Below are 144,179 nucleotides of genomic sequence, written 5' to 3' on the forward strand. Positions count from 1 at the left end.
AGAGTGACTGAGGGGATGAGGGAGGGAGTGAGGGAAGGGGAGTGCGGGAGGGAGTGAGGAAGTGAGGGAAGGGGAGTGAGGGAAGGGGAGTGAGAGAAGGGAGTGAGGGAATGGGAGTGAGGGAAGGGGAGTGAGGGAGGGAGTGAGGGAAGGGGAGTGAGTGAAGGGGAGTGAGGGAGAGAGGGAAGGGGAATGAGGGAGTGAGGGAAGGGGAGCAAGGGAGGGAGTGAGGGAAGGGGAGTGAGGGAAGGGGAGTGAGAAAGGGAGTGAGGGAAGGGGAGTGAGGGAAAGGGAGTGAGAAAGGGAGTGAGAAAGGGAGTGAGGGAATGGGAGTGAGGGAAGGGGAGTGAGGGAGGGAGTGAGGGAGGGAGTGAGGGAGGAGGTGAGGGAGGGTGTGAGGGAAGGGGAATGAGGGAGCGAGTGAGGGAAGGGGAGTGAGGGTGAGGGAAGGGGAGTGAGGGAGGAATTAGGGGGAAGGGGAGGGATGGTGAGGGAACGAGAGAAGGAGAAGGAGGGAAAGCGAGGGAGAGCGAAGGAAAGGGAAGGAGAGGGAAGGAGAGGGAGGGGGAGGGAGTGAGGGAAGGAGAGTGAGGGAGTGAGGGGAGGGGAGTGATGAAGGGAGTGAGGGAAGGAGAGTGAGGGTGGGCGAGAGGGAAGGGGAGTGAGGGTGAGGGAAGGGCAGTGAGGGAGGGAGAGGGGGAAGAGGAGGAAGGGGAATGAGGGTGAGGGAAGAGGAGTGAGGGTGAGGGAGGTAAGGAGAGGAGAGGAAAGGAGAGGAAAGGAGAGGGGAGGGAGGGAGAAGGAAGGAGAAGGAAGGAGAGAGGGAGAGGGAGTGAGACAATCGACGTGAGTGAGACAGAGGGAGACAGGGAGGGAGAGAGAGGGAGATAGAGGGATGGAGGGAGGGAGGGTATATATATATATATATATATATATATATATATACATACATACATACATACATACATACATACATACATACCGAGTCTGGTAGCTCAGTGGATGAAGGCGTCCGCTGCAGAGACCTGTGTTCAACCTCATGGTCACGTTTTTTTTGGTTGCTCCAGCCCCGCCCCCTCCGCCACTCACCCCGCACCCACCGGTGCGGCCCTCGGACACAAACCACACTGTAAATTTGGCCTCTGAGAGAAAGTTTGTAAGTACCCATGTCCTAGACAAAATGAGATAGAGGGGCCGATTATGATTTTGGTTGGAAAGCCTCTGACCTTAGGTTGGAGCTGTTCCGACCAAGATCGCCAGTTTCACTTCTTACCTCTTAGTTACAATTTGGGCGGTCGGAAGTGAAACCGGCCGGTCATTCCAGCTGGATTCCGATGGGCCCAAGGCGCCTGTCGGCCAGTCTGAGACCGACCAGTTATCCATATGGATGGTGTTTTACGCCATCTGGATTACGATGCTTGGTTTCCGGCAGGCTTTCCGTGCCGGGCTTTCTGTCATGGAAAGCCTGTCAGAAGCAGGTTTCAGGGCCCCTAGCCGGGACATCTTCTTTTTGCAGCCTCTGATTCTGGGCCGAGGGGGCTTGATCCGTGCACCCTGTGACAGGCACCCTGAGGTGCCTGCCAGGAGGTGCAGGGATGACCACAACCTCCCATTTCCTCATGGTAGCTTGTGCTATGGCCAGTTTACTATTGTAGCATATTCTTCCATAGGGAAATGTGAGAATGCGACCACACAATGTGCGGTTGCATCGTTATTAGGCGGTCGGTACTGTGACATATATCTGTGACGGTATGGACCCGTATCTTTGAAGGTGTCGTAATCAGCCCCAGTGTGTGGAGTCATGTACCTCTGCTTTCTCTCTTAACCTAGGCCCCTTTATGGCTTTTACTACAGGAGTCCTTTGTGTTTGGTCATTGGTAGGGACAATGGGAGAAGACAAAGAGATTCTCCCCTTCTGGATCATGCACAAAAGATTACTGCAAGAGGAAAATTACCTGGTACAGTAGTTTTTTATATAGCCCCCAGAGTAGAAAGCGTGAACATCAATAATTTCTGTAAGATAGAGAAATGTTCACAGTGGCTAAGGAGATGCACTTTAGTGAAGCTTGACAGGAAGTAAGTATTAGGGTATTCCAATTTTAAGGTTACAAGTATTGACATGTTACCAATAATAATACATAAAAGCATGCAGTTCAAAATATTCAATAACACATAACTATGTTTGTATAATAAAAACAATATCTCAGTATAAATTATTTCCTAGCCATTGATAGATAGATGGCTTGACAGATAGATAGATAGATAGATAGATAGATAGATAGATAGATAGATAGATAGATAGATAGATAGATAGATAGATAGATAGATGGATAGATAGATAGATAGATAGATAGATAGATAGATAGATAGATAGATAGATAGATAGATAGATAGATAGATAGATAGATAGATGAGAGATAGATAGATAGATAGATAGATAGATAGATAGATAGATAGATAGATAGATAGATAGATAGAAAGAAAAAACGTTCAATGCTAAATGATACTTGTTGCAAATGGCCCTTTCTGCGTGGTTGGCCCCAAACGTTTTGCTTCTTTCTCCCTTGTTTTACCTGACCTATGGTTGTTGGCAATAGGACTCTGGGCACTTTACCACTGCTGATCAGTGCTAAAGTGCATATGCTCTCTGTTTAAATTGTAATTATGATTGGTTATCCATGATTAGCAGATTTGTTTTATCAGTAGGTCCCTAGTAAAGTGCACTGAGAGTGCTAGGGCTGGTGATTCAAATGCTAGTAGTGGGCCTGCAGCACTGATTGGGCACCCACATGAGTAGCCCTGAAATTCTGTCTCAGGCCTGCCACCGCAGTGCCTGTGTGCAGTTGCTAACTGCCATGCTGACCTGACCTGTGTCTCCACTGGCCAGGCCTAACCCTTCCCTTTCTGGAAAGACATTGGACACCCCTATGGAAGGCCCAATGTACCCCCTTGGGGTACATTGGGCCTTCGATACAGACGTGAGTCCCATGTAAATGTAAATGTAATGTAAATGTGCTGGACTTGTAAAGCGCACAGCTGCCCGTAAGCGTCCCGGCGCTTGCTTAGGGAACCCGTCCTGGTATTCCCCTGTGAGAAACCACAGCAGGGTGTCCTCAAGGTGAAAGCCAGGCATCCCGCCGCGGGGGGCCGTAGTGGAGATTAAGCAAGCTATTGCCCAGAGTCGCAGAGTGTGACCCCGTGAGTTGAGTAGGCACCAGAGCGAGAATTGTCGAGTCTGTGGAATTTTGAGCCCGAGACCCGCCGAGGCGGGGAATCGAACTCTGGTCCACGGTCGATCTTAGCTTCCGGGTCTGCCGCCTCTAACCACTGAGCCACGCTTCTCCATACTCTCCACACCACTGGATTCAAGCAAGCAAGGCTGAAGACGGCTGGAATGCCATAAACCGGTCCTCGGAAGCTTGTTTCCGGTCCAGGGAAGGCATGGCTTGGCAGTTCGGGCTGGACTGTTCCCATGAGGCCCAGGGTCAGACTGATTTGCATATGGCCATGTCTGAACTGGGGTGGTGTGGAGTGCAAAAATAGATGGATTTAGGCCCAGATCTCTGTACTGGGGTGAATGTATGACATTGTTCTGCATTCTGTCCATCAACTCTGGTTTTTTCATTGGTCACCCCGGGTGGGATGGATATGCTCAGACGTGAGACCCATGCTCTCCACACCACTGGATGCAAGCAAGCCGGGCTGAAGACGGCTGGAATGCTAGAAACCGGTCCTTGGTAGCTTGTTTCCGGTCCAGGGAAGGCATGGCTTGGCAGTACGGGCTGGACTGTTCCCTTGAGGCACAGGGTCAGACTAATTTGCATATGGCCATGTCTGAACTGGCGTGGCAAGAGTGGGCTAAAGAACGGTGATGGATTAAACCCAGATCTGTTGACTGGGTGTGAGTGTTTGATTGGTTCAGATGCCCCCTCCATCACCACACCCGTTTGTACCGCTTTGTTTGCCATAAGTTGGCAGGGTATTTTCAGAAGTGAGTCCCTTGCGCACTTTGCCACTGGATTCAAGCAAGCCTGGCTGAAGAAGGCTGTAATGCCAGAAACCGGACCTGGGAAGCTTGTTTCCGGTCAAGGGAAGGAATGGCTTGGCAGTTCGGGCTGGACTGTTCCCATGAGGCACAGGGTCAGACTGATTTGCATATGGCGATGTCTGAACTGGCGTGGCAGAGTGGGCTAAAGAACGGTGATGGATTAAAACCAGATCTGTTGACTGGGTGTGAGTGTTTGATTGGTTCAGATGCTCCGTCCATCACCACCTCCTTTTGTACCGCTTTGTTCGCCATAAGCTGGCAGGGTATTCTCAGACGTGAGTCCCTTGCTCACTTTGCCACTGGATTTAAGCAAGCCTGGCTGAAGACGGCTGTAATGCCAGACCCCGGTCCTAGGATGCTTGTTTCCGGTCCAGGGAAGGTATGGCTTGACGGTTCAGGCTGGACTGTTCCCATGAGGCACAGGGGCAGACTGATTTGCATATGGCCATGTCTGTACTGGGGTGGTGCAAAAAAACGATGGGTTTAGGCCCAGATCTTGTACTAGGGTGAATGTATGACATTGTTCTGCATTCTGTCCATCAACTGTGGTTTTTGCAAATATAACACGGAGCAGCTGTTCGGCATGAGCCTCTTCTCCTAACTATTTTGTGCAAGCAATGACAAGTATTACCCGTTTAAAAATTATAGAAAATTCTGTGCATTTACACTCTCTCTGAACAAAAACACTGCAGCACTTCTGACATGCACTAAACACTCTAAAATACATCTTGATGAATAGCGTTTTTCCAGTGTTCATAATTCTGAGTGAATGCCAGCAAAAAGGGTGCACATTAACAGCAGTTTTTGTGTGATCAAGAATAAAAGTATACCTTGTTTTTTTGTGTCAATAGGTGTGAACAGCCTTTTTATTGCAAAAGCTAAGCTGGTGTGGTTTATGCTGTTGTAGGAACATCACAAGTCCGATGTTATGAATACAATATTTGGGTATTTTGTTAAAATACTCACAAAGCAGCTTTCTATGTTTCAAATCACAAGTCAAAGTTCTTATTTGCAAATGGACCTCCAATCTAAGTAGCTGATCGTTGTATTGAACAACGTAAAACATGTTCCAGATATTGTAAATATGTTGTTATGTTAACGAGACACGATTCTGTGTTTATATTGCTGTAAAAGCAGATGGCACATACATATTTAATGGGAAAAAAATATATAATTAAGGAAATATCTTGGGTAAAATATGGACAGCACGCTCCATGGGTCTTCGGAATTATGCAATGACAGTGCAATGCAGCTTGTAACATTTTATTGCAATTTCTAAATATGCACATCTCTCAACATGGGTTTTGAAACGGCATATGGTAAATGTCAAACGTTATCGTGAAAGTTTAAACAAAAATATTTAATGTTAATGAACTCACAAAACATATTTCAGACATCTGTGAAGAACTGAAAAATTAGCTGAACGAATACAGTCAAATGACAAAAAAAGCATAGTGTGAAAAATACAAGAAGGAAACTTCTGAGATGCTTGAGTATAAACTTTATATTTCTCACATGCCTTTTGAAGAAAAATCTAGGTCAACACTCACAGAACTATTAGTATGTGAAGCAAGGCACTACTTATATTGGAGTAAGCAAAACTGAATAAATATCCGTAAAAATTGTTCATGAAATCAATCTGTTCAAAGGTGAATTTCTAAAATACGTGTAGGAGAAAATGCGATAACATGGATTCACTGAAAAATGCTGTAGACAATAACATAAACCAAAACAACAGAAGGTGGCAAATGGAATGCTTGAAAAGGTGTCGGCAACTGACAATGGCGGGTCGGATTCCAGTTCATCATTTTTTGCCCTCGGAGGCACTGAAAGGGTGAGGGCGGAAGGGGGAGGTTCGAGAAGTTGGGTGTTGTGGGGCATATTATCTATGTTCAAAGCTTTATTTCGATAAACATGTGATATCATAAAAGCACATACACAAGATAAAAACAAGGAACCATAATTCATAGGTCGTTACAATTTACAGAATTAATAACAATAAAAAACGTCCATACTACAATAAATAGGTTAAGAGGCATATTAAACAGTAAAAACGTTGTAGAAGTAAAAATTAAGAATGTTTAGTTAAAAAGTGATTCATCACAGAGATTTTGCTCTTATTACCCAGGCCCAACTCAAGAATTTAGCAACCCCACAGACTAAACGTGTGCTGGTGTCAGTCTTAAAAATTCTCAAGGCTACGGAATGACTCCTGGTGCCGAGCAATAAACATGTGGGTTTTAGCCATCTCTGCCTAGGCTTTGCATATGCCGGGCACACAAAAAAGACATGGACAATAGTTTCGGTAACGCCATTACAGGTAGGGCACTCAGATGAGGTTTGGTACGGGGGCTTCCATTTACAGGTGTAATCATGCAAAGGTAAGTTTCCCAACCTGAACTGGATGAACAGGGATCTATCCCTTGGTTTTACAATAAGGTCCAGGTAAGGCTCCCAACGAGGCTCAATTTTATGCTGTTTAAACTCCTCGGTCAGCCTACCTTCGTTAACACTCGCAGAACTATTAGTATGTGAAGCAAGGCACTACTTAAATTGGAGTAAGCAAAACTGAATAAATATCCGTAAAAATTGATCATGAAATCAATCTGTTCAAAGGTGAATTTCTAAAATACGTGTAGGAGAAAATGCGATAACATGGATTCACTGAAAAATGCTGTAGACAATAACATAAACCAAAACAACAGAAGGTGGCAAATGGAATGCTTGAAAAGATGTCGGCAACTGACAATGGCGGGTCGGATTCCAGTTCATCATTTTTTGCCCTCGTAGGAACTGAAAGGGGGAGGGCGGAAGGGGGAGGTTCGAGAAGTTGGGTGTTGTGGGGCATATAATCAAGCCTGGGCGATACAATTATCACCGCTTTATCAGCAGGAAACTGCCGATAAAGTGGCGATAATGGGCTTGATAATATGCTCTATGGAATTCCAATCGAAGCTCATGTTAAATGTGAAGGACATCTAACATGAGCTTCGATTGTAATTCCATAGAGCATATTATCAAGCCCATTATCGCCACTTTATCAGCAGTTTCCTGCCGATAGAGCGGCGATAATTGTATCGCCCAGGCTTGATAATGGAAAGGGGCTACCACTCGGTCCCCCCGAACGTATGGTGGAGTACCCCGATCTCCCCGGGAAACCATTTTGGGCGGGAGGCGTGTCCCGGCTGGTATGCCCGAAGCGGCGTAGCTGGGGCGCGCCTTTTCCTGCCCAAGAAGGGGTTGTCCTAGACACCGACACCGCCAGCCACGCCCGGGGGGCGGATTGGAGGAGGGTCTACGCCCGCCGAAGAAGGATAAAAGGAGCGACAAGCCAAGGAAGCATCCTCTTGTTCCTGTGCTCTGAAGCTGCACCCCCGCGTTGCACGTGAGCTCGAGACGGAACGAAGAGCCAATTTTGAAATTTGTAATTTCTCTTTTTTCTCTTCTAGCGCTGCAAGTCTTGTCCAGGACCTTCCATCTACGTGAGGAAAATGCCGGGCAAAAGGGTCGCAAAGAAGGTTAGCACCGACCAAATGCTCCATATGCTGATGAAAGACATGGCGGAGATGAAGAGGAAAATGGCGGCCAGGGATGGTACAGGACGGCCGAAAAGAACCATCCCAGGGGCGGTCCCTGCCGGGAGAAGAAAGAGGGCCAGGAACGGGGCAAATGAAGACGAGGTCCCAGTTCCGGAGGCTCCCCCGGCTAGCCCTCCCAGACCGGTGGAGGCTCCTGTGCCGGTTCCCGACGCGGGGCAGCCGATCCCTGTTGTGGTTACCCCTGTGAACGAGGGGGACATGCCCCCGGAGTTGGCCGCCCAGCTGGCGGCATGGTTGGGTAGTAACAGCGTGGGTTCCGTTGCTCCAGGGGACACGGCCGAGGAGGCCAAGCAATTAATGAGGCAGTTGCAGCAATCATGAGAGGCCGCAAAACCACCTTGTTCTTTTGTTTCCCCGCAGGCGCCCGTGGGTCAACCAGGATCAGGCGTTGGTACGGCGGGGTCGACAGTTACAGCAGCAGCTTCAGGTAAGCCATTGCTGATGGTTGGGGAGGGATCGGTACCTTCGAGGAGGGAAAAAATTGTGCAGCATATCCCGAAGGAGGTGAAGGAGAGGATATGGGCAGACAAATATGTAAACATATTTTCCTTGTTGACCGATCACTACGAAATCGAGCATGTTAAAAACCAAAAAGAGTTTCTGCATCCAAGTGTGTGGCGAGCCAGGATGGCCGGTTTTAGAGTCGATGAATCGATAGGCAATTGGGGCAGAGCGTTCGGAATATTCACTGCAATTATGGGGGAACGTAGGCCCGATTTGTTGGGGGAATTGGCTGTGTATCAGACACGTATCATGGGTTTTTATGAAACTTATGGAGGAAATCAATGGTTTGCCTATGATAATATATTTCGTAAATCCAAGGAACATGATTCATCCCTGACATGGGATTGTTTTGACTCCATTTCATGGCAAAATATGGAAAAGCCAGGCGTGGGGAAGTCACCAGCATTGGGGGGTGAGATGGCCGAGTATTCCCGCCATTCGTCAGGGACGCCCTTTCGAGCAAGTTCCAACAATGACCGGAACTCAAGGAATAGCAGCAGCACAGGGAAAAAAGGGGTTTGCTGGAGCTTTAACAGGGGAAAATGTACTAGGCCACAGGGTTCTTGTAAATTCAGGCATGAATGTTCGGGGTGTGGCCAGTCCTCCCATCCGGAGAATACGTGCAGAGCCAAGACTAGTGATACGGGGAGTAGAGGTAGCGCCAAACAGGTCTGAAATGGTCCAGGGGGCGCCGCTACCGACCCCGGTTGATATCATGGCAATGATCCCTTGGCTAAACGAATACCCAGATCATACCTCCGCTGGGGTGTTGCGAGATGGTTTCTCATATGGTTTCCGCATCCCGGCGGGGGATTTTCAGGGTGAAGCACAATGTAAGAACCAACTATCGGTGCAGCAGAATGCGGCGGTGGTACAAGCAAAGATTGGTAAGGAGGTGGCCCGAGGTCGGGTTGCTGGACCATATGACAACCCGCCAGTTGCTAACTTTGTTTGTTCACCCCTGGGTGTAGTCCCCAAAAAAGATCCGGGGGAATTCAGGTTGATACATAATTTGTCAGCTCCAAGGGGTCTTTCGGTGAACAATGCGATTGACCCGGGAGTTTGTTCAGTGCGGTACGCATCTTTCGATGAGGCCGTCGCCATTTTGAATCGCCTAGGGCCCGGAGCGCTGATGGCTAAATCAGATATCGAGTCAGCGTTCCGGTTGCTCCCGGTACACCCAGACGATCAGCGTCTCCTTGGTTTCATGTTTCAGGGTCGCTATTACATGGATAAATGTATGCCAATGGGTTGCTCCATCTCTTGTGCTTATTTTGAAAGATTCAGTTGTTTTTTGCAATGGGCCTTCACAAGAATAACAGGGTTTACTCATGTGATGCATTATCTTGATGATTTTCTGTTCCTGGGGGCAGCTGGGGACATAGAGTGTGCACGAGCTTTGAATGAATTTTGTGATCTTATGAGGCGCTTTGGCGTGCCATTGGCACCCGGTAAGACAGTGGGGCCGTCTACTTCGCTCGAGTTTCTTGGAATAGAGCTCGATTCCGAGGAGGGGTGCTTCCGCTTGCCCAAGGAAAAGGTGGCAAAATTTGAGGGGTCGCTTAAAGCATGTATTAGCGCGACGAAAGTGAGATTACATCAGCTACAGCAGGTTGTGGGTCAACTAAATTTTGCCCTGAGAGTGATCCCAATGGCGCGCCCGTTTTCCCGCTCTATTGCGCAGGCCATGGTTGGCCTTAAGGAGGGCCACCACCGCACAAGGCTCTCGGCAGAGGTTCGGCAGGACATGCTCATATGGTTGGCATTCCTGGCGGATTTCAACGGTCGGGTCGTGTGGAACAAACCCGGGGTCTCCTCTAAGAGTTGGGGTTGTGGACGGACTCGGCAGGGAGTGTCGGATTTGGCGCCATTTTTTGGTAATCATTGGTCAGCACAAACCTGGCCGGCATGGTGGCACGAGAATGGGCTCACAGGTAACATAGGATTTCTTGAGCTGTTCCCTATTCTGGTGGCCTTGAAAACATGGCCCGAGGGATTTCGTGACCGCGCTGTGGTGTTCTGGTCTGATAATATGACCGTTGTTGAGTGTATCAATAGTCAGGCTGCCCGCTGCAGATGGATCTTGAGATTGCTGAAGGAAATTGTTTTGCTGTGTATGAGGCTAAACGTCCACTTTAGGGCAAGACATGTGCCAGGGGTGTTAAATCATGCAGCTGATGCGCTTTCTCGTTCCCGTATGCAGGCCTTCTGGGGTTTCCTACCCTCAGCGGACCCGGTGGCGGCACCTTTTCCCGAAGCTCTCTGGTCTCTCGGTGCCCCGGACTACAATACCTCGTGGGAGAGAGTCTAGCTCCCAGGACAAGGAAGGCACACAAAGGGGCGTTCCGTTCCTATTGGTCCTTTTTGGGTTCTGCTGGGGGGGAGCTATGGGGCCAAGAGGAGTATGTCCTGAAGTTTCTGTTATCCTTACATCAGGCAGGCAAATCAGTAGCCACGGCACAGAGGCAGGGGGCCGCTATTTCTTTCATGGCACAGGCCCATGGTATCCAGGACCCCACAGCGTCTTTTGTGGTTCAGAAGGCGCTGCGAGGGTGGCAACGCCTTGAGGGTCGCAGAGTGGACGACAGGCACCCGATAGGTCTGGAAAGGTTGGCCCTCTTGATGTCAGTACTCCCTGCAACATGTTCATCTCAATCTGAGACAGTACTATTTAGAGCCGCTTTTTCATTAGCATTCCATGGGGCTATGAGGATAAGCGAGCTGGTAGCAAGGAACAAGCAGGATACGGGGGGGGACTGTGCCGAGAGCACATCCGAATTAAAGGGGAATCAATGGTGGTCTCGTTTGCCAGGTCCAAGACCGATCAGGGAGCGAACGGGGATTGTGTAGTAGTCCACCAGATTCCCGGATCGCCCATGTGCCCGGTAGCCTGCGTTGAGGAATATTTGGCGCAGAGGGCGGCAGCATGGGGGGGAAGCTTACTGAGGCACGCCGACGCCACCCCACTGACGAGGTTTCAGTTCCAACGGGTACTGGCGATGGCGATTACAGCCGCAGGCTTGAACCCGTGCGAGTTTGGGACCCATTCCTTCAGGATAGGGGCTGCTACTGAGGCCACAGCCAGGGGTCTGAGTGTTGATAAAGTAAAACAGTTGGGGCGTTGGTCCTCGAACTGTTATAAACGGTACGTGCGGTTGCACATGTTGTGAAGCTAATATCATGAACTCACGCTTCTTGTTTTTGTTTGGTTTTACAGTTTCGCAAGCTTACGAGGCGGGGCAGACTGTGCAGTCGACCCGACACCAGGGGACCAGCGGTCAAAGGACACCGGCTGTGGACAGAGTGGTGTGGGTCGTGGGACACTCATACGTGAGGCGTGCCGCAGACGTATTCAAAGCAGGTGACATGATTCACATGGCTGGGGAATACGGGTACAGGGTGACCTTCTACGGAAGGGGCGGGCTCTGTATTGACCAGTTTCAGGATTTTATGGAGGGTTTGTTAGGGCGGACGAGGTCACCGCCATCTATACTCATAGTGCATCTTGGGGGCAATGATTTGGTGACCATTGGTCGGCGAGTGCTTCTCGAGGTAATATTATCCACTGCAAGTTGGTTGGCAAAAAGGGTCCCTGGGTGCACAATTGCATGGTCCCACATGATCCCACGGAAGGTGTGGCGGGGGGCTAATTCTGTGTCTGCTTTAAATCATTCTGTGAAGAAAGTAAATAACAAACTTGGTAGATTGTTTCGTACAAATACATTGCATTCTATTCCGCATGGGTGTATCAGGGGGGATCAGATGTATCTAGAGGACGGGGTTCATTTGTCCCGGGTGGGGAATGATTTACTCATAGGAGACTTCATAGCTTGGTTGAAGAATTTGTAGCCATGACCTTTAAGTAGGAGTTTTGTGGGGGGTCCGGATAGCCGGTCAACTATCCGGGCCTGTGGCGGTAAGGTCATGATCGGTGAGCAGTAATTGGAAGATCCCTAGAGGTTTGGGCGTCACCCATTACGGATGGGAGCGCCTCGTGGGGAGGCGGCCATTGGCCCCTCAAACGGGAGCGGTCCCATCTAAGGATGGGACGCCGAAAGGGAAGGCGGCCATAGGCCCCTTCACTGGGGAGGAGGGGCTACGGACCCCTCCTCAGAATTTCCAGGGGCCCGGACATCTGCGACGGCAGGTGTGGTAAGTTGTGTGGGGTGGGAGGGGGGTCTACGCTACCTTCTAGACACCTCACATGAGTCCTCGGACGACCACTAAGATGGCGTCAAGTTAACAGGGGGCCCCCGCTAAGGCAAGGGAAATTGGAAGTTGGCACAGAGGTACAGTCCTCTGTGCGCCCGCCCCTCACAAGTGAGGGGGAATTGGTATTGGGGATCTGACACCGGTTACGACCTTGCCGTTGGCCCGTAACATTAGGATGTACAATTTCAATGTTCAGAAATGCATTTGCAGGATGTTTAGTATCGGCTAGGAGAACCTTTGTATTTAGAGATGTGTTAAGGTCAGCCAAGAACATCGTACTGTATAAATGAAATTGTACATGATATGAAACTGTTATTTTAATGTTTTAATTTTGTTTCATATTTTAATAAATACGGCCGGGAAGGGTAACTCCCTCCCGCCTTCCAAAAATTCAGAACCGTTTCCGTCTTCCCATCCTTGGGGATTTGTGTTGAGAGGGGATGGCGGGTATCTCAGCCATATAGAAAGGGGCGACCACTCGGTCCCCCCGAACGTATGGTGGAGTACCCCGATCTCCCCGGGAAACCATTTTGGGTGGGAGGCGTGTCCCGGCTGGTATGCCCGAAGCGGCGTAGCTGGGGCGCGCCTTTTCCCGCCCAAGAAGGGGTTGTCCTAGACACCGACACCGCCAGCCACGCCCGGGGGGCAGATTGGAGGAGGGTCTACGCCCGCCTGAAGAAGGATAAAAGGAGCGACAAGCCAAGGAAGCATCCTCTTGTTCCTGTGCTCTGAAGCTGCACCCCCACGTTGCACGTGAGCTCGAGACGGAACGAAGAGCCAATTTTGACCCACCCACCAGCCCTTGTTGACAGCAATTTGTTGGAATAAAATTGATTGACGTGAATTGGTTTCTCTGACAGGTTGTCTTGGAATAAAGTTGATAATGTGTTGTGTAATAAAGGATGATTTTCGTTTTTAACATGTTTTCTTAGCAGAAATGTTTGCGAATAAGTTTAATGGTGATGCTCAGTAGAGTTCTACGTGAAATCGTTTGAATGTAATAATTTCCTTTTCGTTAGCTTAGTCAAAATGTCGTATTTATTTCTGGTCGGGCGGTAAGGTCATGATCGGTGAGCAGTAATTGGAAGATCCCTAGAGGTTTGGGCGTCACCCATTACGGATGGGAGCGCCCGGGGGAGGCGGCCATTGGCCCCTCAAACGGGAGGCGGTCCCATCTAAGGATGGGACGCCGAAAGGGAAGGCGGCCATAGGCCCTTTCACTGGGGAGGAGGGGCTACGGACCCCTCCTCGGAGTTTCCCGGGGCCCGGACATCTGCGACGGCAGGTGTGATAAGTTGTGTGGGGTGGGAGGGGGGTCTACGCTACCTTCTAGACACCTCACACGAGTCCTCGGACGACCACTAAGATGGCGTCGAGTTAACAGGGGGCCCCTGCTAAGGCAAGGGAAATTGGAAGTTGGCACAGAGGTACAGTCCTCTGTGCGCCCGCCCCTCACAAGTGAGGGGGGAATTGGTATTGGGGATCTGACACCGGTTACGACCTTGCCGTTGGCCCGTAACGTTAGGATGTACAATTTCAATGTTCAGAAATGCATTTGCAGGATGTTTAGTATCGGCTAGGAGAACCTTTGTATTAGAGATGTGTTAAGGTCAGCCAAGAACATCGTACTGTATAAATGAAATTGTACATGATATGAAACTGTTATTTTAATGTTTTAATTTTGTTTCATATTTTAATAAATACGGCCGGGAAGGGTAACTCCCTCCCGCCTTCCAAAAATTCAGAACCGTTTCCGTCTTCCCATCCTTGGGGATTTGTGTTGAGAGGGGGTGGCGGGTATCTCAGCCATATATGCCCCTGTACTTGCTCCAGTAGGAACAGTACAGTCCGAACTGTTACGCCATGTGGCTTTGGGACGCGACCTGCCTGGTTGGGCTACACGGTTCCTGTTGAAGCAGGATTGAGTCTGATTGGCATGTAGGTGATGTTTCCTACGCAGAATGTTAATGGCAAAAAAAATCATTGGCCACAATACAATAGGTAGCTTTTCATGGCCGCCAAATCTCACTGAAATGCTGCACTAGTTGAAATGAGCTCTATTATTCCCCAGCTAGGATTGCACTAGAAAATAAAAACAACTCATACACACAACATACAACACATAATTGCTAACATACAGGTACATTGTCTACTTCATCTTAAGAGCATGCCTATTGATCATGCCTGTTACGTTGTTTTATTTTATGGTTTAAAGTAAACATCAAACATAATCATATTCATGACAATGCAAAGAATATAGCATCACATTATATAAAATAATTTTCAATAAAAAACTTACATACATACAAATAGGAGAATAACTCAAACATCCTTTATTGTGTTACAATTCTTCAAAGGTACAACATATCCATGTAATATAAGCAACAGTTTTGCTTCATTCAACATTCATAATACTTAAATATACTCGCATTAAACATTAAAGCATAATCTTAAAATACCCCGGCAGCCTATGTGTAGTGCCATTCCAATACAGCAATTTTTTGGGGAAATATCAGGAGAGTCCCTCAGATTAATAATCCTATCTCTACATAACTATTTTATTAATTAAAACTATTTCTAGGTTCCAAAAAAATATAAAATTCATGATCATTTATAAAATATAAAATTATATAAAGTGCTGCAGAGTGTGAACTAGCCGTGAGGGGAACGGCCAAACTTACCAACACGTGAGCCAGCGGGAGCCGGCTGCTTTTGCCGCCATCGTTGAACCGCAGCTGAGGGGAGCGGTGCTGCCAGCACAGCTGTGAGGGGAACGGCTTGGCCCAAACTACATTTCCCAGAGGGCTCTGCTTGGTGCAGAGCCAGTGACGCTGTTGGAGAGCGCCAGAGGCCCTCAAAATCGGCCCGGCCCTCCTGCAGCGCGGGACACTGCAGAGTGTGAACTAGGCGTGAGGGGAAGAGCCAAACTTACCAACACTTGAGCCAGCAGGAGCCTGCTGCTTTTGCCATTATTGTTGAAACGCAGCTGAGGGGAGCGGAGACACCAGCACAGCCATGATGGGAACGGCTCGGCCCAAACAATATTTCCCAGTAATCTATTGGCTAAACCCTGCTCAATCCCAAATGAAAGAGCCCCTCCTCTTAACGTAGATAGTGTAAAACAGGTTAGGAAGCACAATGAAACTAGTGTAGCAAGGCCTCCCTCGGCCCAAATAAATGTAGCAAATTACAGTCCATCACTGCCTAAAAGGAAAGGGGAAACACAACAAAAATTAGGCAAGAGGTGGAAGGAATGTCTCCAATTTTAGAATGTAATAAACAGATGTATTGTCCTCCAATCATTAATCTTCCACCCCCTTCAACTCCATATGTACTGATTATTGCAGGTGTACCTGAATTGAGAAAGGGTCAATCAGAATCTCATCAAGAATTAAAGAACACATGTGTCTATTGGCTAGTGAACCATAACAATTTTGGATATGAGAACGCTGAAGAGATCCAAACTACAAGAAGGGTGGGTTGGATAGGCGGACAACATAAGGATATACAAGGAGAATGCATAGTAATCAATTTTAGAAATCCATAGTTGACCCAAAGAGTTTTAGCTACTGAGCATGAGAGGAATAAGTGTAGTATTTAATTATTTCCCTTAGGTTACTTCTTTCCCCATAATAGGCCCTATCAGCATGGTCAGCATCAGGAGATGGGAAAGAGACCTGTTCATAATAATCCTGTACCACCACATCTAGGTCAACATTGGCATAACCAATCCATTTTTAACATTCCCACTGGGAACAGGTTCAGCTCCCTAGAGGGAGTGGATTGACTAAAGGAAATCCCCCCATCCAACAAGGAGGAAATCTGTCCTGCACCTTTAGACTATGAGATTAAGGGTAATTTTATAGGGCCATATCTCCGAAGTGAGGAAGGTTCAGCCTCCCTTAGTGTTTGCTAAAAAGAACTTACACAACAGCCAGGTAACACAGGTTTTATCTCGAATATTGTGGGTATAAACAACAAACTAGATGACCCTGATTTGGTATCTTTTATTAGTCAATTTGAGATCTGCATGTTCCAGGAAACCTGGGCCAGAGGGGAGGTACTCAATCGAGGTTATGCCTCTTTTAGCATTCCTGCAACATCAGGGGGAGTAGGGAGACCATCTGGGGGCCTTACCATATGGGTAGGGGTACACCTGGGTTGTACGGTGGAGCAAATTGACACAGGTTCTATTGATATTTTGTGTGTCCTATTGCAGTTTCCTTCTAAGTCTCCTGTTGCCCTAATAAATGTATACTCAAGACCTACCTCTATGGGCAAGGAGTCTACCATGGTGGAGGAACTAACCACATTTTTATGTTCTACTGCTGTAATACAAATGGCCATCGTGGGAGAGGATTTTGACTGCCAGTTCAAGCCACTTGAGGGTTTGTTTCTTGACAGTCAACATGATGAGGATTATTTTCTGGAAGTCCCAGAGTCCAGATGTCCAAAAGTTAAAAAATGGTCTCCCCTGGTAATCCAGATGATTTTTCTTGTCCTGAAACACTCATTAAGAGCGTGTAATGGGAGCTCACTGTCTGATATATCAAATGGTTACACGTTTCATAGTAAGGATCGTGGGGTTTTAATTAGATTATATTCTAATTGATTCTAATTCTTGGGACAGGATGATTGATTTTAAAATTTTCCCATTTTCAGATAGTGATCACTATGTGTTAGTAGTAGAACTAAAAGCATTAAATTCCAAGAGTATGCGCTCCCTAGATAACCCCATTGATCTCAGGTTGACTGTCTCGAAATGTAGGCGGAAAGTGCAATGGACTGATTTCAGTCAATCGCAGGATAATTTGGGTAGTCTATATGATGCTCTACTCCCCATACTTGTAGAGGTGTCTATTTTATACAGTCAAAGTAGGGACGATTTAGACCTAGAGGTGGTTAAGTCGAATCATGCTAAATTAGGAAAAGTCCCATTGAACTTCTTCTACCCCAATAAAACTATTAGGCCGCCATCCCACCCCTGGTATAATGCTCTTTGTCGTAAGGCTAAAAGGGCATCAGTAGTATCTATCAAAGCTAATGAACTCCCACAAATAAAAATTGCAAGAAAGGCTTATAAAGCGGTTGTTCAAGAAGCTAAACAAAGGTGGGAAACTGAAAATTGGGATATATTGAAAACTGCACTAGGGGATAGAGACATGAGGACTTTTTGGGGTGTTGTAATTTTTTGTCCTTCTACCCCCAAAAGAGCGGTTGAACCGAATTGGGACGAAGAGGTTTGGTGGGAGCACTTTGAATCCCTCTACGCTGAGAAAAAGACGCCCGAAGATGTCCCAACTGTTGGCCGTTATTCGAAAGTGGATTGCCCCTCAAACAAAGGGGATACAAATCTCCAGTTCGATGGTAGTATGAGCCCAAGCATAAGTTTAAATGAAATAAAGGGTGCATTGGCAAAAATAGCCCTGGGCAAAGCACCAGGTCTGGCTAAGATCCCTGGGGATCTCTTCAAAAGCGAACCATCTATCTGTGCCCCATATTTTAGGGTGCTTTTTAATGCCATAATGCAGGGCATGAAGATCACTTCCAGATGGCTTGGTGCGGAGATAATTCCGATTTTTAAAAAAAGGTCTCCACTCCTACCAACTAATTACAGACCAATTAGCGTAATAGATATTTCCCAAGAAATATTTGCACATGTTCTGCTCCTCAGGCTACAATCCTGGATGGAAGAAAAGGGGGTACTGTCCTCCCTACAGGCAGGGTTCAGGGAAAAGCTGTCGACCCTGGACCAAGCACTAAGACTGCAATTGCTGTACTGGAAGACTGTCTACCTGGAGGGGGGCAGTCTCAATTGCTTGATTGATGCCATGCTAGCAGAAAAAGAACTAGATGCCCCAAAGTTAGCCTCCCGTAGAATGTCAGCAATGATGTTTGCTGATGACACTCTTTTGGTAGCTAAATCACCAATGGGGATACAAAGGGTCCTTGACTAAATTTGAGTTATTCTGTAGGGAAAGAGGTTTAGAAATAAATCTACAGAAACCCAAATTCATGGCGTTTAATAGTTCAAAAAGTACACGCCCAAACCCTTCATTAAATGGTAAACCCCTTGAAAGAGTTTCATCTTTTATTTATTTCGGCAATACCATCACTGAATCCATGGACTGGGGGGCTCACATTACGAGTTGACACTAAAATTAGCGCAATCGACAGGTGGCATCATGAAGGTCTTTAGTAAGTCTAGCAAGAGAGCAGTTAGCCTGGCATTAGAAATGTATAAGGCCCAGGCTTGAGGTGACGCATTATATGGTACAGAGCTATGGGGCAATCTTAAGCTAGAGACCCTATCACAGGTGGAGAATCAATACCTTATACAGTTGTTTAGGTTACCACGTGGCACCCCGTTAATTCAGCTTCAATTAGACTCAGGATTAATGGCGATTGCAGAAGTGTCGAGCCTCAAACCCTTAATGTATTGATGTCGCCTGTGGACTACTCCCAAACTTTTACCCTATAGGGAGCAATTGTCTGAAGTATTGATGGCACAGGGTGCTGCCAAACTTTCTTGGTTTGTCCACATTAAAAATGTGTTAACACATATGGGATTGCTGGGCTGAACCAGAGTTAGCCTGTTCTCTAATATCAGGAAACAAATGAAGGTTAATTATGAAGAGTACAGAATGGCTCAACTTCATTCTTGTTCCAACACAGGCAAATTAACTATGGCTTTCTTAGAAATAAAAGATAGTTCTCGCTTCGAGATGGTGCTAGATCTTATTAAACCAATAGCGGCAAGAAAGCTTTATTTACAGTCCAGGTTTAACCCAGCAAAGCATATTTCCAATAGAGGAGAGCACATTTAAAAACCTGATCTAAAGTACCTACTTTGGTACCAAATCCTGCCTGAAAGGGAGCCAGAATCCTCCTTTCTTCCATCCAATCTTGTAATCTATTTAAGATCTGCCTGCTGAATATTTTTTGAAGTTTATCTACTAGGCTAATAGGTCTATATTTTGATGAACAATTGGCATCACCCTTTTTAAATATCAGGATTATTTCCGATCCAGGTATCTGGAATCCCCACACCTTGCTATTGCATTAGAGATACTATTCACGTAACTAGCCAACAGCCCAGGTTCTGATTTATATAATTCACCAACGATACTATTGGGCCTGAAGACTGTTAATAGCAGATAGGGTGTCTTCTAGACTGAAAAATATCTCAGTGGTCTTATCATTTCCCAGCTCAAATGCATCGCCCTTGGACACTCATCAACCATATTATAGTTGTGCAAAGTTTTCCTCCCATCTTTCTGTTGGGATATTGTTCCTCTTGGCATTAATACATTCATTGTTCCATTTTCAATAATGTACCAAAATGTTAAAATGTTCACCCATCATTTATTTTAAGGGTCTGGAACATGTCCTGCCAATTAGCATCCTCCCACTTCCCTTTTGCATCATTAATAGCACAATTGTAGTTCCATTGGGCTGTGCTAATCTCGAGTGTATTGCGGTTCCTAAGAACGCTCCTCAGCATTTCCTTGGCTTGCTCACAGTCGGGCAAATACCATTTTGGGTCTTTGGGAGAGGCAACCATATTACCACTATATTTTCTATGAAAAAAAAGTTGTTTAAAAAACTACCATGAATATCTAGAATTGGCATAGCCTCCTCAGGGGAATTATCATAATTAGATATAAAGTGTATAAATCACTGCTATATCTCAGCAAGAATGTTCTAATTGTCCATAACCCTAGGCCATGAAACACTTCTATAGTTGTTGGCCACAAATAGTTCAGGAACCACTGTGCCCTGCATAAATAGTGATCTCGATAGGTCATGCCCTATAGGTTTAACAATTAGGGCATTATGGTAGTTATCTGTATGCAGTAAAACCACTGTATCATAGAGCAGAGGCCAGAGACTGACCTCCAGAAAAATTTTGTCAATCATACTAGTAGAAGCTCCCCTTTAGAATGTAGAAGTTCTCAATTGGTTAGAGCAGGTTCTCCCATTAAAAGCTCTTAGACTGCGCCCTACGTCAATGATGACATTTGTAGGGCAACATGGGAAAGGCAGTGATGAGGTTTGCCCTCAAAGCGAGATAACCCGCTACTTATCATCCTTTTCTACTATCATACTAAGAGTATGCAAGTGTTTAAATGAAGAATTAAAATCACCAGCTACAATCACTTTAGCATTCTGCTTGAACTGAACAATCAAATCATCTAAAAGAGATATAATCAGTGATTTGCTAGTTAAGGACATTGACCTAGCATAGATATTGAATTACACCAATTTCATACCCATTGGGATATCTAGCATAACCCCCATTAAATCAGGTGAGGTTACTTTCAGCAATCCATGAATTATAAAATATAAATTATAAAACCCCTTCTGAAAAACCCTCCCTAGACCCTACAGCCGTCGCCAGCTAAAGACCCATTGCGTGTCTACCCTTTGCCGCCAAAGTATGCGAATCCATGATGAATGGACAGCTTTCAGAGTTCGTTGAGACCCACCAACTTCTCGATGAATCGCAGTTTGGCTTTAGGAAAGGGCATGGGACAGAGACCGCCCTGATTAAGGCCTCTGACGAGATCAGGGCGATCATGGATCAGGGGGGGCGGCTGTCCTCATCCTTTTGGATTTGTCAGCGGCCTTTGACACGGTCGACCATGTCACCCTAGTCGACCGTGTCACAGCTCTAGGCATAAGCGGTCTGGCCAAGGATCTCATTTCATCTTTCCTGGCAGACCGTACCCAGACTGTAAGGCTGGGAGATTTCTACTCACCCACCTCTGTACTCCCCTGTAGAGTCCCACAAGGTTCCTCGCTAAGTCCCATGCTATTTAACATTTATGTAGCAGACTTAGCGAGGGTAATAAAGGCACATGGAGTACGGCTAACATCTTATGCAGATGATACCCAGCTGGTCCTGGGCATCCATAAGGACGGCTGCGCTGTGGCAGCCAACTTCCAGAGAGCTATGCTTGAGGTCAGTACCTGGATGGCCTCTAATTGTCTTAGGCTCAACTCGGACAAGACCAAGGTTATGACCTTTGGAAAACTCTCTCCAGAATGGTCTTCTAACTGGTGGCCGGAAAAGCTCGGCTATCCACCTGTCCCAGTGGAAAAAGCCAGAAACCTGGGAATCATTTTTGACAGCAAGTTGGTATTTGACCTTCATACAAACAAGGTTGTGTCGTCTTCTTTCTTTATTCTGAAAAAGATTAAGAAGCTGCTGCCTTATCTCCCTCCCTCAGCTGGGAAGACTCTGGTCTCTACCTTAGTCTTCTCCAAAATGGATTATGGAAACGATCTCTTTCTCCATACCCAGAAGCGTGTTATAACAAAGCTGCAATCCATCCAGAATGCGGCAGCCAGGACTCTCCTGAGCATTCCTCGCCGCAACTCCACCACTCTTGGCATTCGTCAACTCCACTGGCTGAGAGCAGAGAGCCGCATTAAATTCAAGGCCCTCTGCATTGCATATAAGGCAGTACACGGCATAGGACCCAGGTTCCTGACGGAAGCCTTTCAGCCATACACTCCTAGACGGCAATTAAGATCGGCCAATACCAACCTCCTCACTGTGCCACGCACAAGAATGGCCACCTGGGGAGATAGACGTTTCTTGGTGGCCACCCCAAAACTCTGGAATCTTCTGCCACATTCCATCAAAACTGCCCCGAACCTGATGAGCTTCCGCAGGCTCTTAAAAAGGTGGATATTTAACCAGTGAGAGGATGACTGACCCCAGTAGCTCCACAGCGCCGAGACACCCCAGAGTATTTGTTGCGCTATAAAAATTACGTAAATAAATAAATAAATAAATAAATAAATGAGTACACAGAATATCAGTCTTTACCAATTTCAGTAAGCCCCCCCCACCGCCCACCCTGAATGGTGTTAGGTCTTCCACGCTGTATGAATTAAATCCATTGATAAAAATTTTGCCCAGGGCCTGGAACTCCTGAAATAAATAAACATCATAATTTTCAATAAAGGAGTGCCACTCTTACTCAGCACAGTTTAGATTTTACTCCAGTTATATCCAGAGAAATCAGTGAGAGCTCCTCCTCGCAGACAACATTCTGGTGGGACCCCAAGCCCTCTGTTCCTTATGCACCCATCAAGGTAGCATTAACTGAAATGAGAGTATGCAGAATAATTATAGAGTGTTTGTTAGACCTGGCATATCTTGGTGTGATTTCCCCTGCCTTTTTTTGCCTCTACCACCTTTGCTTTTGGATGCTGTGGATACTCTGCCACTGCTGATCAGTTGCAAAGTACCAAAGTTCCCTGTTTAAATGTAATGGTGATTTTTTGGCCATGATTGGTATGTTTGCCTTACAAGTAAAAGTCCCTAGTGATGTGCACTGTGTGTGCAAAGGCTAGTACTGCAAGAGCGAGAGAGCGCAGAGAAGGGAACTCAGGCCTTCAGTGTAGGGCCTGCAGGCAGAATGCTAAGTTAGCATGTTGTCCTGACAAGTGCAACCACTTGTCAGGCCTGACATTCCCTTTTACATACACATTGGGCACCCATGTGGTAGGCCCCAGGTAACCCCTGGGCATGGTGCAGTGTAGGTAAAAGGCAGAACATATACTGAGGTGTGTGCTATGTTTTGACAGTGAAAAACTCTCAGTTTCGTTTTTTACTGCTGAAAGACCATCCTACCCATAGGACAGAATGTGGGAGGCTGGCCTTTGTGTTTCTTGGCATAGTTTCCTTTCAGTTTATGATGGAGAGGTGAGGATTAGCATGTATGAACTCACAGTGTCATAACACATCTTTCTGTGAAGGTGGTTTTGTCACTGTGTGTTCACTCTTTTAGAAAGTGGCTGAGTGTTGTGCTCTGAGCATTTCTGTGTGTCTCTGAAATGTGGATTTTCAGTCTAGAACTGAAAGGTGAGAGGAGCTGGGAGAGGTCTTGAACCAGGCAGGGGTTGAGATGGCACTAGGCTGTCCTGCATCTGGAGAGTAGGGGGAGAAGAAGCCCCGGAGGTGAAAAGGCCTGGGCTGGTGCTATAAACCAATTGACCCATCTCCTGCTGAGTGATTAAGGATCCAGACCCCGAGTATCGAAGGGAGAGAGGTGACACTGGGAGGGACATACCCAGTACTGATTTAGGGAGGGGCCATGGACCCCTGAGAACATACGAACTTTAAAGACATTAAGGGGTATAACTAGGAGAGTTGAAAGCCCTGAAAGTGAGAATGAAACAGATATGGGTTGAAACTGTAAAGTTTTGGACCCCGTCTGTGGTCAAGAGGAACCTCTGCTAAAGAAGGAGCAACTTAAGAGACTGTTGTGGACAGACCAATCCGTGCTTCATGATCTGTGGCTGGTCTGCAGGTTGCTGTTCTAATTAAGGGAGAGGATGTTGGGACTGTGCTTAGTGGCGCTGGGTCCCCCTACTTCAAGAAGGCTGTGCTGTGTGCTGTTTCTTGTTACCCCCAAGGGCCTGAGGTAAGCTGGCTCCCTGTTTGGAAATACAGGATCATAAAAGTTTCCGGAGAAGTCCTAAGCAACGCATTGTGCGTGTGCTTTTGCAGCTTGAGACCCTCAGAAGTTGTGCCGTGTGATCATGGGCATGCTGGAGTTAGCTAAGTCTCCAACGCGATGGGTGCGTGTTAAAGTGCGGGCCAAGGTGTTGGTGATGGGCGCCTGGTCGTGGTGTGCAAGGAGAGACAAGGCAAGGTTCGTACGCACAGTGTGCGTGTCGTGATGCCGCCCGGGTGCTGATGAAGAGCGCCTGGGCCTTGTGTGCACCAAAGGAAGAAGCAAGGCTCAGACGCGCTGGGTGAGTGTTGTGGTGCAGCCAGGGCATTGTTGGGGGGCGCCTGGACATCGATGTCACAAACGGAAGAAGTGAGTCTCAGACACGCTGGGTGCATGTCGTGGTGCAGCCCTGGCATTGGTGAAGAGCACCTAGGCCTCGTAGGTACCAAAAGAAGAAGTGAGTCTCGGATGCACTGGGTGCCTGTTGTGGTGCAGCCAGGGTGTTGGTCAGGAGCGCCTGGACATGGTGTGTACCAGGAGAAGAGTTGAGACTTGAACGTGCAGGGTGCGTGTTGATGTGCAAGCGGAGTACTGGTGAAGAGCGCCAGATCGTCCTGAGCACCAGACAAGAGGCCAGTCTTGGACGCGGCATGTACGTGTCGAAATGCAACCTGAGGCAATGGTGAGGAGTGCCTGAGTAGGGGGTGCACTAAATTGGAAGTAAAGTCCCCACAGTGAGGAGGGCGGATCTCAATGTGGACTGAGACTGCCGGAAGGAGGGCCAAGTCATTGGGCACTCGGAGTCAATCACAGCAGCCCTGACCCGAGTCTGCCGTACCTGTGACATAGTTCTGGATTAAGACCCATGTCGCTGACGTCGGGGAGGAGAATGGGGTTGCGTCCCTCAGGTAATGTTGATCAACACCTGGTGTGGGCCAGAGGGACACTCTCTTGGCCTCCCGTTTCACTCAGCTGCATGTGCCATTGCTTCAGCCCGTATCCCGGCCCCCGCTGACCCAAAGAGGGGCAGTGGGAGGGCAGGAATGGGAAGCAGTACTTAGGTGTCATCATTTGATCCATAATGGGGCACTGGTAACGGAGCACGTAAAACTGTTGCATTACACTTTGCATTTTTGTTGCTAACGAGATATTGGACTGTCGTATTACACCTGACCTAATTTGTGCAGGAATAACAGCATGCTTAATTTTCCCTTGCATTACCTGATTGTAACGTGGTACATTGCATTATTTTCCCAGTGCAGTTTCTGAGTATAACGTGGCAAAGTGTATTATTTCTTCATTGCACCGTACAGGATTGTAGTGTGACACATTGCTTAGTTTTCTCCTGGTGCAGGGCATGCTGGTGATGATACGCATTGCATTATTCCTTCAATTGCAAAGTACATGACTGTGGGGCTACGTATGACATTGTTTCTCTGTTGCACAGTATAGGAGAATATCATTACGTCTTGCATGTATTTGTTTCCTTTTGCAACATGTGCAATTCCAGCAATACAACTGGCCTAACCTTTTGGAAACAGTTAGAAGTGAGCTTAACTGTTGGTTAGAAGTGGTGGTTGGGATTAGAACCTATCAACCCACTGGAAAGAATACTACCCATTCTTATAAGTTGATTTTGTATTGTGTGGTCGTAGCGTATAATTGCTTATATAAAGATTATGCTCATTTTATCAAAACTCATGTGGAGTCTATTTGTGGTGACATCATGAAGTTCCTGTGAGCGTGGTCGTACATACTGTACACTTGTGCCTTGGAGATAAGCCTGGCTTCTCGTGCCAAGCTACTAAGGTGGCAAGCAGGGCTATCTCAGACAGTGTCCTTACTTAGCCTATTGTTGAAGGACGAGGTCGGGCATGCACGCCTCCAGAATTTGGTGGCGGCGGTAAGCGATGAGGACCCCCACTTCCAACAGTATGAATTAAGAAGCAGGTCTGACTCAGTACCAAACTGTCTTGGAGAAAGTGCACTTACATTAGGTGATCTTTGGTTGGTCCTTTGCACATCTCTCTGGGGTACTTCTCCAAGTCAATCTATGAGGCAGAGAGGTGAAGCAGGGCTATTTGTGCCTATAAAATCTTGAGGTATAGTATATTAGAACTATCTATTGGATTTGCCTGGTCGATTAGTTTTATGATCTAGGTCGACTAGATTGTCAGCCATTGCAGAGGAACCCATAACTAAGTCAAGCATGTCAAGACCAAAATAAGAGCAGCTAGATTTTTAGACATTAACAATGTCACCTCTTATGACATAGCAACACCCCTGAACATGATAAATCCAATGGATTGTCTTAATTTTTAACTTTCTTCTGTCTCTAATTTCAAGCATGATGGTAACTTGGGGATATTTATCATTGTAATAAAGCAATGTCCTGGATGATACCCCCTGCTTTGTGATAGATTGCTCTTTGTATAATTACACTGCATGTTCCTTGAAACATGAGTCCTGTTGTCAATGGAAGTATTTTCTCTGTGTGACTGGACCTTGGTGCCAGAGGAGCTGGAGCTGAAACTGGAGCTCCTCGTGGTCGGGACATCCCCCATAGTTCTACAAGACTGCATTTCAGATGGGGGTAAAAATCTCTATATAGTGTGATTTCCCAGATTGGTTAATAGGTAATGTGCAGGGTTTTGTACAGGTGTTAGGGATCCAGAGGACAGAGAGGAAGAAGAGGAAGAGTTCAGGCATGGGTTAAGAGTTGCAGTGGATTTATTAGACATTAGTGACATATTGACGATCAATGTTAGTGATGTAACCAGCGATGTTAGGGTCCCTCATCCCTTCGGGTTTGAAGAAGAGAAATAAGATAATACTTCTTTAGAAAGAGTGTTGGTACAAGTGGGACAGACAGAAACCGGTGATTTGTACCTTCAATGGCTTCAGTATTAGCAGCTCAAAGGAGCAAAGCGATTACTGCAGAGAAAATCAGTAGCAACAACCATATCAGCCACATTGTGATCAGTATTTGAGAAAGCAGAGGAGTAGTGGGCACAGGTGATGCAATAATATTTGAGAAGATAGAAAAGGGAGGAAGAACACAGCTCTATCTTAGCAACAGGGGTCAGTTCTGTGGTCAGTTCTTCATCCCGACCACTGGGTCTCAAAAACATCCCCAGAATTATCCGCTGGGTTCCCTGAATCTCTGTTAAATCAGGAGTTGGATGAAAAAAGGTGCCAGGAGAAGGGGAAATAGTAGCACATGAAGTCAGGATCTTTTCGAATTCCACCAAAAGACTGTCAATCCAAGCAAGTACACAATTGCCCCCCCCGCCCCCCAGATTACCAACTCTTCTTGGTTTTCTTCAGTTTCTCAACCCAACACTCCCCTCTGTGGCCTTCCGCTTCACCATAGTTAATCCGAAAAATATCAAATCAACAAGCAGGCAAGCAAGGGATGGAGTTACAAAACGGAGCAAGGCATGGGGGCAAGGGAGGGAGCAATATAAACAAAAACAGAATGAAGGGATAGTAGGGTGAGTATAAAGCATATGAGGCAGGACCCTCAGAGCAAAAAAAACCAAGAGCCTCGAAACCCCCCTAACAGGTGTCCCACCTATTTAATCTCACTATTAGTAATAACAATAGCAGTAACCTCCAAGGCAATCGCCCCAATAACTCCTAGGGAGCCTGTGATGTGATTAATATCAGAGCTCAAGGCTCTCAGATAAATCCATCAGAGTTCAGGGAAAAGTCCAGGCAGGGTCCAATAAGGTCCAGCTAACACAATGTTATGCACAAAGGTCTGGAATAGGATCAGGAGACAATACAACAAGACAGTATCTGCTGTACCAGCTAGTTACTTGACAGTATCGCTATCCAAGACTCCAGCACTCCCAAGAAGCAGACCTTCCAAGTCCATTAGTCCAAATCCACAGCAGAGTGCACAACACCCAGCAGCAATGCTCACTTACCTCTACCTGGTCTCCCCGTCTCCACCCACACAGCTGCCTGGTGACCAGTATCCACTGTCAGTAGAGTGTATTGGAGAGCAGGCTGTAGGGCTGTAAAGGCAAGCTGTAGAGGCTGTGAAGGCTATAGAAAGTTGTAGAGGTAGCTGCAGAGAAGGTAGGCTGTAGGGAAGGCTAGAAGCCTGGCTGAGAGCAGTGGAAAGGCTGCATCTGTATAACCCGCAAAACCTTGAGAATGGCCTAGCCCAAAGACTGCAGATGTGGTTTCTGGTTGTCAATTAATGACCAATTGCAAATTGGCCAAGTTGCACAGGTAACACAGCAGCAGCCTGCTAGCCTACCCATCAAGTCAGCACCCAACTCAATGGCCACTCACAGTTTCTAACTGGATCTCATCTCAACAGAAAGCAAAGATAAGACCATCGCAAGGATGGGCTGTTCAGGAGGAATAGGCTACACCAGGCCCAGGGGTAGACCTGTTAAAAGAGTACTGTTGCCTATTTCCAGTCTCCAGGAATGCAAATGCCTGCAAATGCCTGGAATTCCTAAAATGCTTAATGCCTACAGAATTCTGGCCTCAGAGTAGTAGGCCTTTCCAACATGGCCGCCGCTATCCCAAATTATTCCAATCAGGCCATATGCAGTACACTGTTGTATATTTGTGCTTCTTTCAACATTGCCAACTGTGGTCATTAGGCCTTCTTTTGTGTTCTTACCTCCTCAGCCTCTCCGAATACCTGCGAGTGTTCTAACTTGTACTGGAGTGTTCCACTCTTGTCAGATGATGGTCTGGTCAGCTGGCGAGGTGTGCGCTCAGCTGTGTCCTTAAAAAATCTACTTGTAACTTAAATGGAAGTGTCCTGAACTACTTACAACATACACCAGCCTTTCTCTTTGTTCTTCCTATTATATTTGATATTTAGTTTCTTGGCAGACAAATGCCCTTGAGTCAGTATGTTTAATATCCCTTAGATGGACCACCCCTCTTTTTGTCTCTTTATACACAATTTTGGGAAAACATTACGACCCATTAATATAGAACCTTTCAAATATGGCTGCTGCAAATGTAATCATTCTATATTAGGATACTTGACTTCCATGTCCTTTTCTGTGTCTTATTACTCTTACACACCAGGATGTATAAGACGCCATACTTTTCATTGAGGTGAGGCATACTAGGACTCGATTCGGCTGCCTTCTTCTTTTTCTCACAGGTATGTTCTCAGACGTTTTCCTTTTCATGTTAGGCAATGCATTTCGTATGCAGATAGTTTTTGAGCACCCCGGAGGAGCTCTTACATCAGCTGAGCTTTTTAGGTCTCGACTATGCTAATCAGTAAGGGATAAATAGATGAGAGTATAGAGGGCAAACCAAGCTCTGAAACCATCGCGGATTGCGTCCAGTTCATGTGGTGCACTCGTGCGGAACGCGCGTCCACATTAAACCCATCAGCCTCCCTCCCACAGGCATCTGAAGCTTCCCCTGCGTGCGCTCAGCCTCAGGCATTCACCCCAGCACGCGCTCGGCCTCACTTCTCCTCCCCCCTAATTACATTCCTGCTGTTTCACTTTCATGGCCGCGAGGCCGTGCTCTGCCGAGAGCTGCATTTCAAAGGGATCCTCTCCCCCGCCCCCTACTCACGGGCCACTCTTCCACACTGAATTCCTTTGTGCTACTTGACAACACAAATGGCGGTCGCAATCTCGTTGCAGGCTGCTCACCAAACTTGCATTTGCTCGCTTGCCCACTACAGCTCTCCTTTTGAATATCTATCATCTGCAAGCACCGTTGTCCCTGTTGCCTTTGCTCCCACCCCCTCTCGTTCCCTTGTACCCTTTGTGTTGGTGCACTTTTGCATGGTTTTCTTTGATCAGCGTGGTCCGCTCTTCTCCCCGTGCACCGTGTTCATAAAAAAGCTGTGCTGTCACTTACACACATGCATCATTGTTTATCTCTCCCCCACATCCATCACCTTCGTATTGCATGTCCATGTTGTTTTGCTTATTTATTTTCATTAAGTGCCCTCCCACGGTCGGTCTCAACAAAAAAAGCTGTGCAGCCTGTTACTCGCACGTGCTACTCTTCCACACTGAGATTTTTTTTAAAATGAACATCCACAGGCCGGAACTTATGCATTGCCGGTGCGGGAGGAAAAAAAACAGCATTAACAAGCCCCGCTCGGGGTGGCACATATGAAGTGCCCATCCCTGTGGGCGTCTCTTTACACTAGACACAGCCTGAGTCTCTTAAATGGACATCTGATTCATCAAGCGCAGCCTTCTGAAAATAAGCACATACCTACAACATACATTCCAGTGTAAACAAAATAAAAGAAGTAAAACACGGTCAATTTCAACGCCAATAGCTATAACTTTCATAAATGCATAAAATGGCTTCTGCCCACTTCTGGCAACGATCAAGTGCTTTAACGTCTGCGCTAATAAAAATAGAGTTCAGGCGCTGCAAACATGGTGTGAGTGTGTCTGCATATCATCTGCCCGGCCCTGTGGCCATCATGGGAGCTAGCAGCGTGATCATCCAAGTACTGTGTGCCTCACTTTCACTAATTCGGCCCAAGCCCGGAGGAGAAGTTCCATTGGGATCAGAACCGCTGTAAGCCATGGCTTGGTAGCGGGACAACAGCAAAGGAATCATCAAAGAAGTAAAGCTCGCATCAGCGGTAGCCCTGCGAGCCGGCCCGCGCATTTGATAACAGTGCCCGAGTGAGAGGTGCTGCTCGTATCAGTGGTAGACCTGCTAGCAGGACTATGCCTTTAATTGTGCCTGAGTAAAAGGTACGGCTCGCATCAGTGGTAGACCTGCCAGCTGGCTTGCACATCGACAATTCCGCTTGAGTTGCGGCTGTGTCAGCGTAATCGGGGGTTGCGATCCGCTCCACGGAGCTTGCTTTTTTTCCTACGCATCTTTTGGGGGGCATATTACTTGCTTTATCGTCCCGGCCACAAAAGTGAGTAGCCCCAACAGAAACTACCCTCTTTATTATCCTTTATTTTACAGCCAAGAGGTCTGACTGAAGCTACGCAGAGCAGGGAAGATTCTTGAGTGAGGTCCCTTGCTGCTCTTGTTTACTTTCACAGTGCTTGTTCTTTTTGTTTTCTTTTAAGAGAGCGTGAGAAAGTAAGACACGACTGTTGTGCCTATTTATATATTTATGTGCCCTGCGTTGCTTGGAGTATATACAACGGAAGAGCTTAAACGGACACACACAACAGAGTTTAATTAAGATAGGGAGGGCATATTTTTACCAAGCTCTGTTGCGCCACGCAGACCACCATGAGTCAGGGGCATAACGCAGGCCCCTGCTGCCACAAGTTGCCTTCTCTCCCCTTCTTACAGCGCGTGCACCACGCAACCCAGTGTTTCCCCATATTGCCGAACTGGTGCCTCTAACCCCCACCCCCCCATGTGCAAATCACTCTTGCCCTTCATCTGTGGCTGTTGCCCCCCACAGTGCCCGGCACCGCAACTCTATCTATCTATCTATCTATCTATCTATCTATCTATCTATCTATCTATCTATCTATCTATCTATCTATCTATCTATCTATCTATCTATCTATCTATCTATCTATCTATCTATCTATCTATCTATCTATCTATCTATCTATCTATCTATCTATCTATCTATCTATCTATCTATCTATCTATCTATCTATCTATCTATCTGTCTGTCTGTCTGTCTGCCTGTCTGTCTGTCTGTCTGTCTGTCTGTCTGTCTGTCTGTCTGTCTGTCTGTCTGTCTGTCTATCTATCTATCTATCTATCTATCTATCTATCTATCTATCTATCTATCTATCTATCTATCGTCCTCACTCTATTTATCGCCCTCACTCTATCTATCGCCCTTACTCTATCTAATACCCCTACTTTGTCTATCTCAATCCATCGCCCTCACTCTATCTATCTCTATCCATCGCCCTCCCTCTATCTCTCTCTATCCATCTCTCTCTCTCTCTCTCTATCCATCACACTCTCTCTCTCTCTCTCTACTCTCTCTCTCTCTCTCTCTCTCTCTCTCTCTCTCTCTCTCTCTCTCTCTCTCTCTATCTCTATCTATCTATCAATCCATCTCTCTCTCTCTCTCTCTCTCTCTCTCTCTCTCTCTATCCTTCTCTCTCTCTATCCATCACTCTCTCTCTCTATCCATTTCTCTCTCTCTCTCTCTCTCTCTCTCTCTCACTATCCATCTCTCTCTCTCTCTTTCTCTCTATCCATCTCTCTCTCTATCGCCCTCACTCTATCTATCGCATCACCACAGCATCACTCAGGGGCACCACAACATCACTATGCGCTACCACAGCATCACTGAACGCTACAGCATCACTCAGTGCCACCACAGCATCAATCTGTGCAACCATTCAACAACAACTGGTTCAAATATGTTCTCTCAATGTTTCAAGCTTTATTACGAATGTCACAAAAAGATGTTAATATTTCACTTCTGTTCTTGGATTTTTGTCACAATAAAATACACTGAACATAGTTTTGTTATGTCACTGGGGATTCACTACATTTTAGTCTATACTAAGTATACTCTGTGTCTTTCTTTGTTTTAATAGAAGCTTATCATGGACTACTGGTAGCTAACATGAACTATCTTACTTTGAGTCGTCCAAGACTCATTCTCGTTTCTTGACTACTAGGTAAGAAAGGTTATCATGCACTTCTTTTAATAGGCTATGATGAGCAATACTTCCTCCTGTAGTTCATTTTGACCTAGCATGCAGCCTTATAATTTCAAAAAACCCTGCTCACTATAGTACGGGAATTATCTACTAGCACCCTCAACTAAATGTATATCATATGCCTAATCAGAACTCAGAACTTAACTGCTCTCTAGTATAATTTTTACATCCCACATCTGGGTTTCATAATAACACTTAATTATATGGTACAGCATTTTCTTCACTCTCCGTAATCAGTGGATTACTTGATTTCTGATTTCACTTTTGCCATACGTTTGAACCACAGTCTCATCCTCTTAGACAGCAAGTGTTTGTAGCCCTTCCATAGTACACGTCTTTTGAAAAGAAGTATCTACTCTTGTATAGACAACAACTTTATTCTTATTGTTTCTTTTTTACTTGACTTTTCATAGTCAAACGTAGTGCCATTATTACCCTCCTTTTTACAAAGTATATTTTTCTTGTGCACCACTCCACAACTTATTTCTGGAGTATGCCATCATCATAGTAACCGCTGATGACTTGTGTTTTCAAAAGGTGGGGCCATATCGTGATCTAAGTTGCCATGCTGGTTTGGCATCTTCGGTACTTTCGATACTCTTAGCACTGACTAGACTAAGATTTTTCACCAAATTATCCACCAGGTTTTTCGCAGGTCTTTCTACCGCACCTCATGTTACAGCTATAAAATTGTCCAACTTTCTGGTGTCTCAATATACGTTTTTTTTCTTTTGGTCACCTATTTCAAAGTCTTACTAAACTAAGCTTCTTCTTGGACTCATCTATAGCGGTCCTGTTTCATCATCTTTTTTTTGTTCTAATTTTTTCACTAAAATGGTTAATTATTATCTTATTTTGTTCTTCCTTGTGAAATATTTTGCAGCCTTCAAAAAGTCACAAAGTGACAAAACACCTGTTGGCTGTTCATCCACAAAGAATATAAAGTTGTATATCATCTGTGTCTGAAGAATATTGGTTGGATCATACATTATAATAAACAGGAAGAATGCTCCTCACTCGTCCTCACTGCGTAGATGGCGCAGTTTTCATATATTATTATTTTGAATGCTTTGGTTTACAAATATTGTTGGATTCGACAGACTAGATCTTTCCAGCCTGACATTAGACACCTTTGGTAGTAAGGGGTTCAAATCATGATAGCACCACAGAACTATTCAGTATGTCTTGTATTTTAAATATGTATGTCAGGTGATGTGCGATATTTAAAACCACTACTACCTAATATTATTTTATTTTTTTAAATATTCTAATATAACAACATGTATATAATGATTATGTATATATAATATTTGAATGAACATCTACGAATAATAAATGTAACAAATAAACTACAAAAAAATGTCAAATGTTTCTAATTGAATTATCCATAAAACAGTAAGCAATATACACTTGAAACATGTTACTCTAAATATGTTACAAATTAAATACATTTATATACGTAAAAACATAACATTAAATACATAAACACATAATAATATTAATATTAAATATGTGAACAGTACAAAAAAATACTAATAAACTCCAAGAAAAATTAATATACTATTCCCACGCCAGTATGTGCAACAGTAGCGAAAGAATTGGACAACGAAGCAGTAATATTTACTATTCCCACTCCAGTGTTTGCAACATAAGGGAAAGCATAACACTCAGGAGTGGTACAATTTACTTTTCCCACTCCTGTAGGTGTCACAGTATGGTAAGCATTAGACTCAGAGGGGGTTAAATTTACCATGGTCACACTAGTCAATGCAACTGTAGAGTAAGTGTTGGACTCAGGAAAGGTAAATTTTACTGTTCCCACACCAGTGCGTGCAACAGTAGTGAAATTGTTGGACTCAGCAAGGGTAAATGTATTATTCCCACTCCTAGCGAAAGCGTTGGACTCAGGATAGGTTAAATGTACTATTCTAACACCAGTCGGTGGAACGGTAAGGAAAGCGTTGAACTCAGGAGGGGTCAAATTGACTATTTTCACTCCATTTGGTGCAACAGTAGGGAAAGCATTAGATTCAGAAGGGTTACAGTTTACTCTGCTCATTCCATTTACTGGTAAAGTTTAGAGAGAGTACTTCACTTCAAACAAATAACATATTTTACCAACTCTATTAAATACCCAAGAATATTAAATATCTAAATATCTAAAATGTGAAAATGATTTCTTAATTAACTTCCCACCTTCTAACCCTAACATCACAGCATTCCACACCCAAGATATAATTAGAAAAATCTCTTAATTACACTATTTATATAATTAATGATCAATTCATAAGAATTTAAATTAATTAATTCATTATAATTAATGTAATTTTGTCCCTGTACCCATACAAACCCAAGAACCAGCAGCTGACATAAATAAAAAATGTTAATTACACAATCTACACAATTATCAATTAATATTAATTTAAGTTAATTTATTTTCCACCCTGTACGCCTATTATCCCGCATAAAAAACATAAATTTAAAAATAAATTAACTACATCATATACATAATTTTCAATTAAATGAATAAAAAGTAAGAATCAATTCATAGAAATTCTTTTAAGTCCCACCTTGTACCCCTACAATACCCACATCCTATACATTTAAAGCATAACTTAAAAATATATAAACACATTTCAACATAATTAATTAACAATTAAGGGACCAATTCCGATCTCGCTCGGAATGGCTCCGAACGCAATTCGGCCGGGAAAAGTACGAGCCGGACATGTGTTTTCTGACTGACTCGTACAACTGTACGAGCGTGCAAGTACGATGCAGGAAATGTGAAATCGCTGACTGAGACGTTTCCAGGTCCGGATCACTCTGTACTCGTCGGATGTAAGCCGACTTGTAAAAGCTCTGGGAAGCGGACTTTGGGGGTCCGCGCTGGACCTCCTTCACCTGTAGCCTTACGAGTCGGTCACGGGGGATCCAAGGGCCCCCCAAACACGTGCATGTACGGTGCGGGAGGCACAGACACCTACCCACTACAGCGTCGCCCTTTGGCGCAAAGTTCCTTTTTCGTGAATGGGAGCATATGTATGACTCGTACAACAGGCTCCCATTGACTTCAGTAGGGTTCCGAGCGACCCTTGTCGGTAAGCTGGTGTTCGCATCATACTCGGGCATTCGGATTGCGAGTCGGTCGGAAAGCACTATGGATCCGACGGATCCGGACGGAGGGCTTTCCCAACGAGATCGGAATTGGCCCCTAAATATTGAATAATCAAAATGTAAATATTAATTTCCTGTAATTAGTTTACTACCCACACTACACCCGTACAAACTCCACAACCTGCACTTAAAAGTAACTGAAACAATACATTAATTACACAATTTACATAATTATTATCAATTAAATGTTTATTAACATTTACAAATGTATTAGAAATTAATTGTAATTAAATCCCTTCCCACCTTATACCCCTACAAAACCTACAACTCTCTATGACACAAAAAATGGCAGTATACCCTTAAATTACATTTAAAAACAAAGAGAAATTATTCAAACTGTTTTAAAAACATTAAAAATAATTATACAAACAATTTATAACAAAAAAGAATTAAAACATATAATAAAATACAAACAAATGAATAAAAACAATATTATTAACAACAATAGTTTTGTAAACGATATTAACAACATTTATATTTTTAATATCAATATTAACAGCATAGACATTTTTGTAACCAATTCTAAAAATATAGATATTTTTCACATCGACATTACTTACCTTGGAAAATCAACATTCATTTCAACAATATTCCTGCACCACAATAAGAAATCTAGTTATATTTTAATGCGTGATTGTTGCAATAATTTAACATTTGAAACAAAAGCTATAACACTATTTTATAATTACATTAAAATATGCACTGTTTATATACATAATTGCTTAACATTAATTACAATGATTTATATTTTCAGCTAATATATTTAATTTAACCTTATTGCACATTGAGTTTGTAGTAAAGGCTCTGTCTCCATTATTTTCTAGGGGAATGTGTTGCAGGATCTGAGCTTGGCCATGTTTGGTACAAGACTAACAACTGTTTTTTAGAAGTAATTAACAATTTTATATTAGGCTGCTTCCCCTTTTTCAGAGGGTGGAGATGTGATCATACACTTGGATTTTTTAAATGGCCAAAAGTAGTAAAGTTACTCAAAAGTGTAAGAATGCATTTACAGATATTAATAACTCACAAGTGTAACTTACAGTTGTGAATAACCCTAATGATGTTGAGCTTGTCTTATCAAATCCCCCAGTGGTGCCAGGTAGCATGATGTAACAGTACATAGGTTGTGCTTGTGATTGAGTCCAGATGTATCACAGTAGAGAACCATGGTGGATCTCTCCCTCATGCAAAGTGAGTGCCAGTGGCTGCCTGAAAGAGTTGTATATTTGAATATCAGTGCTGACAAGGGATCTGTGAGTACCACTCATACCCCAGCTATCATTAAATAAGTCTCTGGAAAACAAGAAAAAGTGTCTGCCGATGTGTTACTGACAACACTACATGCACCATCATCGCTATGGCCTACACCGTTTGCCCTCTCACACTACAAGTTAGACACACACATGGTCGCCACTGAATCTGGGTGAGTTCGGCCTGTGTGTGCTCTGCTGCTGAAGACTGTGAGGTTTTTGGGGACTTTGGTTGAATATGCATTAGATAAAGATCACTTAGTGGGGAGAGTATTGAACCTATGAGCAATTTAGATTACTAATTTGGAAACAGCCTTGCTATTTAAAGCCGATGCCTGCTTTTCTTTGCAACATGGCGTCTGCTTTATTATCAAACCTGAGCTACTTTGGTCATGGCATCCAACTGTTTCTGCATGTTTGCTCGTAGGTGAAGTGTGACAGCATGAACACGTGCCTGTGCCTTGTATATGTGCGTGAATGCTTCTTTGTACATTCTCTGTGTTTTCAATCCTTGTTCAGTTAATTAGAAAAATGTACATACATTTTTAGGTAGAGACAATATGGAGAGTTTTTAATAAGTGATTAATAGGGGGATAGCCGTTTGGCTGGTAAGTCTTCGTCGAGGTAACAAAAAATGTAATTATTGGGAAATGGAACTAAATGAAACTTACAAATTATTTCGATTACGCATTGTCAAGCATCACTTCCTTTTGTGAAGGTGAAATTAAAATTAATTAAATGTGCAGCAGGTCGATTTTAATCTTCTTTTATCTAACTTGACACCAGTTCCTGATCTTCCATGTGCTCCCATGTCTGCACAAGGTGACAGGTAATTTCCAGTTAAACAAACTTGAATTTTACCTCAGTAAAAATTCTGTATTCCACTTTCTTAACATGATCTACGACTGTGAGCATGCTTCTTTTTTAAATGCATTGTTCTTCGGTATATGCCACATTAAATCCATTCCCTAAATGCAATTTACTGAATACGTAGTCAGAAACGAATACAGTTCAGTTCAAAATGAATATTGCAAAATAGTATGGGCCTCATTTGCAAGAAAGTGGCATAGCGTGGCACCGCAAGCTCTTTGGCTGCGCCACACTGTAGCACTTTCAAAGGAGAGGGATGCGACATATTTACAATATCATGTCACATTCCTGTGCTCTCCCCTGCACTGGCGCAGAATGGGCAGACATGTGCCGACACAAGCAGCTTTGCACCCTCATGCAAGGAAGCCTGCGTTACAGGGATGATTGGTTATGTGTACATTTAGACATTGGAGAACACCACAATGTCGTACATATGATGTATGGCTAATTGAAATGTATACAATGGCATAATACATATTCTATTACTGGTAATATTTAAGATTTTTCCTTCTAATTAGGAAATACAAGAAGGGAGTCACTTCCTTTTCTGTCTACCTATGTATTAATTCATTATCATCATTATTTATGTTCATACTGTTGCTGTTATCATTAGATCTTCGACTGTGAGGTTGTTTCTTTTTAAATGCATAGTTCTTCAGTACATGCCACATTTTCCTTGAATACAATTTACAAAAATACGTAGTCAGGTTTGAATACAGTTCAATTCAAAATGAATATTCTATTTCTAGTAATAATTAAAATTTTTCCCTCTAATTAGGAAATACAATAAGGGAGTCACTTCCTTTTCTGTCTACCTATGTATTAATTCATTATTATAATTATTCATATTCATGCTGTTGCTGTTATCTTTAGATCTACGACTGTGAGCTCGCTTCTTTTTTTAAATGCCTTGATCTATGGTACATGCCACATTAATACATTCCTTAAATACAATTTACTGAAATACGTAGTCAGATACGAATACAGTTCAATTCGAAATGAATATTAAAAAATAGTATGGGCCTCATTTGCAAGAAAGTGGCAAAGCATGGCACTGCAAGCTCTTTGGCTGCGCCACACTGCAGCACTTTCAAAGGAGAGGGATGCAACATATTTACAATAATATGACACATTCCTGTGCTCTCTCCTGGAAAGGGGCGACCACTCGGTCCCCCCGAACGTATGATGGAGTACCCCGATCCCCCCGGGAAACCATTTTGGGCGGGAGGCGCGTCTCGGCTGGTATGCCCAAAGCGGCGTAGCCAGGGCGCGCTTTTTCCCGCCCAGGAGTGGGTTGTCCTAGACACTGAAGCCGTCAGCCACGCCCCCGGAGGCGGGAGGAGGCGGGTTTACGCCCGCCCAAAGAAGAATAAAAGGAGCGATAGTCCTCGGAAGCATCCTCTTGTTCCTGTGCTCTGAAGCTGCACCTCCTCGCTGCACGTGAGCTCGAGACGGAACGAAGAGCCAATTTTGAATTTAGTAATTTTTCTCTTTTCTCTTTCAGCATTTCAAATTGGGTCAGGACCTTTCACCTACGTGGAAAATGCCGGGCAAGAGAGTCGCAAAAAAGGTCAGCACCGACCAGATGCTCCGGATGTTGGTGAAAGACATGGCAGAGATGAAGAGAAAAATGGCGGCCAGGGACGGTGCGGGAAGGCCAAAAAGACCCAACCCGACGGAGGCCCCGGCCGGAAGAAGGAAGAGGGCCAGGAATGGGTCAAACGAGGACGAGGTCCCAGTTCCGGAGGCTCCCCCGGCGAGTCCTCCTAGACCAGCGGAGATTCCAGCGCCGGCTCCTGCTGAGGGCCAGCGGATCCCTGTTGTGGTTACCCCAGTGGACGAAGGGGACATGCCCCCGGAGTTGGCCGCCCAGTTGGCGGCATGGCTGGGTAATAGCGGCGGGCGTTCCGTGGCTCCGGGGGACACGGCTGAGGAGGCCAAGCAATTAATGAGGCAGTTGCGGCAGTCTCGAGAGGCCGCGAAACCTCCTTGTCCGTTTGTTTCCCCGCAGGCTCCAGTAGAGCAACCCGCAGCTGGCACGAGTTCGGCGGCAATGGCGGTTACAGCTTCTGGCTCAGGTAAGCAGCTAATGCCGATTGCGGGGAAGGGGTCTGTACCCTCGAGAAGGGAGAAATTGGCTCAGCATATCCCGATGGAGGTCAAAGAACGGATATGGGCTGAGAAATACGTAAACATGTTCTCCTTACTAACTGACCATTATGAGATTGAGCATGTGAAAGTTCAGAAGGAACTCATGCATCCGAGTGTTTGGCGCGCAAAAATGGCCGCCTTTAGAGTCGATGAGACGATAGGTAACTGGGGTAGAGCATTTGGCATATTCACTTCGATTATGGGGGAACGGAGACCTGATTTGTTGACCGAGTTACCTGTGTACCAGTTACGTATTATGGAATATTCTCAGACATATGTTGGCAATGAGTGGTTTTGTTATGATAACATTTTTCGTAAGGCTAAAGAGTTCGATACGTGCCTGACGTGGGATTGTTACGACTCCATTTTGTGGCAAAAAATGGAAAAATCAGGCATGTTAATGGCGCCATTGTTGGGGGGGGCGGGGGTGAACTTTCCCGCCAACCATCCGGGGCGCCCTTTCGGTCGGGGGCAAGTAATGAGCATCACCCAAGGCCGAACGGCAATACAGGTAAAAAAGGGGTATGCTGGAATTTTAACAGGGGAAAGTGTACGAGGCCCCAGGGGTCATGCAAGTTTAGGCATGAATGTGGGGGGTGTGGACAGTCTTCACATCCCGAGATCATGTGCAGAGCCAAAACAGGTGATAATGGTAGTAGGGCAAGCGCCAAACAGGTCTGACATAGTCCGAGGGGCGGCTTTACCTACACCGGTTGATACCATGGCAATGATTCCTTGGCTCAGCAAATACCCGGATCATGTCTCCGCTGGGGTGTTGCGAGACGGTTTTTCTTACGGCTTCCGCATCCCGGTGGGGAATTTTCAGGGTAAAGCACAGTGTAAGAACCAACTTTCGGTCCTGCATAATACGGCAGTGGTGCAAACGAAGATTGGGAAAGAAGTAGCCCGGGGTCGGGTGGCGGGAATATTCAACACGCCACCAGTTCCTAATTTTGTTTGTTCGCCATTGGGAGTGGTCCCCAAGAAGGACCCGGGTGAGTTTAGACTGATACATAATTTGTCAGCCCGAGGGATTTGTCAGTTAATGATGCAATAGACCCAGAGCTTTGTTCGGTGCGGTACGCATCCTTCGATGATGCGGTCGCCATGTTGAATCGCCTGGGGCCCGGAGCGCTGATGGCCAAATCTGACATTGAGTCCGCGTTCCGGTTGCTCCCGGTACACCCGGACGATCAGCGTCTCCTGGGCTTCATGTTTCAGGGGAATGCAATGCCCCGACGCGGGCAGCCAGGATGCCTGCATCACAGGGATGATTGGTTATGTAATGTTTACATGAAGACATTGGAGAACATCACAATGTCCTACACATGATGAATGGCTTATTAAAATGTATAAAATGGCATCATATGAAAAATGAATTTACAGATTGCAGGAACATGTTGGAATTTTCATCCGAATTTGGAAACCTTTTCTAGCTAATTCATATTCTATTGCTGGTAATATTTAAGATTTTTCCTTCTAATTAGGAAATATAATAAGGGAGTCACTTCCTTTTTTGTCTACCTATGTATTATTTAATGACTATCATTATTTATATTCATGCTGTTGCTGTTCTCATTAGGACTGTTGATGCTTTTGCAATTAACAGAGTTATTTTAATTAGGACTTACGGCCACATGCATCAAAGTTAGCATTTGCGATTTCTTAATTGCGAAAATTAAGGAATCGCAATTAAGAAATAGCAAATTGCTATGCATCAAAAAATCGCATTTTTATTTGCGATTTTTAAAAATTCCTTAATTGTGATTCACAATTTGCGAATGGCAATTAAGGAATCCCTTCCCATTGATTCCTATGGGCCAAGAGGCCCATAGGAATGAATGGGAAGGCATTCACAAATTGCGATTAGCATTTTGCGAATCACAATTTGTGAATGCATTTTCAAGGGTGCAGAGGACCCCCCCTGCACCCCTGAAATGTAACTTTAAGTGAAAGTTCAATACACACATGTCCCAAGGACATGTGTGTGTGTGTGTAACATGAAAGTTTCAAAAATGCATTTTTGTGCATTTTTGGAAGTTTTCGCAAATTAGCATGAAGGTCAACTTCTTGCTAATTTACCCCTTCCTATTTGCGAATTCGCAATTTAAAAATGTTCATGCATTGCATTTAAGAAATCTAAAATTGCGATTTCTTAAATGCAATTGCAATTTTAGAAATCGCAACATGGTTGCGATTCCTAAAATTGCGAAAAGCATGATGCATCCCAAATTTGAGAGTTGCATTCGCAAACGGCCGAAAATTGCGATTTGCACCATTTGCGAATGCAATTCTCAATGATGCATGTGGGCATTACTGTTTACCTATCAGAAATTGTTGAGCCAGCAGGAATATCTTCACTTGAAATTTTATATGTATGGATTTGTATGATATTATCTCTACTATCTTCTAACTATCTATAATATATGGTTTAATACACATTGTATAATATCTACATCATGTCCTCCCTTGTCCCCCTTTCCTATTTCTTCCTTTCCAGGTTTTAGGAGTATCTCAGATATTGTATCCTTTGATATCTCTATTATGATTTTTGTGTTTAGAAATCTGAAAAGTTAACATTACAGAGTACTTTATTGTGTGGCCATAATTTGATTTCATATTTAATTATCTTTTTTATGTCTTGTTTACATATTGACTTGTAACTCTCAATAAAAACATACAACAAAAAAAGACATGCACTTAGTGAGCCAGTAGAGGCTCCACCATTGTAACTTGTCCTGACTCAAAAAACAGCAGTGAAACAGCTGAACTGTAAATAAAGCATGAAAAGCTGAGATTGGTTGGGGTACTAACATCATATAGTGGTGTTCCCATTCTGCCAAGCTCTAAATGAGGCCCTAAATCCTTTTCTAGGCGAGGAAAGCAAAAAATGCAGCAGTTGGTATTTTAGCCAGAAGCTTTGAGAAACGGAAATGCTGCTGAAAAGAATGCTGTGTTTGTATTCCATGCATCAGGAAAGATTTTTTCAGTATGCATGACAACAGTACTTTTTTCCTCTAACAACAGTTTGGATAAGCTGCTCTCCTTGTCAGAGTCCTTTCAGTGACATTTTTGACATGAAGGTTTTCCAAAAATAATATGGTGTACGTAAAAGCTCAAACTTGAAGATGTGCATATCAGACATTCTAACACGGTCTGCTATTCTTACAGTTAGCTATAAAGTTTACAATAAAAACACTCGCTATACAAACGACTTGCTATTTCAAAAGTGCAAAGTTCATGTAAACATATTTGATACCATTTTAAAAGTATCGTTTGACCATTTGTGGACACATTATACAATGTGTGCCCACACAGTAAACACAGTGAGCCATTGTACCTGCAAGGGATACCCATCAATAGGATGCTATTTTTTGTGTCATGTGTTATCTCTGTTTGATGCGAGTTGTACTAAGGCTGTTAACAGGAGCCTTGCTGAGAACCAACCTGCAATCAGTAACAATGAGAATGTTATCCTTTAGACAAGATAGACATTCTGCCCTGGTCCGACATAATAAGATATTTATACTGATCCACTGGACACGTCTTTGACTCAAACCCCCTTTCTGATGCAGAGTTTGCTTTAGTAAAATTTGATGGAAAACATAACGTGTTAGCACTGAATAACATATGTTTGTTGTTACCCAACTCAATGGTACTCAATTTATCGACCTCGGAAAGATGAAAAAAGTGAGTGTACAAACAGGGATTTGAACCTGTGACCATGAAGTCAAACACAGGCCCCTACAGTGGTGTTATTTTTTCACTAAGCCACAAGACCCAGTATTTAGCTCGTACACCAGAATGTAGTACTAGTATTAACCAGGACTCATTGCAGCTCAAATGCTGCAATTTTACGGCAGTGTTAAAGGAGCTAAATGCTTGCTGCCCTGTGAAAAACTATTTCGGAAAAGGGAACACTAGGAATTTGTGAAATGCAACCCGTACATAAGAGCTGACATATAATATTTGCAGGCTAAGTTTCATTCGTTCAGTACCTTGATGAGATGTTACCCAATGAAAATTAAATGGTTGTACATCAGTTTTCATCTGACCTCAAGATCTCACTTGTGAGGAGTACTGCATCTGTTTTTCCTGCTGTAATAGTGTGAGGGTGACTCAAAAGGACATTCTGCCTTTTTTGATCCATCTCAATTATCAGCAACAGCACAAGAAATGGAGTAGATGAAATATAAAATAAAAACATCTTCTTAGTCCTCAACTCACAACAATATGAATGTCCTATTACTTACCGGTAATCTTCATTACTCCGGGTCCCGTTGTCCTCGTCCCCTTCATTAATAACAAGTGAGATCTACTATCTCTCAGACAGAAAAAAGAAAGTAGGAATGCTGGTACGCCCCTCCCTCTCCCTATAGGGAGTACATAAGGGTACAGTACCCAGCATGCCTCCTGAACCACCAAGCCCAAGATGAGGGCCGGAAAGCCCGGGAGGGAGGGAGGGATGTAATGAAGGGGACGAGGACAACGGGACCCGGAGTAATGAAGATTACCGGTAAGTAATAGGACATTACCCCCAGGTCCCTCCTGTCCTCGTCCCCTTCATTAATAACAAGTGAGAATACCCAAGCAGCAACCGGCCATCATCAAACAAAAAACCACCAGGACACAGCAGAACAGCAAAACCCAGCAATTTATTGCAAACAACAGCACAGCACAAAAGAAAACAAGGGGATCAGGAACACACAGCCCGAAGAACCCCCAAACCAAAGTTAGTGTCATCCCCCAGAACATTCTGGATACGGTAATGCCTAACAAAGGTATTAGCAGAAGCCCAAGTAGCGGCCCTACAAATTTCCGAAAGGGACACCCCACGAACCTCAGCCCAGGAAGCAGCCATACCCCTAGTAGAACGCCCCTGAACCCCAGCCGGGGGAGGGGAACCAGAAAGGGAATAGGCCAGAACAATAACCTGCTTCAACCAACGCCCAATGGAAGAAGTAGAAGCCCGACCACCCCTGGAGACAGCACCAAAAGAAACAAACAGGGAGTCAGAAAGCCGGAAATCCCGGGTCCGATCCAAATAAACCCGCAAAGCCCGGCAAACATCCAGCAAGGACCAAGGGAGGTCGTCCCCGTCCACCGGAGCCGAAAGCAAAGCAGGGAGGACCAGCTCCTGTGAGCGATGAAATTGGGAGGAAACCTTAGGGACGAAAGAGGAATCCAAACGAAGGACCACCCCGTCAGCAGAAAAGGACAGAAAGGGTTCTCGAGCCATCAAGGCACCCAGCTCCCCCAGGCGACGAGCAGAAGTGATAGCCACCAAAAAAACAACCTTCAGCGTGACAAACTTGATATCCACCTCTTCCAAAGGTTCAAAGGGAGCAGCAACCAGTACCCTCAAAACCAAGGGAAGATCCCAGAGAGGAAAAGACGGACGCACCACAGGGCGTGAGTTAGAAAAACTACGCAACAGCCGGGAAACCAGACCATCCACATCTGGCAGGTTCCCCCAAGGAGCCCGAAAAGCCCTGATAGCAGCCCACTGAGCCCGCAAAGTAGAAACGGACAAACGCTTCTCGAACCCATCCCAAAGGAACTGGAGAACATCCGGCAAAGGACAAACCAAGGGAGACAAAGCCAGGCCAAGACACCAACGCTCAAAGTTGCCCCAATGCCTACCATAGGATTGAAGGGTAGAAGGCTTCCGAGATTGCTGAATAGCCAAAGCTAAATGCTCCGGGAGACCCCTACGCCTCCACCCTTGCCTCTCAACCGCCAAACCGACAGCCGAAGCCGCCGGAGGGGCAACATCGGAGACGACCGCAAGGGAGACGGAAGGAAGGGGAAGAACCATGGACCCTGAACAGCCAACAGCATCAGCGTGGGGAACCAAGACCTGCGGGGCCAGAAGGGCACCACCACCACCACCTCTCGATCCTCCCGCAACAGGCGGGACAGAAAGCGAGATATCAGAACCAGAGGAGGAAAGGCGTACAGCAGGCGAGACGGCCATGGAAGGGACAGAGCATCCACCCCCCAAGAACCCTCCTGAGGAATCCGAGAGAAGAAGCGGGGAAGCTGCGCATTGAGCCGGGAAGCAAAGAGGTCCAGAAAGGGCTGACCAAACCTCACGCACACCAGACGAAAGGCCACCGGTGTCAATGCCAACTCCAGGGATGCAGGAAAAAAACGACTGAGGGCATCCGCCACCCCATTGTCCACCCCCCGAACATGTACAGCCACCAGGGACAGAAGATGGCACTCCGCCCAGCAAAACAACGGGGACACCACCGCGTTCAGGGACCGAGAACGGATACCGCCCTGGTGATTTAGGTAGGACACCGTCACTGAATTGTCCGACCGAACCAACACATGGCGGCCCACCAGAAGAAGTCGAAACCCCCTGACAGCTCGACACACAGCCGACAACTCCCGCCAGTTTGAAGACTGACGACCCTCCAGAAGGGACCAACGACCCTGAAGGCAGTCCGACCCCAAAGTCGCACCCCAACCCAGAGCGCTGGCATCCGTCGTAAGTACCACCGGAGGAGGAGACTGCAGAGGCAAGCCCTTGTCCAGACTGGAAGACAGAGACCACCAACGCAGGGCAGGAAGGATACGGAGAGACACAGGAACAAGAAGGGACAAATCCCCCGACAAGGGATCCCACCGAGACAGCAGGTAGGACCACAGAGGACGAAGATGGAAACGCGCCCATGGAACCGTGAACACAGTGGCGGCCATCAACCCCAGAAGACGCAACCACAGGCGGACCTGAAACGACCTCCCCACAAGAAACCGATGAGCCAGAGAACACAGGGTCACAGCTCGATCCACCGGCAGGAACACCCGATTCAGATCTGTGCGGAAACGGGCCCCAATGAACTGCAAGTCCTGAGTAGGGGGGAGCCGGCACTTGGGGAGATTCAACAGGAACCCATGGTCCCTCAAAGCAGCACACACTACCCGCTGATCCGACAACAACTGCTCCGCTGAGGGGGAATGCAGGAGCCAGTCGTCCAGATACGGGTAAACCATCATCCCTTGGAGATGCAAGAAAGCTACCAAGGGAGCAACCACCTTCGTAAACACCCTGGGAGCCGACCTCAGGCCAAACGGGAGAACCACAAACTGGTAATGGACCCCCCGAAGGCAAAAGCGCAGGAAGGGACTGGAGAGAGGATGGACAGGGACGTGATAATAGGCATCCTGGAGGTCCAGAGAGCACATGTAATGACCCTGCAGAACCAGGGGAATCACCCTCTGAAGAGTCTCCATTTTGAACAGAATCCGCAACACAAACTTGTTCAGGGCCTTGAGATCCAGAACAAGGCGAAACCCTCCCGTCACTTTGGGCACCAGGAAAATGATGGAGTAAAACCCCTGACCCCACTCCCCCGGAGGCACCACCTGAATCGCCCCTTTGTCCAACAGCGACTGAATCCCCCGAGAAAGTTCCGCCCGTTTGGACGGGCAGGATGGCCAAGGAGTCGGACGGACCCCAGAGTCCGGAGGCAGGCTGGAGAACTCCACACGATACCCCAAGCGGATCACGTCCAGGACCCACAAGTCTGAACAGGAGGACATCCAGGCCGGAAGAAATAACCGAAGCCGACCACCTATCAATGGTCCGACCTCGGACCCCAGATAGTCAGGAACGAGGCTTCGCAGGAGGGGACTTCGCCTTCATGTCCCGTCCCCGACCAGGCTGAAAACGGCCATGAGCTCTGGAAAATTGTCTGCGAGAAGAGGGCCTAAAAAAAGGCTTCGGCTTAGAAAAGGCAGGAGCAGCCGCGGGCATCTTGAAAGAAGAGGAATGTTTCTTCTCCTTAAAAAGACGATGAAGCTTCCCCTCCAACTCTGCTCCAAACAACATGGAACCCTGAAACGGCAGACGCAGGGCAGCAGTCTTCTGGGCAGAATCGGTCTTCCAATCCTTGAGGACCACATTCCGACGAGCCGCTATACAAGCACCCCCAGACAGAGCGGAGGCCCGAACCACGTCAAAGGAAATGTCAGACAAAAACTCAACCTGACGCTCGATGTGTGCCAGAATATCAGCGCAGTCAGTGGCATTATCCATAGAATCAAATAAATTCTGCAAGTCAGACAGAAGAGACTGTGCCACATAGGTCCCATAAATACCCGCCCTCAGGGCCAAATGGGAGCCAGAATAAACCTTACGAAGAGAGGCGTCAACCCTCTTATCCACAGGGTCACGCACCACAGCATCTTCGGCCAAGGAAGTGCGACCAACCAGACTGGCCACCACAGAATCCACAGGGACCGAGTCCGGCAAGTCCTTCGCCATATCCTGAAGAGGATACAGCTTCGCCATGAAGCGGGGCATCAGAATGCGATCGGGATCCTTCCACTCCCGATCCAAAACCTCCCGCACACTAGGATGCACCGGCATAACCGTAGGAGCAGAATACTGGAACTGGCGAAGGAGAGAACCTCCCGACGAACCAGGCACACTATCCGCCGGAAATCCCATATTTTCCTTGACATGGCTCAGCAAATCCGGCAACATGTCCTTGACAACATACTTGCCCTTTACCAGATCAGCGTCCAAACCACCATCCTCAGACCCAGAGGACGAAGAAGAGGAGGGAGAAGGAGGGGGCACACCTCTAGCCCGCGACCTGGACTTATTCTTAGAACCCCCAGGCCTGGAACCACCCATCTCCAGCAAGGACTCCTGGATGAGAGCCTTCAACTTCGCATCACCCCTCGAACGACGCCCGGAGCGCCGGGGATCAGGAGAAGGGGAGGAGGAGGAAGTCGAGGAAGTGAGGGACTCCTCGACATGCTTGCGCATTCGGGAATGTTTCCCCATCTGAGAAAGCCCCAGCAAGCAGGACAGACCAGCAAGCAGGAAAACCAGCAAGAAAATGAGGAGCCCAGGCAGCAGCAGGAGAAACAGCAACCAAACGCCTGCAGCAGCACAAATCAGCACAGCGACCGTTATCCCCAAGAACAAGGACGAAATGCAGGGAACAAAGAACACCCAGTCAATTTAAATGCCCCAAAACCGCTATGCGGTACTTACTCCAGGAACCGGCAAACAAGCCTCACACCGCCCGCAGCCGGGAACCTCAAACGCCTGACTTCCGCTTCCAAAAACCAGGAAGTCAGGCAATGGCCGGAAGGAAGCGCCCCAGCAACCACGGAGCCGCCGCACCTCCCGGAGCCTCAGACGATAATGGCCGCGTCTCGCACAGCCCGGCAGCACAGAGACGCGGCCCGACACTGCCTCCATTCCAGAGCCTCACCCCGCCGGAACAGACCAAGACTCCCACGAGCAGGGACAGAGGCGGCAGACAGCGTCACAGGAGACTCCTCAAGCCCGGCAGGAGAAGTCAGCCCGGAAGACCCAGCCCCCACCCGAAGCCAAGCCCCAGGTGAGACCCCAGGAGCCCATCCGCTCCTGGACCTACAAACAGAAAACTGTCGACAGACAGAAAAAAGAACAGGAGGCATGCTGGGTACTGTACCCTTATGTACTCCCTATAGGGAGAGGGAGGGGCGTACCAGCATTCCTACTTTCTTTTTTCTGTCTGAGAGATAGTAGATCTCACTTGTTATTAATGAAGGGGACGAGGACAGGAGGGACCTGGGGGTAATGATCAATTTGTTACAGCCTGATTTCTCAGAATGTCCGGGTACCGGGTGTGAGTTGCAAAAATGTATAAAGTTGATTGACAGCATTTCTCACAAGCCACTGTTCAAGTTTCTTCTATTTTTTTTCATGTTGTGTACGTATTCGATGTTTTACATACGATTTATCCCACAATATTTTAACAGTATTTTTCTTCAGAGAAGATGAAACTCTACTTGGTCCAATTCTATTGCAGCATTTTTAGGACCATGATGAGGTTATTGCCACTGATAAAGACACAACTTCTTTATTTTCCTACTTCTTTGGCCTATTGCCTACAGGCAGAAGAGCTTGTGTCCTTATTATATGCAAAGGTCAGACAGAGCACAGATGCAAGAACATTCAATTAAGGATCCCTTGCAACTGTAAATGTGTTACTAGGCACTCACCATCATTTTATTCTTAGCATTATTAGAAGTCTGATAATCTACCCAATCCCGCTGTTGGGACTAATCAGGGCAGTGTGACTTGATGGGAAAGTAAATCTTTCCAATTGTAGGTGAGATTTATTTCTTCTATAATTTAGATGAAATGTATTAGCCACGCCAGTATGTCCACGATAAACATGATTAACTATATTCTCTAAAACTTGCCCAATAAGGATTTATATTTTCTTGTGAAAAACATGGGTTTGAAAGTAGGATTTCTGTCTTTAGCAATGCTCACAATAAATGCTGTGGAAAATTTTGAAAGGTCCAGCAATGATTGATCAAAATCTTTTGTAATGTACTGGTGCAGTTCCGACGAGGTCCCACAGTTATAGGAACTCACACCATCCCAAAGGTTCTACTACAGCTGCTGATTGCTTTAGTGACACATGTTGTAGCTCAGTTACAGTATCATGTACTACCCCCATTCACAAACCAGATGTGCAAATTGCAAACAGGGCCGTACTGGCTACCAGGCATTTTGGCATGCTGCCGAGCTGGGGGCTGATGTCACTGCGGTGGGGGCTAATTTCGTTGATGGAGACCTGCTTGTGCTTCGAAATAAACAAAGCAAAAAGAATTTCGTTCAGCACACGCAGGTCCCCATCAACAAAATCAGCCCCCAGCTCAGCAGCATGCCAAAACGCCCGGTAGCCAGTCCGGCCCTGATTGCAAACCAACTAGTGTGGCAATGAGAGAATAATTTGCAATGCGAACTATGCACTAGTAAGTCGCATCATTAATTGTCGATTCTCCATAGAATTTCATTGTCCATTGTCCATTCTCCATACTGCCTAATGAATAGAAATTATACAAGTTGAAATCTGATGTTCACTGTGATTGACTGCAAATGCACAAATTGTGGTCTGCAAAGAAAATCAGACCACTATCCTTGAATTTGCTTACCAATATGGGAAACATTTTACTAGAGCAGTCTGTATTAAAGGCTTTAGGTACTGCTTCAAAAAATATATTTCCTCTTTGGGAACATATCCAGATAGCATTCCGTTGTTTCTGGGCCACAACTTGCTATTCTCAAGGTTGCCCAACACATTTTTCAAAGCAGAAGCTGGCCCATGGGAACAACTTTCTTTTTGCATATCAGTTCCCACCTCAACTTGGGGATTTGGAACTAATCAATAGGTAATGCTCACAATTGCTGTCACACATCATTAATACATACCTGTCAGAATTAAAATAGAATTGTATTTATTTTATTTATTTGTATCATTTATAAAAGGCACTATCACCATACAGGTATCCTGGCACTGAGGGTCTCTACCTAAACAAACTAACTGCTATTACAGTGTCAGGATGGTGCGTCATAGGTTTCATAGGGAAAAGACAGGCTTTCAAAGTTTGCCTAAAGTGCAGTGGTTCAGATGAAGATCTTAGGGTGGCTAGAAACTCGTTTCATTGCCGGGCTGTTATGATCAAAAAGCTTACCCACCCTGTCTTGTCTGTAGAAATTTTGCAACGCAAATGAGATTTGCCGTAGCTGAGTGAAGACATCTCCGTGGGGTGTACTTTTTAAATCTAATTTGTAAGGGCACACTGACTTTTTTTAATTCCAACCAGTAAGGGCACAGGGCCCTTCCCCTGCTGTGCTTTGAAAACTATGCACAAAGATTTGAAGTCTATCCTCTGTTTCAACGGTAGCCAGTGAAGTTCCTTAATCCCATTGGATGCAGACATCCAAGGTCTATTCAGTGCAAGTTTGCAGCTGATCTTTGGACTCGGTATAGTCTATTTATCAGATATTCGGGTACTTCACTTTTATAGCCCCTCCTGTTTGTGATTTTGAAATGATCGTAAAAAGCTCTTTTACTAGTCAGATATAATTTTCTTACTCATAAAGGGTTTTAGTACAATTGAGAGATTTTTTTTTGTTCCATCCTTGTGATTTTGTGGAATTCAAGTGTTCATAGTCTCTTAGATGCCACAGGTTTTTGCCCATCACAGGATTCTAACATTTCTGCAAACCTCTATTATGAGTATGCTGGATGTTTTTTGAGAGTTAGATTTTTCACTTGTTAGTTTCAGCAGGTCAAAGCTTACTAAATTCACGTGGTGTAATGGGCCCAGTAATTAACACAACATGTGGATTTTATAGTGGTAAGTGTAGACATCTGCATGTTGTGCACCATTTTCTGGGCAAACCTCATAAGAGTCGTTATTCATCGTGTCCAAAGAATAAGGAACCCCATGGTACTGTAATTTGTCAAAGTCATATTATAATACAATTATATAAAAACTCAGAATTGAGGCCATAGTATCTTAGTTGTGTATTAGTATCATAAAGACCGATTTCATTCAAGAACAAACAGCTTACTTTGAGAAGTGTTGCATTTGTTTATACATAATGTTGACAAACTGTTAAGTCCAGCCTCCATCCATGCTTGTAGAATGGCATAATTGGCTTCTACGAAAGAAACATAAGGGGCACACTTTATTGGAGAAACACAGTGCATTCCTGACCTTTCATGTTGACATAGTAGTGCAGCAAAATGACTTGCTGTGCTGCCCTATGCCAGATCTACATAAATGAGGCTCTTAGTGCGTCCACTAATGCAGCTTTTATCCCTTTCCCTGCTGCCGTCGGCCAATGGCCGATAGCAGCACTACCTCCCCAGTGCTGCTGTCGGCCATTGGACGACGGCATTCCACCCGTGCAAGAAAACACCCGCACTGCGGCGGAATTACAGCCGTGGTTAACGGGTTAAATACGCATGCTCCATTGAAATTCACATTAGCCATCATTGCTCATGCACGGGCTCAGTAAAGTTGTTGTCTTAGTTTCTTTGTTGGCCTATAATACTGAAGCTGATGACATCACGATGCTCCGATCACTGTTGTCAGACCAAGTTCATCTAACTATTTCTGGGGTTGGTACTTCTCCACAACTCTTCTGCACCTAGTTGGTCGACTGTCTGACATGATATTAAATGTGGTGTTGTTGTTGCGTGTCTGCCACTCTGCTGAGTTTTCCTGAGAAGATCACCTCAAATTAAAGAATAGAGTGAAGATTTCAGAATCTTTTTTTGCAGGGTTGGATTCCTGATAGTTTTCTCCGCCACATATAATGGTTATTCTTAAAATATTAGGGAGCTACATCATGACTTCTGCAGGGCTAACAATAAGGATCATTAATAAGTGGGTTTTTCAGTGAAAAGAAATTGAGGTAGTGTTGAGTTTTGTTTTAGAATTTATGGACTAAGGGACCCTTTGACGTCTCACCGAAGTGGAACCTAGAATGTGACGGTTTGAGTTTATGGCTGTAGCCTGCCCTGTTCGGAATGCTGTATCTTGTGTGAGTAAAATAAAGGCTACCAAGTTTCTCTGCAGCTTCCTAAACTTTTTAGATAGTTAATGAGATTTGTTGCAAATATGCAAGTACTTATAATGGAAAAAGCATAATATTAATGCAACCACTGCATCTGCATGTAGCCAGGTACTTGTACCAAATGTAACCACCTGTAGGGGTAGTGCTACACAATAATAAACAATAAGAACGTTTTAATATTCCTCTTAAACTGAGTGTGTTTTTACAACTACAAAATGTTGGTGGATGCTCGCTACATTTACCTGGGCTGACAAAGCGACAGTGTTCAATAACTCAACTTCCACAGTAGATTGTTTGCAGTCATGTCTGTTTAATCTGCTCGTAGCACCCTGCATCTTAAAATGTGATGCAAGGCGCGCTACGAAATTTGTTTTATTTATTAAATTGTTTTCTTACCTCACATTATACATATTCCGGTGTTTAGCACCCCCACCCTGCTCCTCCCCCGCCCCGTCCTTCTGCCCCAGAGAACTCCCTCCACGGGCCGCTGCTGGAAGTAATCTATCCCTGGACATTTATGGCAGCATCACTCAAAAGTAAAATTCAGAGCACAGCAAATAAGACTGGTTTTCAGCATGTTTTGCTGACATGCTTCTCTTCCTATATCTAGTACGGTGAGTTGTGTGTTATGTTCGAACCCCCACTTTTAGATGACATCAGTCACCTATCAGCCTATTTTTAGGTTGTGGCAAAGACAGCACATATCCTGTCACTTATGAGACTTTTTGTTTATTAAAATGGGGCTTAAAGCCCTCCCATTGCATTCTATTTGTTAGCTTCATCTTCATGCTTATTTCTTTGCTTCTCTTTGGTCAGTGCATGCCAAATTCCTTTTTGTGTGTTTGTTCCTCTTCTAAAGCATGTACTGCTTCCATGTCCAGCGCATTGTCCATTCACTGCTCGAGCTATTTATTTGTATTTTTTCCTTGCAATTCTCCATAAGAGTGTTTGCAGGCTAACTTGTTTCCTCCCCCCAACCAGCTACACATTGTTGCTTGCCCCCTCCCCATACTATAGTGTTGCCCTGTTGCCGTTGCTTGCTCTGTACCCTTCCAGTGTTTCTGCTTGACTAATTTCCCCACACACCATCCCTCCCGCCACTTTCCCCCATTATTGCTTGCCCCCTCCTACCAGAAAAAAAGTGCTATGATGCAGACATTGCTGGTCATGCCATAGCACATTTTCACTAACTTTTATCTATACTGCACAGCAGCAACGCTTCTGTACAATGTGGCTCAAACACATTGACAATGCCAATACCACTTGCTCAGGCGAGACCTATTGGCTTTGCCAATTCTTATTTTATCCTATGCCATGCATGCTTTATGATGTGAGAGAAAAGGTACTCTCCTCTAGTGTTACAATACCTGTGTTTTTCTCTGCAGCAGGACTATAACCCCAATGTGCCTTTATGCCTCAGTATAATGAACGTGTGAACAGGGGCCTCTGTAGGAGCTTTACAGTATGTGTTGTACAAATTAATCAATACTACAAATCCAGTGCATGGTTTGATATATATTGTAGCTGATATATGTATGTACAAATGTACTGGTAAATTGCCTAGGAAAGGACTTTTTTAGAACTTCATAATTGTGTTTATTTTTCTTGTGGCATCAATATGGTATGCTTGTCTTTTTACTATCGGTAGGACATTCACTTGACTTTGGCATGTAATAGTAGTGCAGATTATTGGATTGAGCCATTCTGGGTACCTTTAAGCTCAGTCTCAGATCATGTGTAAATATGTTATAATTGCTATGAGCACCACCAAAGACAATTCCAAACAGCTTCAATCAGGTTATGAGACAGGGTAAACAAATGTGGGCTAAAACTTGAACTACTCTGTCAGGAAAGAGCATAGTTTGTTGCCAGATATACTAGAAGCACATTTCCCACAAACAATCCAAAGGCAACATGATTATCTACATATGAATACAAGAAGCTCTGGCATTTGGAATGAAAATGGACATAAAAGACAATATGTAGGAAATGTGGGAGCTGCACACACAGGGGTATATTTACTAGGTTTTAGCGCCATGTTTTTGTGACAAAAATGACGCAAACCGAAGCTAAATCCTTTTTAACTAATTGACTTTACAGGGCTAAACTTATATAGGGATGAAAAATCACTTGCATGTAGCACAAAAGCAGCACTTTGCTTAGCCCCAAGGGTATGTACCAATAGTGTGGCATGGGCCTGCCCATATTACCACCCCTAAGGTTTCGACGCTAAGCAGTAATTACTTTAAAAAGTAGTCAGGGTTTCTTTCCCTTGAGAACAAAGCTCCCATTTCAAATAGATACTATGAAGGAGAATGGTTTCATTTCTCTTTCCTTTTCCGACTTTCAGTGTGTTCTGCAATGTACAGCACACATACAAAGTGGGAAAAAGGTTTCAAGTTAGTTTAAAGCATGGTATTTTGAAATGGAAGGGGTAGTCTCATGGATACACACTTGCACTATAGTACAAAGTTGTGTTTCTGGTGCACAGCAGCATATTTCTGCACTGGCGCTAGGGAGAGGGGAGGAGAGAACCATTTCTGTAAATATGACGCTCTCCTGCTCTCTCTCCTTCTCTCACAGTGCAACACACTATTTGCAGCTGCAGCACTGCACGGCATGGCAATCTAGTAAATATGCCACCCACAGTAGTTAGACACAGTAAGGTAATTAGCGACCAATGTTTGTGATGAAAATAGAGCAATCATATAGTGCAGTTTGATATTCTGCAATCATAGAAGAGGAGAGCACCGGGTATGGACTCCCACAAGCTCAGTATATCTGTGTCAGGTTAGGTAGAACATGCAGCAAAAACCGGGGTTTAACCTGTAGTACCTATGTAAAAAAGCTGCATTTTCTTCCTCAGGGAAATGTTATTTAAGAATTTAAGCAGCACCAAACCACTGATAGAGCGGGCTGCAGAAAATATTTTATTCTGGCCTGTGGATTCAATTCCCTATAACATTAACTGATTAATTAATGCACTGTTGCATGATTTATTTTACTAATTCAACCTAGATTAAGTTTGCACCACACATGAACACGCGGGAAACTAATTATATGTGCTTATGTGCATTTGCAAGTCTGTTTTTGTAACACATTATTAATATTGTCCTGTTTATTATGTCTGTCCTATTGTCTTTGTCACCATTAACATGCAGCTGATCATTCATGGCATGTGCTTTTATATGTGCTTATATGTGAGTCTTATGTTGTGTATTGTCTGTCTGTGTGTCATTTAATTATCTTTTTATTCTTTCAGAAACATAAAGCTGGACTACATGGAGAATGGTGGTTATTCTATGTGCTGCTTTAAATGTTTGCTTCTGCTAAATGTTTTTTATTAGTGGGTTAATTAATAATTAATAAGGGACTGGGTGGTACACAAGGGTTTGCTTTACTTGAATTAATCACTCTTTTGTGTTTGTTTAAATAATAGCTCAAGTGTGAGCTGAGGCCTAGTTCTTGCTTGGAGAAAGTTGGTCGGCCTGAATTGAGCAGAAGCTGAGCCAAGCTGCACGGTGAAAGAAAAAAAAAACATTGCAAGAGGTCAATGAACTTGCTTCTCTGGCTCAGAACTTTATTAAAGAAAAGACTTTTAAATGGAGTTTATTCCATGGACTGCTCTGGCTGATCCTATTCAAGGTCGAGGAAGTGACAAGCGTGAATCTGCCGAGCTCTGGTGGAAGTGGATTGGCAACTTTTTGTTGCAAATGCCTCGGAAGTCGTTGTCACTTTGAATGGACAATGGCACAGTGACGCGCATATTCTCTGGACTAGTAGCTGAGGTGGTGTGATGGCCATAAACCAATCACAGTGCTGAACTTTACTAAATAATAACATTTAGTCAGATTTGGGAGCGAAAAATGATATAAAATTGGCTCTCTTGTGGGGTTGGGAACGTTCTTTTCCAGAGGGGCGAAGCGCTGTCGGATTGCCTTGGGAGAGTGTAAGCATGCAACTGTTTATTATTTGTTTCCCTTTCAGGCTTGAGAATTAACTTGGAGAAAAAGCTAATGTTTACTTAAATTCATCATTTATGATTAATTCTGACAGCTTACTTTGTGCCAATGATTAATGTGATTTGAATTAATAAAACTAAATGTTTGATTCTAATAAAATGAGTTATTAAAGACTTTACTTATGAAATCTAAAAAATAAACTTTTCAAAATGACAAGCTGGTCTTGTTTATTGTAGATAGTTTATTGCATAGAGTCAAAATAACATATGATCCATTCACCTCATTCACTATGTTTATGGGCCTGGTATTGTTGGTAAGTGTGTTAGTGGAATGAGTCATCATTTATAAAGAATTTTAGTTTCTAGGCTCTTTCAATTGGTAGCATTCAGACGGTTTATATGTTGTTTTTGACATGCATGTTACATATATGTTGGTATAGACATAGGATTGATGTTTAACATATGTTAAGTTTTTGATTCTGTTAAGTTGTTATATGTAGTCTAAGGAATTTTTCCAGTAGTGTGAAAGATTCCTGGTTAAATTGCTGGCCAGCAAGATAGTGTAGCTAGAAGAGTTACACAGTGCATTTGTCTGTTTCAAAATTGTGGTATAGCATATATCACGTGTTGTGGACGTACAACACAAGTTTAGGGACCTTAGATTGCATGATTGAATGTGTAGTGAGGATTGCCTATGAAATTGTAGCATTAAGCAGAGGGACCTGGTGAGCCTGTTTTAAAGCTTTCTGTGAAAAGAGTAGTAGGAGTTAATTCAAACTCGAGTGAAGGGTAAAAATAGCGTCGTCTATTCTTATCAACGTCTGACGTTTTCTGTGGTTGGTTCAAGTCCTGCCAAGAATTCGTGTGTGTGTGAACAGGGTTTTCTTTGTTTGAAAGGGTGTGAATGCTTTGTAAAACTGAAGGGTAGGGTAAGAATTGCCTTGCTAGTGAATGAGACTATTCTGTGAGAATAGCGTCGTCTATTCCACACTAGGGATACTTGAATGAATGTGTAAAACTATCTTTTATTAGAGAAGCAGACAAATGGTTTGTTTTTTATGTTGTTATTAATTGCGATTTTATAAAAATGATTTAAAGTGTTTCTAAGTCTTTATGGTGAAGAAAATGCTATTTTAGGTATAGTGTGTCATTCAAAACTTTTTATAAGCATTTTGTGTTATTTAAATGCTTAAAAAACTGTCCCGATCGAAAATTGTGAGGGAGGGGCTGTTTGGAGGAGTGAAAGCGAGTGAGGAGACTTTGCAGCTGCAGCCTGCTGCATACGTCAGAGCCTGCCACGCTCTGATTGGTTAAAAATCCCTGTACTGACAGAACAAGCGCTCCCATTGGTTGAAGCGCGATCTGGATGTTTGAAATGGTGTTTGTATTGTGGATACCTTGTTAAAATTCATTGCGCGCTATTTTTAGTGTGGATTTGACCCCATTTCTGTGAGCCCTTTGCTATTTGTATTTTGCGCTCTTTTAATTGGCAACCCGCCTATCTACATGCGCTAGCCTCGAGCCTATCTAAATATTATGCTCGTTTCCCTCTAAAATTGTGCGTTGTTTCCTTTGCTTCTTTTTAATATTTCTGCCGAGTGTGTATTTGTGAAGGAGGGGGGAGGCTTGTGAGCGAGTGGTGAGAGCCTGACAAGCTGCAGCGGCTGATTACGTCAGCCGCCGCGCTGCCATTGGAGGAGACGTCGTCGCGTCACGTCAGAGCCGCGCTCTGATTGGGCGAGGCCGGCGAGCCTCCACAGAGGAGCTGCACAGTAATTGAGCGAGGTGGTTGAGCCCATGGGAGTCGGTGAAGCTCCATGTGTTCAGTAGGCGCGAGTGGAGAAGTTTCATTCCTTAGTAGCGCATCAGCTGTCCGCTTGCCCGTGTTATTAAAGCTGACGAGCGTCGCGTTATAGGAGAGCCGTGCTCTCATTGGATAATAGCGCGTTGCGTCACGGGAGAGCTGCGCTCTCATTGGGTGAAGCTGACGAGCCCCACGAGGGACCCGGCGGGGCTCCCGTGTGTTGGGAAAGAGCGCTCGCTCTCTTGCTCATTCTCTCTCGGTGAAGGCTTATACGCGCATTGGGCAGATAGGCATTTAAGGAGCGCGTGTTAGGAAGTGTGCAATTTAAAAAAAAAAAAGTGAGCACTGTGCTGTGTTGGCACGTGGTAGGAAGTGTGCAACATTTAGAGGAGTGAGCATTGTGCTGTATTAAGCACGTTGAGGAGGTGAGGCTGGGAGGAGGAGGCTTGGTGGGGCTCTGTGGAGAGGCGAGGTGCATTACAAGGGATAGGGGAAAGGTAGTGACGTGTGTGGTCACATGGAGTCAGGCTTTATGCTGATTGGTTATTGACACTACAGTGTCACGGGGAAGTCTGCTGGTGACGTATGCAGTCACATGTTGATGTTATTGGAGGCAAGCTTTGTGATGGTTGGTTGTTGACACTACAGTGTCATAGAGAGGCCGCGACCGGATTGGTTGAGGGACTGTAGGCATTTTACATTGGCTGAGTGTTGTGTAGTCACATAGTGATTGGCTAAAATACACAAATACATTGTTTACATTTTCCAGAATTAGTTTTTCCCACGCTATTTATGCCTAGCTTCATTTTTCTTAAATTTAAAAATTAATTTGATATTTACCACTGATAATTAGTAAATAATACAGCAATAAAGACTTTAATTAGGATATTAGTACCAAAGGTGATTTAAATAGGGATATTCATTATTTAATTAATATAAATTAGATAAAAATAGTTGTTTTAAATTGCAAATAAAAATTATAAATTTATAGGTTTGGAATTAAAATACAAACATGAGTTATTGGGATGATTATAAAAAAAAGCCTACATGGTTTCAAAAGGTAAAAAATTATTTTAAACCTGATAAGAAAATTGAGACACGTGGTGGTAAATTACTTCATAAGTATAAAACACCTGCAGCCTATATGGAAGGTGAATATGGTTATCATACAGTAATTTGGTTTGATAACTGGATGCAGTATACCAAAAAGGATGGTGTACTAGCCTGGCCAGAAGATGGGTCATTTAATATGAAAGTTTTACAAAATTTAAGAGGAAAAATGATGGATCTTGTACCAAAGCCAAGACCTACACAATTTGAAGCCCTAGTCGAGTGGGAAGTTGAGATGATGGAACTTGAACGCGAAAGCAAATGTACAGCACCTAAATATTCAAAATATGCTGTAAATAAAGAAACACATGAAGATAAAGTGAGACGCTGGAGAAAAGCAGACATGTATGATGGTCTGTATCCCATAAGAATAATGATTAATGGAGATTTAGAACAAAAGACAGCTGGAAAAGAAATTGATGAGGAATTAGATGATGCAGTTTTAGAAGACATTTATGCCACTAAACCTAAGCCGCCACCTTATCAAGCAGGTTCTCACTCTATCCCGAGAGTTTCTACAGAAGCATCTCCAAGCGCACCACCTAGAGAAGTTGAGGAAGGTTCTCCTAGATTTTTAAAATTACCTGGAAGGGCAAATACTTCTAGTACACCTAACAGAGGCAGAGTAGCTTATCAAGAAAATAATTCTGTAAGAAATCAGGAAAGATTACCAGCTGAGCAAGAAGTTTCTAGTTATAATAAAGCAAAGCATGATTTGATTGAACAGCTGACAAAAGGTATGGAAGCAGTTACAGTACCAGTAACTATTGGTCCTGTGGTACCGGTTTTTGACCAAGGAGAAAATAGACAAACAGCCTTAACAGTTCCATTAAATGCTGAAATTCAAAAGGTTGCTGAAAAATTTTATTCAGAACTTTCAGAGATTCATAGAGAAAAATCTATAATGCCAAATTTAACACTACATGGAAGTTTATTAAGTTCACAGTCACCAACTGTGGCAGGTTCAGATTCAGGTTTGTCAGAAAAAAGTTTAAACAGAACAGAATTATCTCAAAATGAAATGTCTCCTGAAGTCCCTGATTATAAAAAGCTTGATGTAGCTAAATTAAAAGCTGATCTGGAGGAATTGATCATTGGCACAATTGGTACTGACAATTTGAAATTGTATCAAGATGATGAATTATTATTCATTTGCAAGAGCATTCAGTGGAAAACTAAAAACAGGTATGAACAACTGGAAGAAATGGCTGCTGAATTAGAAATTGATTTAAGCAAACAAAAACATTTACAGAAACATTACAGGGTAGATTTTTCTGAAAGGGACATTGATAATTTAAATGCTTCTGGAAGAATAATTCATATAAGAGAATTAATAAGCTTTCTCAGAAAATTAGGTGAATTAGGTAAATGGAGAATGAAATGGTCAAAGAAAGAACAAGATAAAAGACTAAGAAATGATGAAATTTCTGAATTTCAAATGAGAGAAATAGCAGGAGGTGGGTATGTGCATGTTCCTTGGTCCAGACAGGATATACTCCTGTTTACCAATGATTTTCCACGTTTAAGGGAGAAACCAGTGGACTGGTACCGACAGGTAGACAGATTCATAAGGGTGTCAAAAGTTCTGTGGATTGATCTGGATGGATTCTTTGACATTGTTGTTCCATCAGATCTTTGGACAGAATGCAAAATTTCTATAGATTGGCCAAAAGAAGAACCTGCCCGAGATAAAATTACAGGTGCCCCATCAAAAGATGTCATGGATCTTTATAAAAAAGTAATTTATTGGCTGAAAGAGAAAATTCCCCCAAAGGAAGTGGACTGGGTTAAAATAGACAGAACAAATCAAGAACCAAAAGAATCAGTTCATTCATTTTATGAGAGGTTACTGTTAGTTTTTAAACAGTACAGTGGCTATGAAAAATTAAGTGAACAAGACATGAGTCACTTCATATACAAATTTGTATATGGCCTGAGACCTGAAATTGGTGACATGATTAGAAATGGAATTGTTTGTTGGCAATCATTATCACTTGATGACATCTTGAGAAAAGCAAAATACTGTAGTGATGAAATAGATGCAAAGCAGAAGAGTCTCAAGGAAAAAGCAATGTGGGCACAGGTGAAGGTAGCTGAGCAGCAGCAACAACAACAGCAGTTAGGTTCTATGCAACAGGGAAAATTTAGAAGTAATTTTAATAATTCAAAGCCAAAATTTAATGTAAATATTGAAGAGTTAAAACAAAAGCTCCCATGTTTTAATTGCGGCGAAATTGGACACTGGAAGCGAGAGTGTAAGAACCCGCCCAGAAATTTTAAAAATAATTCATTAAATCCACAGGTGCAGTGTGAATTAAGTCCGCAGCAACAACAACAGCTACAGCGGCAACTGCATGAAATTAATCAACAGCGACAGTTACAGCGACAGATAGTCAACCAGACACAGCAGAGCCAGTATCAGCAACAGAATCAGGTACAGCAGAATCAAATTCAACAGAATCAGTTACCTCAAGCACCATTTCCTGGTTGTGCTAACACACAGAGATTTTCTCCTGAAACAGGTTTCTGTGGAAATAATTTGGTTAAAGATGTGTTAAAAGTAAACATGGCAAATGCTTCTCAATTTTGGTTAAATGACAAAGAGGTGAGTGATTCATCAGAGGATTACTCATGACGGTGCCTGAGAGAGGAGGAAGAGTGTGTGCTTGGACCCACTCTTGAGGTAGATCAGTCTGGTCCATTTGTTAATGGAAAGGTGAATGATAAAGATATCACTTTCCTTGTGGACACAGGTGCTACCCGTTCTACTGTTAGATCAGCAGAAATAGAAAACCTTCCTCTCTCGGGTGAAACCATTCAAGTTGTAGGTGTAGCTAATCAACAAATTAAAACCAGTCTGACAGATCCAGTAAAAGTGGAGATAGGCAATTACAAAGATAAACACAGATTCCTTGTTTGTGACAGCAGTCCTGTGAATTTATTAGGTCGTGATATATTATGTAAAATGAATTGCAGAATATATTGCTCTCCAGAAGGCATTGAAATGCAAACAGCAGAAGAAGATGGTCTTTATAAATGGACCATGATGATGGTGGAGGAAGAGAAAACACCACTATTTCCTGTATTTGATAAAAATGATTTACCAGAAGAGCTCAAAGAGCCAGTCAATCCAGCAATTTGGGACCTAACAGGTAATGATATGGGTCTCATGAAAAACATTGATCCAGTAAAAATCACTGTTAAACAGGGAGTTGATTTTCCAAATGTTCCTCAATATAAAATGAAGGCAGAGACAATTGAAGGTGTTATTCCTGTGATTGAAAAATTCATAAGTCAAGGAGTGTTAAAAGAAATTGAAAGCAGTCCATGTAATTCACCAATTATGGGTATTAAAAAGCCAAACGGAACATACAGAATTGTTCAAGATTTAAGAAAGATTAATCAGATAGTTGTTCCCTGCTGTCCCATTGTTCCAAATCCTGCAGTAATTCTTTACCAGATTCCACATGATGCAGAATGGTACACGGTCATTGACCTGTGCAATGCATTCTTTACAGTTCCATTGCATCCAGACAGTCAGAAAATTTTTGCTTTCAGGTTCCAAAATAGGATCCTAGCATGGTGTAGAATTCCTCAAGGGTATACTGAGAGTCCATCTATCTTTAATCAATTATTAAAGAAATCTCTGGAAGATCTAGTGTTGCCTGGTAATTCCACATTGGTACAGTACATTGACGATTTGCTTGTGGCAGCCAAAACACGAGAAAATTGTGTTACTGATACCATTACCCTGTTAAATCGTTTGGCAGATGAAGGACATAAAGTTTCACCAGCAAAATTGCAGTTTTGTAAACAAGAAGTGAAATATCTTGGTCACAGAATTGCAAAGGGAACCAGAAAAGTGACAGTTGAAAGAATTAAAATGATTCGAGCAATACAACCACCAACAACACAGAGACAGGTGAGAATGTTTCTAGGAATGGTTGGTTACTGTCGACAATGGATTAGTGGGTTTTCAGTCATTGCAAAACCACTTCAGAGACTGACAAAGGCAGATGTAAAAGATCCCATTAGATTGTCAGAAATTGAGCTGGAAGCTTTTGAGCAGTTAAAAAAGAGCTTATGTGAAGCTCCTGCTCTGGGTATGCCAGACTATGAAAATGAATTTGAACTCTACTGTAGTGAAAGAGAGGGTTGTGCATTGTCAGTCCTTATACAAAGGCATGGAAACTTAAGAAAACCAATTGCATATTTTTCAGCAGTTTTGGATCCTGTTGCAAAGGCTTTGCCAGGTTGCTTAAAAGCAGTGGCCGCAACAAGTGTAAGCCTTGACCAAAGTGAGGGTATCATTATGGGTTTTCCTGTAAAGGTATATGTACCTCATTCAGTTGAAATTCTCCTTACCAGAAGTAGAACTCAACATTTAACAAGCAGCAGACTGACAAAATATGAGAAAACAATTTTGGGTTCAGACAATGTAACGATTGTTAGATGTGTAAACTTGAACCCTTCCACATTATTACCTGATGGAGCTATTACTGAGGTAAGTAATGAGGATGATATTGATCATGAATGCCTGGATGTTGTAGATTACTGCACAAAACCAAGACAAGACATAAAAGATGTCCCATTACAAGAATCAGATGTGGTATATTTTGTGGACGGATCTTGTTTGAGAAATGATGAAGGGATTCTAAGAGCAGCATACTCAGTGTGTACAGTTTCAGATGTTGTTGAAGGTTCACCTTTGGATGGAATTCGTTCCGCTCAAATTGCAGAATTAATTGGTTTAATTCGAGCCTGTGAAAGAGCAGCTGGCAAAAGAGTAACCATAGTGACTGATAGTCAATATGGTTATGGAGTTGTTCATGATTATGGACAACTCTGGTCCAATAGAGGTTATTTGACTTCTGCAGGAACTCCAATAAGAAATGCTAAATTGATAAAAAGATTAATTGACGGCATTCAATTACCAGAACAAATAGCTGTTGTGAAATGTTCAGCGCATAAGAAGGGTGATGATTACATCACCAAAGGTAATGCCTTTGCAGACGAAATGGCAAAATATTGTGCCAGAAATAATTACGCAATCAATCGGGAAAAAGACAAAAGTCATACAATGAATTCTCTCATGCTAATTTCTGTAGTTGAGACATGGCAGGAAATAAAAGAGTTACAGGATGAGGCAAGTGAAGAAGAGAAAAACATATGGCTAAAAGGTGATTGCAGACCAAGAGAGGAAGACGGGATCTGGGTACACCAGGATGGAAGAGTTGTATTACCAGACAGTATGATTGCTGACATGGCACGATTGTATCATGGTCAAACTCACATGGGAAAAGGGTCTATGATCAATTTATTCAGAGAAACATGGTTCAATGTAAAATTTAGATCAATTGCAGAGTCACTTTGTCAAAGATGTTTAACTTGCCAACAGATGAATTTCCACAAAAAAATTGTTACAAGCTTGGGAACCATAGGACGGGAAGGTGGTCCTTTTACCAGGTTGCAAATGGATTTTATTGAAATGCCAAGACATAATGGTTTACGTTATGTTTTGGTGTTTGTTTGTTTGTTTTCAAGATGGGTGGAAGCTTTTCCAACTCGTCATGCCAATGCTGCTACTGTGGCAAAATTACTTCTAAGAGAAATCATACCTAGGTATGGATTTCCGGTCACAATTGAAAATGATCGTGGAAGACATTTTGAGAACAGTTTGATGAAAAGAATCTGTAATGCTTTAAACATAGAACAGAAAATGCATTGTGCTTACAGACCACAAGCATCAGGTGTGGTTGAACAAATAAATGGCACAAATAAAAATAGGATCGCAAAGATGTGTGATGCTACAGGAGTGAAGTGGACTGATGCACTTCCACTTGTTCTAATGTCATTGAGAAGCATTCCAGATAGAAAAACAGGTCTTAGTCCTCACGACATCGTGATGGGCAGAGTGATGAGACAAGCATTTGTACCAGTTGGCAAATTGATGAGCATTAATGACAGTGCAATTTTTGAATATTGCCGAAATCTGTCTGATGTGATGCATTCTGTGTTTCATCAGGTGGGAACTGACATTATTACAAAAGAAAAGGTACAAGCTCATGATTTACAACCCGGTGACTGGGTTAGGACGAAGGTTCACCGAAGAAGGAACTGTTTGTCACCAAGGTGGCAAAGGCCACGTCAGGTTATCCTTATAACAACAAATGCAATAAAATGTAAAGGACTAAAAAGGTGGATACATCCAAGCCATACAATTCGTGTGTTACCTCCTGAAAATGATGAAGAAGGTGATGTAACAGCTGACTCAGATTCAGAAAGAGACCCAGAAGATCCATATTCTGATTCAGATTCAGATTCAGATTTTGGTGATCCCCAAGAAAATCAACATCAAGAAAATCTAGATGGAAGTCAGAACTTGAATAAAGAAGATCTGAATACTGGAATTCAAGGTGTTGATGATGATGATTTGCTTGAAGAAGAATCTCTGAGAGAAAAGAGAGATTCAGAAGAAGCAGAAGATTCTGAGCGAGACAAAAATCTGAGTGAAACTCTTGAAAGGCAGGAAAGAAGTAGCTCTGTGAACAAAAAGCTTGAAGCTGGGAAGCTGAAGGTGATTCCTGAAGAAGAGGAATTGCCAAGTACCAGTAAAGGTATTGTTTCAAATGGAGTGAAGTTGCCGAGTAGAGAAATTCCTAGATACAGATTTGATGTCTCAGATACAGACACTGAAAGTAATGAAGATTCTGAAATAAGAAAACAAAGAAAAAGAGCTTGGAAAACTGAATGCAACGAAAGTGCGCCAAAGAAAAAGGTCTTGAGAAAAGGAGACATTTGGCCTGAAAATAATCTGAAATTCAAACTGGTGAAGAAATCAAAAGAACAAGTCAACGAAATTACTAGTCAAGGAAGTGAACTTGAAAAAAGTAACGAAGGTGAAAACAAAAAAATAGAAGTCATCACTCGCAAAACAAAAAGAATAATTAGGCCAAATCAGAAATATAGGTCTCCAGAATGGACCTATATAATCATTCCACCGATTGTTGAGGTGGACAGCAGTGGTCAAGAATTTTTAGAAAGTGACAGGGATTAAAATTTGTTAGAAATTAGTTGAGGATCTATTTCCTGGCACAAGGCTGAAGAAAACATGTATTAGGTACTCTTTGTTTCTTGGCATAAGGCTGAAGAAATTGTGTATTAGGTAACTTTGTTTTCTGGCATAAGGCTGAAGAAAATTTGTTAGGTGACATAAGGTCGAAGAAATTCTGTTTAGTTATCTTTAAAAAAAATATATATTTATTTTGTGACATAAGGTCGAAGAAAAATTGTTTAGGGTAAAAAAAAAAAAAAAAAAAATCTTTTGAAAAAAAAAAAAATATTTTAAAAGGGGGGATATAATTGTTACTTACATTTACTTACATTTTATTTGAAATTTTTGTTTTTGTTTTTGGAAATGCCTAGATCAGATACTTCTAGGTGTACAATTTTTAAAAGGTGTTGTAAGATGACCTCAATTTGTGTGATATTATTAATTCTACTTTGGCTAATTTTAGCTGTGGTCTATCCTTTTGATGTTAATAAGCAAAAATCTAAGACTAATATTACTAGTAAAGCAGAATCTATTCATGAGAAGCATGCTGGCAGGTCCAGTAGAGTTATTAATCATGACCCACTGTCTCATCAAGATAGATCAATTGGTGATTTTTCAACCAATTCATTTTCAAGGCTTTTATCTGAATATGTTAAAGTAATGAATGTCAAAGATTGCTATGTGTGTGTAAAATTACCCACTTCTGTTTCTGAGGGAGTGACTTATAATATGTTACCTCTCACTTATGGCATTACCTGTAGTGTGATTACTAGTCTGTTCTATCAAACTGGTCGTCTGGAGTATTATTATTCAGACTTTGATGAGGTTTTTGCAAATCTCAAAATTGTAAATAGCTTAAACAAAGTAAGATCTGCGAAGCAGATGAGGGAATTCTTTTTAGTTACTAATGAATTAAACTATGAATATGCCTATAGAAATAATTTAACATGCAAAATGAGAGCTGAAGAAAAGACATTCCTTAACATGGTTGAGGAGAGAAGGGCTGTTTACAAAAGAAATGAGAAACTAAAACATGCTAAGTCTAAATTTTGGCAGTTAGAAGATGCTAAACTAAATGGTGTTGATACTAATGCAGCAATACATATTGATGAACCAGTTAGTGGTAAATTTTGTATTAGAAGAGATAATACTTTGTATGATAATCTTTTTGTAGGTGCTAGTCAATGTGAAGATACTTATCGTATTGAAGGGGGATGGGGATTTAAAGGTGGAAAGGATCCAATTTTTCCTGGAATTTATTTTATTTGTGGCAATAAGGCTTATTTTAGTCTCCCAGATCACTGGTATGGGACATGCTATATTGGCCTGGTCTTTCCAAAAATATTTCATATTGACAGAAATGAAAAAGGTACTTTTGAATTTGGTGAACACTTGAATCAAAATAGATACAAAAGAGAAAGTTTCTCAGAAATTCTGGGAGATATTTTTGGTGCTGTTATTCCTATGGTGGGGGTAACGATGAATTCTATTAAAATTAGAAAAGTGTCCACAATTGTGGATAGGTTGTCAACTGATACTGCGAGTGGTTTTCAATTGGTTAGTACAGAACTTGTCGCAATCAGAAGTATGGCCATTCAGAATCGTCTTGCGCTAGACATTCTGCTTGCAAAAGAGGGTGGAGTCTGTGGGGTCTTACATGTTCAACATTGCTGTACCTATATTCCTGACAAGAGTCGGGATATAGAGTTACTTGTTAAAAACATTACACATTTTCATGAAGAAATTGAACCTATGGAGGAAGAAACTTTTACGGAAAAGATTGGAAAAAGAATGGAGGCCATTAAAGATTGGTTAACAAAAAGAGAGAAGACCCCACATGTTCCAGGGAACAGGGTACTGCAGACACTGAAAAGTCTAAAGATAATCCCTGGAAAACTGTTACATTCACTCACACTCCCTATTCTAAGTGACTGGTCAGAAACTATTTTATACCGTTCACAGACTTTTATTAAAAACATACATATAGAGAAAATTCATTACACAATACAATTCATAAATAAAATCAATTTGTGCACACAATAAAAAGCAACATTAAAAAATATATTCATAAACATATACAGATGAGGCAGGGAGAGAAACAATTTTTTACAAATGCAAAAGTGTCAACATATTCAATACTAAGTGGGAACAATATATTAATCTAAGGCAAGAAATGTTTCCTATGAACCAAAACAGAAACTGAAACCCCTAATGTAAGCAAAGTATCTATATCTGTTAATGATCATAAGATTCAAAAAAGCCCTATTTACATATTCATATATATCCTATATTGCAATACGCCTGATGTTAGGAATTTCCTGGGCTTGAATTCTACAAGACAAGAAATGCGTCGACGCGTTTCGGTGTATTGCCCTTGGATATTGGCACACCTTCTTCAGGACAGTTCAAGATGGCTAGGGGTTTAAAATGTGGTATCCTTCCTGTGTGTAGAAAAGGATTAATCAGTACATTGGTATTGTCTCATTTAAGTGCATTTATAACATCTAGGGTTCTATTCGTGCCATGTATACATCATTCTAACGCAACATTCTGGGTCTATATCAATCCTCCATTACCCTCCATTTATTGTCTACCCTCCCGTGGAGCTAGACTTGCTTTTAACATTGCTTTCTAGCTTTTGTGTTACAACCTCCGTTATAACCTAGTTTGTGACCAGTTTTTGCATAGATGAACTAAATCCCACCATACACACCATTGTTACTAACCTTGACTAGAAAGGCTCATATATCTAATATGAGAGTCGTATCCACGTAGAGTTGGATAATATACTTGATCTTCTCTTTGAGGAGTAAAATCTGATGGTAAAATGCACATAGGATAGTGTTATCACTATGAGGATTCTATATGTTCCTTTGAATCAATCCCTCATAATCTGAAAACATTTCTGGCTAAAGGGATACGGTCTTCCTATTACCTTAAGAAGTTTTAGCTTTTCCTTGCTTCTCGATGGAACGTTGTCTGGAATTTTTTAGTATTTTTTGCGCTGTTTCAGGCTTTCTGGATCATAGGATTTGCATGTGTTCCTTGTATTGCTTAGTCCAATGGAGCCCCTATATATGATAATACCGACATTTACTTTAAAGTAAGTATGACCTATAGTCATTTCATTATCACCCAGTAGGTGTATACATACCTCCCAAGGTCAGGGGATTCCTCCTTCCCGTGGTTTATTTTTCTTTATTTCACTCCCATTCCACTCTGGATAATGGTAACGGGATGTGTAGTAGCACTAGTATAATCTGTATGGGGAGCAAATTGCAGTTTATAACCCAAATTTTCAAATGTTACCTCTGTTTAGTTTTTTAGATTTTAATTCTAGTTTATTATATTTATTATTTTTTTTTTTTTATTTTCGCTTGCATGGCATGTAGAATAGGTCCCTTTGCCCCGTATTATTTTAACGAGGCGCGCAAGACAGCGTCTGCGGTTTTTTTCCTGATAGTCCAAAAGGGTAAATCCATTTTCTAACGGGAAGACTGCCTATTAGTAGGGGACATGTGGGATTTTTTCAATCCAAACCCCTAAACGAGCGGCAGTACGAGAGTGCTGAAGAGGCTGAATAAGAAAACGGTGGATGCGCCACCTCGGATTTCAACAGGGACTTGACAAGACTCAACCCTAGGCAATCCCCTTAAAATACGTAGAGGATAAGACCAGCAACACTTAAGCCAGAAAAGGGAGCTAGTAATAGGATGTCATGAGTAGATAGAATTAAATAGTGAAACTTACTCAGAACTCTGGCTGTTTAATAAGGGGGTAACAGGTATTAATGAATACACAGTTTGAATTAAAAAAATAAATATAATAAACTAGAATTAAAATCTAAAAACTAAACAGAGGTAACATTTGAAAATTTGGGTTATAAACTGCAATTTGCTCCCCATACAGATTATACTAGTGCTACTACACATCCCGTTACCATTATCCAGAGTGGAATGGGAGTGAAATAAAGAAAAATAAACCACGGGAAGGAGGAATCCCCTGACCTTGGGAGGTATGTATACACCTACTGGGTGATAATGAAATGACTATAGGTCATACTTACTTTAAAGTAAATGTCGGTATTATCATATATAGGGGCTCCATTGGACTAAGCAATACAAGGAACACATGCAAATCCTATGATCCAGAAAGCCTGAAACAGCGCAAAAAATACTAAAAAATTCCAGACAACGTTCCATCGAGAAGCAAGGAAAAGCTAAAACTTCTTAAGGTAATAGGAAGACCGTATCCCTTTAGCCAGAAATGTTTTCAGATTATGAGGGATTGATTCAAAGGAACATATAGAATCCTCATAGTGATAACACTATCCTATGTGCATTTTACCATCAGATTTTACTCCTCAAAGAGAAGATCAAGTATATTATCCAACTCTACGTGGATACGACTCTCATATTAGATATATGAGCCTTTCTAGTCAAGGTTAGTAACAATGGTGTGTATGGTGGGATTTAGTTCATCTATGCAAAAACTGGTCACAAACTAGGTTATAACGGAGGTTGTAACACAAAAGCTAGAAAGCAATGTTAAAAGCAAGTCTAGCTCCACGGGAGGGTAGACAATAAATGGAGGGTAATGGAGGATTGATATAGACCCAGAATGTTGCGTTAGAATGATGTATACATGGCACGAATAGAACCCTAGATGTTATAAATGCACTTAAATGAGACAATACCAATGTACTGATTAATCCTTTTCTACACACAGGAAGGATACCACATTTTAAACCCCTAGCCATCTTGAACTGTCCTGAAGAAGGTGTGCCAATATCCAAGGGCAATACACCGAAACGCGTCGACGCATTTCTTGTCTTGTAGAATTCAAGCCCAGGAAATTCCTAACATCAGGCGTATTGCAATATAGGATATATATGAATATGTAAATAGGGCTTTTTTGAATCTTATGATCATTAACAGATATAGATACTTTGCTTACATTAGGGGTTTCAGTTTCTGTTTTGGTTCATAGGAAACATTTCTTGCCTTAGATTAATATATTGTTCCCACTTAGTATTGAATATGTTGACACTTTTGCATTTGTAAAAAATTGTTTCTCTCCCTGCCTCATCTGTATATGTTTATGAATATATTTTTTAATGTTGCTTTTTATTGTGTGCACAAATTGATTTTATTTATGAATTGTATTGTGTAATGAATTTTCTCTATATGTATGTTTTTAATAAAAGTCTGTGAACGGTATAAAATAGTTTCTGACCAGTCACTTAGAATAGGGAGTGTGAGTGAATGTAACAGTTTTCCAGGGATTATCTTTAGACTTTTCATTAAAGATTGGTTTTCAGAACTTGGCAGGTCCATCATTGGCAAAGTGCTCTATCCAGTAATTGTCATTGTTATAATGATAATGCTGCTAAAAATTAGTTGTTTGATTCACAAAAGAAGGAAGCGTCAGAATGAGAAGAAAAGAATTTATAAACTCAAAAAGGAACAGGAAAAGGAATACGAATTAGAGGAAATGCGAAGAGCTCAGTTTGATAAAAATAATCAGACAGCTGAGACAGGGGTTTAGGGAAACTAATATCGAGAGAATTCAGTGTGTGTTGTCTCTAAAATGGGTGAAATTTTTCTAAACATTTTTGGAGTGTTGTTTGGTGATTTTAATATCACCAGATGAGGGAGTTGATAGAGCGGGCTGCAGAAAATATTTTATTCTGGCCTGTGGATTCAATTCCCTATAACATTAACTGATTAATTAATGCACTGTTGCATGATTTATTTTACTAATTCAACCTAGATTAAGTTTGCACCACACATGAACACGCGGGAAACTAATTATATGTGCTTATGTGCATTTGCAAGTCTGTTTTTGTAACACATTATTAATATTGTCCTGTTTATTATGTCTGTCCTATTGTCTTTGTCACCATTAACATGCAGCTGATCATTCATGGCATGTGCTTTTATATGTGCTTATATGTGAGTCTTATGTTGTGTATTGTCTGTCTGTGTGTCATTTAATTATCTTTTTATTCTTTCAGAAACATAAAGCTGGACTACATGGAGAATGGTGGTTATTCTATGTGCTGCTTTAAATGTTTGCTTCTGCTAAATGTTTTTTATTAGTGGGTTAATTAATAATTAATAAGGGACTGGGTGGTACACAAGGGTTTGCTTTACTTGAATTAATCACTCTTTTGTGTTTGTTTAAATAATAGCTCAAGTGTGAGCTGAGGCCTAGTTCTTGCTTGGAGAAAGTTGGTCGGCCTGAATTGAGCAGAAGCTGAGCCAAGCTGCACGGTGAAAGAAAAAAAAAACATTGCAAGAGGTCAATGAACTTGCTTCTCTGGCTCAGAACTTTATTAAAGAAAAGACTTTTAAATGGAGTTTATTCCATGGACTGCTCTGGCTGATCCTATTCAAGGTCGAGGAAGTGACAAGCGTGAATCTGCCGAGCTCTGGTGGAAGTGGATTGGCAACTTTTTGTTGCAAATGCCTCGGAAGTCGTTGTCACTTTGAATGGACAATGGCACAGTGACGCGCATATTCTCTGGACTAGTAGCTGAGGTGGTGTGATGGCCATAAACCAATCACAGTGCTGAACTTTACTAAATAATAACATTTAGTCAGATTTGGGAGCGAAAAATGATATAAAATTGGCTCTCTTGTGGGGTTGGGAACGTTCTTTTCCAGAGGGGCGAAGCGCTGTCGGATTGCCTTGGGAGAGTGTAAGCATGCAACTGTTTATTATTTGTTTCCCTTTCAGGCTTGAGAATTAACTTGGAGAAAAAGCTAATGTTTACTTAAATTCATCATTTATGATTAATTCTGACAGCTTACTTTGTGCCAATGATTAATGTGATTTGAATTAATAAAACTAAATGTTTGATTCTAATAAAATGAGTTATTAAAGACTTTACTTATGAAATCTAAAAAATAAACTTTTCAAAATGACAAGCTGGTCTTGTTTATTGTAGATAGTTTATTGCATAGAGTCAAAATAACATATGATCCATTCACCTCATTCACTATGTTTATGGGCCTGGTATTGTTGGTAAGTGTGTTAGTGGAATGAGTCATCATTTATAAAGAATTTTAGTTTCTAGGCTCTTTCACCACAATTAAAGATAAGAAACCAATCAGTATCATTCCCAATATTTTTTTATTAATTTCAAGATAAATCTAACAATTAAAAGAAGAACAAAATGGTGCAAATAGGAGGTGGGGATAAATAGCTAAGAACGTTTGATGAAAAATGTCAATATCAACTTCAGGAAAAATTGTAATATAAAAGTCATTTAGTACATGGGATTTACCAAAGCGGCCATCAAAAATGAAAACAAGAAAAAGTTACCAGCAAACTGCTCCAACTTGGCTCAGAGATACGAGGAGGGCAAGGGCAGAGTGAATTATATTTTATGTTGGAAAATGCGTCAAATCCTTCCTGGCACTCTTCTGATGGACTAGTACAACAGTTGAAAGGGGAGACAGGCCTCTGTAGTCCTTTCCCTACTACAGCCAAAGGTCCCATTCTTTTTCGATGCTGAATACCTTCTTTCTGGTCACCCCTAAAACTCCCAGGCAGAAGGTGAAGGCTCCTATGGTCCAGGCAACAATTTACCATTGTGAGGCAGGTGAAAGCAAACAATCTAGTGAGAACCCCAGCACAGTTCCCTCTGACTACTAGTTTGGCTATTCATCTCTGTGAGACTCCAGAAGGACAGTAAAGCCTGTGAGGACACTTTCATAGCTAGAATACACAAGACAGCAAATCCAAATTTCACCTCCTTTCCAGGCAGCCAAAGCAACAGGTTCTCCCATCGCCTGTGCTTCTTCAGTCCTGTTGAGTTCTGAGGAAAAGACAGATTTTCTTAATGGCCAAATTGGGTCCAATCCAAAGGAACTTACCTTGCTCTTACTAGCCTACCTTTACAGTAGTCCCTATTGCTTTCTGGTAAACCATCCCAAAAAACCTTATTTTGGGGGTGTTTCAAAGTGGCGATGAGAGAACCTGGAGGTTTTTAATTTGATTGTGGAGGTTTATTGTCTGAAAACAAAACATCATCAAAGGCATCCTTCTTATTAAGACCCTGTTTATTTCCTCTAATCAACTGTCTAGCTTCCGTCTGGTCATTATGTTATCATCTATTTTTTCTGTCCACTTCCTGCCCCAAGATTTCAAGATAGGGGAGAGTGGATGACCTGCAATTAGCTCGTGTCAACATTACTTCCAGCAATCCAGAAGCATTGTCTTCTGCCTGAAAAGATTTTTCACACCTCATAAAAACTAATTACTGTCTCTAAAGAAGGGAACGCCTAGTCAGAACTAGTTTACCTACTACCCATGCTTTAAAGCACAGTCAGGCAAGTTTAAAAAAATACCTTTTGATTAATCTGTGTTTACAACTAAAACTATTTTTTTAAACGTAATAATGGTACACGAATTAAGTATATAGCTGTTTGGAGAGTGGACTGGTGAGAAATGTATGTTCGATTCACAAGTAAACTTTTACTATAATAAAAACTCTTTTAGCCTATACATTGGAAAGAGTTTCAAAATCATCTCACTATAGAAACATATCCATCTCAATTTAAATAGGATAAACGAATCGCTTTTGCACATTATGCACCTGATCCTTGCGGGCCCTCTGGGCTTTACAGTACTACCTACAAGTAGTGCAACTGCCTTAATGTCAAAACGTAGGCTTTTAAATATGCCAAAACTGTTTGTGTTTCGCAAGGATGCAGCAAGTTCATTTGCAGACGTTCTGGCCTACGCCATACCTGAAGACATGTTTAAAGTTACTGAGTAGTGTAAGTGTAAACTGCAGAACCCCTTTAAAAATAACATGTAACTTATATGCTTCTGGTGTACTACCTTCACACTTTTACTTAAAGTTGAAGGACGTCAAATGGGTTTAAACAGTATTTTATCATCTTGATGGTTGACAATGCCCCCCTCCCTCCCCCCCCCCCCCGGTGTCTAACGGACATGAGGCAAATAGGTCTAAAATTCAATTTTATGGAAGAGAAAGAATTGGGAGAACCCAGTGAAAAGCTGAGTTTCCCAAAAAATTGCACTAAATAGATGTGATTCTTTCACAGTTCATCACAACTGCATAGCTAAGAAATGAATGCATGTACTGCACTCAGCATGTATTGCACATTCCATACAACAAAAATAATGTATGACTCAAACCATAGCATATAAAATGTACCCATTATTAACAAAATCTAATGTAAGAAAAAGTTGCTCATCTATAGGCTTTGCAATTCATGTCAAATATTAATTAGCTGTGTGCAACAAACAAGACAGGCATTGCTTCAGTTTCTTATCAGTCACAATAGATCCGGAATCTTCCAATCACGACAACATAGGATCCTATATTGTCAGGCCAGGCACATAGAGGGTTGTAAGTTTTCAGGAAGCCACAGATGACTACCTTGGTTTTGAGGCATTCAATTTGAGGGGGCTCCATGTCATCCATTGGTCAATGGCCCAGAGGCAATTGAAGAATTTTGGGGGTAAATGCATCAAGGTAATTCTTTGTAATTACCAAATAGCGAATTTTACTGATTTGCTATTTGGGAATCGCAAATCATATGCATGAATGAGTCTCAAATATTTTTGCCAATCCTTAACATTCCTTAATAGCAAATCATGAATTGTGATTCGCTATTTGGGAATGCATTCCCATTCATTCCTATGGGCCTACAGGAATGAATGGAAATGCATTTACAAATTGCGATTACCAATTTGGTAATCGCAAGTTGCGAATGCAATTGCAAGGGTGCCCCCCTGATGCACCCCCAAAAAAGGTAAGTGTGCACATGAGCTGCACATACATGCTCTAAGGCTATGTGTGTGTGCCACAGGGCACTTTGAACAAAGCACTTTTGTGCATTTTTCAGAGGATTCACAAATTACCATCAACTTGAAAGGCTACTAAAAGATACAAATTACTGAATTTACTTCTAGGTAACATAGCAATGTTTAAGAAGTGTATGTGTTCTTAGGCTCTACACATGATGCAAAATACTGTGCATGAAACACCAATATCCCAAAAAGAATGTATGGGGACCTTTGAAAACCATTAGGCTCCCCAATTGCTCTTATTGGCTTTATATATAATAGCCAACATAACAACTGCACACTAATGAGTGTTAAAAAGTAATGGAAAGAAAACATCTGCATGACCTCCACTATGATGAGGATTCTACTGTCAATCAGGGCAGAAGCGTTCTTACAGCTATGCTTAACAAACTCCTCTACCTAGCGATGGAAAACTAACGCTCACAATTCTGCTATTAAAATGGAACCACCTTCAAGGTGGGTCAGGTCGGTAGGTTGAATCGACCCTGAATTGGCAGGTGGTATGACTCACACTGGGCTTGCAGGCACTGCAGAGCAATAATAATAATTTGACCACTCCAGTCCGGTCCTTCGAAGACACCTTCAAGCATCCATTTTACTGTGGCCTTAATTAAAGGTTAATTGGGGTTTCATATATTTGAAAGCAGGGGTGATTCAATCACTGGAGCTAAACACCAGTACTTCAGATGAGCACACATGGGAAGATCAACATGACTCAACTCACTTACCTTAGAGACAATGCTACCTTTCCACGTAAAATACATGTATAGGATTCCTTTAGAGTGCTGAGCAATGACACAATTTCAGAATGTCAGACTGGGTTTGTAGATCACATGACAGCCCTGACAATGCTGTATAATTTTATCAGGATAAAATTAACATGATCAAATAAACAGAGGAACATAACTGTGAAATCAGGAGGTAGGCGGTCACCAAAAGAGAACAAGGCCAATGCTATGTGATCATGTTCCCCAGACACAGAGGACACATGCAGCATCATGCTGTGGCAAGGCCAGGATATGCTGCATTAAGTTGGGCGGTGGGTAGGCCAGGATACGCTGCATTACAACTGCCTTATCCGAAATATAGGAATTCACAGCAGTAATATTCATGAACAGAAAGCAGTACTAAGGTGATGTTAAAAAAGGCTGTGAGGCAGTTCTCCCAAGCACACAAAGAGATACAAGAATCACACCTAAAGACCAATATGTTGTCTATGAAAATATTGCCATATTCAAGTTAATAATAGAAAATCTATATTCAATAGTATGATAACTTTGAAAACAATATTTAGAATATGATAAGTATGCCAGACCCTTTTTCTTTGCACAATATCCTGCAGGGTACACTGGGTTACCTGTAAAACCATTTTTGGTGTCGCAAACAGCCCGATTTGCAGAATCAGGTGGTTTGCGACCCCATGAATGATTTTTGGAATGTACACAGCCAAAATCACAGTTTGGGTTTTGTGATTTTGTATTTGGAAGGGGCTTGTTGAGGGCATCCTTTCCCCATACAGAATTTAAATGTAATGTAAGAATGCTTAGCGATGGAAATGTGGTTGCAACATTTTTGTAATTTACCGCCATTTGACAATTGGTGGTAGCCAATTTGCAAATGAGAAGGGGTCTCCAAGGGACCCCTTCCCTATTGAGAATGATTGGTAAAATATTTTTTAAGAGCAGGCAGCAGTCCCTTGGACCACTGCTTGCTCTTAAAAAATGAAACTTCTAAGTTTAATTTCATTCCCTTTAAAACACATCCCGTCTTCCTTTAAGAACAATGGGCTGTGTTTAAGGAAACAAGATTGCTTTATTTATTAAAAGCAATCACAGACATGGTGGTCAGCTGACCCCAACAGGCCACCATCCTTGTGATGGCAGTGAATTATAGTGGGAGGGAAAGTGCGACCTACTTCATTAATATTCATGAGGTAGGTCTATTTGCGACCCACTGCGAATCACTTTTTGAATCTCTAAAGAGTTTCATACATTAGGAATAGCGATTTCCAAATTTGCGTTTCACAAAACAATCGCAATTAGGAAATTGCTATTCAGATCTTCGTACATCTAGCCCCCTGTCTGCATTTTTATAAGCATTCTACTTGGAGAGTCAATATGAAAAAAACGTCATCAATAAAGGAATAGAATAGCTATTTTGATGTTACATTTTTCAGTAGAAGGTCTATAATTAGTTGGATAATATTATTTTGATTCTATGAAAATGTATACATAAGTATTGGATTGCATGCCCCGCTGGATGCTATAATCAATGTGTGCCTTCGGTTTCAGCCCTTGTCGTTAATCAACATAGTCACAGGTAAAAGCAAGAGGCTAGTGAAGACAAAATGATTTCACAACACAGCAAATCTTTGAACAAATATTGTTTTATTTTAGGTGTATGTGTGTGTAGTTGTAACGGGATTATGGTGTTTTTGCAATATAGATTACGAAACCTCTTCCTGTACAAAAACTACGATGACCACATTGCTGGCACCCTTGCAAAATGGTGCCAGCCACAAGGGCACCAGAGCTAGGAGACAGCAGGAATGTGCCATCTATTTGAAAATATGGCACTGTTCTACTCTCTTTCTTTCACAAAACGCTGTGCAGCAATTTCATTTGCCACCCTGCATTGCATGAAATGTTAGCAAAATGTCCCCCAGTTTGTGGTTACCTCTCCATTGTCTGTACTGCTACTGAAAACCCCATATCTCTTGAAAGTAGAATTAGAGGATCCGTCTTTCTTGCAGAACCCCCCTCCCACCACACACCACCTTTCTATCGCAAGAGTGATCAGGGCCAGCTTTCGGCATAGGTAAGCTAGTCCCAGGCCCAGAGCACCAATCTTCAGAGAGGAGCACTGAGGTGTCTGTGGTATGGTCCTATGGACAGCAGCATCCCTCTTTTGGCACCAGAGATTCAGATTAAACTGCTTGTAATAATGTTTTTACTTGCCCCAAGTACCATTTTACACCTCATTATCTACTTTCTTACCCCTCCCTTTTTCTGCACACCCCCTGCTGTCATGCAGCAACAATACCATCCACCACACCAGGAACCTAGCACCAGTGTGGTAGATCTAAGATGTGAATGAATCAAGATAGTTTGTGTTCAAAGGCCAGTCACTGCTTTGATGTAATCACTCAGAGACTGGCCTGTGAATTCAAAATGGGCCTTTGCTGCCTCATTTCATTTACTAGCAGCAGCGAGGGCTCCAAATGTTGTTCAGCCCAGGGCGCTATCTGAGCAATGTCTAGCTTTCAGAGTGAAAATTCACTAGAACGCCTGCCCTAAATTACTGAGAGTCCGTTCATAATGTCTGGTGCAGAAGACCCTACGGGCGCATTAGCCTAGGTAAAGAGGATACAAGAGAAGATTAAGGCACATATTTACAAGCCCCTATCAACACCACAGCATCACTTTCAGTGACGTTGTGATGGCGACTGGGGCCGGCTTTATTTACAAGGTAGCGTTAAGCCACTTAATGTGGCCTAACGCTGTCTTGTAAAAAAGGCACCCGTTCAAGCTGTATTCCGTGTGAAAAGGGAGGGCAATGGGTGTTGCTGTGGTGTTCCACCACAACACCCATTGATTTTGACCAAGCCTCCTATTAACAAGGGCAGTGTAAATAGGAGGTAATGCCAAAATTAAGACCAAGGAAAACCTGGTCTTAAAGAGGTGAAAAAGGAAGACATCTTTATTTCTCTTCATTTTGCAGTCTCTATGTGTGCTGCCTTGTGCAGCACACATAGAAACCCCATACACAGAAACAGCAAATTACCTGTGATTGTTTATGTGCAGGAAGGTACCCCTTCCTGCACATAAACAATCATTTTTAAAAAATGCTGTTTTTCAACTTACAGCATTTAACCCCTTCTGTGCGGCCGCAATTTCCCCTGTGTGCGGCTGCCGGACGAACACGGGCGGGCCGTGACGAACCCCAGCCGTCATCAGCACACGAGCACCGTAGTGCATGACGGCTGGGGTTCGTCACCAGCATGGAAGGGGTTAAGGGTTGATTATGTGCAGGAAGGGGGCCCTTCCTGCACATAAACAATCTTCCCCTCAACTCAGGCACCCTTGCACTACATTGCAAGTGTGCCTGAATTGGCTCTAGGTAGCCAAAGTTAGCACCAGCGCAGGGGAAACGCAGAGCTGCACCATATTCTAGTAAATAGTGTGCAGCACTGTGTTTCTAAAGTAACGAAGTGTTCCATTAGCCTTCTTGACTTAAGTCACGCTTCACCACTTTATTATAAATCTGCCCCTAAGTGTGACTGAGAGAGCATGCCTGCGTGGAAGCGGAAATGATAACAAACATACGAGATTGGACGGCAGAGATAAAAAAAATAAACAAGCTGAAATCATAAAAAAATATAACATTGAAAAGAGTTGTAAAAAGTAAACCGAGGACCCAAACTTTTAGCCATTTTTGGTCATTTATTCAATTCATTTTTTCTAACCAAAATGTTTCTTGATGAAAGGAATATGAAGTTCTGTATAGATACATTAACCGCTAAGAAATGTTTCTTACCACATCCTTTTAATCTTACAGTTGTTACAGTGGTATGTGTAATAAACAATTCAATTCAACCAGCCTAGCTCTTCTGTATGCATTGTAAAGTGTCATTTGAGTTATTAGATATAGTGATTTGATACTGTGCACCCTTCGCACCAATGGTTTATTACAGCACAAAGCACTGGAAAGCCAGTAACAGTCAATACTGATGAGAGACTAATGTCACCATTCAGACACGGTCCTGTTGTTCAGATGGATCGATACAACAAACCATTTTTTGTCCAGCGAAAGAAGCGAGCTGTTTGAAAGGATAGCTGCCAAGTTAGGCCTTTAAAAGACAACTCTTCTTTATTTTGAGATATCTTGGTAATGCTCTTCAGATGTTTTTCTCTCCAGGGAAGAAAGCGTGTCTTTGTTCAGTGTGGGCTCACAGTCAGAGTCAGGAGTTTTCACATGACAACATTTTCTCCTATTTGTTTACAGTCTGTTGTTGCCGGAGTGGATGTGCACTGCCAAGGTTTCCGTGCAGCACCCCAGAGATGCCTCGGTTCTCAAAATCAGACAGCTGTTCTCACTCTAACCTTTCCATCAAACATCTCCCAAGTATAAGCGTGACATTTAAAACTGGGGGTCTGTGTTGCATGGATGGCTTCTCTCTAAATATATTTAGAGGAAATGAAAAACTGAAGTGCATTTGAGACACAGCAGGGCAATAAACACACTGGAGACAAAGACTGGCCCAGCCATAAGCTGCATTTTGTATACAGCAGTTTTTCTTCTACTGCTTATGCTTCCTGAACATATGTACAAAATATATCAATATGTGTATTCAAGGACACAAATATCCATCCAGTTCTCCAGCACCAATGCATATCTAACCTCATTATGGCATAACAATTTTTACCGATGAGTCAAAAACAAATATATTACAAAAGTACAAAATAAGTGAAGTTCCCACATCCAACTAATACATAAATCACACATGGTAACAGGTTGTTTTTTTTATAATGGAATAGCTAGTTGTTTTACACAAGTGATATTCTTTTTGCTGGAGGGAACAATGGGCTATATGCATCAAGAATGGGAATTGCGATTGCCAAATAGCAATTTTTACTGAATCCCAGTTTGGAAATCACAATCCCTAATGTATCATAGTCAGGGACACAGATTTTGCTATTTCTTAGGATTCGCGTACGCAATTTAGAGATCACCATATTATGGTTCCCAAAATAGGTAATCACAATTTGGTAATCACACATTTGAGAATTGAGCAACGAGGACGTGTCCTACCATGTTGTTTCCAGAACCCAGATCCATAGGAGAAGGCAGGCTGTGTTGGCAGAGCAACTGTGACCTGGTGTGGAAGTGTGTTTGGGGCCATCTGCATACCATGGTAACAGATGACAATGTTAAGGATGCAGGAGTGCACATGAGAAAGCTCGAATTCAGTGAACAAGAACTTGAGATCCTTACTGAAGAGTGTGTACAACGCCATTATAAGAATTCTGGAAAGAGTTCTCTACAAGTTCCAGAAAGTGAGAAAGGCAAAATGTGGAAGGACATTCAGGCTAAGATCAGTGCAGTTGGTATAACACAATTCTCTTTTGAAAAATTTTGTAAACGTTGGTATGATCTTCGGACAAAAAAGGGTGGCTAGCAGACTTGCAGAGGCATGGCGAACAGGCACAGGACCATCCACTCAGCCACTCCCCGTCCTCTTGAGCACTGGGAGTGGCGGAGATTCTCTTGGTGGGCTGTAAAACCACTAGAAATCTATAAGTCAACAAAGAAAAAGCTGCCACTCATAAAATATCAGAGCAGCATCAGACCTTGGCAGGTCTCTGAGTACAATTGGTGCTTATTGGCACCTCAGACTGTCCCCTCCTTCTATAATTCTTCTGGCGGACCCTTACAGGCAATAAAGGCTCTTTTATTTGTTTGACGATACTGCAGATTAATTGAGGGTAGTGGATCATTTATAGGACTTACAATGCAGTCCAGAATTGCACAGCCTGTGCAGGGAGGAATCATCTCACAGCACCTATCTAGTTAGCAAAGGACTGCACTTTAATAGCCCTAACAGACCATTACAAGATTAACGGAAATTCCCTATGCGTGGCTGGGGAGGAGGTGGTTTGGACTTTTCCAAACGACCACCCCACACTGAATAGCTCAATGGGGATGTATTTTGCTAACATCATGGTTAAAGATAAAGGCACAAACCAAGTCAAACAAAGATGGAGAAATATGGCAAGGTGGCCCAGGAAAGCCCATCTATATTCTCCGTCCGTTTAAAGGCTTGCCAGAGAGTCTCCATCTAAGCCCTGGTTCTCGCCAGAGCTCAAATTATTGAAGCATAAATGTAAGATTTTGGCGAGGGGTGGAGCTCTAGTAATTATTGCCCTTTGGCTAAACAAACATTGAGAATTAAGCAAAAAAGTTACCACGCTGCTATAACCGTGGCTAAAACTCTTTATTTTTCTTTGCGCATTGATCAGGCAAAGAATAATGCTAAAGAAATCTTCTGTATTGTGCAGAGCTTTGTGTCCCCCAGTGTTCAGGCTCACTTGCTTCCAGCTTTTCCTTGATAAGACCTGTTCCATTCAGGCATCGTTTTCCTCCTGTGTGATTGGTTCCACGGTTCTCTCATTTCTGGCCTGTCCTTCAGTTGCTCCTACCCACAAGCAGATTTGCATAGTACTCTGAAAATTCTGAAAAGCATTATGTTAGACCTGGCATCTTTGGCGCGGTTTCCCTCTGTCTTTTTGGCCTCTACCTCCTGTATTTTTGATGCTGTGCTGGATTTCGTTTTTGCTGGTTTAGATGCTTTGGACACTCTGCCACTGCTGATCAGTGCCAGAGAGTAAGTGCTCCCGGTGTAAATTGTTATTATTATTGGATATACATGATTGGCATATTTGTATCACCACGAAGTCCCTAGTAAAGTGCACTGGGTGTGCCAGGGCTGGAGGTTCTTTACGGAACCCGAGGCAGCTGCCAGTCGTACAGGAGTGTGAAGCATCCTGTCGTCTTGATAGAGCGTGCAGGTCACCCGACTCTTATTTATCCAATATGCACACTTGGGCCCATAACGTATTTATCACTATTTTTCATGAATCAGGTAACCAGCACACCCCTCTCAGTAATCCTTCTTCCTTTCTATTTATTTCCGTGTACCTGACTTACCCAATCCTCGGAAACAGGTACCTAAGATCTCAATGGATCTGGAGCTATCAGTGGATAGGCAAATCAACATGAATTGATACTTTGTACATTTGAAAATGTTTATACTTTTGTAATAACCACAAACGCAAGAAGTTTTCAACACCTTTATCTAATTAAATTTCGTCATCATATGCCATGAGAATGACATTTCACACAGATCAGACTATCAATGACTAAAATTAGGAATATAGTGTAGCTATGATTCAGAGTGAGAATCATCTATAAATCGAAAAATAATGGGAGGGGAAAAATAAGGAACACGCTATTTAGTCTATCAGACTTTCACAACGTCACTAAAGGCGGGTAGAGAAAGGGAACATACTAATCAAAGTAAGCTTTCAAATATTCTAACGGCTAAGAAGAAAACGAAACCCATGAAAGTTTCTATATCAACAAGTGCTTATTTTCTAGAGGGAGGGTAAGAATGGAGCATACTATATATGTAGAATGTCTGACAAAATATCGAGAACTAGAATATCGATGTACAAAAATATCGGAACAAAATTATCGATGTCAAAAATATCGGGATCCTAAACTTAACTATATATCTACACAAATATCGATTTCTTAATATCGATATACAAAAATATTGTTTACTGTGATATCGACTACATTAATATCGGAAGACAAAAATATCGCAATCTACACAAAATAATGACATTTACAAAAATATCGACATCAAATATATCGTGCACAGAAATATCGGATTATAAAATATATCGACTTTTTAAAAGCATTTCTTTACATAATTAATTAATGCTTTATATGTTTTCACATCAAAAATAGCATACCACACTTTAATTTCTACTATACACACACTATAAATTCATATAATGTTTAATATTGGTAAAAATAATGTCACCTACACATATAAAAATATTCTATGCTACTTTGTATACTTTTATAATTATTATTGGTTTTTCAATTCTAATACTAATTAATCTCAACAGAAATTCAAATCTACTAACTAACCAATCACAACCCTAATTTTTTAAATGAACCAATAGGAAAGTAATTACTACTGACACTCCCCTATATAAGCAATGAAAAGGTAAGCACAAACTACTTGCCAAAAGTCACAGAAGGAGATTCATCTCTATCCGAATTGCTGCACAACAACTAGAAGAACCAGACTATAAACCTACTATTACATCTACTAAGTAAGTAAATAAAATAGATAGTGCATTATTTGCTAATTGTATTAACTTAACTGCTAAATACCCAGTGCCCCTTTGCTATTTATAGTACTTAACATTCTAAATAATGATATAAAAATATTTTCTTTAGATACTACCACTACTGATAATTCTACTCCAAATAATAGTGAACAAAACATAGGAATACAGATTCTGAAAACTATGTAAGTAATTTGACATTGTTTCATTATGTGCACATTAATCTAAACACACAGAAATAATGACTTTTGCACAACATCTTTTTATTTTGCTGTAGATTCTACTACTGAAAACTGCACTACTACTGAATTAAGGACATCAGTACTACATCTACAATACTTTTTACTAAGTAAGTAAATAAAATAGAAACTGCTTTATTTGCTAGTAATACTTAATTACCTGCTAAATACCCAGTACCCCTTTGCTATTCATTGCAGTTAACATGCAAAATAATTTTCTACAACTATTTGTTTAAGATACTACGAGAACTGAATATTCTACTCAAAATAACTGTGAACAAAGCATAGGAATACAGATTCAAAAATATATGTAAGTAATGTCACCTTGTTTCATTATGTCCACATAAATCTAAACACACTGAAATAATCATTTGTCCCCCACATATTTTTTTATTTCTACAGATTATACTACTAAAATCTGCTGTACTACTGAAGTAAGAACATCAGAACTATTTCTACAATACTTTTTCCTAAGTAAGTACATAAAATAGAAACTGCATAATTGAGTACTACTAATTATTTACCTGCTAAATACCCTGTGGCCCTTTCTATTCATACTACTTAACATGCTAAATAATAAAATATAATTATTTTTTTAGATACTACAACTGAATATTCTGCTCAAACAAAGTGTGAACAAAGCATAGGAATACAGAATCGAATAACTATGTAAGTTAGCTCACATTGTTTAAATATGTGCTCACAAATCTAAACACACAAAAATAATCAGTTGTGCTCAACATATATTTTTTTCTATGTAGATTCGACTACTGAAAACTGCACTACTAATTAACTGAGGACCTCAGTACTATTTCTAAAAAACATTTTTGTAAGTAAGTATTATGCAACTGCAATAAATGTGGTAAAACAATACAAACATTTATAACTGTTCTAATAAATTTATATGATATATTGTTTATTTACAGAGCTAACACGGTGCATAGATATACAGACAACAACCAGAACTTCACATTCTAAACAATAGTAATACAAATCACTAAGTAAGTATATTAAATAACATATTTACCACATGTTTAAAAAATCCTACCAACCTGTTGATTAAACAAACTCATATGTTCCTTATTTTTTAAAGATAACACTACAAACTATTCTACAGAAGCTGAAGAAACAATTCTACTGGCAAATACCAACCTCAAAAAATTATGTAAGTATCTTCACAATGTGAATCATGAAGATACACTGTTGTAGGAAAAATGAGCTCTAAAATTGCTAATTTACCTAAACATTAATTAATAATATACTACTTTCATGTTTCTCATAACAGCTACAACAACATCACAACCATTTATCCTCAACTAAAGAAGCAAGAAACTCCTAAGTTTTGCTGTACATTCTAAAACACGTAAGTATAAACATTCCTACTTATCACTAACATAGATTATTGATCACATTTAAATTGACATTAACTATTATATATATATATTTTATAGATATACAAAGTACAAAATGACCGAAGGAGCCGAATTTGTGACCAGCCAAAAAGGAAAATTATTACTATGCTACATGGGTTACACGTACACACAGGAAAAACAATATGGCATGAAAGTGAATTGGAAATGTTGCAAATATTATTCGAACAAGTGCTATGGCAGAGCAACAACAAAATAAGCTACAGTACTATATACTAGGGAACATAATCATCCACCTAATATAACAGAAATAGAAGTTAGAACAGCTATGGAAAGTATAAAAGAAGCTAGTACCGGATCCCAAAAGCAAACTAATGTAATTTTAAAAGAAGCCATTCCTAAAATTCCCAAAACAGCCACAACCCAAATGCCAAATTTCCTATCATTAAAAAGAACTATAGCACGAACCAAAAAAGCTACAACTTCTTCAACACCATGTCCCAGAACATATCAGGATATTAATTTTACTGCTAACGAAATAATAACTTTAAATAAACAACCCTTTATAGTTTATGACAACGAAAGCAATGATAATAGGCTTATAATTTTTGGTACCAGTATGAATTTAGTAAAACTGCAGCAAAGCCAATATTGGATGATGGATGGGACATTTAACATCTGCGCCCAAACCATTCTTCCAATTATACACAATACATGGCCTCTATCACAACTGCAACATCCCTTTGTTATATGCACTATTGCCTAACAAAAACAATTCTACATATATGGAATTATTAAATGTCATAAAACAAAAAACGAATGATTTCTCTCCTGACAAAATCATTCTTGATTTTGAGCATGCAATGCTCTCAACTATTCTAAAAATCCACCCCCATACCTCCATTCAAGGCTGCTATTATCATTTCAACCAGTGTTTATGGCGACACCTTCAAAAAACTACCCTAAGTGTCGAACATGCTACAAATTCATCATTTGCTTTTCAAATCAAAAAACTTATTGCACTTGCCTACGTCCCTACAACAGATGTAGCTGAACATTACAATATTATTATAGACAGTCCATTCTACAAACAAAACGAAGCTAGATTAACTCCTTTTCTCGATTACTTTGAAGACACCTGGGTAGGCAGACTCCACAGATCTGGCCACAGAAGAAATCCAAAATTCCTCATTCCCTGGTGGAATGTGTACAATAGTACCCTTAACGGGGAGTCAAAAACTAACAATGCCGTTGAAGGTTGGCATAATGCATTTGTCCAATCAACTGGCAGAAGCAAACCTACTCTCGAAAAATTCATAAAATGCCTACAGAAAGAACAGGGCTTTCAAGAATTTAGAATGGACCAATCTGTAACCGAACTTGTCCCTAAAACATCCAAGCAAAATAAACAAATGCACAAGTACCTGGAAGAACAAGTTAAACTTTACCCTAATACGAAAGGCATAGAATACCTAAACATCATAGCCAAAACACTACTGTAAATAATTCCGAAACTGTTATAAAACACCAAAAGTAGCACCTAAGTAAGCAAAAATATGTAACGTGACCTTCTAAAGTATTTAATGTATGCAATATATATTGATATAATTGTAATATATGCACACATTAAAACAAAATAATAAGTTAAAAACAATTCCATAATAAATGTGACATTACCCACCCACAAAAATATTAGAAAGCAAAGACTTACCAATTATGTTGTCAATCCAATAACGTCCTTCACCAGCAAAGTATCCAGGTAGTGCAAAAGTAACCCAAAAAAAAATTTAAAAATACAACTGTTCCAAAATTAAGAAATCCACGCGGTCCTTAGCCATCGAACTACCATAAAAAACCCGAAAAAGTAGAATAAACGAAAGAATCGCTTCGGAAAACCCGAAAAATGTAAAGAAGTGTTTGTAAATCAGTGTTGGATGAAAAAAAGTAACACTTCCTTAAAAAAAAAACGGAACTTCCGACGTAGCGTACACCTATGAAAAAAACATAGGAAACAGACATTCCCACCCACAATAATTAGCTAATAATTACATACCAACATATTAACATTGATGATTTAAAGTTAGATATACCCTAAAAGACTTAAATTAACTCTATAAATAATTAGTTAACTAACTAACACAACGTGTATATACCATACGTAAATATCTGATTTCAAAATCAAAAACATAGCTCCCTCACATTCAACAACACTAAATATAATGTCACTAGTCTAAAAACATCATAATAATACACATATAACATATAAAATGAACCTTACCTGCAGCGACGTGAAGTGTCTCCCAACCGCGATCAGCCCTTCTTCCAAATAACCCAAAACGACCTAACCCGGTTACAAAAGAAAGCACCAAAAATCAATAAAATAGTCCCAAGTATTTTTTTTTATCCTACAAAGAACTCATTTAAAAAATGTACATGAATGTAATAATTAAATATGATTAAAACAATAATGTTTATTTTAACAATGTAAAAAAATGTAAGTACATTGTCACAAAAATAAAAAATTATAAAAGATGAATAATTTTTTATTTATATAATAAAAATTTGATCTTAACTAATGAAGCAGAAAAAAGCTTAACAGAAAAATATGTGTGATATTTATATTTATTTTCTGACATAACAATTTGTAAAAGAGATAATAAAGAATGTTCATTTAATATGGAAAAAAAGAAAAATAATAATGGTTCTGTATAGTTGTTATTAAGTGTACTTATAAAAGTTTATTTCAAATGAAATGTAAATAAAAAAATGTTATTATGATTTTATTTTATTTGTTAAAACGTTAATAAAATAAAAGTTTATACAATCATGGTGAATAATTTGTATTATTATCTTACTAAAAAGTATCAATGTAAAAAAAATATTTAACTGTATATGACATGTGAGTATATGTTGTACTCTAATAATGTAATGATTCATATACCAAATCCAGTGTACATTAAATTAGAGTAGGTGTTGCACAGTAATAACATAAGTATTAATATTCCTACTGCATTCTACATAAAATGTTAATATGTGCTGTACACTAATTAATTAGAATAGATTATTCCAACTGTAGTCTACAGTAAATTAGAGTTGGTGTAATGTTATATATGTATAATTTCCTTTAATTGATTAAATGTAAAATAATAATATTTTTATCCTGTAGAACTAGGTACCAAAAACACAAAATTAACCCTGAACCCTACAAATACTCCTTTACCCAAAATCATAACACTGACCCAGAACCCCAAAAATATTCCTTTACCTAAAAACTGAAAACTGACCCTGAACCCAACAAATACCCCTTTACCCAAAAACTAAAAGCTGACCCTGAACCCAACAAATACCCCTTTACCCAAAAACTAAAAACTGACCCTGAACTCAACCAAAACCCCTTTAGCCAAAAACAAAAAACTGACCCTGAACCCTAAAACTATGCCTTTACCCAAAAACTGAAAACTGACCCTGAACCCAACAAATACCCCTTTACCCAAAAACTGAAAACTGACCCAGAACCCAACAATGACCCCTTTACCTACAAACTGAAAACTGACCCTGAACCCAACAAATACCCCTTTACCCACAAACTGAAAACTGACCCTGAACCCAACAATGACCCCTTTACCCACAAACTGAAAACTGACCCTGAACCCAACAAATACCCCTTTACCCACAAACTGAAAACTGACCCTGAACCCAACAATGACCCCTTTACCCACAAACTGAAAACTGACCCTGAACCCAACAATGACCCCTTTACCCACAAACTGAAAACTGACCCTGAACCCAACAAATACCCCTTTACCCACAAACTGAAAACTGACCCTGAACCCAACAAATACCCCTTTACCCACAAACTGAAAACTGACCCTGAACCCAACAATGACCCCTTTACCCACAAACTGAAAACTGACTCTGAACCCAACAAATACCCCTTTACCCACAAACTGAAAACTGACCCTGAACCCAACAAATACCCCTTTACCCAAAAACTGTAAACTGACCCTGAACCCTAAAAATACCCCTTTACCCAAAAACTGAAAACTGACCCTGAACCCTAAAAATACCCCTTTACCCAAAAACTGAAAACTGACCCAGAACCCTAAAAATACCCCTTTACCCAAAAACTGAAAACTGACCCTGAACCCTAAAAATACCCCTTTACCCAAGAACTGAAAACTGACCCTGAACCCAAAAAATACCCCTTTACCCACAAACTAAAAACTGACCCTGAACCCTAAAAATACCCCTTTACCCAAGAACTGAAAACTGACCCTGATCCCGAAAAATACCCCTTTATCCAAAAACTAAAAACTGTCCCTGAACCCAACAAATACCCCTTTTACCAAAAAAAAATAAGTACATTATTATTATTATTTTAAATATACATTAATTAATTACCAATTAATTAGTAATAAAATTTTTTTACTACATACAATTTATTAATTAACTAATTAATAATAATTAATTACCAATTAGGTATAATTTAGAAAGATTTATTTACATTTATTAATTAATTAAGTAATTATTATTAAATTACTTCCCACCCTTATCCCCTATAAACCCAATAACCCGCTCCTAAACCTAGAAATGTTACTTTTTATAAAATAATTTACAATAAATTTAGAAATACTACATAAACATGTATCTACATTAAATTATGTAAGTATATAATTATGATTTATTATTTAATATTAATTAATTACCAATTAGTTAGTAATTAATGATATAGACTATATGAGCTTAATAATTAACTAATTATTTATATTTATTTAACAAATAGGTATAATATTTTATTATTTAATAACATATATTAATTAATTATTAATAAATTACTTCCCACCCTAATCCCCTATAAACCCAATAACCCGCTCCTAAACTTAGAAATGTTATTTTTTTTAAAATTATTTATAATCAATTTAGAAATACTACATAAACATGTATCTACATTAAATTATTTAAGTATATATTTATGATATCTTAATTAATATTAATTAATTACCAATTAATTAATAATAATGATATAGACTATATGAGCTTAATTAATTAACTAATTATTTATAATTAATTAACAAATAGGTATAATGTAGTATTATTTAATAACATATATTAAATAATTATAAATAAATTACTTCCCACCCTTATCCCCTATAAACCCAATAACCCGCTCCTAAACATAGATATGTTTTTTTAAATAATTTATTTGTAATTCTTTAATTTATACTAATGCACCTTTTTTCATACATTTTATATACAATTATTTTAGTTTTTCCTATACTATTGATTATTTCCATTACTACACGATATATTTTTTTTAACGATATTTTGTCACTCGGTATTTTTTTTTTCGATATTTTTGCATACTTACCTATTGCGATATTTTTGTATCCGAAATTTTTGCTTACCTATATTTTTGACCTTCGATATTTTTACTTCGATATTTTGTCTTTCCGATATTTTTTTTCTCGATATTTTGTCTGATTACCATATATGTAAACAGTTCAGTGTTTGACTAAAGGTAGGGAAAAATATGGAACATGCTGGTAAACACTTTACATGAAAGTCAAAATTTATATAAAGACAGGGAAATTGACATAGGCAAGTTTGCTTTATTTAAGACGGGAGAGAAAAAAGATTTAGATAGACAAACACCCACACGGAATACATTTACCTAGAACAGGATGGAGATTAACCCTGGCCATGGGTCAGTTGAGAAAGGCGGGAAAGGACCCTCAAGGACTTAGGATGCCAGTAGGCGAGCAGGTACAGCTCATTTGAAAATATACGCGATCCCCCAACAGTTTTGGTTTTCTTTCCCGACTCTCTGTCAAACTTTGTTCTTCGCCTACATTAAAGCTTTCATATAATTAGCCTCAAACAAGAAGGCCTATGTAAAACTATCGGCTTTTATAAAAAAAACTTTTAAAATATTAGCACAAATCTGACATACTATATCCAATGAAAAATACCTTGGACTACTTGTACACTCTACATATGACTGGTCATACCACATCCGCAGCCAATAACAAGCACGTGAGTTTTGCGGATAAACCTTCTTTTCATTTAGCAGCAATTAAACGTTATATTTTTATTGGGCAAATCACCACCAGATAAATGCTAGGGCATTTGGGCCCAAATACTAAAACATATATTCTCTTACTAACTCTGATTTGTATATAATACACAAGTCAATTATGTCAATCGAATATAAATAGCAAGAACCCATTGGCCTAGTCTCTACTAAAAGACACAAGTCTTAACACACGAATATCTTGTTCTACCTTGCACCTTACATATTCTCTCACTACATGCATGCTTTCTAAACATGTTTGATGTGATAAATTGCACGTACTGTTGAAACTGTTATGGAGTAACATCAGGCCACAAACAATCTGTATTTTTTATTAGAACGTACAGAAGAATACTGTTCTGCGAGTATTGAAACTCTTATTTCTTGGATTTTGACAATATGGAAACAGTTACATTATACGCTGCAATTGTATAAATAGGTATGGCCTTTGCATATTGTTTATTATGTCCTTACTTATCTTCCCATTCTACTCTATTTCTTTTGCCTGGGACCCTTGCACATCCTTTTCTGTGCCTCTAGAGGACATTAAGTGCTCGGTCGATCTGAGACACTTGTGAAAGCACACTTTTCTGGACTTTCCTTAAATTACTCCCTTTCAGGTCCCATTCATTCTTTAATTCTCTGCACTAACTCTCCATTTGGATCTATTATAATTATATGTGAATCTATAACTATAACCAAGCCTTCTGTGGTATGACACTCTTTTCCCTCACGACCTATACAATGTATATTCATAAGAGAGCTTTTGAAGCAAATACAATAATAATAATATTGGGCTTCCATCGCCCTCCTGCATCGAAAACACATCAACCACTTTTTCACTCTAGGTGGTCTTTCTTTCGGTTCTTGGGGTCAAATGATATCTTGTTGTGCCTAAAACAATTCATCTATATTTCTTTACAGCCTTGAGAAAGCCCCGGCGCAACTCGCCAATAGGGGGCGAAACACGTGTCGGCTGTCCATGTCTTACAACACAAATAAAATTGTCACACTGCATCTTGAAGTAGTCTTGTCCTCCATATGAAAATCGGAAAGAACAGATATTAATCCAAATAAGTACAATTCTGACCTTCCATGGAATACACATTCCCCTTTTCTCAAACAGCTCATGGACAGTCAGGACAGGATAACCCGAGGATTTGGATCAGGACTGGGCTCACCAAAGGGTACGACCAACACCTGCAGCTTCGGATGCAACGCCTGCGCTACTCCCTCTCTGCAAGGAATCTGCCAATAACCCCGATTGGGTTCTCGAATCTCCCAGTAAAGTGCTTCGCCAGCACTTAAGGTTTCCAAACTCCGACTGAGTTTGTGGAAATTTCGGGCAGAGCGCTCCGCAGCTCTCTGTATCAATCACCTATAGAGTTTGTTGGGTCAGTGACAGGTCAGCTATTCAGACAAATCGGACAATTTCTCTAGCTAAACCTAGGCTAGTTATAATGTTTTCGGGTCAGTGTACCACCCACCAATGTTGCAAATGTATGGTTCCCTAAATTCTGATTGGGCACGGACGGTGGTTAGGTCATTGTACCTCCTGATTTTAGGACTTTCTCCGTATTAATATTCAATATTTGAACCCACCCCTTACATTCCAGTTCCCATGGCATGTGAGTTTAAGAAAACAATAGAGTACACAGTACAACATTACAATGTAACAAATGCAGGTACAAGTTTGCATCTTCGCGCTGGGGCGCAGGTCAGTTTCCCAGGAGCATCTTTGCTTTGACTGCCAACTGGCTGGGTTCCACTGCTGTATGACTCTCTTTTCCCCATCACGTGAATGGTACCGCACGGGCTTCCAAGATGGAGTAACACCTCTCTCCCAGGCCCCCGAAGAATGTTACATGAAAAGTGAGCGAAAACAATTGAGAAACACAGAAAAATTGAATACACTGTATACCATGATTGGCTATACTACACCCCTTACTTTATAATAACTATAGCGTTAGGAGTTAAGCAGAACGGAATAGCTGGGCTAAAGCAGCAGTGCAAGCGAAGAGCATGTGAGAAACAAAGCGGCCATTTTAGCTGTAGTGCGCATGAGCGACAAGTTCCCTCCAGAACTGCGAGTGCGTCACATCACATGGGTATGACCGACGCATGCGCAGACTAGAATCCCGCAAAGCAGCGACCATTTAATATGCAAGCGTAGTTAGGATTAGTAAACACATAGGCAAGCGTCACTGGGACACCCGCGTGTAGTGTAAAAGTGCAATATTAATAAGACAAACATTTTTGTTATGACGTTAAGGTTATTCGAGGTTCATGAATACAAGCAAGTCGCGAACTGTGCGAATTCTTGCTCCATCAGTCTGTCTTCTCATCAAGACAGCTTTTTTCACGGCGATTTAAAAACGGGTGAAGGTATCATCATCAGGTCGCTGTATCAGATATACATATCGAAAGGTCCAGCCTAACAGAAGTACAGGGAAAATTAGAACTGGAGTGGTTAAAATCAATACCACATAAGAGTGACCACAGGCCCCTAACACATTTGAAGGGCAATGACACGGTTAGAGATAACCAGGTTTTAACTTTATCCGAGAAAAGAATAGTCCAAGGATTGGAAACACGTAAAGAGGATTCCGACTCTCCAAGGGGTGATCTAATCGACCCTCTTGACATGACAGAACATTACAAAGTCTTGATAAAGGTGGTTGTAAACTTTTGAGTCCATCGAAACGCATCGACGCTTCGTCTTAGTACAATTCAAGACTCCGGCATTTGTGTTGACACACAGATCTGATTGTGGCATAACATATAGTGCAAATATAAGGAGACTGAATGTATATTTTGTATTGAACAAATCAAATGTTTTACTTTTTTCTGTCTGTTATTTCAATTGTGCAGCTCATAATTGATTGTGTTTTAATTTATGATGATTGTATTGTAAGTAAGGGTATTAGTATTTGCTGAAAAAAAAAACCTGTGATTTTATTGTTTTTAATTTTATATGCATAATAAATACCATACAAACTGAATTTTTTGCTTTTTCAATATTATTGTATTTTGTATATTGCTATTGTTACTGATTTAAAACTGTGAATTTGTTGTCAAGGGGGATATTGTTATTTTTGGTTGTTGAACCTCATTTCCCTTGATAGTCTTAAAGGGTACCTCTCTTTTCCCATACACTGCTGATCAGTGCCAGAGTGTAAGTGCTCCCGGTGTAAATTGTTATTATGATTGGATATACATGATTGGCATATTTGTATCACCACAAAGTCCCTAGTAAAGTGCACTGGGTGTGCTAGGGCTGGAGATGTCAAATGCTACTAGTGGGCCTGCAGTACTGATTGTACCACCCACATGAGTATCCCTAAAATGGTGTCTCAGGCCTGCACCGCAGTGCCTGTGTGCAGTCTGTGAACTGCCAAGTCCTCCTGGTCACTGTCCCCACTGACCAGGGCTAGCCCTTCCCTTTTTGTGCACATTGGTCAACCCTATGGAAGGCCCAAGGTACCCCCTTGGGCAGGGTGCAGTGTATTTGAAAGGTAGAGCATATACTTGTGCAGGTGACATGCTCTGGTAGTGAATTACAGCCATTTTCGTTTTTCACTGCTGCAAGGCTATCTTGCTCCATAGGCTATCATGGGGGATGCTAGCTATAGTGATACCAGCAGATCTTCCCATAGGAACAAGATAGGACATAAAAGTCTGGTATCCCTGAACTCAGAATTTAATAACACATCTTTTAGGAAAGGTTGTTTTTAAATCCTGTGTTTGAGAACAGCACTTTTAAAAAGTCGCTGTTCTCTTGTCTGACCTTTCTGTGTGCCTTGGCCTGTTTGTGTATTGACTGTCTTGTTTGAGAGTGACAGGGGCTGGAGAGTGTTGGGAGGAGATAGCACCTGGGCCTGAATAGGGCTGTGCCTGCCTTCCACAATGTCGGCACCACCTCCTGCTGGGCCGCTGATGACCCTGCCCCTCATTCTGAAAGGAAATGAGAAGCCAGTAAAACAAAGTGCTCACGGAACACCTAGAACTGGTTCGGACCGGGCTCAGGGCTCACTTGCACAAAGAGAACAAAGACTTTTAGGGGTATAAGTTCAGGACCCCTGACAACAGAAAATTAGATCAACCTGGAATCAAGAAGGAACTAAGTATGGGAGAAATTTGCGAATTTGCGGTCCACGAGTTTGCTCGAAAGCGAATTTGCGATCCGCAAAATCCGCATATTTGTGCGAATTTGCGGATTTTTTTTGCGTGTTCGCGGGGTTTTTTGCGTGTTCGCGGGCCGCTTGCAGTACATCGACCAGGAAGTTACCCATGCGGTCGTACATGGGCACGGCCATCTCATTCTCATTGCGTATTTCAGTTTCCGGTCGCTATCTGCATGCTCGCAATGTGCGTGGGGCGCGATTACGTGTTAGCGGGTGTTTTGCGTGCTCGCGGGGGAAATATCGCGCAAACTTACCTACCCGGTCCTCAATGGCCACGGCCATCTTGCTTTTCATTCATTGCTATGGTTCTGGGCATGCTTTTCTGATCTTCTGCTAATTTTTGCAATCACTGGCGGTGCTACTATGCTTACTTGTTTTCAATATTGTGCTCATTTGGCCTCGGTGATGATTATGTATCAGTGTACTTCATAGAACTGCTTAATGCTAGACATTAGAGACTCAAGTCCAATCCTTCCTTTGTACTCCTGCTACTAAGAAGAGATACTGGTGGTGATCATGACAGACTGTGTCTGTCACTTCGCGTGCTGCGGAGTGCTGCCTGCCAGTCCTAGTAGAACCTTTTTGTAGTTGGTTTGGTTTAGTGAGTAACATAACTTTCCAAGTAGATGGTCCGCGAATCCAGCAATACCCTATTAGACCAGATATGATAGGTCAATAAATTTAGTGCAATTGTCTATTTCCCCGAAATAATTTGTTATTGTTTTTTTGAAATTTTGATGTGGTTGACAACAATCATCCAGGTTTGTGTCTTTCTTTCATGTTGTACATCAGCTTCCCCCAGGGGCAAGGGTACACGGGAGGAGGTAGCGGCGCAGGGACAACAGCAGGAAGGCCAGGATCGGTCCGGCGAGGAATCCTCTGCTGGCCCCAGTAAGTTTTCCTGTTAATATTAATAATTATACTTTTCTATCTTTTACAGCACCTGTATTTTTTCCAAACGTTCATCATTCTATTTTTTACTAAATCGTCTTTGATCTTCTTGTAGACTGTTTCTAAATTCTTATCCTGCGTCTAGTATGACACTCCGTGGTACTACTAGATTATTATTAGTCTGTCTGTGTAGCTAACTAAGCTTGCACAGTTGGCAAAAGGTGTTAAACAAAACTCCTATTCTATTCAGCAATAGCTCTATGCTCTGAGTGCAGTCCTATGGGTTGTCCTTACTCTCTATTGAAGTCTTCTAAATGTTTATGCTTTGACAATTCCCAACAATAAAATGTCAATGGCCACCAAGAATAAGATACTAGTTTACTTTTTGATTGGATAGGAGGACAATCTATATTACTACTGTTGCAGGGACTATTCTGCACAAACAGAACTATGGACAAGAAATAGGGAATTGGTTATGAATTATAATAGGCGCAGTTAGACTTTCCACATACCTCAGTCATAACAGAAGTTGAACCCCAATCTCCTTACTGACTAGCTAGTATGTCAGAGTCATTATTTTAGCTCCTGAATGCAGCGGTGAAATGCCCAAAGATTATACAACCCAGGACATAATCCTGAGTGCCGATCTCTCTGAGCCACGGACTCATGTTGCAAATTGCAAACCCTTTCACTCACTCACTCATGACCAAAAACCACAGAGTCTAAGTAAGTTTTAAAGCGTTATTAAAAGTAAAAACATTTATTAAAATCAACTTCATCATATAAGATAAACAGTGAAGGATTCAAAACTGAAAAGTGGCTGATTTCACACATTAATTGTGGGAGAGCCCTCAACTGGTTGGAACTTCTTCTTTGTGGGAATGAATCGTTGCTGACTCCAAGTGATGATGATCTGATCTTGCTCTTGTTCTTAGAAGGGAAGCTTCTGTCTGTTATGAGAAAAATGGTGCACGTTAAAAAGCAAGCATTCATCAGTTGTGCCAAAAAGTGTAGAAAGACATGTTACGGCTAAGCATAAATAAAAAAAAACCTTCCCTCAAGAAAGGGAAATTTGTAGTTTCGAGACTAGAGAGTCACAAATTATTACATTTGTTATGTAGTACTAGTAAAGAACTTTCATTCCTATAAAAAATAGGGAGTGGTGTATATGGCATCTAAGAATATGAAATGTATTTTCTAGGCGGAACATCGGCACAACCATCCACCATTGGCGGGGCCAGCGCAGAGGTGCGCACTCCTGTGGCGGAGGCGGTGGAACAGCCATCAGGAACTGTTGTGGAGGATGCCACGGTAGTGGCGGGCAGTGGTAAGCTATTATATTCCTTACTTATTGAGATTGCAGACTGCAAAGTGTGCTCTCTGCACGGGTGTATATGTTGTGCAGTACAAGAACACTTTACTGTTAAGAAGACTTACAAATTTAGAAGTATGTTTTTGTCAACCAGGTAGAAGACATTCACCCTTGACTTCGCATGAGCAATAGCATTAGCGGCAGGAGTTGACGAGTAACCAATGGCCTCCTCTAAATTTGACTTCAACTCAGCTGTGAAAGTTTTATCAAAAAGCCAAGTCAGATCAGAGATGAAGTTGATGGATGGGATGAACGAAAAGGGAAAGAAGGGTGTAAGGAAGGACGAGCGAGTTAAAAGTAATGACTGGCGAAGAATGAAACGTGTTTTTGAATGCTGCCCGAGGTGCCTGGGAATATGATGCATGGCCGGTTGAAGGCTGAAGGATGGGAAGAGGACTGCCTGGGTGGGTGAAACAGAAACTGTATGTGTGCACAATATATACTTTGGTTCAAATTCAAATGCAAGTCACGGATGCATGGCTGGCGGTTTCCAAAATAAAATAAAAAGGTTGTTTTTCCATGAGAAAAACTAAGGTTTGTCCAGTTGAGACATTAAGAAGAATTACTTTGAATGGGTGGATGCCTGAATCATGGTAATATTTTACTCATAGATAACACAGGTGTATGTAGACAGAGTAGACGGTCACTGGGTGAAGTAAGTGTTACATTGAAGAGCATTTAAAACCGCACCCGCACGTCCGTTCCAGTCTAGCAAAGGCGAGGAAAAGAAGATGTAATTTATCAGAATACTACCATGACTAGCAATAGTAGTTTGCAAGCACAGCATATATTCTGCCATTACGGGGGCCACTCACTACCACTCACTACCTCTGTTAATAATTTTATTACAACTCTTTCATTCATGTGTGGCCTATCAGTGTTCACTCAATAAAAAACAAAGCATCCCATATGTAAGCAAATATCCGGTGAAGGGATAGATAATCATATTATTTATCTTCTTCATTTTCTTTTTCTAGTAGTCATTAGCACTGCAGGGTGAAAGTTAAATTAATCAAGCGCTGGGATGCTTCCGGGTAGCCATGCGCAATATAATGCTTCTCACAATCACAATCACAGTAGCCCTTGTAACAGAGTATGGCCAGTGCCACCCGTAATAGAAAAGTAAGAGCTTCACCACCTGCATGTACTTGAGTGGTACAGTAACGCAAGTCTGTGTCATCATCATGGCTTGCGTCTGTTTTTCTCAGGTGCACGTTGATTGACCTGGCATTATGCCGGCTTCCACAAGTTTACGTACCAATTTCACTAAACGAGAGAAGAAGAAGACTGGTGTACTTTCTGAGTCTAATGTAGTGAGTCCATATAGTGCTAGTAGAATTCCTGAAACTCCCACTAATGTTAGAGCAGAGGCCAACGAAGTGGGAGGTTAGATAGATACAGGCCACAAATGTTATGTACTGTGCTTGCAAGTTGCTAGTGCTACTGTGACACAACTTTCTGCTGAATTATTTTGTGTTAATCTTAAAGAGCATTGGTTACAGTATGTTTTTCTTTCTTCATATAAGTGCTCCTTCCAAACCAACATGGAAGGAGCTAGCTAGATGGGCCCGGCAAAGGAAGCTGGAGGCGATTATCGCCGAATATCGGCGGCTGGTGGCCCAGGAGGAGGAGGACACGCAGTCGCAGTCCACAACAACATTCACCATGATAGCTGCATCCTCCTCCGCACACCCTGGGTCAACCAGCCAGCACCAGCCTCCAGTGGTATGGAGCCGTGGTACCGCAGTCACCCGCCACCACCAAGCAGCCAAAAAATAAGTTGCCCCCCATAGGAGGTGCAAGGCACGCATCCACCGCCTATCCCTCAGGGTATCCAACCTTGAGCAGGAGATGGAGAGAGTGAAAACCCTGCTCAAGAAGAACCTCCACAGGGAGCAACAGGACCACCTGGTCAAAGGACACTGGTGGCAGTAGAGAAGGAGAGACTGTCCCTTGCCCCTTTTTTAAAGACTTTTTTGGGGGGGGTGGGAATTGGGGGTTGAGTTTTTTGGACTTTGAGGACTTTTTATTTCACGGACATTCTTTGGGGTTTGGGAGGGTGGGGTGGGTCGGGTCTTGTGGGATAGTTTATTTTTGCTGGGGATAAAAATAATTATTTACTTTCAACTTAAACATAGCAAACGCGTTTTTACTGTTTTGCAGGGGAGGCGGGGGATAACTGTACGTTTTCCTGAAACTTAACTGGCTGCTTGATGCAAATTATCTAAGTAATTGCCCAAATGTTTACAAAAGTAAGTGCCACTCACAGAGTTACTGAATTCAATTGTCCTACTACTTTACTAGTACTACCGTCAGTCTCTCCTCTTCTCCTACTAAATTCTTCTTCTTACCCCAAACGCTTTATTACCTGTGATTCGTGTTTGAGAATAGAGCTAGGCACAGGGCTGGCTGCGTGGCAAATGGCGATGAAGGTTGGCAATCCTGGGCGGATGAAATGACATTGTTGTGCTGGTAGTAGGGTTGGTACACAGTGGCAGTAGTAGCATTTGACAAAAAAGAAATTGAAACCTTGAGTGGCCTGAGCGGAGCATTATAATAGTGCGATAGATAGCACAGTACACAAGAACAGTGCCATAATTTAGCCTAACAAATGCTAAAGTATTTAATTCAAAGTATAACTACTAGTTGCGTGGAGTTTGGCTTTGGCTACTACAAGAAATAGTACTGAAGGTGAAGGACACAGCAGCGTAATCATTCGCCATGTGTAGGAGGAGGATGTTTTTGATGATCAATCCAGTTGATGGCGCATGTGGAAATCTGATTTGATTTGCAAATAGTCATGGGTGTGTGTCAAGCTGAGTAAGAAAATATCCTTGAATTCCCTCACCAGCCTTGAAATTAATTTTCTGTTTCTTTGACCTTATCCTCCCCAGTTAGTGTGTGGAATTATTGTTGTCATTTAGTCACACCTCAATGAAAACAACACAGCCCGGGGGAAGAGGGTTAGGGTTTGAAAATTGGATGGGAATGGGGGTTTTTGGGAAAAGTTTTATGGAGAGAGGAAAAAAAAACACAGCATGGACAAACAACTAAGTATGGGCGTAAAATCCGTTCCGCTCGCGGAATTTGCGGATTTTTGTCAAATTCACAATCCGCGAATTCTCGCGAATTTGCCAAAAATTCGCAAATTTGCATGCAGCGGATTTTTTTTCTTGGTGATACAATATTGCGGCGCGCGGTGTTCACTTACCGTCATTCAGCGTTTGAAGAGTTGTTTTTCTCCATGTTTGCGTGTGCTGCACCTTTTTGGATCTTGCTGCGGGATCCCGCAGGAGTTTGTCGACCGCGATTACGTCATTGCGGCTTGCCACCTTGCACAGTGAGAGTTTGTCAACGCGAGTACGTCATAAAGGCCCGTGATCACGCATCACAAGAGTGAACAATTTCGAACACGTAGATGCGGCGGGCAGCAACAATCTCGCGTTTGCGAAATTGCTAAATTTGCAATTCTGCACAGGAAATCCACCAGCAGGCAGCATAAACCTTCTGAAAATGATGATTTTTATCAGAATAACTCCTCAGGTTGACATTTGCCAGCGCTTTTTTTTGCAAGGAGTCCATTTTGGGGGGGTGGGAGGAAGGAAGTGCCCCACAGTCTCCAACTTCCTCTTCCTGTCCAGCAGGCTCCTCCCAGTGCTTTGATCATGTCCTGGTCACTTTGATTTGGATCTTGACCTGGAAGGATTACTTTTTGTGGATGCTGTTGGATATTTGGATTTGATACCTTTTTGACTTTCTGTGGATCACTTTTGGATTAGAAATTTCACAAGTAAGTTTGTTTGGGGCATTACAGTTGCTGCAACTACAATTTTGGAACTTTTTCAGAACATTAAATAAAATATATTGTGGGTAGCCACAGTATCCAGTAGGACCAGGGTTAGTTATGGGTGCATGATACAACTGTTTTGTTGAATTTCAAAATGATTTAGGGCATGGATGGCATTGGATTGTGGTAATTTTTGTGTGTTTTTCGATTTGTTGGCTGTTGTTGGGGCCTTTTGCCCAGGGGTACTCAGTGGTGCATGGACTGAGTCTTTCTGTGGAGTCTCTTTAATGTAAACATCATGGAGGGCATGGATGGCATTGGATTGTGGTGATTTTTGTGTGTTTTTCGATTTCTTGGGATGTTGCTGGGGCATGGCCATGTGGGTGGGGGCCATTTTGAGGACTGGTACAGGCTGGGCGTGGCCATGTGGTGGGGGTCAAGGGGCCATTTTGAAGCCAGGCAGTGTGCTTTGTTGTGCCATAGGCCTGCACCCAGTCTGCCATGCTTTCATCCATTATGCCCAGGGGAACTCAGTGGTGCATGGGCCTAGTCTTTCAGTGGGGTGTCTTGAATGTAAACATCATTGATGTCATGGATGGCATTGGATTGTGGTGATTTTTGTGTGTTTTTCGATTTTTTGGGGTGTTGCTGGGGCATGGCCATGTGAGTGGGGGCCATTTTGAGGACTGGTACAGGCTGGGCGTGGCCATGTGGTGGGGGTCAAGGGGCCATTTTGAAGCCAGGCAATGTGCTTTGTTGTGCCATAGGCCTGCACCCAGTCTACCATGCTTTCATCCATTATGTCCAGGGGTACTCAGTGGTGGATGGACCGAGTCTTTCTGTGGGGTGTCTTGAATTTGAACATGATTGAGGGCATGGATGGCATTGGATTGTGGTGATTTTTGTGTGTTTTTCGATTTTTTGGCTGTTGTTGGGGCCTTTTGCCCAGGGGTACTCAGTGGTGCATGGACTGAGTCTTTCTGTGGAGTCTCTTTAATGTAAACATCATGGAGGGCATGGATGGCATTGGATTGTGGTGATTTTTGTGTGTTCTTTGATTTTTTGGCTGTTGTTGGGGCCTTTTGCCCAGGGGTACTCAGTGGTGCATGGACTGAGTCGTTCTGTGGGGTCTCTTTAATGTAAACATCATGGAGGGCCTGGATGGCATTGGATTGTGGTGATTTGTGTGTGTTTTTCGATTTTTTGGGGTGTTGATGGGGCATGGCCATGTGGGTGGGGGCCATTTTGAGAACTGGTACAGGCAGGGCCTAGCCTTGTGATGGGGGTCAAGGGGCCATTTTCAAGCCAGGCAGTGTGCTTTGTGCCATAGGCCTGCATCCAATGTGCCTTACTTTCATCCATTATGCCCACGGTTACTCAGTGGTGCATGGGCCTAGTCTTTCTGTGGGGTGTTTTGAATTTGAACATGATTGAGGGCATGGATGGCATTGGATTGTGGTGATTTTTGTGTGTTTTTCGATTTTATGGGGTGTTGATGGGGCATGGCCATGTGGGTGGGGGCATTTTGAGGACTGTTACAGGCAGGACCTGGCCATGTGGTGGGGGTCTAGGGCCCATTTTGAAGCCAGGCAGTGTGCTTTGTTGTGCCATAGGCCTGCACCCAGTCTGCCAGTCTGCCATGCTTTCATCCTTTATGCCCAGGGTTACTCAGTGGTGCATGGGCCTGGTCTTTCTGTGGGGTGTCTTGAATGTAAATATCCTTGAGGGCATGGATAGCATTGGATTGTGGTGATTTTTATGTGTTTTTCGATTTTTTGGGGTGTTGATGGGGCATGGCCATGTGAGGGGGGGGGGCATTTTGCGGACTGGTCAGGCAGGGCCTGGCCATGTGGTGGGGGTCAAGGGGCCATTTTGAAGCCAGGCAGTGTGCTTTGTGCCGTAGGCCTGCATCCAATGTGCCTTGCTTTCATCCATTATGCCTAGGGTTACTCAGTGGAGCATGGGCCTAGTCTTTCTGTGGGGTGTCTTGAATTTGAACATGATTGAGGGGATATATGGCATTGGATCATTCATTGTCTTCCAGATCCCTAGCAAGGAAAAGATCAAGGATGGTGTCTACATCTTCTTCAAGCCCCCTTCCTTCTGATGATATGGATGAAAATTGGGAACCACCAGTGCCGTCTGAGAGTGAGGCACACCATGATCTGACAAAGGTAGCTAAGCGTAAAAGGAAGGTCCCCGAAAGTCTCATAGTTATGGAGTGTGATGATGACGCTGAACAAGAAGTGGCGTATACTCCTGCTGATGAAGACTCTCACGACGACGACGCAGTCATCATACACGTCACTCCAGACTCAGCGGGGATGCAGCAAACAAACATTTTTACCCTATCCCGAAATGCTGCTGAGCGTGATGTTGGTGACGTCTCAATGGGACCACCACCAATGCAGTTAACTAGTACACCACCACCTACAGCTTCCATATTTTCTCGCCAGAAGGGACCTCCATCCACCTCAACCTCCATTTCCTCAATTAGTGGTGCTGTAAGTGCACAACGTAGTAAATTTCGGCAACACACATCCTCCACTTCATCTGGCATTAGCATTCCCAGTATTGCCTCCTCCACCCCCCACAGACATTTGAAGTCCGCAGTTTGGAACTTCTTTAGTGTTAGCCCAATAAGGGAAAACATAGCCATTTGTACCATTTGTAAGGTTCGAGTTAGTCGGGGTAAGCTTGGTACCAACTATGGTACCGGAGGCCAGAGAGGTCCTCTTGAGAGACAGCACGCTGTCAAATGGCCTGCGCACCTAAGGGAGATCAAGGCAGCCAGAATGCAAGTCAACAAATTGTATCCGTTGATGTTTCATCTGATAATGACGAGAAGGAATGAGCTTCAAACATTTCTTCAGTTACACCCAGTACCCCTGTTAGCAGCATACCCCCGGCAAGATATATGAGCCACACTAAGAGTGTGGGAGAGAGTGAGACACCAATGTAAAAAAGTTAATCATCACCGAGCGTAACTGGGTCGAAGAAGTCATCATCATCCCATAAAATGGTCCAGCCCACCATTAGAAGCATGTTGTTTTCAGATGCGCCATTTGAACGCAACCACCCAACGGCGCGTCTTTATAACACTAAGCTGGCTAAAATGCTAGCGCTGGACCTTCTCCCTCTTTCTTTTGTGGAAGGAGTGGGTTTCTTGAATTAGTGGCAACGCTCTGCCCTAAATGGAAGGTTTCTAGCCAGTTGTATTTTGCCAGAGTTGCGGTTCCAGCACTACATGAAGATGTGCTGGAGGTGATTGGGGCAGCTTTGCAGAAGAGTGCTGTTCACACTATACATCTGACAACAGACATGTGGACCAGTTGCCAAGCCTTTGATTACATGTGCATCGCTGCATTCTGGGTCTCTTTTTCAGGGGTTAAAGCAAAGGCAAACGCAGGTGTTGATACGGACAAAGTTTATAAAGCTGCTCGGAAACATGCAACACTAGCCATGTTTGCCATGGAGAAAATCTTACAGGAGAAAACATTTTGCATGAGTTTAACACAAAGGTCTTTCAATGGCTGTCCCCAAGAAAACCCATGATTGGTTATGTTTCCACGGATAATGGCGCCAATGTAGTTAAGCCCATGGATAAGGGTAACTATTTCAGAGTGTCGTATTTGGCGCACTGTATAAACCTGGTTGTTAAAAAATTCTTGAGTGAAGAAAGTCCAGTGTACGAGTTACTGACCACCTGCTGAAGAATGTTCACACATTTCAACCATTCTTTTAAGGCCCTGAAGCAGCTGAGGTGCCTGCAACATGAACAGAAAGCGCCAGTGAAAGCACTCATCCAGGAGGTGGTAACACATTGGAACTCAACCTTCTACATGCTTGAGCGTCTGTATGAGCAGTATGCGGTAGTCAATCAGTATTTCTTTAAACTGGGTACACCTATGATAGACCTGAGGATACAGGTGGAGCAATGAGAGGTAGTTAAAAGCCTGACATACATGCTTCGTCCTTTTGAGGTCTTCACGTGTGCAGTCAGCAGGGAGGATAGTAATTTGGGAAAAGCTATCCCTATGTTGCGCATGCTAGAGCACCAACTGAAGGCGGTGTCTTCTACGTTTCAAAAAGATGGGAAGCAAGAAGCATTTGAGTTGGCGGAGAAGTTATTACAGTGCCTACTTTGCGATGAACGTCTTGAAAAGATCCACACAGAACAGCATTACATTTCTGCTACTATTCTGGATCCACGGTACAAAAAGGCAGTGGCAGGCAGAGTATTCTTTCCTTTTGATGACGCAGATGTTACAAAGTACAAACATTGGCTAGCTGTGTCAGCCACTCGGTTTGAAAGAGAACGTCAGGAAATTGAAGGAAAAGGCAGTACATCAGCATCAGCAGGCCATCCGGAGTCAAAGAAATCCACTTCTGCATCTGTGGCAGAAGTGAGTGATTTTCCCTCTCAGCCGTTAACGACACCAGCAACCGTATCATCTGCACCAGACACAACAGTAACATTGTGTGAAGAAGAGGATTGGCTAACTCAGCTTGGGTTTGCTTCTGAAAAGGTCCCAGAAAAAAGTAAGCAAAGTGGAGGAACCCTGGAGAACCTTGAGTTGATGGTGCAAGCCTATCTGAAAGACTCAACAGAGGTCTATGTTCATCATGACCCATTGGCGTATTGGCATGGGAAAAGAGATGTGTGGCCAGAGATCACCAACCTGGCTATAAATTACTTGTCTTGCCCACTCACAAGCATGTCTTCTGAACGTGTTTTCAGTGCTGCTGGTGGCGTTGTAACTTCCAAAAGACCCGCCTCTCGCCCAAAAATGTGGAGAGGTTAACAATGATCAAGATGAATCCACACCTCAAACCACCAGATCACAAAATACGAGAATGCACGCAAGAAGAAGACGAGGAAGACACCAACTTAGATGAGGGAAGTTCTTCTCTGTTAACTGACCTACTCCCGTCTGAATTCGCAGAGTTTGAGGACGAGCTCTTCTTCTCTGTCACAGAGCCCTCAAAATGAGTCAATGAATCACTAACTTTCTTTTTCGTCCTTATTCACTTTTATTCCTGTGTGTCTGTCTTTCTTTGTTTTGCAAAATCTATATAAAAAAAAACTTTCATCACCTAATCACAAAAACAAGCCCATCAGCAGAACTGTCTTCAATTATTTGCTTATTGATTTGAAGGTGCCGCAGTCTGCATTCCTCAGGTTCACAAGTTCACAAGAACATGCTCCTCTATCCTCCTCCTCCAGACTCCTATTTCCCTCAAAGCAGATGGCTGGATTACGCCCAATGAAGAAAGACTCTGCACTTGTGGGGGTGTTCTACTTCTTTGCAGGTGAGTTGACGGGTCTGGGGCATTGCTGTGAACGTCTAATACCGGATAAAAGTGGTTTGGAGAAAATCGGAGCAGAAAAAGTTTTTGCGCTTTTGATCATTTGCTGGTCTTTGGGGTGCTGTTTGGGGGGCTTTTAGGTTGTTGGGGTGGGTTTTTGGATCTGGGAGCACTGCTGGCACAGTCTAATGTTGATTGCATTTGTTTTTTAGGAAATCCATGGTGGAAAAGGAGAGTTAGGGCCTAGCTGCACAACGTATTTGGACTGAATTGCAGGTAGGCCCATTTTTGCTTTTTGCCTGTTTGGGGGTGTTCTGCTTTTTTCCGGGTGGCTGCAGAGGTCTGGGGGCATAGCTCGATAGGTCTAATATTGGAATTAAGTGTTTTGGACCAAATACATGGTGAAATAATTTTGCGTTTTTGCTCACTTGCCTGACTTTGGGGTGTTGTTTGGGTGGCTTCCATGGTTTTTGTGGGTGGGTTTTGGGGTCTGGGAGCACTGCTGGCACAGTCTAATGTTGATTGCATTTGTTTTTCAGGAAATCCATGGTGGAAAAGGGGAGTTAGGGCCTAGCTGCACAGCGCATTTGGACAGAGTTGAAGGTAGGCCCATTTTTGCTTTTTGCCTGTTTGGGGGTGTTCTGCTTTTTTGCGGGTGGCTGCAGGGGTCTGGGGGCATAGCTCGGAAGGTCTTATATCGGAATCAAGTGTTTTGGACCAAATCCATGGTGAAAATGTTTTTGCGTTTTTTGCTCACTTGCCTGACTTTGGGGTGTTGTTTGGGGGGCTTCCAGGTTTTTGTGGGTGGGTTTTGGGGTCTGGGAGCACTGCTGGCACAGTCTAATGTTGATTGCATTTGTTTTTCAGGAAATCCATGGTGGAAAAGGGGAGTTAGGGCCTAGCTGCACAGCGCATTTGGACAGAATTGAAGGTAGGCCCCTTTTTGCCTGTTTGGGGGCATTCTGCTTTTTTGAGGGTGGCTGGAGGGGTCTGGGGGCATAGCTCGTAAGGTCTAATATCGGAATCAAGTGTTTTGGACCAAATCCATGGTGAGAAAGTTTTTGCGTTTTTGCTCACTTGCCTGTCTTTGGGGTGCTGTTCGGGGGGCTTCCAGGTTTTTGTGGGTGGGTTTTGGGGTCTGGGAGCACTGCTGGCACATTCTAATGTTGATTGCTTTTGTTTTACAGGAAATCCATTGTGGAAAAAGGGTGTTGGGGCCTAGCTACAGAGCGCATTTGGACTGAATTACAGGTAGGCCCAAAGTTTTTTAAGTGTGGCTTTTCCCGGGTTTTGCCTTTTGGCTTGTTGGGCGTGTTAAACTTGTTTTCGCCCGGGTTGAAAGTTCTGGGGCCATTGCTGGGAAGGTCTAATACCCGAAAGAAAGTGTTTTGGAGACAATCCCTGGGGAAAAAGTTTTTGCTTTTTCTGAGATTTCGCTCACTTTACCGTTTTCGGGGGGCTGTTTGTGGGGGTTCCTGGTGTTTGTTGGGGGGTTTGCGAGTCTTGGAGCAATGCTGGGTATGGATACTTTTGCTTGCTTGCAAGTGGTTTGAATACAATCCATTGTGGGTAAGGGGGGATTTGGGCCTACTTTACTTTCAAAGTACGTTTTGTCACCATTTTCTACTAGGCCTTGTTTTTGGATATCGGATTGGGGGTCTTCTACATTTTTGCGACTGGGTTTAGTAAGAGTCTGGGAGCACTGCTGGGAAGGTCTAATTTTGTTCTAAAACAGAGTTTACAGTACACCTAGCTTGAGGGGAAAGATCCGCTAAATTAATTCGCCCATACTTATTTATCCTTCAAAAGGAGACTCAGACAGAGTACGCACTTTCAAAAATATTGTACTGTCTATTAGGAAACTCAAAGTGTGACTTTTTGCACTACACAGCGTACCTACCTTATATTTATTTGTCAGTGGTGTTCTAATATCACTTCCTGTTTTTCCATCAATAATTACAGGCTGGGTTTCAGCCTGTGCAATGGGAAAAAAAGGATGAAGTCAGGCTTCACATTAGCGAGCGGCAATTCAGCATCCGCCAGGCAGGCAGTGGACAGAGGTCTTCTGGTCACCACCATTGTTGGACGGAGTGTCAGATGGAATGGAGGAGTCCCGCTAATAGGAGGAATGGTTGGATGCATGCAACTTACCAAATTCAACAGGACAACTACAATATACAGATACAGTATCCGTTCTTTTTTAATTATCGTTTAAGTAATGTTATTGCTGTGAACTTCTGAGTGTGACTCTGCATTTCTTTGATCTCTGCTTCTAAATTCATCCCTACAGCCATTGTATAGGTTTTACTTCTGCTATTTTTCAAACCTAATTTAATGTACGAAGTGTTTCTCTGAAAGCAGAGATAGGCAAGTTAAAACGCATAATTATTACTGCAGCCCTGTACTGTCGCATTCTTTCATTCACAGTTGTCGAAAGTACTACTTACTTTTCAGTAACAATGCATGCAGTAGTGCATGCACTTCCTATATGTCACTTAAAAGATTTATGGATAGCTTTGTACCCAAAGATTTGTTTATCTTCAATTATTGTTTGTCTATGCTGTGCTTTTTTTTTCTCTCAACAAAACTTTCCCAAAAACCCCCATTCCCATCCATTTTCCAAACCCTAACCCTCTTCCCCCGGGCTGTGTGGTTTTGATTGATGTGTGACTAAATGACAGCAATAATTCCACACACTTGCTGGGGAGGATAAAGTCATAGCAACAGGCTGGTGAAGGAATCCGAGGATATATTCTTACTCAGCTTGACACAGAGTCACTATTGGCAAATGAAAGCAGATTTTAATGTGCGCCATCAACTTGATTGATCATCAAGACCATCCTCCTCCTAGACTTGGCAAATTATTACGCTGCTGTGTCCTTCACCTTCAGTACTATTTCTTGTAGTAGTAGTCAATGTCAAAGAAATTCAACGCAAGTACTAGTTATACTTTTAATACTTTACCATTTGTTAGGCTACATTGTGGCACTGTTATAGTGTACTGTCACCTGCTATATTCTCTATCGTACCGTTCTAATCTACGGTAAGGACAAACACATTTTCATTTTCTTTTTTTTATATGCTGCAACTGCCACTGTGTAACACCAGTAGTACCATCGCAATGATGACATTTTATCCGCCCAGGATTGCCAACCCTAATCACCATTTCCCGTGCAGCCAGCCCGGTGCCTAGCCCTATTTCCAAACACAAATTACAGGTAAGATAAGCGTTTGGGGGGAGGTAGTATAATGGAGTATTAGAAGAGACGAGAGACTGACAGTAGTACTAGTAAAGTCCTAGGACTATTGGATTCATTACTCTGTGAGAGGCACTTAGTTTTGAAAACATTTGGGCAATTAGTAATTACTTACAAAACTTGAATCAAGATGCCACTTAAGTTTCAGGAAAACAAACTTACTGTTAAACCCCCACCCACCAGCCTCAAAAGCAGTAAAAAATACGTATGCTAAGATAAAGTTTAAAGTATATTTATATCCCTAACATAAATAATCTCCAGCAAGACCCAACCCACCCCCCCTCCCTAACCCCAACAAATGTCTGTGAAAAGTCCAAAAATCCCAACTCCCAATTCCCACCCCCAGAAGTCTTTAAAAAAGGGGCAAGGGACAGTCTCCTCCTACTGCTGGCTGCTGTTCACTTTTCGGGCCAGGTCGGCATGCTCCTTGCGGGGGGTCTCGAGCAGGGTTTTGGTGTTCAACAGCTCCTGCTCGAGGTGGGACACCCTGAGTGAAAGGCGGTGCAACCTTTTTTTGGTACTGCTGTGGGGGGCAGTTGATTTGTTTGCTGCTCGGCGGTGGCGGGTGGCTGCGGTACCCCGGCTCCGTACCGCTGGAGACCTGCTGCGCTGACTGGCTGACCCAGGGAGCACGGAGGAGGATGCAGCTGTCCTGGTTGATGTTGTGGTCGACTGCATGTCCCCCTCCTCCTGGGCCTCCAGCCGCCCATATTCGGCGACAGTGGCCTCCAGCCTCCGTTGCCGGGCCCTTTTAGCCAGCTCCTTCCATGTTGGTTTGGGAGGAGCATCTATATGAAAAAAGAAAGACATAGTCTGTAACCAATGCTCTTTAAGATTAACACAAAATGATTCAGCAGAAAGTTGTGTCACAGTAGAACTAGCAACTTGCAAGCGCAGTACATAACTATTGTTGCCAGTATCTATCTAACCTCCCACTTCTTCATCCTTGCTCTAATATTAGTGGGAGTTTAAGGAATCAATTCTACGAGCACTATGGACTCACTCCATTAGAGTCGACTATGACAGTACACCAGTCTTATTCTTCTTCTTCTCTCTTGTTTAGCAAAATTGGTACGTTAACTTCTGCAAGCCGGCATAATGCCAGCACAGTCAACTTGCACCCGAGAAAAACAGACGCCCGCCATGATGAGTGAGACAGACATGCGTTACTGTACCAGTCCAGGACATGCAGGTGGTGATGCTCTTACTTTTCTATTACGGGTGGCACTGAGAATACTCTGTTACAAGGGCTATTGCTTAATTAATTTAACTTTCAGCCTACAGTGCCAATGAATACTAGAAAAGGAAAATGAAGAAGATAAATAATCTGATCATCTATCACTGCACATGGTATGTATTTGCTTACATATGGGATGACTTTAGGTGCTTTGCTTTTTATTGAGTGTACAGTGATACATCCACACATGAATGACTGAGTTCTACTAAACTTATTAACAGAGGTAGTGAGTGGCGATCGTAATAGCCTGATATATGCTGTGCTTGCGATACAAACTACTGCTACTATTCATGGTAGTATTTGGACAAAATTAAAACTTCTTTTCCTTGTCTTTCCTACACTGGGACGGACGTGTGGGTGCGGTGTTACATGCTCTTCAAAGTAACACTTAGTTCATCCAGTGACCGTCTACTCTCTCTAGATACACATATGCTCTCTAAGAGTCAGATAGTACCATGATCCAGGCATCCATCCATTCAAACTATATGTCAATCATTCTTCTTCATGTCTCTCATCTGGACAAACCTTACGTTTTCTCACAGGAAAACAACCTTTTCATTTTATTTGGGAAACTGCAAACCATACATCCGTGCTTGACTTGCATTTGAATTTCAACCAAAGGATGTATTGCGCACACATACAGTTTCTGTTTCACCCACCCAGGCTGTTCTCCTTCCACCCATCCTTGCTTCATCCTTCACCCAGCCATGCATCATATTCCTTCCCAGCCACCTCGGGCACCAATCAAACCCGTATCATTCTTCTTTGTCAGTCATCATTACTTTTAACTTGCTCTTCCTTCCACACTTACTTACACCCTTCTTTCGCTTTTCGTTCATCCCATCCATCAAGTTCATCTCAAATCTGATTTGGATTCTCGAAAAAAAAATCACTGCTGATTTGAAGTAAATTTAGAGGAGGCTACTACCTGGTTGATAACAGCTTTGTTCTAAATTTGAAAGTCTTCTTAACAGTATAGTAACTTAACTGTAGAACATATATATACTACACCCGTGCAGAGAGCACACTCTGCAGTCTGCAATCTCAATAAGTAAGGAATATAAGAGCTTACCACTGCCCGCCACTAATGTGGCAACCCTCACAGCAGTTTCCTCCGGCACTTGCACCGCCTCCTCCCCAGAAGTGCCCTTCTCCACCTACGCGCTGACCCCAGCACCAGATGTTCCACCTACAAAGTACATTTAAGAATGTTAGATGTCATAGACATACAGTACTCACTAGTATTTTGTCTAGGAATGAAGAAATGTGAATACAGAAACCAATCTAATAATTTGTGACTGTCTACTCTAAAGTAAAAATGTTCCTTTTCCAGGGAAGGGTGTTGTCTTGCTGCACTTTTTGGCACAACTGATGAATGCTTGCTTTTTAGCACGCACCATTTTTCTCATAACAGACAGAAGCTTCACTTCTAAGAACAAGAGCATGATCATATAATCATCACTAGGACGGAGTGACCAACGATTCAGCACCAAAAAGAAAAAATAAAGTTTAAACCAGGTGAGGGCTCAGCTCACCCACAATAAATGTGTGAAATAAATCACTAAGCACTTTTCCATTTTTAATTAACCGTTTGTGTTTTAGAACAAGCTTGATTTTAATAAATATTTTTACTTTTAATAAAGCTTTAAAACTTAAATAGACTCTGTGGTTTTTGGTCAAGAGTGACTGAGCAAAAGGTATTGCAATTTGCAAGCATGAGTCCGTGCCTTTGACACTTCTGGACTCTGACTCCGTACTCTTGTCCTGCATTGGATAATCATCATTGGGGATCAATCATCGATGAATTCGGGAGCTAAATGACTCTGCCACACTATCTAGTCAGTAAAGAGATTGGGGGTTCTTCAAAGTCTGATATCACTGAGGTATGTGGAAAGTCTACCTGCGCCTATTATAATTGATAAACAATGCACTATTTAGTGTCTATAGTTCTGTTTGTGCAGATTTGTCCCTGCAACAGTAGTAGTATGGATTGTCCTCCTATCCAAACCAAAAGTAAAGTAGTATCTTATTCTTTCTTGGTGGTCATTCACATTTTATTGTTGGGAATTGTCAAAGCATAAACATTTAGAAGACTTGAAAAGACATTATGGACAATCCCAGAGGACTGCACTCAGTGCATAGAGCGATTGCTGACTAGAATGGGAGTTTCGTTTAACACCTTTTGCCAAATGTGCAATCTTAGTTAGCTACACAGACAGACTAATACGAATAATCTAGGAATACCACAGGGAGTCATTGTAGAGGCAGGATAAGAATTTAGATACAGTCTACAAGAAGATCAAAGACGATTTAGAAAAAATCGAATGAGGAACACTAGGAAAAAAAAGGTACTCTATATTAAAATTAAAACTTACCGGGGCCAGCAAAGGAGTACTCGCCTGACCAATCCTGGCCTTCTACAGCAGCAGCAGCCGATCCCAACTCCTCCTCTGTCGTCTTGCCCCTGGGGGAGCTGATGTACACCATGAAAGAAAGAAAGACCCGAAAACATGGATGATTGTTGTCAACCAAATCAAACATTTCAAAAGAACAATAACAAAATATTTTGGCGAAATAGCAAATAGACAACTATTCCACGGGATATATTGACCTATCGCATGTGGTCTACTTCGATATTAGTATTGCTTGATTTGCGGACCGTCGACTTGGAAAGTTATGTAACTCACTAAACAAACTACTAATAAGGTCGCCTAGGACTGGCAGGCAGCAGTCTGCAGCACGTTAAGTGACAGACAAACTCCAGTGTGATTGCAGATCAGTGACAAGACTAAAAAGTTTCCTACTACATTAACCATTCATTAAAATACTCAAACTATCAATCCACCACCACTATTTCTTCTTATTGCCAGGTGTACAAAGGAAGGACTGGACTTGAGTCTGTAGGGGCAGATTTACAAGCCCCTTGTGGCCCTTTTGCTCCGTTATTGCGTGACTTTTGTGACGCAGCGGCAGAACAAAAGAGGTGCCCTGGTGCGGCGTATATTAACAACGTGACGCATATGGGAGATGCATCACGTTTTAAAGCCCTGCGCCATCAGGGGGCGTGCCGGCGCAAGGGAGGGCGTTCCTGCACAGAAACGCATCATAAAAGTGGCTGAGGGAAATCTACAAGATTCCACAAATCCGGGCCATCAATGAGCTCCTTCAGTTTAGACGGGCTATCAAGACCTTTTTATTTGTTTAGCTCATCTGATGTGTCTCTTCTCCTTTCTGCCCGCTTTTAATGCTGTGTTGTGTTTACCTTTTCAAAGCGCCAGGACGCCCCTTTGCTGGGGCAGCTGTGCGCGGTACAAATAAAAATAACATAACATAACATAACATTACATAACACTTTTAGGACAATGATGCGTGACTCAAACCCTGCACCTGCTTGAAGCAGACATACGGCTTGACACAGCATTGGGGAGATAGGGCACCCCAGAGCATTGCTGGAGCTACGCCATCATTTCGACGCAACTCCAGCAATGCACCGGCTTTACGGCACAGATGCGTAATGCTTCGGTGATGTTTTGGCCCCATGGTGCACCGCATTGTAAATATGGCGCACCATGGTTGGTGACAGCGTGGCGCATAATTACTGGCGCATCCCTGCTAATTTGTAAGGATGCGCCGGTAATTGCAAATCTGCCCCTTAGTGTCTAGCATTACACAGTTCTGTAAACTACACTCATACATAATTTCTCAGGCCAATGAAATGAACACAAAATCGAAAACAAATAAGCATAGTAGCAACGCTACTGAGAAGGAGAGCAGTGCACCTGATATGCACAGAAGATTTTGAAATATAATTTACCTACAATGTAATCGGCAGCATTATTGCTCTTGGTAAAAAACACACATTTGCAATATAATAACACACAGAGCAGGAGAAAACAGAGTAGTGATAAAATAGCTACTACTACTCACCAAGCCCGGGGATCTCGACGCCGAGCAGGTCGAGCAGGTCGTGTTCCAGGTCCAGGAGATCCGTCCAATGGTGGGTGGCCTGGTTGTAGGTGCGCCGGACCCGAGAGTGTTCATACATGGCCCGGCACACCTTCTCCCACCGCTTCCGGCGCTCCCGGAGCCCGTAGCCGCTTGCGATCTTGCCGCCTGCCATGATGGTCCTGGGGAGGCGGCGCTGTACATAGAACACTAGTGCGGCCACCTCCTCAGCACTAAAGATCTCCCATGGCATCACTAGCTCCCCCCTTAAACGCCCGCCTCCTTCCAGAGAGCAACATTGCAATAATTTTTCTGGTGAGGATGACAGCTATCTCTTTACGCCCACTTTTGATTGTAACCACAGAGATTGGCACAACAAACTCTTGATCAGATTAAAAGCAACTCCTTCAGTGGGGGTCAGCTGGGTCCGCTGTTTTGAATAACACGGTTTGTGGGCACACAAGATAGATGTTTTTTAGTGAGTTTTCTAGGGGCACATAAGTTAGATTATGTAATAACTTGTTGTATCCCCATGGTTTTTCTTTTTACCACTAGAACGGGGCCTCATACGCTGAGCAATTGCCGAGCGAGGTGAGGCTTACCCCCACAAAAAGCTGGTTGAGTACCTTCCTTTTATTGAAATTAAAACTTCCACCATCAGTACGTTATGGCTAATGGGATCAGTCGTGTACAATGTATGAACGACTATGTGACAGATTGAACCTCCCTGTTTTTGAGCACTGTTTACCGTTCACCTCCTCAAGTTGAGTAGCGTTATCCTTGACAATATTTCTTTTTTTTCAGGGATGAGGAAGTAACTTTGGAACCACACACATATGGGATATATGTCTGGTAGGGTGGTTAATAACCACTGATCCATTTCCTTTGTTGAAATATATTATTTTTGTTCTCATGTGAACAGTTATATTTGCAGTAGCACACATCATCCATTAGGTCCTGAAGAAAGCCGGGTCATTAACCCTCTCGGCTGAAACATGTTGACTTCACTCCTAGCCAAATGATAGTAAAATTTTTCCCAAAGTATCAGGCGGTTTTTATTAGATGGCATTAGGACAATCCCCAATAAACATATTTTTTGTCCTTCTAGTCATTTTTATCACACTTGCACATATCACTTGCACTGCACTCCACCGGTCCTTATATACCTTGGACAAACATAGAGGCTGAGTCATCCAGAGAGTAGGAGGTCCAGTACTTTTGTACATTTAGCCTGTGTACTATCTAGGCTATATGTGACCCTTCTCTCCTGGTTCTCCAGATGACGAAGTTCCGCCAAATGGGTGGGCTGATGGAAACCTTACTCTAGCCTGGGATGGGACAAGTTATCTATAACTGGTGAACTGCAAGTGCTCTAACATAGGTACCTTCTGTCACACTCTTTAGACCGTTGTTCTCCCTTTAGTCAGTCATGTACCAGAGGGTGGCATGGGTGAACCAGAGGGTGGCAGTGGTGTAACAGAGTGTGCTGTGATGAACCAGACATAGAAACAACATAGTCGCGACCATTGCGACTCGACAAGTAAGTTCGCGTTTGCGAACTGGTAAAAAACCCTCGCGAACTGGCAGAAACCCTTGCGAACACAAAAAAAATCTGCAAATTGTCGAAAGTTCATGAATTTTGCGGACTGCGAATTCGTGAATACGCAAATTCGCGAATTGAGAATTCGCAAAATCCGCCCATGCTTACAAACAACAAATGAAGATAAACAAATCTTTGGATACCAAGATATCCATAAATCTTTTAAGGGACATAAAGGAAGTGCATGCACTAATGCATGCATGAAGTTGATTGCTAAATGGATGGTTAGGTTACTTTACTATGAAGAAACAATGTGACAGTACAGGGCTGCAGTAATTACGCAATTTCACTTGCCTATCTGCCCCCAGAGAGAATAAACAACACTTAGTACATGAAATTAGTTTTAAAAATAGCAAAGAAAAGCGTATACAATGGCTGGAGGGATAAATTTGAAGCAGAGAACAAACAAATGCACAGAGTCACACTCATAGAAGTTCACAACGATAAGAATATTTAAAAGATAAGGAGAAGTGTAGAGGATACTGTAACTGTATGTTGTAGTTGTCCTGTTGAATTTGGGAATTGGCGTGCATCCAGCCCTTCCTCTTATTCGCGGTACTCCTCCATTCCATTTGACGCTGCGTCAATCAATCTTGGTGACCAGACACACTGTCCACTGCCTGCCTGACGGATGCGGAATTGCGGATCGCTAATGGTAAGCTTGAGTTCATTGCCGTTTTTCCAATCGCACAGGATAAAAGCCGGCCTGTAATTGTTGATGGAAAAACAGGAAGTGATATTAACACCACAGGGAAACAAATATAAGGCACGCTGTGCAGTGCAGAAATAACACTTTCAGTTTCAGAGTCGACAGTATTACATACAAGCTTCATTTCGAAAGTGCGTACTCTGAGTCTCCTTTTCAAGGATAGTAATTAGTAAAGATGGGCGAACTGTGCGGATCTTTCCCCTCAAGCTAGGTGCAAACTGCTATTTTAGAACAAAATTAGACCTTCCCAGCCGTGCCCCCAGTCCCCTCAACCCACCTCCAAACATCTAGAACCCCCCCAAGCAGCCCCCCAAAAACATGCAATACTGCTAGGCCTTAGTTTAAATTTTGCCAAAACGCTGTCTGCAACTAGGCCCAAACCCCCCTTTCCCACCATGGATTTTCTCCAAACCACTTGCATCCAATATTAGATCTTCCAAGCAGTGCCGCCAGACCCCTCAACCCACCCCCCAAAAAGTAGAACACCCCCAAACAGGCCAAAAGCAAAAATAGAAAAAGCTACACTTAGAAAATATACAGAGGCCTATCTGAAAATCCCTCCAAACGAGCTCTTCAGCTTGGCCCTAACCCCCCTTTTCCAGCATGGATTTTCTTCAAACCACTTGCAATCAGAATAAGACCTTCCCAGCAGTGCCCCCAGACCCCCCAACCCACCCCAAACATCTAGATCACCCCCAAGCAGCCCCCAAAAACATGCAATACTGCTAGGCCTCAGTTTCAATTGTGCCAAAACGCTCTCTGCAACTAGGCCCAATCCCCCCTTTCCCACCATGGATTTTCTTCAAACCACTTGCAATCAAAATTAGACCTTCCCAGCAGTGCCCCCAGACCCCCCAACCCACCCCCAAAAACCCAGAACCCCCCCAAACAGCCCTCTAAAAAAACGCAAGTGAGCTGAAAAGGAAAAACTTTTTCATCATGGATTTTCTCCAAACCACTTGCATCCGATATTAGACCTTCCCAGCAATGCCCCTAGACCTCTCAAACCACCCTCAAAAAAGTTGAACACCCCAAACAGGCCAAAATCAAAAATGGAAAATGTCACACTTAGAAAATTTGAGGCCTACCTCAAAATCACTCCAAACGCGCTCTGCAGCTAGCCCCTAACTCCCCTTTTCCACCATGGATTTTCTTCAAACCACTTGCAATCAAAATTAGACATTCCCAGCAGTGCTCCCAGACCCCCCAACCCACCCCCAAAAACCTAGAAACCCCCCAAACAGCCCCCCAAAAACACACAAGTGAGCTAAAAAGGAAAAACTTTTTCATCATGGATTTCCTCCAAACCACTTGCATCCGATATTAGACCTTCCCATTAATGCCCTCAGACCCCTCAACCCACCCGCAAAAAGTAGAACCCCCCCAAACAGGCCAAAAGCAAAAATGGAAAATGTCACACACAGAAAGTTTGAGGCCTACCTCAAAATCACTCCAAACGCGCTCTGCAGCTAGCCCCTAACTCTCTTTTTCCAACATGGATTTTCCTCAAATCACTTGCAATCAAAATTAGACTTCTCCAGCAGTGCTCCCAGACCACCCAACCCACCCCCAAAATCCTAGAACCCCCCAAACAGCCCCCCAGAAACACGCAAGTGAGCTAAAAATGAAAAACTTTTTCACCATGGATTTTCACCAAACCACTTGCATCCGATATTAGACCTTCCTATCAATGCCCCCAGACCCCTCAACCCACCCGCAAAAAAGTAGAACACCCCCAAACAGGCCAAAAGCAAATATAAAAAATGTCACACTTAGAAAATTTGAGGCCTACCTCAAAATCACTCCAAACTCGCTCTGCAGCTAGGCCCTAATTGCCATGCTCCACCATGGATTTTCTTCAAACCACTTGCAATCAAAATAAGACCTTCCCAGCAGTGCGCCTAGACCCCCCAAACGACCCCCAAAAACCTAGAACCCCCCAAACAGCCCCCCAAAAACATGCAATACTGCTAAGCCTCAGTTTAAATTGTGCCAAACGCTGTCTGCAGCTATGCCCAAGCCCCCCTTTTGCACCATGGATTTTCTTCAAACCACTTGCAATCAAAATTAGACTTTCCTAGCAGTGCTCCCAGACCCACCAACCCACCCCCAAACACCTAGAACCCCCCCAAACAGCCCCCCAAAAACATGCAATATTGCTAGGCCTCAGTTTAAATTGTGCCAAAACGCTGTCTGCAACTAGGCCCAAACCCCCCTTTTCCACCATGATTTTCTTGAAATCACTTGCAATCAAAATAAGACCTTCCCAGCAGTGCTCCAATACCCCCCGACCCACCCCCACAAATCTAGAACACCCCCAAACAGCCTCCCAAAAACATGCAATACTGGTATATCCAAAACATGGCAATTTGCACAGTTCACAAAAAATTGCTGTTTTTAGCTTTCCACTACTTCGTTCCTCTTGAAGCTTACCTGGACACTTGTTCCAGCGATTCCCAAGAATCTCAGCAAGGCAGAACAAAATCGAACCACTGCTCTCTTTGAAGAAGAAGAAGAAGAAGAAGAAGAAGGTGTACGACTTGTTTTCACTTTTCACCCAAACACACGCGCCTGAAAAAAAAAAAGGCCCAAATTCTGCCAATTCTGGACCAAAGAATGCCAAACCCCCCTAAATCCTTGCCAACATCATTATGAATGAGCCTGCATTGGGCACAGAGCCCTAGACTCAGCGGGAACCCTACCAACTTACACCTAAAAACCCTAGTAAATCACACTGAACCCTAAACCCTAGATATGCTTTGTCTGTCTGTGTCAAAGAGCCTAGGAATGCTACATTAGGATGCTTCACTCAGTGGTGCCTGCCTTGACCGTCTGCATGGCCCTGCCGCAAGCATGGGCCAAATATCCGTTCCGCTCAAGAATTTGCGAATTTTCTGTAAATTCGCAAGATTCGCGCAAAACCGAAAAACAGCAAATTTCGCAAACATAACGGATGTTTGGCCCAAGCTTGAGGCAGGGCCATGCAGACGGTCAAGGCAGGCACCACTGAGTGAAGCAACCTGATGGAGCATACCTAGACTGTTTGTCAGACAGACAAAGCATATCTAATTCTATGCAGCAAGCCACATAGCCCCAATTGTAAATGAACTGCTGTCTGGAGTGGAGTGGACTCTGCCTGGCATAACAACAACAGTACACTGCCTCGCCCTCGACCACTACATACCACGAATAGACAGACATGTAGTTCTGTTGTAATAGTAATTGTAGACTGGTTTACTGGTTTGCCACTCAGGAATTGGCCTTAGTTCTTCCGTAATATGACGCTGATGATCCATCCATCCCAGTAAGTGACTGTAAAGAAAAAATATATATTATTTAATCAATCATCATGGTATATTGGCAAGTGAGTCCACTCCAAGGACATTTTGCATATTGGAAAATGCAACATAGGGACCCATGAATTTGAAGTACAATTTGAATTAAACAAGGTATAAAAAAACAGAGTAGTAGACATGAGTTACAATTACTGTGTAAAAGATTAAATAATAACTAAGACAAGACATATGATTCATTTCATGCACAAAAAACAAACAGCAATTGGTTTCATCAGAGCCAGACAGCCATTGCTGTACACTGCATGCCATCTTCTCATTATTCATTACCTGTTCTACTTTTTGTCTGCATCTTCTTCGGAAAGTGAGGGCCCACAGGGCAGCCTCTCCTTTCAATTTCAGAAGTAACTCTGTCAGCAATCAGCAAGCATGTAGTCAGTCTGTAATTTCAGTCCCACTTGAGGGGGCTCGTCTACGAAGACAAAGTTTCTTTATTTTTCGTAATCCATCCATCTGCCTTGAGGGAAATGGATAGGGGGAGTCTGGAGGAGGTGGATACAGGAGCATGATCGAGTTGTGAACTTGTGAACCTCAGGAATGCAGACTGCGGCACCTTCAAATCAATAAGGAAAATAAGATGAAGACAGTGCTGCTGATGGATTTGTTGTGATTAGGTGATTGGAGTTTTGTTGTGGTAAAAGTTGCAAAACAAAGAAAGACACATAGGAATAAAAGTGAATAAGGACGAAAAAAAAGGAAGTCATTTTCAGGCCTCGGTGTCAGGGAAGTAGAGCTCGTCCTAAAACTCTATGACTTGAGACGGGAGTAGGTCAGCTAACAGAGAAGAACTTCTGTCACCTAAGTCGGTGTCCTCTTCTTCCTGCGTGCATTCACATATTTTGTAATCTGGTGGTATGAAGTGCTGATTCATCTTGATCAGTGTTAACCTCTCCACATTTTTGGCCGTGAAGCAGGTCCTTTGTGAAGTTACAATGGCACCAGCAGCACTGAAAACACGTTCATAAGACACGCTTGCGAGTGGGCAAAACAAATAATTTAGAGCCAGGTTGGTGATCAGTGGCCATAGAGGCCTTTTCCTATACCAATACAGCAATGGGTTCTGATTAACAAGGACCTCCCTTGGGTCATCCAGATAGGCCTGCACCATCGACTCAAGGTTCTCCACGGTTGCTCCACTTTGCGTACCATCTGTGGACTTTGCAGCACTGGAACGAGCAAACCCTTGATGAGTTAGCCAATCCACTTCCGACAATATTATGGCTGGGCCTGGTGCAGGTGAGGATGATGATACGGTTGCTGGTGTCATTAACGGCTGTGAGGGAAAGTGACTCCCTTCGGCCACAGATTCAGTAGTGGAACTTAACGCCGGATGGCCTGCTGATACAGTTGCACTTCTGCCGACTCCTTGAATTTTCTGCCGCTCTTTTTCAAACCGAGTGGCTGACACAGCTAGCCAATGTTTGTACTTTGAAACATCTGCTTTATCAAAAGGAATGAATGCTTTTCTGGTAACTGCCTTTTTGTACCGTGGATCTAGAATAGTGGCACAAATGTAATGTTGTTCTGTATGTATGTTTTTAAGCCTTTCATTGGCAACTAGGCGACTTAATAACCTCTCTGCCAACTGATATGCGTCATGCTTTTCAGCATCTCGGAACGTTGAAGACACCGCCTTCAGTTGGTGCTCTAGCATGACCAACAATGGGATAGCTTTGCCCAGAGGACAGTCCTCCCTGCTGACTTCACACGTGAAGACCTCAAAAGGACGAAGCATGTCTGTCAGGCTTGCAAGTCGCTTCCATTCCTCCAACACTAGCCTCATGTCTTTCATAGTAGAACCAAGTTTATAGACATAATCATTTATTACCCCCCACTGCTCAGACAGACGCTCAAGCATGTAAAAGGTTGAGTTCCAATGTGTTGCCACCTCCTACATGAGTCCTTTGACTGGCAGTCTATGTTCATGTTGAATGCTCCTCAGCTCCTTCCGGGCCTTAAAAGAATGGCTGAAAAAATGTGTGCAGATTCTTCGGCAGGTGGTCAGTAACTTGCTGACTGTGTTTTTCTTTTTTTCAAGCAATATTGCACCACAATGTTAATACTGTGCGCAAAACACGGCACTCTGAAATAGTCACCTTGCTGCATGGCCTTAACTATATTACTGCCATTATCCGTGGAAACATAACCAACTATATGATTCCTTGGATGCAGCAATTCATAGACCTTCCCATCAAACTCCTCCAAAAGGTTAGCTGCAGTATGAGTTTTCTCCATGGCAAACATGGCTACTGTTGCATGTTTCCAACTAGCTTGAAAAATTGTGGCACTGTCACCACCTGCAGATAACTTGTCTCTAACCCTTGCAAAAGAGACCCAGTGTGCAGTGATGCACATGTAATCAAGGGCTTGGCAACTGGTCCACATGTCTGTTGTCAGGTGGATAGTGTGAACAGCACTCTTCTACAAAGCTGCCCCAATCACCTCCAGCACATCTTGATGTAGTGCTGGAACCGCAACTCTGAGAAAATAGGACCGGCTAGGAACCTTCCATTTAGGGCAGACTGTTGCCACAAATTCTAGAAAACCCACCCCTTCCACGAAAGAAAAAGGGAGACGGTCCAGCGCTAACATTTTAGCCAGCTTTGCGCTATACAGACGTGCCGTTGGGTGGTTGTGTTCAAATGGCGCCTCCGACCAAAACATTTTGCTAGTGGTGGGCTGGACTGTTTTACGTGATGATGATGATGATGCAGACTTCTTCAAACCAGTTAGGCTCAGTGATGTACTTTTTCGCATTGGTGTCTCTTCCAGACTTTTAGTGTCCCTCATACATGTTGCAGGGGTAGAGGGTGTGGGCGCTACCACTGCTGTCCTGCTGCCAGGGGTACTGGGTGTACCAGAAAATATTGTTTGCCGGTTCTTGACTTCCCCCCTGCACAATCAGCCCCTCGTCAGCATCAGATGCAATGTGAATGGATACATTTGGATCAGTACTACTTTTGGCTTCCCGGATCTTCCTTAGGCGCGTCTCCCACTGGATAATGTGGTGTTTTTGGAGATGCCCTCTCTTGCCTCCGGTACCATAGTTGGTACCAAGCTTACCCCGACTAACTAATGTTTTACAAATTGAACAAACGACCATGTTTTCCACCTTTTGGCTAACAGTAAAGAAGTCCCAAACTGGGGACTGGAGATGTCTGCTGGTGGTGGAGGTGCTACTTTGAGTTTCAATGCCAGATGAAGTGGAGGATGGGCGTGGCTGAATTCATTTCTGTTGTTCACTTACAGCACCACTACTTGAGGTAATGGAGGTCAAGCTGGATGGAGGTCCCTGCCGGCCCTTCTGCCTAAAAAATATGGAAGCTGTAGGTCGTGTTGGTGTTGTAGTTAACTGTGTTTGTGGTAGTACCAGTGCCACGCCGCCCACATCCCGCTCAGCAGCCATTCGGTTTAGGGTGAAAATGTCTGTCTGCTGCATGCCCGCTAGGGCTGGAGTGACGACTGTGATGACTGGGTCGTTTGCAGACTGTTCATCAGCAGCAGAAGACACCACTTCTTGTTTGTCGTCATCACCCATAAGTGGAAGCCTTGTGGGAACCTTCCTTTTAGGCTTAGCTACCTTTGTCAGCTCATGGCGTGCCTCACTCTCAGAGTGCATTGGTGGGTTCCAATCAAGATCAAGGTCATCAGAATGAAGGGGGCTTGAAGAGGAACTTGTAGTAGTAGTAGTAGTAGTCCTCCTTGACCTTTTTCTTGCTGGGGATCTGGAAGACAATGGATCATCATCAGGAGGAGTGGCTTCCTTGGATGATACCTCCGCTTGAATACCAAGTTCCTGATGTGCCCTTACTTCTGGAGGAACAAGCGTCGTAGGCAGTTGTGCCGCTCCATGAACTTCTAGTTGCACCTCTCCATGCACTTCTCCATGCGCCTCTACTTGCGCCTCTACTTGCGCCTCTCCTTGCCCATGTACTTGCGCTTGTACTAGTTGCACCTGTAGTTGTCGTTGCAGCTGTAGTTGTTGAACACTTGTCAGCTGAGTTACAACCAGCATTGATTGGATGGTACTTTCTTGTGATGAGCCAACATCACTGGTCGATGGTGATTGAGAAACTAAAGTGGCTGCCTCAGCACCACTCATGGTCTTGGACCTAACTTGGCGTGGTGGCACTGAGCCCAATGAAGCGGAGGTGCTGCTTCCAGCTTGGTCCCTGGCGGACACCGCTGCTGCTGCAGGCGAAGTTTTTTTTTACCAAAAAAGGTGTCGGTGGGCCCACCAGTCTCCTTGGTAGGTGGTGCCACTTGCTTCTTCTGCTCCTTCTTACTGGCAGTGGCACTGGCAAATTTTTTCGCTGAGGCGCTACGGCCACCTTTCTTTGGGCCCATCTTCTTCAGATGTCAGAACAGCAGGCCACAGTTGCACGAGTTGCAGAGTTGTCTTGTCTGTGGCCACACGTGACGTCACGTGACATTGTGCTGCACACACCGCTGCAGGACTTCTTCCTGGCACTGGTGGTTCTCTTGTGCACCTAAAAGCAATGGAAGCCAGAGGAACATCAGTTAAACACCCCAAAAAGTCGAAAAACAAACAAAAAATCACCACAATCCAATGCCATCCATGCCCTCAATGATGTTTAAATTCAAGACACCCCACAGAAAGACTTCGTCCATGATCCACTCACTACCCCTGGCCCTAATGGATAAAAGCAAGGCAAACTGGGTGCAGGCCTGAGCACACTGCCTGGCTTCAAAATGGCCCCCGGATTTTGGGGCAAATTCGCGTGATTCGCGGATCGCGAATTTGCCAAAAATCTGCAAATTTCACAAACGAAACAGAGTTTACGCCCACGCTTAGAAGAAACCTCTGCCAAGGAGAAAGCTGAAACTGAAGAAGGAAGATTGTCCAGCTGTTGTTCAGCTGGATTGCCCTGCTGTTGCTTTGCTGCAAAGGAGAGGGGAAGGAATTTGCTTTGGGCTGTGTCCCCTTGCTTGAAGGAGTCTCCAAGGGCCTGAGAAGAGCTGGCTCCCTGTTCTGAAGTCCCAGGAACAAAAGGACTTCACCCCCAGCTTCCACTGAGCTCCACTGAGAGAGATCTGTCCTTCCTAGAGTGTGTGGCCCATTTGTGATGCATCTCGAAGTTGTATCTGTGCTGAGAAGCTGGAAACCAAGATTTAAAGACTTTGCTACAAAAAAGTTATCCCATCGCTCGCTTTGGAGCGCATCCCCGACAGTGCGAGGAAATTCCCACCACTACGAAGACCGAGATAGTCGCAGCGCCTAATGCTGCTGCCAGAGCCGTTGCATCCTTTGTTTGCGGGACGCACCAGACCGGTGCAGGAAGACTAATATCGCTATGAGTGTCGTCGCAGAGCCTGTCGTCGCTAGGTGAGATCGCCGCACCGCTTGCTTGCGGACCGCATCACGTCGCTTCGAGGAGCTGAGAGAAAGATCGCCGCTGGATCGCACATCGTCGCCACAGAGATCATCGCAGCCCCTACAAGATCATCGCATCGTACCTTTGCGAGAACAAACTACCTATGGAACCTACGCACCGGAATCCATACAAGTGGCCTTCCTCCCCATACAGACCGGATTCGTCGCAACACGCCCGCTGCTGCAGCGGGTTTGTCGCATCGCCTCCCCAAGGTCTCAGGAGCAAAGTAACGCTTGTTTTCCACCGCACCAGCTTCTGCTTTTGGAGCTTTGTCGCAACTAAAGGTACTGACGACTAAAGCGTGACGCAACTGTGAACTTTTCATGCAACTGTGGATTATTTTTATCGCAACCTTAAGAACTCTTTCGCAACCATATTCTTGAACTGTGTATGTTGGATGTTTGTCGTTTTGGTCTTGTGCAGTTTAGATTAAATACCTTTATTTTTCTAAACTGTTGTGAAGTCAGTTTTTGGTGTTTTCACTGTGTTACTGTGGGTGTTGGTACAAATATTTTACACATTGCCTTCTGATTAGCCTTGACTGCTCGTGCCAAGCTACCTAGAGAGTGAGCAGGGGTTATCTCAGAGGGTTTCCTCCTTAACCTGACAAGAAGCAAGGGTCCCTATTTGGACAGAGGTACCTACCTCTGCCAACTAGAAACCCCCAGTTCCAACACCTTAAGTCAGGCTCACACTCTGACCCGTGTGTAGTCAGACTTTTGGCCTTTGTTGCTGACATCATTTATCCAGAAATTAGTAGGATTGTTAATGCAGGACGCATTTGTTCAGGCGGTCTGGAAGCAGGCCAAAGTTCTCCCCCTTTTATAAAAGCCTTCCCTAGACCCTTTTGCTCCTGGAAACTATTGCCCAATCTCACTCCTGCCTAGTTTGGCTAAAGTAAGTGAGAAGGTGGTCCCTAGGCAACTCACTGAGTTTGTGGAAGGCTCAGGCTTGCTTCCCACAGCTCAGTCAGGATTTCGTGCTTTATATTGTACAGAGTGGGCTCTGGTTGAGGTGTCTTTAGCGATTCGGGAGTGTCTGGATGCCGGCATGAGGGCGGCTTTTGTTATGCTGGACCTCTCTGCTGCATTCAATATGGTGCCCCACTCCATGCTTCTTGCCCGTCTCTGGAGATTCGTGTCTCCGGTTCCGTATTGGGTTGGTTTACATCCTTTCTTGATGGTCGGGTGCAGCAGGTATGATTGCCTCTGTGTGCTTCCATACTTTAACCAGTGCTCACTGGAGTCCCGCAGGGGTCGTCCCTTTGCCCCCTACTTTTTAATATCTATGTTACCTGGGACCCCACACACAATTCAGCGAAGCCATCGCAGACTTTGTCAGCCCACACGCCCTAACCTTCTCAGACTACATCCTCATAGGAGACCTTGCCTTCCACCTGGAGAACAACAATGACAGCAACACCTCCGCCCAGCTGGACAACCTCGCCAACCTCGGACTCAAGCAACTGGTGACCACCCCCACCCACTACGCCGGCCACAAGCTTAACCCCATCTTCTCCTCCAGCAAGCACATCTCCTTCAGCCACTCCACCGGACTACACTGGACAGATCACAGCTGCGTCCACTTCAACTTCAGGAGAACCGCGACCCACCACATCCCACAGCGGGTTCCCCGCAGAAGCTGGAGCAAGATCACCGCCGACCAGCTCATCACCCCCTCAGCCAGAACCCTCCTACCAACACGACGGACCGCAACGAAGCAGCCCGCAACCTCACACAGTGGCTCACCAACTGCGCCGATGGCCTCGCACCACTGAAGAACCCTCCCAGCAAACCTGGCAGCAAGAAAGCCTCCTGGTTCACAAACGACCTCAAGAACTCCAAGAAAATCTGCCGCACCCTCGAGAAAGCCTAGCGCCATGACCAGACAAAAGAAAACATGACAGCCCTCAAGAACGCCACCCGCAAACACCACCAGCTGATCCGCACCACCAAAAGGACCACATTCAAAGAACGACTGGACTACAACTCCCACAACAGCAAGGAACTCTTCAGCATCGTTAAAGAGCTCTCCAACCCCAGCGCCGGCACCAACAACATCATACCCTCGCAAGACCTCTGCGACTCACTCGCCTCGTTCTTTCACCGCAAGATCGCTGACATACACAACAGCTTCGGTGCACAGATCACGCACCCAACCACAGAACCAGCGACCCCCACCACCACCGTCTGCACCTGAACCTCGGTTAGCACCGAAGACACCCCCAGCACCATGAACACCATCCACTCCGGCTTCCCAACCGACCCGTGCCAACACCACATCTTCAACAAAGCCGACTCCATCATCGCACCCCAACTCTGGGACATCATTACCAGCTGCTTCACATCCTCCACCTTCCCGGAGAGCTGGAAACACGCCGAGCTCAGCGCCCTCCTGAAGAAACCCACCGCGGACCTCATGGACCTCAAGAACTTCCGCTCCACCTCGCTCCTCCCTTTTCCGCCAAAGTCTTCGAGAAGACCGTCAACAAACAACTTGCCGCCTTTCTCGAGACAAACGGGTCCCTCGACCCCTTGCAGTCCGGCTTCCGAGCAAACCACAGCACCGAGACCGCCCTCATCGCAGTTACCGATGACATCAGGTCCCTGCTCGACAACGGGGAAAAGGCTGCCCTCATCCTCCTGGACCTCTCAGCAGCCTTCCACACCGTATGCCACCGCACCCTGATACAGCACCTCAACAACACCGGAATCCAAGGAAAGGTCTTGGAGTGGATCACCTCGTTCCTCGCCGGTAGAACCCAGAGAGTCCGCCTCCTCCGTTCCGGTCCGCGGCCACCGAAGTCATCTGCGGCGTCCCGCAAGGATCCTATCTCAGCCCCACCCTCTTCAACGTCTACATGATCCCCCTCGCAGCCATCGCACGCCAACACAAACTAAACATCATCTCCTACGCAGACGACACCCAGCTGATCCTTTCCCTCATGAACGACCCCGCCACCGCGAGAGCCAGCCTCCACTCCAGGAAGGAATGAAAGACGTTGCGGAATGGATGAAGCTCAGCCGTCTGAAGCTGAACTCAGACAAGACGGAAGTCCTCATCCTGGGAACATCCCCCTCTGCCTGGGACGACTCCTGGTGGCCCCCAGCCCTGGGCAACCCCCCAAACCAACGGATCATGCACACAACCTGGGCTTCATCCTGGACTCCTCCCTCACGATGACCAAGCAAGTCAACGTCGTCTCGTCATCCTGTTTCAACACCCTGCGCATGCTCCGCAACATCTTCCGGTGAATCCCCACCGACACCAGGAAGCCAGTCACCCAGGCCCTCGTCACCGGCCGACTGGACTACGGGAACACCCTCTACACTGGAACCACAGCCAAACTCCAGAAAAGACTCCAGCGCATACAGAACGCTTCTGCACAACTCATCCTGGACATCCCCCGCCACAGCCACATCTCTCCCCTGCTGAGAGACCTGCACTGGCTCCCCGTCAGCAAGAGGATCACGTTCAGACTCCTCACCCACTCATACAAGGCTCTCCACGACATGGGCCCCAAATACCTCAACAACCGCCTCACATTCTACACACCCACCCGCCAACTGCGGTCCGCCAGCCTCACCCTCGCCACCATCCCACAGTACCACCACCAGAGGAAGATCCTTCTCCTACCTGGCGGCCAAGACATGGAACTCCCTCCCCGCCCACTTACGTCTGACCCAGGACCACCTCTCCTTCAGGAAACAGCTCAAGACCTGGCTCTTCGAGCAGTAGCGGCTCACCTCCCCCCCCCCCCGTCCCAGCACCTTGAGACCCTAACGGGTGAGTAGCGCGTTATACAAATCTGTCTGATTGATTGATTGATTACCCTGCTGATATACTTAGCGGAAGAGGAAGGAGCTTAGGTGATAGCCTATGCGGATGACACCCAGCTTTTCTTTATATGGGGTAAGAATGATGTCTTTGTCTCCACTGCCCAACTGTGTCTCTCCTCTGTCTTTCACTGGCTGGCTCATGCGCAACTCAATGCGCAACTCAAGTGCAAAGAGGAGAAATCTAAGATCCTCCTGTTTGGCAAATTTCCATCCAATGTCAGAGAGTTGATGTGGCCCCCAGATTTCCCCCTGGCGAACTCGCTGGGAACTGTGCAAAAAACCTGGGGGTGTGGTTCGAGGAGAATTTAACCTTCTCCATCGAGGTCAAGAAATTGTCTGGGACCTGCTTCGGTATTTTAAAAACTCTGAGGAAGTTTCTCCGTCTCTTGTCAAAATCGGCGAAGGAAACTGTCATCCGCTCTCTGATCCTTTCTCGACTGGATTATGCAAATGCACCGTACGCTGATATTTCGGGTTATCTTCTGAGAAAGCTAAAAAATGTGCAAAATTCATTGTCCAGGCTTGTGCTGAATCTCCCCAGGAGAAATAGCGTGCAATCATTGCATTGGATCCCTGTTGAGACACGGGTAAAATTCAAGATCTTGACCATAGCCCACAGTGCTTTCTATGGTTTGGGGCCATCCTACTTATAGAGGTGGTTTTCCTTCTATTTTCGTTCCGGTGAGCCAACTGCGCTCCTCCTCCCAACTTGTGGCCCGGTTTACCAGCAAAGGTTGGGCGTAAGCTGCCTTGTTCAGACTGCTTCCTTGGCATGGAAAACCTTGCCATTGGCCTTACGCAGCATTCTCGACTAGGACTTTTAAATAAAAGTTAAAAACGTATCTATTTTAAGCTGTACCCCTTGACCCTGTTAGGTTCGCATCGGAACACTCTTAGAGTAACTGTGTGCGCTATCTATAAATGTATATAACATAACATAACATAACCTGGCATCAGTCAGAGAAGAATATAGATGGGTCCCTACACCGACAATCTTCCAAGCCAATAAAGAAACACAGTCATCCCTCGAGAAATAATTGAGCAGATACAGGTAGACCTATGTTGCAGTGTAACTTTAAAACTTAAAACATGAGGAAAAAGCACTCCTCTTTGGCAATGTAAAGACAGCTCTTTACTCTGGCAACAGGGAGCTCGACCCTCTTCACACAGGTAGCCGGTCTCAAGTTACTATTTCACAGACAGCTTCTTTTATACAAATCTAAAGAATACTTTATTTCAGAATAACAAATCATAATTGACTTGTCAATTACAGGTGAAAAGTAGGAAAACACTAAAATGCCTGTGAACCAGTAACTCCAAACTCTGACCTAATCCTCGGCACATTCTTCGTTGTAGCTCTAAGAATGATTAACAAACTAGCCATTCTTCATTTGTGAATGTATGTGTGTTGGTGGTAAGTTTAATTTTAGGGGTATGTGTGCTGTATCATTGTGCACCTAAGACCTTCTTGAATTCTATGCTAATTGGATTACCTGCATTAATTGTCTAAACAAGCTTCAATCTGTTTGGAGACACAAAGTACGTGCTGGTGAGCCGGTGTGCTAAAGTCATAAATTTCTCCAAGACTGCTAAACACAAGTTTGCCTATACCTGCAACCCTTTCAAGTAATTTATTCTATTATGTCTTTAAATGACCACCCCAGCTTCTATTGTCATTGTAAGATTTTGGCCTACACTGTTCTTTTACTTTGTACTGCTGTATGACACTTACTGTGTGTGTCTGCTGTTGTGTTATATTTTCATTTGTCACATTTTTTATAACAAGATCTCCCCAACACTGAAGAAGGTCATACATTTAAAAGCAAAGGCTAATGTAAACTCCATGCAACCCATAGTGGCATGCTTCTCAGATGTAACAAGAAAACTACAAGACAAAATGTAATATGTAGAACGAAGGGCTTTCAGAAAAATAGTAAGAATCATAAGCATTTCTTAGGGGGAGAAAGGGTCTCAAGTTGAGTGGTTCCTCACCACTGATTCTGTTCATGGACACTGTTAGATGACTTTTTCACAATAATTCATTATTGAAAGTGCCCACAAAGCACTGATGAAATAAAATCATCATGGGATTCAGCTACTTCTTATTATATAACAATTCCTAACTTACTTGGACAGAGATGCTATCATACAAGCTGCATGTAAAACAGGTGAATCGAAATTTGAGTTGACTAGGGTACAGTTATTCCCAGATTGAATGGCCTGGTACAGCAACATTGCAAAATCAGATAGCTGTAACCTTTCCATCAAACATCTCTCAAGTATAAGCGTGACATTCCTGACAGTTAACTAAGATTCTGAGCCATGCAATTAGAGTATGTCTGAAATATTTCCTGCCAGTTGAGAGTATTCCTCCAATGAAAACCTTATTTGGCACACCTGAAGTGGCCAGGGCTCGGATAATGGGCTGACATAACAGCGTCTTAGGTGAAACCTTAAAGGAATATAACAGTAGTTCCCAAACTTTGGTCGGTGGACCCCCAGTGGTCAGTGACACATTTCCATACAGTCAGTAGGCAGCAGTTTTTAAAAGCACTGCAAAGTTTCTTTTATGATCAGAAGTTTTTGGGCATCAATAAAAGTGTCAAGATAACTACAGTGATTAGGGTACCTCCTGGAGAGAGATAGGAGTCTTGTCCAGTGGCAGCTTTGACTCATCTAAGGTAGTACAGATGGTTAATATGTCTGCTACAAAGAATGTGTACCATGCATTACACAAAACAAAAATGTATATGCATAGCTCAGTGGATTACTGCTTTTGCCACAGGAATTCTGTTCTTACTGTGCAGTACATAAGTTACAATTGTAATCTGGTACAGTGTGCTATGAACTGCCATCAAAGAGCTGCATGCAAACTGCATGGCACACGTTTGTAAGTTAGTTCTTTTTTCCAGTCTTTCATTATCCTGATTCTGCTAAGAAAAGGTTTGTGTAGGTAGAACTAAATTCTTATTATTAAAGTCAATGCATACCACTGTGTTATGTTCTGAATCCTAAGATGTTGCTTCTCCAGACCAAACACTCATAAAAAATGTCTACCAGTATGGATGGCATGTGAATCCTACAGCTTGTACTCACTTTTGCCTTATGTAACATTTTCTATAAACTAATTTACACACATATGATTCATTGTCATTGTCTCTGTATGTGTGATGTAAATGGGCATGAATCCTGGATTCAAGTTCGGTTAAAGGGACTTCTTTGATGTTTGTGGTCCAGTGCTTAGGTTTGTCATCACAAATAGGTTGGTGTCTGACAAGTGTGTCAAACTTTAACAGAATGAGGTGGTGGTCAGACCAGTCAATGGGAGAAATCGCTCTCCGAGAGACCAGTTCATTTTTGGTAATGATCGCATCCAGCGTTGCACCGTTGATGTGAGGTGGTTTATCGTAGCGTTGTTTGAGGTTGTATATTTCAAGTAGGTTGGATAGGTTCTGGACAGTGGAGTCTTCTGTGTTGTTCCAGTGGATATTGAGGTCTCCCAGGAACACATATTTTGTGTCTGTCAGGGAGAAACGCGTTATTAAGTCTGTTAATTCTTTGGTTAAGAGGGCACGCTCTCCAGGATGGTAGATGGTGTGAAATTTGATGGGTGAGGTGCCCTTGGCAGTGAGTTTGACACCCAGGTATTCAAACAATAGGTATTCTGCTGGTGTAAGTTTGGTAATCTGTATTCCAGCTTTGTTGATGATGGCTAGTTCCCCACCAGTTTTAATCGGCCTGTCTTCTCTGATGATGTTGGACCCTGGAGGTGTGAGAATGTCAAGAATGGTGGCGGAGTGGACATTGAGCCAGGATTCTGTGAGGAAAGCGATATCTATTTCTTCAGCGAGTAGAGCTTCAGCAATGTCTGTGGCGTGTTGTAGTGCTGATCTGCAGTTTAGGAGCATGCAAGAGAGAGGGCTGGGAACCTCGATGATGGGAGGAGCTGAGTGGATAGAGGTGTATTGAGCAGGAGGTCTTAGCGAGTGCACAGTTTTAGGGATTCTGTTAGTGCCAACAATAACAGGAATGGTGAAAGGGGCAGAACTCTGGCTCAAAGCGAGGTAAGAGTCGTTGATCTCATCAGGTTTCAGTACCGAAAAGGGGTGGCAATCCCGGTTCGGTCAAAGAGCCTGATTCGCCGACGGAATAGAATTCGAGGAGTGCTCTGTGGGGCAATGGGAGAGGTATTGAGGGGGGTGGGGACAAATCTACCCAGGGAGAGGGAGCACAGTGGCTTGAACCTGTTGAGAAGGTATTTTTGTAAGTATAGGAAATCGTCAGCAAGGGAGTTAATTTTCCACTCGATTCTGTTCAATTGCTGTGCTATTGAACTGAAAAAGCTTTATGTTTTTGGCAGGGGCTGAGAATGGCTTAGGTCTGTGGAGGGAGAGATAACAGGGGTCGGGATTGAATGAAATCGGTAGAATTAGGAGAGGGGAGAGGTTTGATGCAGGGAGCCGGGTTAGTAATGCTCCCATTCAAGGAGTTCGGAGGAGGAGTAGTGGGTCTAATGTCCCAGGAAGGAGGGAGAGAACTTTAAGGTAGAAAGTCAGAGTTCCGGAGAATGTCAGTGAGATTATCGGTGGAGACAGGTTGTGTATGTGGATGTGGGACGGAAGAAGGGGAGTGGGCAGTGATAATAGGGAGGAAAGTGTCAGATGGATTGGTGATGATGTTGGACATGGAGTAGTAAGGGCTGGGGAAAAGCGTCTGTGTTGGAAAAGGGGGTAGTTTGTGAGGGAGGTTTCAGATTATCAGGGGTCGAGAGGTGAGTGCCTATGGTGATTTCAGTCGCAGGAAGGCTGTGGTTAAGTGTCCAAGCTGTCTATATCAAGATCAGCCTTGTGGTGTTTGTTAATTGTGAGTTTGCTGTTCCTGGTGGGATCAGTTGATGTAATAATGGTGGGTGTTTGGCGACGGAGAGTAATGAGAGGAGTAGTGTGATTGTACTGAGTGATGGTGGATGTTCATGAGTTGAAGAGTGGGTCTTCAGGGCAGGTTGACTGGATCGGTTCCACATTATTAGTGAGGGTGGAAGGGGATAGGGGAGATAGGGTTTGTTGGCTAAGTTGAGCTAACGAAGAGAGTGGTGTGGGAAATGGCGGTCAAAAGTGGTGAGGTGCGAGTCCGTGGCCTGTATGAGAATGGTTCCATTTCTGTAGATGGAAATGGTGAGTTCCCCTTTGGAGGTAGGGGAGATGGTTGTGGAGATTTTTTCATTACTGACTTGGCGACTTAAAGGTGAAGAAAGAAGGTATTTTCCCACTTAGTCGGGTGATTAGTGTAAAAGATGAAGTTAGTGTTCGTGTTGCCATTGGTCGCTGTGTGGTAGTTATCTACTATAAGAGAGTATAAGAGTTGAAGGGAGGAGAGATTCCTTCCTTGAAGGTCAAACCGATTAGCAGTCAAGAGCAGTCAATTATAGACAATCATGGACCTAACATAGGCTAAAGGCGATACTTTCTGCTGTTGGGTCATTCGGAAATGAGAGCGAGATTAGGGCAATAGAGGCGCCAGGTGCGCTCTTATATAAAGGCCAGTCGCAATCAGGAAAGGTGATACTTTCCGCTGTTGGGTAGTTAGGAATAAGAGCAAGATCAGGGCAATAGAGGTGCAAGGCGTGATCCTATAGAAAGCCCAGTAGCAATCAGGAAAGGGGATGCTTTCTGCTGTTTGGTCATTTCAGCTAGGAGCGTGATCAGGGCAATAGAAGCGCCAGGCCAGGCACGATCCTGTCAAAGGGCCAGTTGCAATCAGGATTTGAGCAGCAGGATTGGTTGGTAGTTATCAGACCTTAGTAGTTATCAGACCTTTAAATGCAGATCCTGTATGAGGAGGACAAAATGAATGCCCAACAACACCGTAAAACCATAAGAGGTGAACATAATGGGTGCCCATCCAAGAACATAACTTAGCTCCAGATCCTCAGAGTGACCCAGGACTGCTCAACAGGAATCCCCAGAACTGACCAGGCTCACATGTCACCCAAAGTCTAAATACAGAATAGCCCTGTAGCTCCCAAGCCCACCTCTCTCCTCACTTGCTCCGGGAGAGACGAAGAGGCAGCAGGAGGGATCAAACGGGACCTCAGGAGCTTAGTACCAGCACGTGCATCACGCCTCAGCCTTCACCTGACCTCGACGTGGTCCTCTTTGTCATCCAGGACCAACAAGACGCTCAGGAATCTCAGTTGGCCTAGGGCTCTTTCGACGCACCTCCTGAGGCACAGGCATTAACCTCCCATTGCGGTGACAGGCAATTACTCCACTGGGCAGTTCCGTCCCCTCAAGCCAGCCGCACCAGACTGCGCTACGCTCGGAATCACCAGCGAAAGCAGTGCTAATCAGGCAGCCCCTCAGGAGCCAGGGCCCTAAGCTCCAGCAATGTGAAAGGCACAAAGCAGCATAGCAGGGCGGATCGGACCCTCGAGCTCAAAGACCAGCTTAGGGCTCGGGAATCCCAGCCGGCAGTGGACTCTCCCACAGCACCTCAGGAGTCACGGGCAATAACTCCCAGTGTGGGAGCAAGTAGTAACTTTGTCGGCAGCAGGGCTCCTATAGCAGCCCCAACAAGGACTTGGGCACTCGGCTTCCCTAGTGCTATGGGAAGAAGCAATGCCGCTGGGTGGATCAGACCCTTGGGCCGGCAGCACCTCCAGGATGTCAGCATGGAAGTCTTTCTCCTCTGTTTGCCCCAGCAAAGATATGGTGCTTATATACCCAAAAGGTACCTTCAGGGGTTCTACCATGCTGTGTCATGTCAGCCGAGGATGACAAAAGGGATGACCCTTATACACAGTTAATATGCAGAAGATGCAGTTGATTTTAGTACTGCTGTGTTTCTGGGAATCCTCATGCATAATTAATGAGGCTAGTTTTTGGAGAAAACCACACAAAATTTATGCAGCACCTAACTAGGTAAAAGGTCCGCACAAACCTGTTACGTAGTGTAATGGCACGGTAAATGTAGGCGACAGTTTAGGTGAAAACCCAGGCCTATATTGGGGTACATTAAAAATCATAACAATATTGTGACAGCCGTTTGGACGTGCACATCATTCAACACTTAAACACTTATCAAGGATCTCTGTATGACCACCTAGAGACTAGATAAAACCAACTTCAACTTAGGCCCTGTCATATAAAGAATATAAATGATTTTAATGAAAATAACAAACCTGAAGCAGTGCTCCAATACACCATCTTACACTTCCCAGATGTACTTGTTTTTGCAGGAGACACATCTTCATTCTTTTAACTATATGACAGTATGATTTATGAGGGGGCTCAAGGTGAACAGCGATCTTGGTACATAAATCATTCCCATTGACAGTCTCCATGATATATGAAGAAAATATGTGATGATTTGTTCAGCTGTCGAACCATTTCGAGGGACATCCCTGGCAAGCACTGCCATCTGATGCCAAAAACTCTTTTTGCCTTAGGCTAAATGTTGTCAAAATTCCCTGTTGAGGCAATGTTTATTTGGGGTATTGTTAACACTGCTATCGATGACCGACCAGAATTTTGCCACATACACTGTGTCCAGACTCCTAGAAGGACTGTGTTAGCTGTTGATTCTGTGGTACTTTGTGATATGTGGAAGAAGTGGCATCCTCATGATAGGGCATATATATTATAATCTATATTGCTTCAACCCCTTTAAAAAATTGATGATTTCCTTCACCAGGGTAGACATACACATGGGCCCTGGGATACAGATTGTTCACCTTGGCATCCCAGATCCGTCCCCTGTGGAGATATCTCTCTGCTATCCTTGTGGGGAAACATGTAGGGGTAAGGTGAATTAATCTGGCCTTTCCACTTGCAGAGATCTATCAACATTCCTCTACAAAGAATCATAAAGCTACTTTGAATTAAACACTGGTTCGGTCAAAAGACAAGTCATCCCTGAGCTGCATACCCAATGACTATGAGAGTCTGGGCTAAGGCATTTCACAGAGGAAGTGAAAAAGTGGAGGGGAAGGAGCTAGAATTAGAAGGTATGTAATTTGGAATAAAGCATATCGTTACAACCTATTACCATAAAGCCATCAAGCTAAAGCTCAAGAGCCTTGCTTTAGAGACTTTTAATAATCTTTGGAAAACAACACCAGCAAAAAATATATGAGCTGGGTGATAAATCCAGCAAGATGTTTAATTTTGGTGAGGAAAGTGACAATTCTTGCCATACCTCCAGCTTGGTACTCAAGGCCTCCTAATGGAGAAGGAACTCATTATCCAGTTTAGAGTCAATGTGAAGAAGAGGGCCCCTGAAATATACATATGAAGAAGCAACCAGGGGAAATAACATTCATACTAATGCACAGCAAAAACTTATCCTAATCATTTGAAGAATGAGACGATTCTCAAGATATAGGGAGTCACTAGTCAGACCAATTCTATTAATGTATTTATTATCAAAATATAAATTATATCAAAATTATACATTTATTGCTTAATGTCAAAATATTTTGAGAATACTGAGAACTCCATTCAAGCTCGAAATCGCACATCCACATCCTCACAAGTCTAATAATTTATACCCGCACAACCTAAAAAAGAGTCATGAATACTAAATACTAAGAAACATGAGTGCTCAAATGTAGTTTACATTATTCACAGTCCACCTAGTTTCAGTGAACATATATGTATGAATTAATTTTCCCTCTATTTAAGAAATAGAGCCTATATAAGTTGGTTCTACAGTTACTTAAATGCCAGAGCAGAACAAACAATGAAATTACACAAAGAAAAATAAAGAGAATTTTGGCAACACGTGTTTCAGTCATGACTAACTTAGTATGATGGATGGTGCAACCTTTATCAGCGATCTATATAGGGTATTGTGGCAGACGTAATCCACATTTGATAATTCAACAATGTAGGGAACTCTCATCAATTTTCTTTAAATGGTCTGAAATGTATACAATTCCATTGTTACATCATCATAACACTACTCAATAGTGTAAAGACTGGGGGAGGAAAACAATTGACATGGAGCTAAAATAGATCCTATGTAGCGACAGACACCATAGTGCAGTCATTGGCTAAAGCTTTGAGCTTAAAGTAATACAAAGTGAATATAGTGCAAATAAAGAAATGACTTGAATAGCATGCTATAATAGCGTTACTTAAGTTGTAATGGATAAATGTATGTACTATGGAAGCCTAGGTAAAAAGAAATATACCTTTTGCGTCGAACAACGCACATGTTTATGCTAACAGCTCCAAGGCTGTACGATAAAAGTGTTTCCAAGATGTAGGATACATGTATTGTGTAAAGATCCTTTTTTACAACACTGGAAAAAGATAAAGAATAGAGAAGAAACAGTCAAACACTGTGACCAAGGAGGGGGCATTGTATTTCTTGATACTAGAAATTATAAAAACAAAATGCAAGGAATGCTTGATATTCCTGATCACTATACCAAGGTGAGAAACAGCCCAGAATAAAAGATTATCAAATAAATTATGAATATTACAACAACTGATTTTGATATGGGCATTATCTATAGACAGGAATTTGATTACCTCAACAGGACATATACTTAGCCACCTCTGATACATGGGGTAAAAAAAAATCTGTTTGTGCTTATAATCATTTATATCTGTTTCTGTCTTATGGTTGTTTCAACTCATCAATTTTACAGTAGAATGATGCTGGTTTAAAAAATGCTTATTGAAAACGTCCCCACCATTTATTCTGTGTATCTCTCTGAGACAAAGTGAGCACAAGCAACAATTCCTGATGGGACACCAGTATCCCTGCTGGGATTGCCAAGAACTATTCTCTCCTTGGTAAGAAGAGTTTACAAAGAGTTTACAGTTGCACTGTGAGCTAGGTGTAGAAACGTGGTAGGTGAATCTGGAATCAGTCTGGACACCAATCCCTCAGTTGCCTAAACATGCAGTTCCTATACAGGTTTATAGGAACTACACGTCACTTCTGTTGACCCGCCGCTTCGACCTATTGTGTCTATGGTGGGCTTGACTACAGAACCCTTGTTTGAAAATGTAGATCTATTCTTCAAACCCCTGGTTGCTGCTTTACTAGGATATGTGAAGGATACAAGCCAAATGATATCTAAATTAGAAGAAATTATCTTTGATCCAGCTACCTATAACCTAGTAGGTATGGATATTGAATCATTATACACTAATGTCCGTTAGCTGGAAGCTTTTGAAGGAGGTAAAATCCCACTTGACATGTTAGGTACCAGTGACCACCACACCTTTATCTTGCAGTGCCTCAACATTGTACTAGAAGATAATTATTTTGAATATAATAACTCATGTTAACAACAAATTAAGGGTGTGAGTATGGGGACTGCCTGTGCCCCCAATGTTGCTAATCTGAATATATGGGTATTTTCAAAGAAAAATATATCTGCAATGAGGTCCCCATTTGAAATCGTCACCAAGGATGAGCAAAACCAACGTAGAATTCCTGGTTATTTGTAACTTTAACTATAAAAATCTGATCCAAGTATCCATGTATACTAAACCTCCTTCATGGAATACTTTACTCCGCTTTGAAAGTTTTCACCGTAGGTGTCAAAAGCAGGGTATCCAATTCAGTCAATTACTGCGCTTGCAAAGAAAACGTTCAAACATCTGAGATTTAGGCTACTAATGCAGAACGATCAAAAGCAAGCTCCTGGCCAGAGGATACCCCTAACAACGCATTAGAGATTCATACAAAAGAGCATAAATACGACAATATAGAGACCGTGTTTCAACAAAACCAGGACTGATGAACAAAAACTTGTATTTGTTACCAGACTTTCCAACCTCAATAATAAAATCAGACGGATTGTAGGGTCCCATTTACTATCTCTGAATATCATGTGACAACACTCCAGTAACCAGTGTTTGTGGTTAGATGCAATCAAAATCTTAGAAACTTGATGGTTAAAGTGACCTGCAATTATAAAATAAACTACATCCATAAATCAACTACTGGCCTGAAACCCATTACAGGAAATCATAAATGTGGCAATTGCAATTGCCATGCCTGTAATCAGGCCCTGACAACTGATTCCCTATCAGAGGGAAAAAAGAAATTTCCGACCTGACAGCACCGCATTTGAGGTGCACTAACTTGGACCAGTAGATGGGTACAGCAACCCACTTTACATGGACACTTGCTCCTGATTATACAATCGCACTGTGGAACTAACATGTGCTGGACATTGGGAGAAACATTGTGTGGTACTCAGGATGTGTGCCATCATTTATCCCATAGTTAAGGAAATAAAACACAGTCTCACGACTGATATTTAGCATATTTTCTTACCTAGAATTAGTTGCGTGTAATCTCATCTCACCTCTGGCGCCCAGGAGTTGCACCAATTACACCGGCTGGCATGCATAGTGGATCTGGCCTCTCCTCATCTGATGAATCTGATTCACTGAACTCCACCAGTGTGCCTTTCCTGGTGGCGATGTTGCGCAGCATGGCACATGCTACCACTATATTGCAACAGGTCTGGGGGCTGTATTGTAGTGCCCCTCCACTCTTATGTAGGCATCTGAATATGCTCTTGAGTATCCCGAAGGGCCACTCAATGGTGCATATGGTTGCTATGTGGGCACT

This window comes from Lissotriton vulgaris, chromosome 2_1, assembly GCF_964263255.1.
Source record: "Lissotriton vulgaris chromosome 2_1, aLisVul1.2, whole genome shotgun sequence".
NCBI classification, from domain to species: Eukaryota; Metazoa; Chordata; class Amphibia; order Caudata; family Salamandridae; genus Lissotriton; species Lissotriton vulgaris.